The sequence below is a fragment of the Amblyomma americanum genome, chromosome 1, assembly GCF_052857255.1.
Source record: "Amblyomma americanum isolate KBUSLIRL-KWMA chromosome 1, ASM5285725v1, whole genome shotgun sequence".
NCBI classification, from domain to species: domain Eukaryota; kingdom Metazoa; phylum Arthropoda; class Arachnida; order Ixodida; family Ixodidae; genus Amblyomma; species Amblyomma americanum.
The window spans coordinates 250,358,751-250,485,136 of record NC_135497.1 but is presented as its reverse complement, the minus strand read 5'-3'; the positions used below and the strand labels follow the sequence as shown (position 1 = coordinate 250,485,136).

The 126,386-nt window shown below is 47.0% G+C and overlaps 3 protein-coding genes across 3 annotated transcripts; 2 read left to right on the top strand and 1 right to left on the bottom strand.

Annotated features, from left to right (window-relative positions):
* The first annotated feature begins 4,880 nt into the window (after positions 1–4,880).
* LOC144114914 (chitotriosidase-1-like) lies at positions 4,881–38,642 on the top strand. Its single transcript, XM_077648937.1, has 8 exons — positions 4,881–5,133; positions 5,452–5,722; positions 5,800–5,917; positions 5,984–6,108; positions 9,172–9,301; positions 10,938–11,108; positions 25,560–25,679; positions 32,244–38,642. Exons 1-8 carry the CDS (start codon positions 5,106–5,108, stop codon positions 32,391–32,393), a joined length of 1,113 nt encoding a protein of 370 aa, XP_077505063.1. The 5' UTR covers positions 4,881–5,105; the 3' UTR covers positions 32,394–38,642.
* Positions 37,867–118,314, bottom strand: LOC144114913 (uncharacterized). Its single transcript, XM_077648936.1, has 41 exons — positions 117,501–118,314; positions 97,255–97,310; positions 96,660–96,794; positions 94,918–94,962; positions 94,213–94,275; positions 93,752–93,832; positions 93,362–93,439; positions 93,161–93,223; positions 92,711–92,788; positions 92,161–92,271; positions 91,958–92,011; positions 91,340–91,402; positions 90,972–91,070; positions 90,774–90,827; positions 89,899–89,995; positions 89,691–89,813; positions 72,394–72,570; positions 71,455–71,664; positions 69,052–69,149; positions 67,029–67,238; positions 66,372–66,540; positions 65,636–65,740; positions 63,335–63,537; positions 62,669–62,822; positions 62,155–62,268; positions 60,658–60,828; positions 60,115–60,204; positions 59,462–59,623; positions 58,544–58,729; positions 57,744–57,877; positions 57,123–57,249; positions 55,692–55,871; positions 54,033–54,083; positions 52,717–52,905; positions 51,701–51,831; positions 48,610–48,754; positions 47,839–48,069; positions 46,649–46,861; positions 45,990–46,195; positions 39,589–39,675; positions 37,867–38,799 (listed from the first exon to the last, which is right to left on the bottom strand). The coding sequence occupies exons 2-41, from the start codon at positions 97,306–97,308 to the stop codon at positions 38,536–38,538; spliced, it is 5,205 nt and encodes a 1,734-aa protein (XP_077505062.1). The 5' UTR covers positions 97,309–97,310; positions 117,501–118,314; the 3' UTR covers positions 37,867–38,535.
* On the top strand, positions 73,501–85,889 carry LOC144116430 (uncharacterized). Its single transcript, XM_077651173.1, has 9 exons — positions 73,501–73,840; positions 75,622–75,821; positions 75,898–75,924; positions 76,874–76,936; positions 77,039–77,110; positions 77,307–77,381; positions 77,896–77,958; positions 78,468–78,675; positions 85,859–85,889. The coding sequence occupies exons 1-9, from the start codon at positions 73,599–73,601 to the stop codon at positions 85,887–85,889; spliced, it is 981 nt and encodes a 326-aa protein (XP_077507299.1). The 5' UTR covers positions 73,501–73,598.
* Positions 118,315–126,386: the final 8,072 nt, after the last annotated feature.

Here is a 126,386-nt window from a genome sequence, read left to right as displayed (position 1 = left end):
AACACTCTTGGCATCAAGGAGGGAAAAAATGGTGGTGTTTTAACGTTCCCGCCGCGATGGCTCAGTGGTTAGAGCGTTCGACTTCTGATCTGGAGTTCCCGGGTTCGTACCCGACCGCGGCGGCTGCGTTTTTATGGAGGAAAAACGGTAAGGCGCCCGTGTGCTGTGCCATGTCGGTGCACGTCAAAGATCCCCAGGTGGTCGAAATTATTCCGGAGCCCTCCACTACGGCACCTCTTCCTTTCTTCTTTCGATCACTCCCTCCTTTATCCCTTCCCTTACGTCGCGTGGTTCAGGTGTCCAATGATATATGAGACAGATACTGCGCCATTTCCTTTCCCCAAAAAACGAATTATTTTCACGTAGTTAAATCGAGTAGGACGTGCGAAAGCACAATGAAGGCAACACCGCCTCAAAGGCAACCGCATTAGGTTGAGGCTTCACACATACCTCGGGTTTTTCAACTTTGCTAGTGCATGAAGCAATGCTTTCGCACCAAAAAACTTCCACCATGCCAGGCACTGAGAGCGGCCCTCTGGTGTCGACACTACAGGAGCAACAGGAGTGCCACCGCTGCAGAACCGGGCGCGACTTGTCCTTGCTGCTGGGCCAGTAGCTGTTGGAACTGTATCCTGATAGCACAAGCATTTCTTCGGGTAAACTGTTTGTGTAATGTCCTTAACTTTCTAATCTTTCCGAAAAACTACAAAGTGTTAAAGTAATAATGCCTGAATGTTAAGCACATCCAATAATTAAGAAAACATGCATGTGCAACCTGCACTAAAATGTGTGTCGCCCTGCCGAATTAAGCACGCAGATCTCACCATAGAGAATTCATGCAGCTTTAAGAGTAGCCAGCATCAACAAGAACAACAAAGCACTAGAATACACACAGTTTATGAGGAACTTAAATCCATGGTGTCATGTAATATATTCTTGCAGCTACTTCATTAAAGAGATCTTGACATGGTTTACGAACAAATCGTACGTGCTTCTACGTTGCAGCTATATACTAGCCACGTCGTTATGCATACTTTAAAAAGTATACTTTTTTACTTATACTCAAGGCCGATAACTTCTAATTACAACTTCTAGCCCGCGTAGAGCCGTATAGTAGGACTCTACGCGGGCTAAAAGTTGTAATTAGAAGTTATCGGCCTTGAGCCCCTCCCCCTGGCAGGAACGGCCAGCCTGAGTAACGTCATATAACCGACAACGCTATCATCTGCTGCAAAAATGCCGCGCGTACGGTCGGTGCGACCGCTGTATCGTGACGTCACCAGGGCAAACACGGAGCAACGTCGTCTGCTCTTTTTGCTGCAATGTGCGCAGCGAGGTCTCTTAATTGTCCCCTGTACTTCCGCGGACGATTGAAGTAGCAGTAGTCCCCCATATATGAGGCCGATGGGACGGCGATCGGTGCTGGTCGGTATGCAAATGCCATCGCTGACGCACTGATCTGTCAAGCTAGACCGACGACGATGCCAGCACGACCAACGACCCCGTATCGCAGTAGTGTAAAGAGTGAACTTAGTGGGAATTAACTGGCAGTGAGAGGTGGGGCCGGACTATACAGTATTGTGCGTTTTTATCGCTGGCACATTCAAAAATTTCCCCGCCTCAACCGCTGGCTCATTTGCGGTGAAACTGCACACAGAGCTTGCGTATTATGGTAACTTTTGTATCGTAGCAAGTTTGACAATGGTACTTACTTAGTTCAGGCGCACATGATGCGAAAACGTAAGCGTCTACGAGAAATCGGCGAGCCAAAACCCGCAGACGACGCTTTTTCGCTGAAAACCGAGAGTAGCGCCATCTGTTTTCGGCAGCAAAAAGCGTCCCGACTAGGCCGCCGAGGCGAGCGTTGCAAGGAGCGCGGGCTCGCCTCTTTAAATCAGTTGTTTTGATATTTTTCCGCTCAATTAGCCGAAAACGTTGTAAGCGCTTCAGTTGAAGCAGACGCAAATGCCGAACGGCATATTCAAAGGGCCCGCGCTCCTTGCAACGCTCGCCTCGGCGGCCTAGTCGGGACGCTTTCCGCTGCCGAAAACAGATGGCGCCACTGCCGGTTCTCAGCGAAAAAGCGTCGTCTGCGGGTTTTGGCTCGCCGATCTCTCGTAGACGCTTACGTTTTCGCATCATGCGCGCCTGAACTAAGTAAGTACCATTGTCAAACTTGCTACGATACAAAAGTTACCATAATACGCAAGCTCTGTGTGCAGTTTCACCGCAAACGAGCCAGCGGTAGAGGCGGGGAAATTTTTGAAAGTGTCAGCGATAAAAACGCACAATACTGTATAGTTGATATGACATTCTATATAAACTTAAGAATTTTAAAACTTATTGTATCTGATGCTAGCCACGGCGACATACGCGATCGATGTGCGTGCACCAGCGATGTGCTTTAATTCATTCGGTGCCTGCGCATAGAACCTATTATATATATCAGTGCCGCTCGTCGCCGTCGACTGGCGCTTTGTGCGCCCGACCAAGCGAAATTGCTCCACGCCCGGTGAATATAGACGGCCCGAAAAACTGCGCTTGTGTACTTTATCCTTATCTAAAAAAGCGAAACGAGCGGCTGCATTTCATATCGTCACACTTTCTTACTAATCAGGTGGGAACTTGCGCCAGATGCTTGAATTTCGGCCGACGACCGCCGGCCCCTTTCGTGACGATAGCGAGTACGTAGGATTCGTGTGTGTGATTTCCGCGATTGCGGAGAGCGAATTCGCGTGTTTTAGCGCCTGAAAATAGCTGTCAAGCGTAGTTTTGGCCATATGTAGTGCCTTCAAAGCGACGACTGCACAGCATATGTGTTGAAGGCAGCCGCCGCAGCAGCCGTCGGCGTTGACTGCGCAGGACAACAAATCTAGTTGTTTTCATTAATTCAAGTAATGTCCGAACGTATTTTTAGCTAAAACGCTTTAAAATCACATACCGATGACAAGCAGATACAATTAGCGGAAAGTGCCGGTCCTACGCGAAGCGTTTCCCATGCAAGCAGCTAGGCGATCGCATCAGCGGCGCGCTTATTGCAGGGTTATCATAGTGTGTAAATTAATTGACTACAATCTGTGGGCAGTACTACGTAATATTTAAGATAAGGAGAGCCCACCTTGCGTTTTATGTGAAGCAAACGAGCAGTATATACTGTTTGCGCACAGCTATATATGCAGCACTAAAATTAAGTTCTACAAGCAAAATCCCCTATCGGAATACGTTATACAGTATTGTGCGTTTTTATCGTGAAGACTTTCAAAAGTTCCCCCGCCTCAACCACTGGCTCATTTGCGATGAAACTGCACACAGAGCTTGCGTATTATGGTAACTTTTGTATCGTAGGAAGTTTGACAACGGTACTTACTTAGTTGAGCCGTGCATGATGCGAAAACATAATCGTCTACGTAGAGATCGGCAACCAAAACCCGCAGACGACGCTTTTTCGCTGAAGGGCGGCAGTGGCGCCATCTGTTTGCGGTAGCGCAAAGCGTCACGACAAGGCCGTCGAGGAGAGCGTTGCAAGGAGCGCGGGCCGTTTGAATAAGCCGTTCCTGTGGTTTCGTCTGCTTCTACTGAAGCGCTTACAACATTTTCGACTAATTAAGCGGAGGAAAAACGCTAAGGCGCCCGTGTGCTGTGCGATGTCAGCGCACGTTAAAGATCCCCAGGTGGTCGAAATTATTCCGGAGCCCTCCACTTCGGAACCTATTATCCTTTCTTCTTTCACTCCCTCCTTTATCCCTTCCCTTACGGCGCGGTTCAGGTGTCCAACGATATATGAGACAGATATTGCGCCATTTCCTTTCCCCAAAAAACCAATTATTATTATTATTATAATTAAGCGGAAAAATATCAGAACAAATGATTTAAAGAGGTTTTACCTTTTAAAGAATATTGTTTGCAATGCTCGCCTCGGCGGCCTTGTCGTGACGGTTTCCACTGACCAAAACAGATGGCGCCACAGCCGCCCTTCAGCGAAAAAGCGTCGTCTGCAGGTTTTGGCTCGCCGATCTCTCGTAGACGCTTACGTTTTCGCATCATGTGCGCCTGAACTAAGTAAGTACCACTGTCAAACTTCCTACGATACAAAAGTTACCATAATACGCAAGCTCTGTCTGCAGTTTCACCGCAAACGAGCCAGCGGTTGAGGCGGGGAAATTTTTGAGTGTCAGCGATAAAAACGATGTGCGTTCTTAAATCTCTGAAGCCGGCTAATCTTCACCAGTTCGCTGTAAATCAATTTTATGCGACTGAAACTTAGGAAAATGATTTTAAAAAAAATGAAAACCCGCAGAGTGTCGCCTTTTTTTTTTTAATTTGAAGCCAATGCTCCCTTTAGTTCAGTAGCCCTCGCCTCTTTAACATGTCAAGATAGAAATATAATGAGAATGTCAATCGCAACAGCCTTTTTAATAAAGTGATAGCGTTTGAAAGTAGGTCTATTTTCTTGAATGCGTATCTCGTACGCGGTCAGGAGCTGTTTGCCAACGCGTATTTAACGTGCCCGGGTAAGATTGTTGTTTTCAATACTACGAAACTGCCTTGTGTATGTAATTGAAGAGATCAAGGCAAAAACTACGTTTTTATTCCTTTAATACATTTTTGCGCGCACGGGAATCGCCGTTTGCCGATTGACGCTTTTCAAGCAGGGAGTAGCAGACGACGCGCGCACTGCTGATGATGGTGATGCTAGGGCCGCAGGTCACATGACAGAGTTGTAGCTTCATGCCATAGTTTTTCTAGCTTCATGTGGTAGTTTCTTATCAAAAACCTCACCATAACCAGAATTCTGAACGTAATGTGTTATAACTGCTTCACATCTGTGTAGGCGTACTTTTGTTACTTGTATTCTTTTATGGGCGTGGCTGATGTCGACCGCGCTGCTGCTGCTGCTGGAGTGGAGAGCTCCAGTGGCTTCAGCTCCGCCTTTGCTAACTATATGAGACCATACGTATTACGGTACAATCGAACTGCATGCTGTTGCGCATCTGGTGTTATTGACTTGTGTTGAAGAAATGTGAAAGTGCACTGCGAGTGGGAGCTGTGAAGTCGTTGAAGTACACTACTCAGTGAGGACCCGCAGTTCTTGCAACCAGCAAGCGATGACGCCCACGTCTAACCAAAACCAAAGTATGTTTTTGGCGCGCCTGTGTTTACTTTTTGTTAGCGGTAGTTGCGCGGTTTTTCGAAACGACATTGTTGTGAATGCAGACGAGCCAAGTATTTACAGTGCCATAGTTTTTAGGTTGGGGAATGACAACTGCCTGCTGCGACTCTGATATCCTTGATTTGTGCCTAGTAGAAACTCCGTGTTGGAGAAGCTCCCTGTTGGAGAAGCTCCCTGTTGGAGAAACGCCGTGTTGGTGAAACTCCGTGTTGGAGAAACTCCGTTTTGGAGAAACTCCGATATATGCTTGATTGATACCGTCGCCTTCGTGCCTGTTGCAGGTGTTCTGATCGTGTCTTACTACAGCTGGGATAAGTCCAGTCTTAAGCCGGATGATATTGACACCAGCTTGTGCACGCATCTTATTTTGGGCTTCGCCGATGTCGAGGACCGCATCCTCAGCAAAGGGTCCACGGACGGGGAGCCGTCCTACCGTGCCGTTGCGGGCCTCAAAGCGAAGAATCCTCATTTGAAAGTCATGTTGTCAGTTGGCGGCGGGGCCCATTCGCAGTCTTTTCACGACATGGTGGCCGACCCCTCAAATACGGACAGGTGTGTAATTGTCATGTGAGTTTTTCAATGACTTAAGTGCGCCGATGCAAAACAAGTCGCGATTTTTTGTTTAACAGATTCGTCGCCTCTGTTGTCGAAACCCTGAGGGGAAACAATTTAGATGGCATTGACGTTGACTGGGAGTTTCCCATGGATATTCGTAATGGCAAGGCCCATTTCACCAGACTTTTGCAGGTATTCATGTCGGAATGGGTGCTTAGTTTAGACTAAACATAATGGTAATGGTTGACTTTTTTTTAGAAATTGCGAACTGCATTCGACGATGAGGCAAAGGCTTCGGGACGACAGTCACTCATTCTGTCTGCAGCAGTTGCTGCCCAGTCTGTGCTTGTGAAAGCCTCCTATGATGTTCCAGAGATTGAGAGGTAAGAATATTTTTTCTTGCACCACTTCAGTTGCCTTCGTGAGGCGAAGTGCACCGTGATCCAAATCTCGTTTTTCTTTCTGCTGACGCCCAGTGTTTGAGAAAAATGGTGGGCAGTGCATTGGAAAAGTTCTTTGTTGCATGTATACACCCAGTTGTGTGTACACCCAGCTACATAAGTTAAAGTATCAGAGTTATGTAAAAAACCAAGGTCTTGTAGCCAATGCATTTGTCTTGGAATTTAAAGGTGTGCACGTGTGTGTGAGCACCACAGCACACCACTGCTGTGTCTGTGTCTCAAGGAAATTTGTTCCAGCTCTTGCTTCTTTAACCTCAGCAGCCCACCATATATCGACTTTGCTCTCCTCAGTGCAGGACAGTGTTTAAGTAAGTGTACATTATGTTTTGCGTCATGCCACACAATTATAACAGAAAGGTGTTCTGTCTAGTTTTGAAGAATGGAGGTAATGTAGAGTGTAATAAACTAAAAGAGAATGCCTTGAAAGATTAACATATTTAGTAAGCAAGTGATGTGATTGATGTGTAAAGCTGTTGCAGGTCTGCTGGTGTGATTCACATATTTTTCAGTTAAAAATTAACAATGAACAATGAAAACCCGGAGTTGTCTCTCTTCATGGCTGCAGCAGCTGCATTTCAAAGGAGGCAAAACGCGAAAGGCGTCCATGTGATGTGCGATGTCAGTGCACATGAAGAACCTAAGATGGTCGAAATTATTCTGGGTTGATTGAAAACATCTTTATTAACTGAATCTTCTTGGAGCATGTGGGTAGGCCACCTAGCCCAGCAGTCCACTGTTTATGGCTGCCAATTGGGGGCCCTCCCAGTGCGCCTCTTCCTCTCTTCCTTCTTTCACACCCTCCATCCCTTTCCTCAGGTGCTTGAGGTGTTCACCGCGAGTGAGCCAGTTTCTGCACCATTCCTTTCCTCTTAACCAATTTACCTATTATGTTATAGTTGCATGTTGGTACTCCTGTAATTTTATGACTAGTTGCGTGCTTAGGTGTGCGCAAATCATGCAGTTGTGGTCATTGCATGAATTGTTAGTAACTGCATTAAGTAAAATATAGTAGGCTACATTAGAGTTCATATCCTTGCATGCTGTATATATATTCAAATAAAGGTAAACATTCTTTCCACAAATATTCTTTATAACTAGGAAAGGAGGGGCAACCTACAGCTGTAATCAAACTTTTTTGAAAGCAAAAGTGGGGTAAACCAAGCTAGCTTTGGCTGAATTACATTTAACCGTCGCATCACGGCCGCATCTGGTGTCCAGAATGCCATCTCGTTTGCAGGCATGCCTGTTTTCTTGTTTAGATTAGTGGTGCTCCTGCATGCTTATTTCAAACTTGGTGCTCGAGTGCAGTTTAGTTGAAGCTCATATGATATATACATCACTCTTTAACTGTAGGTTGACTTATATCAAAGAACCACCTATAGTCATTGCTACAGCATTGTTGCATTCTGTACCCTGCCTCTTCTCTTTTACTGTTAGTGCTTATGTTGACCTCGTTAAAGTAAACATAAATGCCAGGTTAGGCATGTGCCATCAGAAAAAAAAAAACTACAGTAAGTGCATAGACTGACTCTGTAGCAGGTGCCCCACACCTGTGCAGGTTCTTTGTGTGCAGGCAAGACATCTCATTCATTTTTGGCTAAAGCCATGCACATGAACAGTGCCGGGTGCTTTCCTTTTTGCCATTTAGAAGGATTTCTTTAAATTCTACCGTGCGTTCATTTCCAGTATTGCATTTCTGAGAATGCTGTGAAGGTTGGGCCTCTAAAAGTGAACCATGGTGCAAGCGGTCTTGGTGGCTGAGACATCCAACAACTCAGCTGCTCAACCTTAGTCTGATGTCAAACAGAAACTGATTTAATTTTCATGAAAACATCGACTAACCTTATGAATGCAGTGTTGGCCTGCTTTCATTATGCATTACACAATAAATGTTTATATATATATATATATATATATAGAAAGAGAGAGACCCCTTCATTTTTGGGCCAAACACTGTTCTTGATTCTTGCACCGTGAACATGTGTTTTAAAAATTTGTTTATACCCAATTTCTTCTCAAAAATGCCCTTTCTAGAGTACACAAAAGGGCAAGGGAATGAGGGGCTCATTAAGATATACATATATATGAAAGGGGCTTCAAGAACATATGTTTTCCCAAACAAAGTTCAAGACACTGCACGAAAATTAGAGGATATCTTGTGCTTATTCCAGAGGAGCATTCTCAGTATTCTTTTTTGTGCACACAAAGACGACACAATAAGGACGAGGAAGATAGGATGGAGCATTTATTCAACTGGTGATCGTGAACCTCTTTTAATGCTTATTTATGGCTAGGCTTAATTTGAGGATATGTTGGAAAAGAAACATTTAGAATTGAGAGGCCAAAACAAGGGTACTGACCAGGGATTTATTCAGCATCATGTATCAAGAATTATCCACGCTAACAATATCCTGCTTCAGGGCTTTTGCCCATTTAAAATGGCCTCTCTTATGCTTAAAGACTGTTTTCACAGTGCACAAGGCAGGCAGGAAGGTCTTGTATGCACGCGAAGTTCCGCGTAGGAGATTGATAGTTTACACGAGGAAATAATTGAAATAGATGAGAACAAATTAATTTGTTGAACAGCTTTTTCTGTGCAATTTCTCATTTCCATGTTGTTTGTTAAATATTGAGCAAAAATAGGGCATTTTATGTCCTGCACAAAAGCGAGTGCTTATAGTAAATTGTCTTTTGCTGTTAAAAACGACCTGAAAAAAACCCAAACTATGGAAATTTTTGCCAAATAACTAGTTTTGTACCTGAATTTGATCCAAAATGGCGCCCAGATTTTGCTGCCCCTACTCCCAATTCTGAAAAAAAGAAAAAATGCAAGCCTTATATTTGTATACGAGAAGTGAGTTCCTGCCTAGGTATTGTTGCTTTTGTTAGCACTATAAAGCATTATATTATAATTAATGACCTTTATTAGAGTGAAGTGTTCATATGGGAGACTGGCTTTTATATATTATTGTGATTTGATTTCAGATATGTGGACTTCATTAACCTGATGACTTATGATTTGCACCTCTTCAAGTGGTATTATCCTTTCTCCGGGCATAACAGTCCACTGTATGGAAGAAGAAGAGAGATCGGTTACTTTGCAACCCTGAATATGGTTAATAGCTTTCTTGCATATGTTTAATTCTGCATATTTATTTTGTCCACTTGAGAGGCTGCTGTTGCATGTTGCTGTAAATGGCACTATTCAATGTATGTGAGGTATCCAGTAAGTTTAGTCTCGTAGGTTATAACATATTTACTATGGTAGCAGTAAAAATGCCAATGGCAATGTTGTTCCCCTGCCAGTGTCACTTCCATGATTGGTGCACCAGTCTCTGCATGTTGTCATGGGAGAATGAGCAGTGACTGATGGATGCCAGCAGTGCATTACATTGGTGACCTGTGTATTGAATGAAAATGAAAAAAGCACACCCTCAGTATGTTCCTTCATCTTGGGAAATGGGCAGGGGACCTATAGCATGAAGCAGAGGCTATTGGGTGGGTAGGCGCTGGACAGCTGCTCTTATTCTACAACAGCACACACAAAGTACCGCACCAGTCATAGAAGTGAATCATTGCTGGTGAGAACTACATCAAAAATTGTGATGCGCTCTTAAAAAATAAGACATTTCAAACATTAATTTTAATATAACATATTTAAGTTTCATCACTTAAGGGGAAATCCGGGTTTTGAAATGGAAAAAAATGGCTAAAATTTCGTTTTTTCGAAAATGGCATATTCAGGTTCAATATACTCTAAAGTACATGCCTACAATGTTTCAAGGTCTAATTCAACCTCCAGCTACTAAAAAATCAATATATTTGATGTCTCCAAGGCACCAAAATGACAATTTTGGAGTGAAATGCGGCAAAACTTCGCAATCATCGCTTCCCACAACTGCCTTCCTGATGGCCACCATCTTGGTATTGTTCAAAAGCTAGTGCTCTTCCCTACATCCTGGTACTACTCACTGTTGTGAAGTCCTTTTGGAACATCCGCATTCTGCTGCTTTCACAGCCCTTTTGCAATGGCCTGCGAATAGCTGAAATGCACTCTTCAAATTCGATTTTCTCCACTTTGTGTTTTTTGCCAATATGACCAGCCTTTCAGAAGTTTTAGTTATGTTTTTATGGTGCAATTTCATTTAATCTTATACCATTGAATTCAGAAATAACTAAGCTATGGTGCTATGATATTTTTATTTTTCTCTGTATCGCTTATTCTCTGCCTGGCGGTTTTCTGTTTATCAACCATTTCGATGTTAGTAATCTGGTCACGGTTTACATTATTGACCGCATATGTTGCAACAGTCCATTTTGGGCCAATCAGACCCCCATTTTTTTAATACATAGATCCTATGGGAAGTTTTGCAACTGGTAAGTTAAAGGAGCTCTTGTTCCTGTCGTGATTGCTTGCATTCAAGAAATGTTCCTTTTTTAGGAGCGGGAGTGTACGTTAAAACCCTGGTTGTATGGGAATGCTGCCAGCACTTTTTCCCACAGTGGTTGACACCTATGCTTTGTACCTGACTCTTTGTTTATTTTAAGATATGTATTGGTTTGTAATAGCATCTGGGAGACCACTTCTGCCTAACAAAACTAATGTGCTTCTTCATATGCTGATAAGACCAGTGTCTTATGTCTGTCGCATTTTTTTTAAATTGTGGTCTGAAAATAATGAATGCATGGTTCTTGTTATTCTTTCTTGTCAAGAGAGCCTCTTTTTTTTCTTTGCTTTTTTTGTTGCATAGGCATCTTCGGCTAAATTTTGGTCCTCCAGAGGGATGCCAAAGGCAAAGATAATAGTTGGTATACCGACATATGGCTTAGTGTGGAAGCTTTGCCATCGAATTTGGCATGGTGTTTCATGCCTCACTTTGGGAAAAGGTACAGTGGGAGGTGGATACATCAGCTATCCTGAGGTAGGCCTTTCTTGTTTGTTTTTGAGATGGCATTCTTTTGTAGTTAAGTAAAATGATGCCTAATTAAACAATGCTCAGTTTGAAGGAAGCATTTTTTTTTCTTTTTCTAACAGGTTTTGTTCCTGGGGATGGTTTCCTAAGTCTAGTATAAATGCAGGTTAGACATTTTTCTTTGGGAAACGTATATTATTTTTCTGTATAATCTGCTGAGGGCTACACAGAAGGCCCATCAAGATTAAAATTTTTTCATCCTGTCAGAAAAGTAGGCATTGTCAGAGACTGTGAAGTGCACATTGGAGGGGGTGATGGCCCCTTCTTTGGACTTGAATTTCTTTTTGGGCCAGATTTTCGAGTTTGTCAACAAGAAGAAATGATACGAGGCCAAATTTTGAGAATAGTAGTAGTTGGGAATCAATTTTAAGCCTAATTCTCGTAGCGTGGTCAGTGCATTGGTTAATATGTGGGTTGACACATTGTCATGTTGAAAGTGCAATTCCTCCTTCTGTGCCATTCTGAGCTGTCATTTATTTTTTTCTGTTCTTGAGCTTTTCTCTCAGACAGTCCTTTATTATTATATAGTTATGGTTCTTCTTTTTTGGGTGAACCTGTTTTTACTCAGTTTTTGCACCCCAAACATGGTCCTAAAAAATCGGGGATTTTTCCCCGATTTCTGGAACAACTGTGCCCGTGGAACTGCTTTGCCCCAGTTGGCGCGCAAAGCGAGAGGCAGCTGACAGACAGTGTCTAGACTATAGGTCTCGTGGCGTCATCTTGTGTGAAAATCTCCACAAAATGCTACTGCACTCTGAAACAAAACGTCTCAGACAAAGACGTTGACATTATGGAAATTGGGAGCCCTACTGGATTCATTCTAGAAGCGGCTGCTGAGTCAATCGTTTGATGACTACTGACCCTCTTGATTTCCGTGACCAATGTGTAGACTCGCTTCATGAGGAGTTTAACCAGTACTTGCTTGAATCAAGCCTCCCTAATACAGGTGCTGAGGTCATAGACTATTGGCACGATGCAACTGTGCGTTGCCTCGGGCTAGCAAATGCCGCATTGACATTGTTGTGCTTAGCTAATGGCAGCTGTGATTTTGAAAGAACGTTCTCTCAGCTGAGATAAATCCGAAGACTGGACAGGTCCCATATGGAAACCAAAATGCTGCGCATACAGATCATTATTTATGTTAACAAGGATGTGTAAAAAGTCAGTGACCAGCTCGTGTCAATAAATGTTTCATGTCCCAAAACTGATCCAAGCTCTTTACTGCCTGTAATGATTAACTACCGAAAAAATATTTTCTTGAGAGCTCCAATTTTTCCCCATTTACCAACCTAAAGCATAACCCTAATCGTTACCCTCCGATTAAAAAAAGTCAAATAAATTAGTTTACAAAATTAACCCCAAAAAAAAACCCGAATTTCGGAATGTTTCCATGAAAAACTCAATTTTTTCCCTATTACCAAGTTGAAAAATAGTACCAGATTATTACCCCCGAATTTTAAAAAATATAAAACCTGAAAACGAAGAACCCTATGTATAATATGCTCCTGTTATTTTGCTTCTCTGCAAGTAGTTGATTATGTGACCCCATGGCTATCTCAAAAAAGCAGCCATCATCTTCCCAGTGGACAATGGTTTTTGCTTTCTCTGGAGTGCGTTCACCTCTGCTTTTACTGCAGCCTCAGCTGAAGCATGTAGTGAATACATGCTTCAACCACAGTTGACCTGCCGCAATGGCTCAGTGGCTTTGCCGTTCGGCTACTGATCCCAAGGTGCCAGGATTTGTCAGATAAGCAGTTGAGGGATCATGGGATTACACATTTTTTTGAAAGTGCAGACAAAAGATAGGAACTCTCAATGCTAGAAAATTTCGAAGTTGCAGGTGAAGCTAGAAGGTATTCCAAGATGCAAAATCTGTTTATGTGATTCTGTCGGAGTACAGTCACTGTAGCAAAATTTTAGTCAGTTTTGCAGCAGATGGTACATGCTGCTAGACTTGCTGTTTTGAGCCAGATTATTTGTTTAGTTCACTAGCTAACATAAAAAAGCACCCAGTTGCGATATGAAGGGTGTTAAATTCATCTGAAACAAAAATAAAATCCAGGGGTGCACTTAAGTCTGCTTAGGTGCAGTAATGCGAAACCATTTCTCTTACTGCGCATCCTTCCTCTCTCTTGCGCGCGTGCCATCTGCTGAACCAGTGCCGTACATTGCGAGGGGGATTTCAGTGGGCGACGCATGATGGCTCTACGACTTCACTTTTATTCAATTCGTGCCGACAAGCTCTACCCACAACTTCTGTCCACAGCGCCTGTCCACAGCTTCCGGTGATGCCACTCACGAGCCAAGAAATGCTTTTGTGTTAAAATTGCTGCTAGCTATAGCAATTTCCTTGATAAAGCTGCAAGTTTGCTATAAACTGAAGGGCACACCTTCCGTGGGCACGGCAGATCCATTACTCCTGGCTCACTCGTGCAAAAACACGAAGGCTTCAGAAACAAGAACAGTGCTCTTTTAATGCTCTGAAGGGAAAAAATAAGCTTGAACAAACACTTACTGGCAGGAGAGGTTCAAATGAGGGTGACAATCAACCACAGTGCCAAAAAAACTGGGACAGAGATATTCTAAAAAACGTAGCCGGCCAGTGCTGCGGCACTGCCCCCTTTCCCACTCATCCTGCTGCCTTTTATTGCCATTGTCCCTTGCTGGTGCACTGCTCTTTGTAGTTGTCCCCCTGTCACATAGACAGCACTGACCAACCTCAACATCATGCCCAGTTATACCCGTTTGCCAACAGAGGGGGCTTATGGCAGTGTGCAGCTCTACAATACATAGCATATGAAAAGGTTAATTCAGACTCCACATAACTTGAACAAATTTTCGGTTCCATTAGAGCTCAAATTATCGAGAGTCTACAGTGTTTTCCATGAAAAAAAAAGCAAGAAATTATATTTGCAGCCCAAAAAGTTTTGCAAACGTCCATCACCGTAGCATGTAGACGCCCCAACACAATACACAACCTGCAGCAGCTCGTATGGAGTGGGTATTGGTCAATAACAGCAGCCAGAAGACAAGGGTTGTCAGACTGGCAAGCTTCCCATAAAGAAATTAAGTATTTTAAATTATCCGCCACATCAGGTGGACTGAAATTTCCAGTAGTAGTAATTTCACATCTGTCAGTTTGGTGTAGTGAGCAGTTTGTTCAAAAATCAGGAATCATAGCCTTTTCTTTAAGTAGTAAGTGCTGTTGATGCAGTTGAGGGCAGTGTGAAGGAGCTGATGCTGTTCTTATGGTTCTTCTACACTTAACATGCATGAAACTGAAAAGATTGAAAACTAAACATTTTGACAGATTTGCCTGTCTGGTTGGGTTTGAAGACTTATAATAAACTGCACATCTCCAACCAAAAATTTTAACTTTAACCCAACGTTTCGAAGCCGACTCGGCTCCTTCATCAGGGTGACTGAGGGCAGTAGCTAGCGTCTCTTAAGTATAGAGGGGAGGGGGGGGTCAAAGGAACAACAGCTGTGATGTGAAAGGCGCGGGGGAGGGGACCCCCCTCCCCTCCATACTTAAAAGATGCTAGCTACTGCCCTCAGTCACCCCTGATGAAGGAGCCGAGTCGGCTTCGAAACGTTGGGTTAGAGTTAACATTTTTGGTTGGAGATGTGCAGTTTATTATATGAAACTGCAAACGAATTTGACCTGATAGACATTCATTACTGGTGTAATGGTTTTCAGTTATTGCCAAGGCATTATCTTTATTCTTATGACTGATTAGCTCAATTGAATATTCTGCTAGCTCACTTTTTGTGATGCACTGCTTGCATATGCATCTGAAATGCTACAAAGGTTCCAAGCTTAAAGGGATATTGAACAAAAATCTGGAAATATTGAGTTATCATTTGTAAGATACGGTTACCCAAGTATACAGTCATCATTCTGGTTATTAATACAAAAGCATTACTAGGCTATGTCGGCGAAAACGTGTCCGCAAAATGTGGAAGCTAAATGTAAAGTGTGATATGATGCCACATTAAAGGGGCTGCGAAACACCGCTTGAACGGATGCTGGTTACACTTTAGATAGATTCTTTATGTCACACAGATGCTGACTAAAAAAGAATTACGAGAATCGATGCATAGGAATGGGAGTTGTTCAATGAAGAAATTTCAAAATACAAGCAAACAAAATGCTGCCCTCAACTCAATTTTCGCGCAGCTTCCCATTCCCATTTCACTCTCTCAATGATGACACTTAGTGCGACCAATTAAAACAGCCTATCTGAGCACATGGCAGAAGTTTGCACTTCATGGTTGCTTGTTCTCTGTAATTCATTCTTGCCAAGGCTGGCAGCACTGTTTGCATGGTTACAACAACCATGTGAACGCCCAGCTGATCCAGCGATGCTTCATCGTCACGTCGACGGCGCAGAAGGGAACACTGATCAGTGACGTTCCATTACTAATTGATCCGAACTCGAGCGCGAGATACTTCCGATGGCGTGACAGCCTGCGCAAGATATCAGACACATTTAGCATAGCGCGTACCGCTACTGCTTACCGCTAACCATGGCCCGTCGCTCCTAGCGTGCTGGTTGGTTACGGCGAGCAAGGAGCACGCGCTGTTGATGGGAACGTGGCGCCGTCTGGCGCTGCCGCCGTTCGGTGATCCTGCACAAGCTGGCGATGCGCACTGCCTGCTAAATGTGAAAGGAACGCGTGCTTCCTTGGGACCGAAACGAACGCTTATAGAGTGCAATGGCTCGATCGGATCGATTCTGCAAAGTCGCTCTCGGATCGGATACATAGAGAGTAGCCATTAATGTTGAGTGCTAGGTCGTAGGATGTTTACAGAGAGGCGCAAAGTCCTTCGATACAAAAAGTAGCCAAAGCCTCTGGTGGTGTATATTTGTTTTACTTGCTTTACAGTGCTTTTATCTAGGGAAAAAAGTTGGTTTTGTTATTGTAATATTAAACACAAAAACTTGACTAGACGTATCTCTAGTTATTAACACAATTTGCAGTATATTTACTCTTTGTCTAATCATCAAGCTCCCACTAAGTGATGTCATATCCGCTGCTAAAAATCGCCACTGTATGGTGACACCGTCAGTGCCAGGAATTTGTTTTTGCGAGCTAATTAAAATGTTAAAAACCGCAGTATACGCCGTACGATCGATGCTATTAGCATCACTATAACTCATTCTATGCAACCAACAGGCAAAACAATACACTGAAAATGTGTTTTGGGGCCCCTTTAAGATGAGACTGGAAGTCATGAATGAGTATGTGATGACATGAGGTATATAAAAGCCATGTCATTGTCATGACAATCGAGTCACTGCAATTTAGTCATGAGACATGAAATTGTGTGTGTGTGTGTGTGTGTGTGTGTGTGTGTGTGTGTGTGTGTGTGTGTGTGTGTGTGTGTGTGTGTGTGCTGACTAAAGACAAGAATTGGAAAGTCATGACCATGACAGGTTTCAAACGGCTGAGTCATGACAATAAAAGTGCTGTGTCATGGACCTCGAAGTGCTGAGTCGTGACACTCAAAAGTGCTTAGGCATGACACTTAAATGTGCTGAGTCATGGCATTGGAAAGTGCTTACTCATGACAATAAGAAATGCTTAGTCATGATATTCAAAAGGGATGAGTCATAACAAAAGGGCTTAATCACACTAATCAGAAGTGCTCAGTCATACTAGTCAAAAGTTGCTGTGTCATCGGTCTCATCTGCTCTCCCAAAATGGGTCACAAAAAACCCCTGTTCTAGAAAGTTCCATGGCATCACATCCACTGACGTCGCTGCATGTCTATAGACCTCCTGCATGTTTGCAAACAAACGAGGTGGCGCTGCAGTCGCTAGCGGGCGCATGGGCAGGCAAAAGGCCAGGGAGTGGCGTCACGGAGACGTGTTGGGTGCGGGTTTTCAAAGCTTGTAGGCGCGTTTCCAGTTTCTGCGAATCACAGCAGTGGCTGATGCTTCCAACTTAGTAATTTCTCGAAGTACACAAGCTCACGTTGGCCACGTGCTGTGGCATATTCAGAGAAATAGTTTGCCACTGTGTATTGTATATATGGTTAGTAGTAAACATGTAGAAAGCATTTCTGCCATTGATTTATGCGCTAGGCATTGAATAAATAAGTTTTGACACTCTGCACTAGCCAGAATGGTTTTACTTCGGGACAGTAGTGAGGGGAAGTGCTGGCGTTGTTTCGGCGAAGCAGATGTGCGCTCACCGTCTGTGGACATACGTGTCGGGCTGTGCGAAAAGTGGAGACATCGTTGTGTCCCTGATCTCCTCTGTCTTGCTTCAGCGCTGTTTTTAGCTGCATGATCACGCACCAACCAGGCCGACTTCTCCCCTTGTTAAAGTGGTCGATTTGGTGAAAATTTTTGATTTCTGGAATTATTTTCTTTCCTAGCTCTGGAGTCTTGTTTCGTGACGAAAAATTATGGTAAAATATTCAGTACAAATTTATAAAATACGCCTTTTAGATGTGTGGTCGTCGAAAATTGTGATGTAATTTCTTTGATTTCAGTGCCGCATTTCTTTGACCAAAGCGAAAGCGAAGAGGCCATAAACGAGGGAATAAGCTTTAAGGTTCATTTTCTAACCTCTCAAATTTTCTGCGACTGTCATCACTCACACCTTCGTAATTCCGTAACGCATGAAAATTGAGACATTGAGGAGCGTAATAAATCTCTTGATTTTTTTTTTCGTACATGTGCAGTACTATGTTATTTTTGTAAGGAACGTTTTCATGTAACTATGCATGCATAAGTACTGATCATCTAAAAAAATATCTAATCGTGTCATCATAAAGAACAGGGCTTTGTGTACATGGTGGCATAAAAAAATTTGCGCACCTCCTATTCAATTATTTAAGACCTTCGGGTGACTTGACGAGGGTGTTAATTTTAATTTCCCCGAACTGCACCAGTTATAGCTAAAAATAAAAGGCATTACTGAAACTAGCATAGCAATTTCATATTTGCACCAAGTTTAGTTACACATCTCATGCATAAATAACGAAAACACTTTTCATTGCCGTGTTCCCTCAATCTCGCCACGTGTCTGTTAGTAGCACGTCTGCGGCTGCTTCCTTCCAAACAAGCTTCACGATCATGTACTACCTCATGAAACATGACACGTGCATGATGCAATGAAAAAGTATGTGGCATTTAACACACTTAAGGTACGCTACTCTAAGCACGGCAACGCGACTGCGCATGATTGACACAACTTACCAGACTTCCTTCTACTCGAATCAAATAATTCCGTCTGCCATATTAGTAAACAGTTTCAAATAAATATTAAATGCCATAAAACGCGCCATTAAAGCATGATGTGCTATTAACAAAAGAATGCATTCCTTGGGGGCGCGTGAACCTGCCGGCGCCCCGTGCACACCAGCTCAAGGTGATAAATACGTGTGCAACTACATATGTGCGTTTTTTTCCTTGCACAATTATGAGCCTACTATCCTGATGTTCAGGTGAACGAACGCAGCAACTTGCATGCTATTAAGTGCACTGAGTGGCAGTGCTGATCGACTCCCGGACTTCGCGCTTTACTACCGTGGCCCATTGCCTGTTAGCCAGTTTCCTAATGCGGTATTTATGTGCGAGAAACCTATCGAGGCTTATTTAAATTTCCTTTTATGCTACTACGCGGATCCAACAGTGACACAGCTGGTCAATACATGCTGCTTCTGCAGTGCACAGGCATGATGCAGCCGCCAGTAGCTGCGACAGCTGTGGTAGGCACGGGCAGGCGGAACCTGTTTTGCCTACCATGCGAAAGTCGCTGCTGACATCAGCGCCACTGCATCTTCGTGACGTCGCGGGTGGAAGGAGGTCTATAGACCAGGTTCTTTTACCCTCGCACATGCAGGCTGTGGGCGCGCTCCTATACTCCACCAGTTCTTCGCAACACTACCAAAGCTGTGGTGAGTGCACAGGCAACGTTCTGACACCACGGATCGTAGTGCCAGTATAAAATGCGCATATTAAGTGCGCATACACCAAGCACTATTTCATATCGAGACTTAATGTACACTGGCATTACGTACGCTATTTCCAGAGCTTTGTGTGCGTGCTCTAAAACGTCGTTTGCAAAATGGCTGCGCCCTTCTAAGCAGAACCTCTCGCCTCGGACTGAATTCGTCGTTGTTGCTGCCGTTTTCAGTACGTTCACTGGCCATAAATTGGACACCTGGCTTTCGCTTCGTCTAATGTCATCTATAATAAAATGTATAAACGATAGATTGCTTTATTTTTTATTTAGAGTGACAATTCTGTTGCTGTTAGTCCTAAAGGGAAGTGTCGATTTGTTGACAAAAATGCTTTCCGTTCTAACCGCCAGATGACTCCACTAGGCTGACCTTATCATTCTGTCTCAGTTTGCATGCACTGAAGTACAAGTACAAATGTGACCAATGGTGTAACATCATGCAGAATGCATGCGTTTAGCGTAAGTAAGTGTGCATAGGGAGATATTACGTAGACAGCATCAATTTATACTGTTTTCTAATCATATCTGTGTACTCCGCGAGCAGACGATACGCAGCCGGCTAGGCATAGAACACGTTTAATGCGCTCTCCCGATTGGCTGAGGAGGTCTCTGCTTTTGATAGTGCTGCAAGTTAGTTATGGGATGGAGTATACTCTCAGTACCAGTTGCCATCTGTCGGTGTGCACGGTGTGGACTGCGGGTCACACCGGCGCCGCACGTTGAATGCGTGTTTATACGTTCTTCGCTTCCGTCGTTGATGTGCTCCACCACCTAACATATGTAGGTGTGTGCTGTGCATCACTGGTCACATTTTCTCTCTACCAGACAGTACTGTGGTTATCGGAGACGCATTGTTACTCGATAAGGTGACATCCGAGGGTACTCGACCAGGTAGGGTGTGGACTGGAAACTGGTATTTATAAGCAGATTTCTGTGCTAGCATGTCGTTTGTTGCCCTCCTTTACGTTGGCTACCATCTATGGTAAATTTATGCATCAGAATGTAGATTTTTAATGTGAAAGCATTATATGGTTATGTCGCATCGGCAAAAAGTGTCCGCAGATCTTTCCGCACGATTATGTCGTTCTGTGCAGATATATGTGGAAAAGTTTGATTGTGTTAGTGCATGAGTAGATCTTGAAATGGGAAAAGTTTGGTTGATGAATTGTATTAGTTAATTTGAATTAATGTAGAAAAATGCTGTGTTTGAAGCAGGGTTTGTGTGACTGATTCGATGAAAAACAATGTAAATGCGTGAGAAAGCTTACTTAGTATAAAAATAAACTAAACAAAAGAATAAAAATAACTTAACATAAAACACGACTATATATCAATTCATAAAAATGAAAAATAGAGGCAGAAAGAGAGGAAAGGAAAGGTTTTTCACATTTCCGCTCTTAAGCAGACTTAAGTGCAATCCTGTAATTTTTTTATTTGACTCGATGGCGCAGTGACGTGCAAGCGGCAACTGGATCGGCCAGCTGCAGACTGAAGTTTGTCGGGGCGAATAGCATATTTTAAATCACCAGTACGTCTTCGACATCCGTGCGCTGAGCTTGCTATTGTTCCCATTAAATACATCTCGTGTAAGCACAGGAATGTAAGCACGACCGCTACCAGTTTTAGTAGCCATTTCAGCACGTATGTCTGAAGGATCGGTGGGGTAAAGGGCTGATCGTAGTATTTTTGCTCTTGGTTGCCTGAATCACAGCAAGATATACAAGATTTTATTACATTCTGTGACACTTGGCCAAACGGCTACGTGACGCTGCCACACGTGCCAATAGCTTCCGAATAAATTAAATGCGACTTCGGGTCACAGAATTCATGGAAGCTGGCTTCTCTGCTAATATTTATTCAGTCATTCATAAATCAAGCGAAAATAATTTTTGTACACTAGATAGCATAAACCATAACAAAATTTGTTTTCTGTTAGCCCTGGGACTCATTTGAGCTCAGAGCGATTATTTGTTGATATAATTGGCACACCACCACGCAGGCGACAACAAAGCCCTATTTGTAGGGGTTACTTTTATGGCCGGCAGGAACGATTAAGAGTGCATTGGAATTGTATGCTAGCCAACTGCATGCTAGCCATGCACCTAATGCTTGATATTGACGAAAACAGTTTTCTTTGCAATGAGGCATCAAGATAGCAGCGGTATATATGAGCATGAGCGCGTGCAAAGGGCAGGCACAGTTAACGTGAATGTCAAACTAAATATCATAATTAGCACGTCAATTTTATCCCTTTGATAACGCAAAGACTTCCCGCAACACAACCACGCTGTGGAAGTATATGATTATGGATTTTTATGGCGCAAGGGCATCTGTAGCCAAAGAGTGCCATGGCACAAGGTGTTTTCGACTACTCAAGGTGGGGTTGAAGACCCATTTCCCAAGCATTTCACCCTAAGGAAGCCAAGCACTAGGCTGGGAAAAGCTTGTACCCATTTTATCACCGGTGGGTACGCAGCGGCACTGGAGATCGAACCCCGCACCTCCCGCATGCGAGGCGGGTGCTCAACCACTTGGCCATCGCTGTGGAAGTATACTTGGCAACGCTTTTTTTGGCACCAGAAGGATAGGAAATCGCGGCTATATGCAGATGTGGCCGCAGAGTTGCCGTAGCCACGCAGTCCCCAAATAAACGCCCGCACCGCTGTGCACCGGTCAGTGGAAAATTGTCGTGCCGGAGAATGGTTCAGGATTCTGGTCTATACATAGAAGCAACACAATGCTTTCACATTTCTCCAGTGCAGGTTGCTGCAGTGATCTGTTTTTTTTTTTTTTTGAGCGGATGGCTGTATTTTTGACGTCTTTTTAGCAGTCGCCGGTCCGAACTCAGTGCTTATCTGCCTACGAGCTGGCAGGCATGACGTCAAGCTTACCCTGATCAGCAGCGCCATATGCAAGCTGGCTTGGCGGTGCACAGTTCAGGAGTCTCCGCCCGCTCGTTCTTTTTGCGGGCATGAGATGGTGCTACGGGTACCATCTTTGTGAAATGTTGCTTTTTTTGTTCGTTGCCGCTGCAGACGATGGAGATTTCTGATCAATGCTGACAGAATCTGGCAAGTGTTCACCCAAAGTATACAACCACGAGATGCAGGCAGAGAATCTTGAAGCATGGGCACTAGGAAGTCGAATGAATTTGACTTTACAACGAAGCAATAGCACGTCAAACGCGTTCACTTTCATGTGGTCTGTGCCGGCGATAGGTTGCGTTGGGTAAGGTTGATGTCATGTTCCGTATTGTGGGAGCTTTCACAGCCTGCCGCTAGGTGCAATGATTTGAGAAATATTCATTAAAATAATTACTTTCTGCTCATTTTTGTTTCAAAGCACTGCTGTTTTGGTCACTCTTAGTCGCACAGCTTTCATCCGGGCTAAAAATCTTGGTGAAGAATTGTTATTCACTATCCCTTTAATGTTGTCTTGTACAGGCGCCGACAAAAGTGGTATACTTCACGCAGCGGGAGCCGGAGCAACGGCAGACTGCATCGCAACGCCATCTACAGGCGGCATCTGGGATCGAGACAGCCAGTGGGTGCCCTTTATTATCTGCAGACATATCTCTTGACTCGTTTCAATGTTTCGTGCTTCAGCTCGCCAAAATGCCGAGCGGCGCCGCTGCAGTAGCAATGTGGTGGCCCTCTTTTCGTTTTGTGTCTTCTTTTTTCCCACGCGCGTTCGAGATATGGATCGAGAGCCGGCGCGCGCACCGGCATGATGCGATAAAATGCCCTTGCTGACTCGGTCGACTGCCTTAAGATTTCTTCCACTGAGATGACAAACGATCCGTTGCGACATCTCTTGTTTAGTTAGCTCGGCAATCCGCTATCTGCCGTTCACTGGTACCATAGGTGCCATTTTAATCGAGTACGAAAGTGGACACAGCAGAGAGACCACTGCGGCGTTCTAAAGGTAAATTTGTCCGGTCGTAAGGTCGCGGCGAGATAGTAATCGTAACAGTCATTGTCTGTCGCAAATATCAATCTAAATATGAGCTGCTTCCACAGCAAGTCAGCCACGCACGCGGGGGCATTTTATCGCATCATGCCGTTGCGCGCGCCAGCTCTCGAGCCATATCTCGAACACGCGTGGGAAAAAAGAAGACACAAAATGAAAAGAGGGCCACCAGATTGCTACTGCAGCGGCGCTGCTCGGCATTTTGGCGAGCTGAAGCACGAAACATTGAAATGAGTCAAGTGACGTGCCTGCAGATAATAAAGGGCACCCATTGGCTGTCTCGATCCCAGATGCTGCCTGTAGATGGCATTGCAATGCAGTTTGCCGTTGCTCCGGCTCCCGCTGCGTGGAGTATACCACTTTTGTCGGCGCCTGTACCTTGCACACCAGCTGTCATGCGCCCAGCAGATCATGCTTTTATTAGAACTAGTGATACAAGCAAGTGCATTTCTGTGCCTTTTTCGTGGGTGTGAATTTTTTGTTCATGCAGTCGATCCCGGATATATTGAACCTTGCTATATATAATTATTGCTTATATCGAACTGTCAGAATATCCCTTTTGAAAATCCCATGCAAAACTATACACTGTTGTTCGCGTTTATCGAGCTTCCATTCAGCGGAACATCCGATATATCAAACTGCATGCCGCGCCCCTCTAAATGGTGCTTCTCGTAATGGCGCTCCTGCAGTCGATTTTCGCACACTCAGCTGGGTCGGCTGCATGGCCTTCGGGCTCCTGCTGGCGGTGCTAGCACTGTGAAACTGTATGACGAGGTGAATGGAGGGATATGCTTTAGAGTGGCTTTCGATCTGGCATGTTTATTTTCAATGTGACACTGTCATAATGTGGGGAAGCCAAGAGTTCAGCACACCGGCTGTCATGCGCCTAGCAGCTCGGAGGCTTGCAGTGGCTCTCGCGTGTCCTGCTTTGCTGCATAGGGTGACACAGAAATCATCTGTGCCCTAATTTTAATTGAAATATTATATCGTATATAGTGGTGGCTTCTCCCAGAGCAGCTTTTGCTGCTGTTTCGATGCAAAGTGTGCTAGGTCTAGCCACACCCAGCAGGCAGTGTGCTGTGTGGTGCCAGTATGCCAGCGGACAGCACATCGCTTCAGGAAGCATGCCGCTAGCATCGGTGCACTGTATTTGCGCCTCTGGATTAAAGATAAGCTTGTCTGCTACCATGTTTATATATCAAATTGCCGATATTTTGCGGTCCCCTTCGAGTTCTATATATCCAGGATCGACTGTACCAAATTGCAGCATGCCATCATGCTATGATATCATCAGTGAGGTTGCAGTATTCGCAAATAAAAATATATATTTAAAAATATGTTGCAAACTCTTACTGTGCTCTTGGTCATTAATGGATGGTAAATGAACTTACTCAGTTGGCAGGGCAAAATGCTGCGAACACCTCAACAGAGTTGCATTACCTTACATGGCACATAGTGCACATAGACAAAACATAGTCAAGCTCTCATTCATTTAATTCATTGGAAGCTTTCCTGTTACTTCTTGATTTTATCAGCACAGCAGTCCCATTATGTTAGCAACAGGTTGATTGTCCAGTGGTTCGCGTGAAATATCCATGGCGATCCACGAGTTGTTCCAGAAATACAAAGAAATTCTCAGATTAACTAGGAAAATTTATTAAAGTAAGCAATTATATCCCTCTTACTTCTTTTTTAAAAACGAAGCATCAGTGAAAAGGAATCACTATCTGGTTATGCATGCTCTGCTTGTTTATGCTTGTCTCTGGACTGCTGCTGCGACTCTTTTTGCCTGCTTTTCTGATGGATGTGCTGTGACATGACTTGAGTAAAACAAGTTTTTGGGCTAGTTGGTAACATTCTTGATTCATAACGACAGCAAACGATGCTCCATAACAGTGATTCATAACAGTGCTCCTTCGCTGCCGTTATGAATCAGGAATGTGACATGGCTTGGCCTGGGCAGGTACATAGTAATGTCGTTGCCAGAAGCATGGGTTGTGGGAAAAGGGTGAAGTGTGATTCGAGTTATTGGAAATGCCTGTCAATCATTCACTTTAAATTTTTAGCTCGTGATCAGCTCAAGACTTACGAAACATTCTTTCAGGTCAGCATCGCTTGCAGAGCACTTAAATGAGTTGAAATGTTCGACAGAGAAGTGTTTCAGATCTCTTATATGACCCCTATAAATGAATGAAAATTTTCTAAGTGGCATAACCTTGTTAGTCATAGGCATGCATAGGTCTCTCCATAAGGGGGGACAAAGTTCACGGTAGCACCCGTTACTTTCTTCTGGATAGCAAAGAAAAATATTGTACAAAATTTGCGCCCCATTCCTCACGTCTATTGGAGGAGCCATTGCCCCCTCTCCCTCTGCGCACACCAATGATATTAGCAGTGTGCAGGAATGTTATGTGTTTATGTACCTGTGCATTTTTTTTCTCTGCATAATAGGTCTGTAAGGTAATATCCAATGGAGGGAAGAGGATATTTGATAAACAGTCAAAAGTCCCATATGTGATCGACAAGAAGAATTGGATAAGCTATGACGATGTCAGCAGTGTGGAATTGAAGGTATGAAGTTACAAGAGTAAGCATTCTTTTTACATCATGCTGACTAGTTCAGCATTAGCTTTGATCTGCATTTGCCATGCAGGATTTTCTTCCACGTATTTGACATCATTTATTGAGGGAAGTGCATCTAACATAAATACACTTTCTCTTCAAAGTGAGTTAAGTTATGATGGTTGATGACTGTGAATTTTTATGGCACAAAGGCATCTGGGGCCAAAAAGCGCCATGGCACAAGATGTTTTCGTCTTCTCAGGGTGGGGTAAAAGACCTATTTCCCAAGCATTTCACCCTAAAAAAGCCGACCACCAGGCCAGGCGAAAGCCATTGAATCACCGGTGGATGCACGGTGGCACTGGGGATTGAACCCCGCACCTCCCACATTTGAGGCGGATGCTCAAACCACTACACCATCGTTGCAGTCAAAGTGAATCAAGAAGACTCACTTTTAAATGATCTTCAAGAGATGGAGCACTATACACCAAATGAAATGGTCATGCAGGAAAACAATAAATGCAACAGGAACATTGATTCCACTATTCATAACCACAAGTATTGGAGTGACGGCATGACTGGTGTCCTCGATGGTCGGCATGGTCACAAGTCATGGCATGACAACACAAACTTGTCTGATCCCACTGGGGAAGTGCATTGTGGAAATTTTTTTTTGTATTCACAACCTCATTTTTTTCCCTTCTGGAGCAACCATTGCATGGATTTCTTGTGAATTCCATTTTGCTTGGTCTTTGAGCACTCCAAGGGTACCTGCTCGCTAGCCGCATAGCAGGGGCTGCTAGGTCACAAGATTGCTGTCTTATTATCTCAGTGCTTTTCCTTCATTCTCCCACTTTTCAACTTTCTTCATCCGATCTCTCACAGAGCAGTTCAGATTTACACCAAGAGTGAAACAGTTACTGCTGCTTTCCTTCCCTCATAACCTTCCTGCGCTCCTCCTATCTTGCTTATTCCATAGCACAGCTGTTACTGACTCTACATTCAGGTACTATTTTGATCAGAATATTGTGTGGCAAAACTGTGTTCTGTGCCACCTAACGGCGCACGCCCACTCTTTCGTCCTTTGCAGCCATCTCTGTAGCCTCTCTCCTACCTTATGTGCACTGTAAGTAGTTCAGAGCCGGTGCCAGGTGCCGCTTTGATTACCGGCCAGCATCTGCCGTAGTCGCTGTGTTGGGTGAAGAAAATCGCGTGCTGCCCTTCGCCACGTGGCAGGTCTGCATTGAGGGGTGCATACAGCCATATATTTTTCTTTTTTACTACAGCATCAGTGCAACCTTCTTCTAGTGAATGAAGCTCTGTGTGTGTGCGGAAGCACCTTCGGGAGAAAGAGCCTTTACGGTGGGTGCACATCTGAGCACCCACCCTACCTAAGGGGCTGCTGATCCATCCCCTTCCTACCCCCACCTCATACCCACCCGCCAAAAGCATCACCCAACCCTCACCCCTCTCTGCCACCCATCTTCAGCTTCCTGCAAAATTCCAGCATCTTGGGTGTTGGGTGGACTGGTGGGTGTATGGCGGATGTGGGAGGTTGGGCAGCCCCTTAGCAAGGGCGTACATTGGGAAGGTGACCGTTGGGTACCCCTTCTATAGGGATTAGCTGGAGTGAGGAGTTGAGTCCAGGGTGGAACTGGTTGGTTGAATAGCCCTCTAGCTAGGGAGGTGTGGTGGGGAGGTGGCTGGTGGGTGGTGGGTGGTGCTTCTGGAGGCTAGAGGCTTCACGCAACAAGGCTTCAAGCAGGCAACGCCGACATTTTCATTAAGTGCCACTGGTACTGCTATCGCAGTAAAAAAAGATAATTGCATCCCTTTTCCTTCCCCCTCTCCATCCCCAGAGTCACCGTGTTGTGAAAAGCGGCTCACGATCTGCTTCCCATTACAACAGTATAGTTCCAGTATATTCTGGGCACTACAACAGCCGCTATGGCAGATGGCAGCCGGATATTGAAGTGGCATCTGGCTGTGGTTCCGATCTGCATATACTGCGCAGCGCGTGAGGTAGGAGTCAGGATGCAGAGATGTGGACTAGGGACGAAAAAAACGGGCCTGTGGCATTAGGTGATGCAGAACGCAGTTTTGCCATGCTTTCCCGTGACAGTACACTGCACACCTTTTCTTTTTCTGAAAGCAGTGTGTAGCAGGTGACGCACAGTGCTGAGAATCTGTTAGACATTTGCTGTGGGCATGAGTCTGCACTTGACTGAGGTAGATGCAAAGGCGTGTGATAAAATGCCGAACCAGTTGAAAATTTGGCCCCCTCAAGCCAAAAGTCCACAAGCAGGTGCACCCTGCATTTGTGTGCCTCTTCATCCACTGTAGGAAGTGCACAGCAGAAAAACTGTGCAGTGCCCCGGTGTTACCATGTTTAATCTCTGCACTGCAAAGTTGCAGGCTTTCATCTGCTCGTTGGGTTTACTTGCACCGAGAAGCATTTTGTATCTTTCATTTCTTTTCTTTCTACTGCAAGAGTGCTATGCAAGAGTACTGCTTCATGATAATGTCATAGTTCATGGTCACTGCTAAAGTGTGTGTTAACTAAAAAGCTCATGCAAATTGGTTGATATTCATGTTTTCCGTTTATCTGCAGAAAACCGACCAGATGTTTCATATTCATCATATTCGAAATTTCAGCTTAACAGATTTCATCTTAGCAGAAGTTCACTGTATATATTTACTGTTCGAAATTAATGGAGAAAACTACTATTCATTGCTTTGTGCTCAAGTGACCTTGCTTCATATGTATGAGCTATTATTCTGCAGGGTGTATTGTGCGAGTTGAACCAATGTTTTTGGCATTTGGGCGCATTGCATGGCTTGCAGTACAGTGAACCGATGCGTGAGGTCTGAGTGGGCCGCATCTCATCGAAAACGCGTCGTATTTTGCGACACTACACAGCTAGCGCTTTGTCTTCAGGCTTAGTAAGGGAGCGTGGAGAGGGTGGTCCCGCTCTCATTGAAGCTCAAGCGGCCCCTCTTCGTCCGTTTAGTGATTCATCTTGTTGTGTTTTGCCAGCAATACGCTGCGCCATGCGCCTTTGTTAGCAACCTCTGACATCACTCTGCCAGTGAGGTAATATCTGGCCACCTTACCGTGCTGCGATCAAGAGAGCAGAAGCTTAGAAGGCTGGTAAGCTCCTTTGTCATGTAAGCATTTAAGGGGAGCTAAAGAGTCTGTCGAATTCGATAAGCTGCGGGTACCTGAATGTGGGCCCCTTATAATCAATCAACATTTTTTTTTTAATTCGTATCTCGGAGCGACATTATCAGCGATTAAAAATTCACTGTTTCTCCTCCTCCTGTCGCTCGCTAGGAGCGCCAGCGATAGTCGATGGTGGAGAGCAGCGAGCGGAAAGCAGTTGCGTGACGTCAACACTAGGGCCCCTCACTTTCACACTTCCGCTAGCAGTGCTCACCTCTGCACCTGCCGTTAGACAGCCCGGGATCGGTTGCGATGGGCTACAATTTTCTTGGTTTTCTCATCAAGCTTGCTAAGCTCACTGCAATATCATGCCGGTGCTCCGCACAGCCTTCCGTTGTACAGCCACCAGCGGCCGCAGCAACGCTGTCTTCCTTTGCTGCCCGCTAGAGAACATGCTTGCAGCTCAGTCTCGCTGCTTTGAAAGAGGACAAACACTCGCTAATCGTGCGCAGCTAGGATCACTTTCATGAGAGTGATGCATGCCATCAGACCTTTTAGCTAAAGTGTTCACTGGTGTTATTACCGAAATTCGCTATTCGGGAGTCGGACACACTTCGCCTCGAGAAGTCTAAATTTGTCGGGATGTTGCTACATGGGGAAAGGAAATGTCATTCACAATGGGGCTTCTCCAGCAACATACTGCACATGTGCCTTGCCTCCTTGCCACCGTTCTTGTAAGTTGAAGCCGCCACACCTGTTCATCCATGACAGGCGTTTTCTCAGGCAACGAAACGACGAACTTTGGGACAATATTTTAGGTGCAGTGTTAACACCTTCTAGGCTCACGCAGACACATACTTAGTTCGCCAACCTGAACCAAAAGAGAAGACGCGGTCTGGTTCACCTGCATCCTTGAGTCGGAAATAAGCTGATGAAATGCCGCCCTGAAAACATAGTACGTTGAAAGTGTGATCAGACAGAGTGAAGACTTGCTTGAGCTTCACGATGCCGACGCTGCTCTGGACTATTTTCCCGAAGTATATCCATCCCGGCAGTGCACAGAAATTTGCACCACACAGGGAAGCTGTTTATGCTGTGGAGAGCGTTAAGTGTGTTTTAAATCTGAGTGTAGTAATTTCGCCAAACTTTGCGCGGAGTACATTCTGCAGTAGATGTCACTGAAGTTCATCGTGTGACGCTACACGAATGACACTAAAGTTGAGTGTCGCTTGTTGAAAGCAGCACTAAATTTGCTCGTGTGCAAGGGTTACAATAACATTAGGCTCCACCCAGAAGACTAGCCGTAACCTCTTCTGTTGAGTGCTTTCGTGAAAAGAAGTTCACGAAAAAGATTAAAACACGAAGTCTAAGTTAATGGGCATTTTTACATCTTGCCCTCATGAATGTACGATCACTGTGGCCAGTATGTAGCCCATAAATCATGCTGAGCTGCAGAATGCTGTAGCCACTGATTCACAGAGGCGGGTCGTGTGTTCTGTGTAAGATGCCCTTAAACATTACAAAACCGTTACAAATCCGTTACAAAAACCCGTAAGGGATAAAAAAAAAAGTAATTGAAAAGACGAGCAGAATACGACCACAGTCTCTTTCTGGCTGGTAGGTGAAACATGTTCTGGCCTAAAAATTTTTATCACTGTTTCTTAGCCATCATCTCACTACTTTTTCATGCAGGCTTTTTCTAGCTGCTAATCTTGTACAAAAGCTACCGAAAGCACGGGCACGTGCTTACTTCCTGCTGATGTGCAACAGTATTTCGCATCCTTCCTGTTAATAATAACATTATTATTCTTTATTATAATTGATCCTGTGTGGTTGGCTGGGCAGTGACTACTAATCTAACTTTTATTTAAATTTTTTCTCTACTTCATGCAGACTGTCTTGTGACGTTTCCATCTGACAATGAAGTATGTTTTTGGAAAAATCATTTTTTGTCTTCGCTGCTCAAGGAATACATATTTGCTTTCTTCTTTGCAACAGCTGACAGGTGCTTAAAAAGAGACGTACAAGTTGCTTTATTATTCATGGATTTAGACTTGACTTTGGCCTTGAGAGCAAAAACTTGCAAAAACATCTTTCACTTGACGTGGTTTTTTGCTTGTGCAAATAGCTTCTCTCTGCAATCATCATCATCATCATCGTTTATTATATCCTTGAAGGCCCTAGAAAGGGCATTACATAAGGGGGAGAGTAGCACATGAAATAACATGAAAATATATGCCAAAATGGAAGCAGTAATCAATGAAAAGCACTCAATTAGAAAGTTAGAGTTAATTGAAGAAGGCACTGTCATGAAAAGGAAGTGGTAGCATCATTTTGTTGCGTAAGGTGACATATTAGGCATTCTTGAAATCAAAGGCGATCCTGTTCGATGACAACATGTTCGGGAAGCTGATTCCACTCTTGTATCACGTCTGGTAAAAAAGATTTTTTGAAGGCAGTAGTTGATCCATGTAAATGCTGGATGCTCATGGAGGTGAACATATGGGGTGGTGTGCAAGCAAATGGTATAGAAGTGACTCCTGCAGATAACATAACAGCATCTTGACATGGTTTTCATATTTACTCTAGTAGCTTGAAGCTCGTACATTCTTGCACTGTTATAACAGAATGCTCATGAAAAAGCCAGTAGTTTATGAATGACATTCTCACACAATGTTTATTGTGATTTATTGGCTTCATAACTGTAGAAACATGGGAGAGAAATTGCAGATTAGTCTCGAAACACACAACTCTGGCTTACGCTGGGTGAGGGTACTGGAAGAACTTTCGGAGACATATGCATCGGCTTATGGTTCAGGCATGTTAACAAATGAGATATCTTGTGCATTTTTGTTGTAAGAATTGTGGTTAGTTCATGCATTTCTTTCGAAGATAATGCAACAGAAAAGCTTAACAACCTACATATCTCTGCAAAATAGCTGCAGAAACATTATCACATGCTTTGCGTTCTCTGCCGTGTACATCTTTTGTCAAAAATATACAAGTATATGTGACTGGCCCATGCAGTGGGGCTTCATTAGAACCCCTGTAACTCTTCAGCTCTAGATTGGTGAGGACAGTGGGTCCCCTCACTGAGAAATTTGAAGTGCTGGTTTTGTACAAAGCTTTACCTTCAGACATTGGAAGTCATTGCTTGTTTGTGTGTATACTGGTGGGCATATTTTTTAAAACATCAATGTTGTCTTTCATATATGATCAGAGTATTACGAAGTGAGCCAGTTGCACATGTGATTTCAATCAAGGAAAAATGTATTCAGTCCCACTCATTTATATTGTATAATGTCAGTTTGTTCTTATTGTTTTGAATTGAGTTTAATTGGCTTGGGTTATATGGGATCAGATTATTTTTCTCATTTTGTTTGTCAAACTGTACCACTTTCTTTATACAGGCCAGGTGGATCCTCTCAGAGGGCTTTGGAGGAATCATGACGTTCAGTCTCAACTGTGACGACCACACAGGAGCTACATCTCCAGAAGGTGTTCGATTTCCACTTCACAAGAAGATCAAAGAGGTTGTGGAACAAGGGTTTAATGCTTAAGGACTAGTATTCTGTGATGTAAAATTCTTTGAAGATGTGCACGTGTTATGTTCACAACTTTCATGGAATCAACTTTAAAGCTGCTTACTTTGCTGCTGTCAGGTTCTGAAGATATTTTCTCTGTTCAGCAATATGAACACTGCTAGATCTGAACTTTTGCTTTCTCACCTGCTGCAATTTAGACCACAATGCTCTTGCAATGTTATAGCAGGTTCTTGCTATATATTTTGTTGTCTGCAGCTGTTTCAATGAAAAATTTATTTCAAAGAAAAGCTAGTGCTTCTATTTGTTTTTCAGATTGCTCTGTGCAAGGCATATAATGCAAATGTAATATAAAACTTATGCTACACATATTTCTATGACCAGTTCTGATAGTCAATCCTGGATATTTCAGATGACCGTGTTTACATCGAACAGCCAGAACATCCTCTTGAAAATCCTCTTGAATAATAGTAACAGGATTAGACCTCTTATGATAGACAGTGGCCATTTTCAAAGCTTTGTTCGCTGCAACTTCGATGCGAAGCAAGCTAAGCCTAGCGATACCTAACGAGCGGTTCTCTGCCAGTACGGCTGCGGACAGCATGTCGCAAGCGTGGATGCACTGTATTCTTACTTCTAGGTTGCACATAAGCTTATCTGGTGCCATGTTTTATATTTCGAGCTATTTCGTGATCCCCTTCGAGCTCAATATGTCGAAAATTGACTGTATTCATATTCAAAGTCCTCTTCAAAAAACCACGTCTTTCCTTCATGTCACTTTCTCTGTGTGGTGATGGCCTACTAGTTGATCTTGTAATAATGTGTGGGTGTGCACTCTTTGTTGTCATTTACCTCTCACTGTTTTGTTAGTTGGGGTTGGACTTTTCGGTTTAAGCTGGTAAAAAAACAGTAAAAGTACGCTTAATTCAATTTTCGAAATTCAGTTTTGACCGAAAAAGGTCAGTATTCTGACAGGCACGTCGGAGCTGCCGGGCCACTGAGTTGGAGTTACTCAGAGGAGAAAATGAACAAAGTATGCAAGGCAGGGGTGTTGTTGATGCTGGTACCATTGGATTAATGCACTTGTGTGTTTTGAGTCATTGCTGCGTTACCTTACAATCTTCTGCAGACCAATAGTCTCCAACTCTTTGCTGTCTGCCAGCGAAGCACTGTTTGTTCACTGTCATCACTAACTCGGAGCAGTTACATGGTTGAGTAGGTTTCTCCACTACATAAGGACACTGTCGCGAAGCAATGCTCGAGTGTGAAAAAGTGTGATTTTTTCACTACCGTGGCAGTTCGGCAGTCATTCCATCACATAGACCACATGATGCCCTGCGTTCTCGCTCAACCTAATGCAACAGCTTAATGCTAACATGACAGCACAGTTCTTGGAAGTAAGCTTTCGTTTTTATTTGGCTCGTCATTTTGCTTCCGTTACTGTTTTTCACTGGCGATGGTGCTTCTTTCCACGAGCACAGCTCTAAATAAAACCATTTGTGCATTATCACTGATAAATAGACTACTCGTGCTTGCAAAAAGAGCAAACTCTTAAGCGACTTTTAATCACAGAAATACCACATTGTATCACCGAAAAAAAAAAGCGAGTAGTAATTTACGTGGAGAAAATAATATCCTCTGAAAAAAAAAACCGGTGACTGCATTCTGGAATCAACACCAAAAAAAGACCACTGAATTTGCAAAAAATAAAAGCCAGCAGCTCCAACCCCTTTTTATAAGCTTCGTCATATCTCAGACTACATGACAAAGATGCATATGGTCATTTCGTAGCGTTTGCTCATTGGCATGGTCTGACATGCCAGCCTTCAGTTTAGTGTACCAACATTAACCTGCACTGCCCCACTGCAATGGCTCAGTGGTTAGTGTGTGCGGCTACTGAGCCGGAGAACCTGGATTCAGTCCTGTCCGTGGCGGCTGCATTTTGATGAATGCGAAACGAAAGGTGTCCGTGTGCTGCACGATGTCACTGCACGCTAAGAACCCCGGGGGGGTCTAAATTACTAATCCAGAGCCCTCCACTACAGCGTCCCTCATAGACCATGTGTCACTTCAGGACGTTAAACCCCACAGTTTACAATTAGCCTGCACTGCAGCTGTGGTGACTCCACACTCGCCTCCCTAACTTCATGACATCCTACATTTCTTGGTTCTTGTTCCACAGCTAATACATTACCGTTGAAACTTATGGTGCTGGTTGACCTGCCTTATACCATTTTGTCACCAACCATCTGTCTGTCGACAAACAAAAAAGGGAAGCATATAGGTTGCGTCAATGAATGGCTAGTAGAGGAGACGAGATTCTGGAGGCTTGAAGATATATTACTGGTGGACAAGTGCTTGGTCACATTTTATTTGGCATAAACAGAAGTTTTTGTGACTTGAGTACTGTTGTGACCAAAAATAAGATCCTTGCAAGTTCATGCTGAACTCAAGTGCCTTGATGCCACCATCATCGTTCATCGTTGAAGACGCCCATTATTCAGTCAGGAGGAACCAGTTTCCTAAAATAGGACTTCAGTGAAAGCCGCCGCAGTGGCTCAGTGGTTATGGTGCCCAGCTGCTGACTAAAAGACGCGGGTTCGATCCCGGCCGTGTCAGTCTCATTTCAGTGTAGGCAAATGCTAGAGACCTGTGTCCTATGCGATGTCAGTGCATGTTAAAGAACCCCAGATGGTCAGAATTGTCTGGAGCCCTCTACTATGGCATCCCTCATAGCCCGAGTCTCTTTCGGACGTTAAACCCTATAAACCAAACTAAACCAAACCAAACCAAGACTTCAGCGCCTCGCAGCACTAATATACAACCCCTTGGTTCATAAAGCTAGGAATTCTGTCTTCCACAGCATCATGGCAGCCCGAGACTGCTCTTGTACACCAAAATGTCATATGTGTCCCCACCCTGAATAACCGCACTGAAATTGAGGCACCTAATGCCTAACCACAGTAATGTAGCACGTGATGTCAACACTGGTACAGTGCACATGTGCGTTATTTGTAACTTGCTGGCAGGTTTATTTCTTGCATTCAGTGCATCGCACTATTAACTAGCGATATCTGTGCAAGCTCCCACTAGCACTGCTGGATGAGGCTGCAGGATGACAGTGACAGTAACTGTGTTATCTGAATTGCGCAGTTGTTCTCCATGCCAGTTAGGACCAATCAAATAGTAATGTTGTAGTCTGTGTCACACTGTAGCACTGCCTAGCCCCACTCATTGCTTGGCAACTGTCAAAACAACCTAGATAGCTACTTAACACAGATAGCGCCAAATTCTGAAAAAATACGATGAGCATACCAGCAGGCCGCATAAGGTGCACATGCACACTGCGGTAGTCTGGAAATGTATCGGGTGGCATGCCAGTGTGGTTCTGCATGCAATTGCATGGCTCTCTTTTACTAGAATTAGTACATGTAAACAAACTGTTACTAGAAAAGCAAGCTGTACAGCACAACCTGTTCTACAAGGTGCATTGCCTTGTCTAGGGCCAACTTGGATTCCTGCTCATGATTTTTGCTTGCGTGTTTTCTTCTTTAAAATGATGTGTTAGACATTAGTATACGTGGATCACCGCATGAAATTCGTCTGAAACCACTAAATAATGTCTAATCAAATTTCTTCTTGACACTGTTTCACTTTTGGTTTCATCAACCGAAGAATGGCTGTGATGTGTAGTTGACCTTTTGGTCATGTGCGGCACGAAAAAGATGACAGTGTAACCGTTGATACATCATTTGTTGTCACTGCAGCTCTTGAAGCAGGCTGGTTTAAAATTAAAACTTTTTATCAGCGTTTGTATTGCAGGTTTTCTTCGTGCTTCACGTGACCTAAAGGTCAACTACATGTCAGCATGAGAGAAGAAATTCAGTTATGAATTATTTAGCAGTCGCAGGCGAATCCCATGCGGTGATCCATGTATTCTAATGTCTAACGCATCATTTGAAAGAAAAAAACACGCACCTAAAATTAGGTGCCTATAGTCTTTTTTTTCAAATTAGGTGTCTATATATCCTACAAAATAGCCAAAAAATTGAGTTTTTGATAACTGTATCCACTTGTATTGTATCCGCTTGGATTCCTCATTTTTTTTTTATGCTGTCCTAAAGTTTCATTGCTGAAATTGACCAGGAAGTACTCTAAAAAAATTTTGTGAACCACGGCGGCTGTGCGTTGCAGTGAGACGCTCAAACAGTGGTCGTTTTTCTCAGTTACGGTTTCCTGCCTAGATACTCACCTTGCGGAGCAGATTTGTTGCAACTTTTATCTATTTTGACCTCGTTTCTTTTTTTACGCTCTTAGGACTGTAGTGCAGATCAAGACAGTGTGTTTTTCAAATTTATGAATTTTAAAATTTTATTCTCACTCTAGATATGTCAACAGGACACTGCATCGCAAATATTTAAAACCATAATTTGCGCTTTGCAAAAAAAATTCTAAGAATGTCTTGACCTGTAGCACGCCAGTCGGAACGCAGTTAATGTTGAACCAGCCTGCTGTCACATTTTATTAACTTTGCGTCCTTGTCACGATATTCAGAGGAAAATATATGTATATTACAAAACAATTTTCTGGAGATATGGCAATTAGATTTTGTGAGAGTCGTCATAAAATTGTTTGTAATATGCTAAAAAAATTTCATGCAGATTTGCGAAGTGCCAAGTATGCATTTTAATGCAGCACAAAAATGGTCTGACATATGCACTGATTGGTAAATATTTCTGGTTATAAGGGTCTGGGAATTTTAAGCTGGTGCTTGGTGGTTACACTTTGGCTCATCATTGAGAAACTGTACAAGGTGTGAATCAGATTCTTAAAGGTGCACTAAAGAGGAATCTGAGCTCATCTTTTTACCACGGGAACTCAATGTACACATTCCGAGCATTCTTGGAAACTTAATTTATTGCCCTGTGCAGCCAATTTCTCTAATTTTAAGCGGATTAAACGTCCCAGCTTTTGCCTTGTTTTGAACTCAACACGGTAGGTTGGAGGAGTCAACCAACGTGTAGAGTGCCTTTCAGCCAGTCCCGTGGCGGCTTCGCTTTCGTTTTTATTTTGTTTTTTAGCTTTCTTTGGATAAGTAGTTTCAGTCGCTGACAACATAGCCGCATATTAGAGTCACGGAAAGAAAAATACACGTGGACTCTTTGATTTACGTATCGTTGGTGGCAGAGCGGCAAGCCGCCATGGGACTTGCTGAAAGGCACTCCACGCGTCTCGTGCTACAATCAGCGTCGAGTTAGAAAAATAGGCGGCTTAATCCGCCTTAAATTAGGAAAATCGGCCGCGCGGGACAATAATTCGAAGTTTCTAAGAATGCTTGGCATGTGTAGATTGTGTTTCGGCTGTAAAAAAATGAGTTCAGATTCCTCCTTAGCGCACCTTTAATACATTCTACGTTTTCCAAATGAAATGTATAGAACCACACACAGGATTTGGTCCATTAGTAAGAAATGCAGAGCATGACAGGCATTAATTGCACAGGCACTTTGAAATGTTTTATTAACAAATATGCAGAGTATAGCACAAGAATCAACAACAAAAAAGTCATTTTAAAGAAAGAGTGGTGAATGATGTCTTGAATTGATCTACTGTTAACAGCAAATTGGCAGTGTTGGCATTGTCATAGATGCACACAAAGAAGGAAGAAAAAATGTCAGCAACGTTCTATTGCCATTGCTTGATTGCTGGCATATTTTCAGCATTGAGACTGATGGCCTGCTTTCTGCTGTTCACATACAGGCTTATATTTATATACACATTGGCTTTCTTGCACTTTTTGTCACTTTTTTTCGTAACCAGTGGTGCAGCAAAGTTACGGTGTGACTAGCTTCAACTTCATCTGGTGAACAGGCTTTTGCTACAACACTTAGTTCGCATTAACATGTCTTGCTGTTGGCTTAATGCATGCACACTCAGTGGCAGTTTTTATGTGTACTATAAATGCAAAACAAAGGAACACAAGCAACATGAGGCCTCTAGTCAAAAGTCCAGGTGAAACACTAACACATTCAACAAAACAAGTGTGCTGTGTTTTCTTAAAGCAGTTGCCCTCAGTCTGAGGTCACTTCACCTCTTGGCTAGAAAAAAAAAAAAACGCTGGTGAACAAGGCAGTGAACGTAGGAAGAAAGTTTACTATCTTGCTCAAGGGACGAAAACCTGCCGCCTGCAAACTTTGCAACGAGAGACTCGTGTTCTCAAGTCGCCTGCCTTGAGCGTCTGTGGGTCTGGTGGTCTGAACATATCTTGGCGTTCAATTGTTGCCAGCCAGTAGCTGTAGGCTGTGGTGTAGTAGTTGCAGCGACCATGGCCGTGACACTCGATGAATGGGTTAGGTCGGAAATCTTCGAGACAGGAGCCTGGTGAAACCAATGGCTGGCCACTGCCTTCTGCTCCTGAGTCGGTGTTCTGGAAGGTTATTGAGACAGGTTGTTACAGGGCGAAATTATTATTTTGTTGATGATGCTTCGACGCATCTTTAAGTGTTCTTTGTGCTTATGACCAAAAGGTTCTTGTGGTTAATGTTTTTTGTGAGAAATGCCTCGTGTGTTCAGATTTCCGGTAAAATCCTAATAACCTAGCAGCTGATTTACGTTGTAGACAAACTGCACTGAGCATTGCAAGCATGTTGAGATTATGCCATTAGAAATGCAGTGGTGCACACTAGCAGGTAGTCTTTGTTGCATTCATTATGCTCAAATTGGGTACTGTTTAACACGTGCTTATGTTGTTTCCTTTACAACTCGAGGAAAAATTTGATTTGGTCAGTTGTTTACTGAGTGTTTTCTATGTCCACTGACACTTTAGTTAAATTTTGTTTAGTTTGTGGTGTACAGTAAATAAATAAATAAGTGATTAATTGTTTAATAGACATGAGGGATATTGCTAGAACACCAAAGCACCACCAGCTGTAAGCCAAGTGCTTTTATGCACATTAAATAATTGATAATCTTCCTGAGCTTGATTATAATTTGCCCTTATGCAGGGCATCCTGCTCAGTTGATAAGCTGATGAACTGAAGAAAAAAAATATATGAAGGTATTTGTTTGCAAATTAATAGCTACTAACATTCAGACATTTCTTTGTTCTGTTTTGCTTTTGTAGCAGTATATTTTTTTTGAACATGCATTTTATTTGGAGTTGAGCCATATGTAATCTTAACAGCAAGGAAATGCAGAAATTTGCATGCCTTCTTACCATAAAGAAGCTGTAGCCTGACCAGATGCCATCCCAGCCTTCAGGGCACTCTGGTACTTCCAGAGTCTGGCTATGCATGGCTATAACCTGCACATGAAACAATCGCAAAGCATAGGTAAGTATGTTGATTTTTATGTTGAGTTCGTGTTACATTATGCTAAATGTATGAGCGTTTGGGACCAATGCACAGAAAGCCATTTGCTGCCTTCATGATTTTTCACAGAACAGTCATATTGTTCTGCACTTAGGTATTGTTTATGTTGCAAATTTTTGTGATACAAAGCCACCTGGGCAAAGAAACTGTTGCATGCTGTGGAGCATTTTATCAAAACCACGTTTTATACTAGGGTCGTAGTTCTACAGCTAATGCTATTTAAACTGTTTTGGGTACCTATACAAGGACTATAGTAAACGATGCAGGATGTTGGCTGCTATGAGCACATGCTGCAATCAGGCCAATCATTTAAAATGTTGCAAACTTTTTTCTTTTTCAATCAATGCCTTACAACTTAGACATTCATAACATTTTGAAAACTCGTCTCTCACTTCATTGAAGGTGATATAAGTGTCGTATTTTTGGTGCTTAAGTTTTATATTGTATATTTGCATGGTACATTCAGTGGTTGCATTTGTCTTGTGGTGCATTCAGCTTAGCTGCCCCTGTAAAGATTTTTTTTCTCCAATTTTTTTTTATACTGGGGTTTATTTCAGTTGTCTTGACAGAAACTGTACTGGTGCATTGCTGTCTGAGATTGTAGAACTCCTTGGTGCATGCCAGCTGAACATACTGTTAGTTCACTTTTTTTTACTGTGGAGCTGACATTGTATATACTAACATAACTTCGCCCAAATTGTTGTAAATCCATGCTTGCCTTACGCATATTGTTTGTACAACACAGGGCAAAGCAATATTGTCTGATGTTTATTTTCATTCTGTAACACTTGCATATGAAGCTGCACTATACTCCGTTTCATACATCAGGTGCAACGTTGTCAAAGCTAGCGCTCTTGTTTGCGCTGCCTGCATCCATGAAAAAAGAAAGCAGTGCGCTCCTTGTGGTGAGCAAAACATAGTAAATTCTTTGCTTGCAGTCGTACTGCATGACACATTTGTGATCAGCTTGATTAAATGCATTTTTAGTGCTTACGACACGCTGTCACTTTCTCGTGCCTAAGACCACTCGACCACAGAACAAGCGTGGTGTAACACGCCTCCCTTTATTTTCCCGTGCGGACTACTTCCGTAACTTTCGCAGTGTTGCACCTGATGTATGAAATGAAGTATAGTTAGGTAGTAAAGCAGATATCCATCAAGAGTTCATGTGAGATGTCCTTCAAATGCATCTGGTGCATGTAGTGGAAGTAATACTTAATTTGTTAGCTATATACACTGTCCAGTCATGGAAAAAAATTCTACAAGGTGTGCAATTGCAGACATACATTTATGTATGCTTTGTCTCTGCTGGTATTCGTTGCAGCGGGTGTAGCATGCATGTCCCCTTGTGCTTCCTGGCTTTTCAACAAAGTGGCTTTCCTGACCGCACAAAAATAAATTGTTTTCCACAATTCTGCATTTTGTAAACTTTTGTCCAGTGTATTGTACAATATGCATATAGCTACAGCATTGACTACTTGCAAGAGGAGGAGTAGAGGACTGTCTCAATGTACTACAGACTGATGGATTTTGATGAGATCTTAAAGGGTCCCTGAAAAGGGTGTTTGAGGTTGGCTATAAAATGCTCGCATTATGTAGAGTACAGGCCAGTGAGCGTTCATGCCGCGTACAAGACCTCAAAAGCGAGCCGGTAATTTACAATACAATTTTAAAAACTACCGCTCCCGTGCCTAGCGACGACCTGCGGTGCTGGGCTTTCGCCCGAATTCACGCTCGTTACGTCAGCATCCACACTCGTTACATCAGCAGCGGACTGCTAGCATTGGTTCGCATGTGTCGGCAGCCGGCGGAGGAGCCGAGTGCGAGGGACCGGCGGAGGAGCGCCGACATTTCAGTGTGCAAAAAGTGACTAGAGGAGGGGGAAAGGCACGAAGACAGGGAAATTCAAATTTTGACTGCAGATAACTCGGCTTCTATGAAGTGCATCTAAAAAATTCTTGCTGGAGGCTATTTGTGAAGCGGTGTCCTTTAGCATCCTAGGCACATCGCATCTTTGTTGAGACCCCCTTTCACAGCACCTTTAAGTTAATTCAGCAAATAAGGCTTTTTACATCTGCTGCCTCAGCCCTGTTACCATAACCTCTTATTTTTAGCTCTAAAGAAAGAACCTTAGTTTAAACAACCCATGACATGTGCTGCTGACTTGGGTGCAGACACCAAATTTTGGTTGTATGTCTGTTCATTATTGTGAGGTGCAAGACATTAGCAAACGCAAGTTGCCACGTGAGATTTTCCAATGCCTGGTAAATAATTTGTAATTAAATTTCCTCTGTCATGTTGTTTCAGATTTAGTTTCAACAGCTGAACAGTGGCTATGACTAATGCCCCTTCAACAATTCCGGCAAAAATCACGGATTTCAGCATTTTTAGCGAAATTTCAGCATTTTATGCTGTAGTTAGACATCATTATGAATGACAGTACCGCAGAAAAATCACCATTTTACCTTATATGCACGAATATAACATGAGAGGGAAGTTTTAGAATTTGGGAGACTTTAAAAATGCATTATTAAGATTGCATTGCATTCTCGAACTGTTCAGGCCAACCATAGCCGAGGGCCCTTAAAAAACGCTGATGGCACGCTGAAATGTGGAAGCAGGACGTTATCTAAGCGGCAGCGCTTCAGATGCGCGTGCCACAATTGAGCGAAACCAAGCCTCGGATACTTTAAAGCACACAGCCTCCCACGCAATAGCAGCCACCTTGCCGCCGCTACTCTTGTGTTTCACGCTAACCAGCCCTGCGCCTGTTTGTCCTTTGCTTTCCCTACTCCAGTAAACTCTTTGAGAGCCTTCTCTATCTGAACGGCCCGTACGTGCTGTCTCATTTCCATGTCCATAGCCACCTTCTCGCTTGCACAGCGTACACTTTACCCCCAAGGTATTAAAAAGCTAGCTGCTTTTTGACTACTGGATTGGCCAAACTGTGTGTTTTGATCACTAACAGACCTGCACAGATTTTCGAGGCAATTTCGTTCACATTGTATATGTTTCATGCTTGATGAACAAAAAAAAAAAAGAAAAATGCTTTGAAACATTTTTTTCTAGTGGTGGTAAAAGCAACATTTGTGATGTATAAATGAAATCAGAAGTAAACAAAACATCTAACTGCACTTGCATGTGGCCTGAAGGAAGCATAAAGGGGTAGTGTATTGGCGCAGAACCACAGCACTCAAACAAAAATGTACACAATATGATCGCCAAATTCTGCAGGGTCACGGGACTGAGACCTTAAATCTCGGAACCGTGCTCTGTTTAATTATGCCACTGGTACTGCCAGGTTGGATTTAAATCTGAACACTCATGTTATTCGTTAAGTGTGTAGCGTGAAGCTGAAATGTAACCGGTTGGTGAATATAAGTACACTTTGCAGGAACCTGTTGCATTGAAAGGTGAATAGGGCTTTATTGTAACCAAGTGAAAAATTGTGTTCTATGCAGAGGGGGTGTTCATGTTTAATTCCAGCCTCATTGGGCATGCTAGTTGCTGGCAGTCACATTGGACACAATTGTTCGTACTTTATGTTGCAGTTGTAAACCTGCTTCTAGAACAATAAAAAAATATTTGTGGTGTGTTGTTTTTGTACCCTTGCTGTCAGCCTGTTTTACCATTCAATATGGTAAAGCTCTCTTAATGCTACCGGGATGTGTTACAGTTAGGTTTTGCCGGCTACTATGTTCTAAGCCATTCCCGCTGTAGCTCCCGTTCAAACTGTTACGTCGCAATTGTAGCAGTGTTCCTACGCGGTACGTCGCAAATGTCACCTCGTACTATAATGCTTTACCCCGTGCAGACATTTTGACAGCCTACGTTCAGCGCGTGCGGCACGGCGACGGCACGCTGGCCGAAGCCTGACTCACACGATCGGCGCTTGATCGCCACAGCGTTCGGCGGCTCAGCACACTGCCTCACACCAAACCCCGTACGCTTACAGATGGCGTGTTTTTTTTTGTTTTTTTTTCGGCTGTTGGTGCAGTTCTATCTCCGCTGCGACACGAAGCACGAAGGACCGAAGGCGCAAAAATGAAACTATGCCTTGAGATACGGCATCCGGCAGCGCTGTACAAGATGCTGTTACGCAAGGCTGGCTCTGAGGCTTTTCTTTGTTATCCACTTTTTTTCTTGCAGTTTGTAAATTTCAGTATACAAAGATTGCCTAAGGTTAAAGCAGCCGCTGCGAAGACAGCTCAAAGGTACAGCGCTCTTTCCTTTCTGCTGCATTCCTACCACCGCCAGCTCTCAGGAAGATGTGAGAGCCATCGTAGCGCATTTAGGATGTTTTGCACATGTATAGCGGTCGCGAGAGCCACAAAGTCTTGCAAATACCGGGGAAGCATGCTGCGCTTGTAGGAGATAAAACAATTTTTCCGTGCGCTGTTTTCGGCTGTTACGTTTCTTGGTTGGTATGTTTTTGTTTTTTTTCCGCGGTCTCATGAAAAACAGCTAGGCTATCCTATTTTTATTCTTAATAAAAATCGACTCCGTGGCTCCTTCTGGCTATGTCGACGTTTGTTCGGCAGAAAAACGTACATTCATTGCTGAGAAATTTGGATTTAAAAACTTTCCCACCTCTGGGTTCGAGCTCGTGGCAAAGACGAATAGATTCCGCGGTCACCATTTTGAAGTGAATGGTGATGTGGCTCAGCAACTGGGATCCGCGAACAAACTGGGATCTTCGATAACGCACCGCAGTTTGCTTGCGAACTCAGCCAGTGGTGTCAACATTGTATTTGATATTTTTACCTTTCTAGCTTGTAGACCTTTGCAATGAGGGTTGTTGTGTGCACCTAATGCTAGCGCGGTGCTAGCGGCAGCGGAACCGGTTTGCAACAGCCCAGAGAGGAGGTTCTTCGGCATTTCCCTCGCCCGATGGAAAAGTCTACAAAAGCTATGTTTTTAGCGAAAATATAGGGTATTAGTCATTAGAACGTGGGATCCTATCGGTACAGGCTAACTTCAGTTTATCCTTAGTGTCCCTTGAATCTCTCGAGCCAACTGGATGTCGTAAAAAATTCGTGCAGCTGTGCTGCCCCTCTGAGGCAGCGAGGGGAGCACACGCTCCGTAGCCGATACTCGAGCCCAGCCGTGCTCCGAGATATGTGGTTTCGTGGCGCGCTCGAGGGACGGCGGTGGCGGTGCTAGCGGTGCATACGCCACGCAGTTTATGTAATGAGTTCCATGGTTCCACCATTCCACATGCAGCTTCTGCGCGAGAGAAGGGTAATAGCGTTGTGGAAGCTACAGGTGGAGGGTAATTCACAGCATCTCTTCTTCGCCTTGCAGCATCGCCGAAGGTGGGTCTCGGCGCGGCGGCCCTGTGCTAAACAGCGCACTCATATCCGGGAGGCCATGCAGTGGGCTCGCACTGCTCCAGTGCTGCGGGCTGTGGCGTGGAGTATTCTTGGCGGCAACAATGTACTATCGCAATCAAAATATTACAGGACGCGTGTTCTCAAAAAAAGTTTACTGTAGCTGTGCCTCGCGACCCAGTCATGTGGTATTGATAGCAGCAGACAGAGCAGGCACGTCCCCTCATGCCTTTACACACTTTAGGCGACTGGATTACGTGACCATGCAGCAATAAATTTTTCTCCGCACACTTGCTTCCTGTAAACTTTTGATCGCGATAGTAAGTGTGGGGCATGCGTCACAGCAACGAGAACGTCGCAAGCAAAGGATGCTGCTGCTGCTGAGTTCCGCGATTTACGCAACATATAGCGTAACCATTGTGTAGTTTTTTTTACTAACAGGTAGTCGGAAAGACTCAGATTTTGTTTTGGGATTGAATGCGGAAAAATATAGTGGTGTGGTTCATGATGAGCCCAATACAATTGCATCGCGAATTAATTTTTTTAATGGTGTAAAAATTTATACTTTTTTTCTGCAATGTACTTTCGGTTTCGGCAGCCAATCTACGGTTACGATTAAGGTTGAGGTCACGTGAGGCATACGAAATCTCCATAATGCTGTCGGTGCACTCGCTGTCATTCTGGATCCTGAGGCAGCCTAGCGTAAGAGTTGGAGAAAATTAAAACGACGTAGCAGCGATTATATTGTAGTTTATGCCTCATATGTGGTACATATATATAAAAAAACTTTTGGCGTCATAGCCACGTTCGGCTGCTGAAATAGAAACTATGGGCGAGAATAAAATATTTACCAGACGTAGGCCACATCCTCGCATTGTTATATTATAAATGAAAGTGACCTGGTTTTACTAGCATACCTGCGTGGAGGACTCGCAGACGCTGCATCGACTTATGTATTTCTGGATATCTCTCCCAACAATCGGTGTCATGGCCATTGGCATTGGTTCTGGAGTGCTGAGCCAGTAACTGTAGTCGTTCCTTGATGCGAAGTTGCAGACGTTGTTCAGGCTGCAGAACAGGAACGGCATTGTGCTGAATCTCCGCAAGCAGCTCCCGGCGCTTCCTGGAAGTTGCAATTTTTCCAGGGATTAGAAGTTTTTAACGGAGATAACGTAGTTGTGCTTGTTTTAGAGAGAGAAAGGAAAAAAACTTCACGGCCCCAAAGACTGCTTTTAAACAGGCTAGGCAATTCTAACTAGCAACAAGGCGACATCATAAGTCAAAATTGGAGTTCTCAACGCATCTGCTAAGAGCACCGTGAAGATTAATTGGCCAATTCAGTTCATTTATTGTTGATGTCTATGTTACGCATTTTTGCAACGTATAAAAGAGTGACTGACGTCACCTGCCCCAAATAGCTGTTTCTTGTAATTGGGACATCCAGAAGTCTATGTGCCTTGTATGACCATGCGCGTGCCATACATGATACCACTGTTTGAGTGCTTCGTGTCCATACCGTCCATGACCTCCTCTCACTGTGTTCAACGTTACGTCAACATGGATTCGAGCAGCTCACCCAAGTCCTGGCCGTGGGCCTTCTCGTCGCCAAGTATGTAAAGGAGAGAATAGCCAGACCAGAGGGTATGGGTGCCTCTGGGGCATTCTGGGATTCGCGATGTCTGGCTGTGCCGAGTGAAGAAGTAGCCTCGGGACTTGGCGGGACCGCCTGGTGGACCGCGATTCCCTGGACGGCCAGGGGTTCCAGGCTGGCCAGGGTATCCTGGCAACCCTGTTAGGAAGCAAACGCCAATGTTCTTTAGTGTTTCATTATACGTTCTATGACATTTTGTGTTGTGAGAGCGTCAACCTATAGCATGTCAGCGACGAAGCGAAGTTCATAGTATTGTACCTTTCAAAAAGATCGAAAGTAGGAATATCGAACGCAGCAAACGTCAAATGTTCGCCAAGTATGCGTTTTCCAAATGCCATGAGTGGGTAGGTGTGCCGTAAAAGCTTAGACGTAATGGCGCTTTTCGAAGCCAATGGTCTGAAATTGGGTTTCAAACAACTTTCAGAGAGATGTAGTAAGGGTTGTCCATGCGCATTGGTAAACTAATTTTTTTGGCAGGGACAGGCCCTTGTAAAGAGAAATGTACGAACTGAGTAGTGAATATAGTTGATTTGGTGTATGAGATTCATGCGCTTGTACTACTATGCACAGTAGAGGGCATAGGAAGCAAACACACACACATGTTCATATATATAGGCGCATATAAGTGTTACAAATGTGTTTCCTTATGTCATGTTCTCTGTATAGTCGTACATATACAAGGATTTTACAGAAAGCATGGCTGCATAGCAATACAACTTATTCATGAGCTTGCAGAAGAACGCGCATATTTTATGGGGCGAGGAACTTGCTGGCCTCAAGCGTTTCCAATAAATAAAACCCAATTAAATCACTCCACGGGGTGGTCCAGCGTCGCAGTGCCACTTTTTGGGTGTTCCACCTCTTGCGTGTGCAGATTGTCGCATAGTTCTCTCGTCTATTCGTCAAATTCCTTACGGGGAAAAGGCGAGCATTGACATGAGCTTCTGTAAGTAAGTGCGTCCATGTTGCTTCATCACCCACCGCGTGCTGCTTTCACCTAGTCTGTCTTCCGCCGTCCAATACTACAAAAGCCTCTTCAGTCCCGTGTTACTGCAAGTATTGCATAGATAGTAAGCAGCTCTGCAGCTGAGCCAGCTGGTGCTGGAAAGACGTGCCTTGGAATCCGTCATCGCCCGAGAGGCCTCTGGGGCCGGCATAGCCTGGAGGTCCCGGGAACCCTGGAAGGCCGTAGTCTCCGGGCTCGCCATTGATGCCCGGGAAGCCCTGGTCGCCGGGCAGGCCAGGCGAGCCGTCAGTACCCGGGTAACCGGGATCACCTTGGAAACCTTGAAGCTGCAGCCTCAGGCTGCTTGGCGACTCGCTACTGCCCCGCTCTCCTTTGGAACCTGCAAGTGGGGATGTTTCGTCACTGCCTCGCATTCACAGAGACCGTGCAGAAGGCACCCAGCACATGGCACTTCGGTGCGCAAAGAAGTCACTTTCTTATTGAAACAAAATTTCGTAGGGTGTAGATTTTACCACTAAGCACACAGCTGTGGGTCCTTTATACATCAAGAGGACACTTGTAGCAAGTACATTGAACCAAATAATTTTTCGCTCATAGCATGGTACCTTTCGGCTGCCGTGTACCCATCTGAACACATTAAAGGCGCTCAGCGTGTCGCTTGTTGCACCTAATTGAGGTAACAAGAAAAACATATCTAATGTACACTCTTTCCGCCATGACTGAGACCTTAGCGAGTAACGTTTTACTACTTAAGGGCGCATGATTTTTATCTGGTATCTCAGAAATGACAACTATCTTCCGGAAAGCAATAATCCGAAGTTCAATGGAAGTTAAACGTGGGGAAATTTAAAACAAAGCGCACGGAGATAAGCACATAAGGCGCGGCTTTACTCAATGATGAAGTGCAATGAGAACTTGCCTTTTGTGCCGTTAATACCGGGTCTTCCTGGAGGTCCGGGCAAGCCGTCTTCACCTCTCTCGCCTTTCGTACCCGGAAAACCAGGTAGTCCCGAATCCCCTGGCGCTCCTTTCTCTCCCCTGTTGCCTCTTTGGCCGTCTTGACCCTTGAGCAGAACGATGCATGAATGTCAGCATGCTGCGCTTCTTCTGTCCAGCAATTTATTAGCCGAAAATCTTATGTTGCAAGTCATCAAACGCCTCATGCACGCTTATGGATGGGCACAGAAAACCGTTTGGACTAGAGCTACTCTGCGTGCGAAACATTTAATACGGGAAAACCGTTTAGTAGTGAACAAAGGACATCACCGAGCATAGCATTTAAGTCATGTGGCCGACCTTCGCCACGGCTGAACTAGAGCAGCAGCGGCAGCGCGCACTTTATAAAAAGCGTGCACCGCCGCTTCTCCAGTCCGGCCGTGCCTTCGCAAGCCAACCGCTCTTGAAGCCACTCCCTTTCCTCTTCCTCTCTTAGGGCATGTCAAAGTCAGCCCCATGTGACAACCGAGATCCGGCCCTGGCCAATCAAAATCCCCTCGCCGGCCGTCACTTGGGGCCGACTTTCTCCCTTTTATTTTTTTCTATCGCGTGATGCAATCCCTCCTCAGTTTTTTTTTTCTTGTTTGTTCCCTTCTGCCGTTTTTCTTCAACTGCTCTTTGTAACGATATTACATGCGTAATTTTGTAAACCGACGGAAAAGCGTAATTTTTTAACGTTCTTAAAAACGTATGGAAAGGATGAAGACCAGTGGGAGCTAATGCTGGAGGTTACATATTCCACATGATATCAAAGTGGCAATGGTCCCCTAAATGTAATTACAATGACATGCTTAGGAAATTAAATAATGTTTCGTATGTACAGTAAATCAACTGCTCACAGAGGCAGTGCGTGCTATAGGCTTGTCTGTAGTGCACAATGAGTTTTGTTGAAGAGAAAGCGACATCTCAATGAAGGTTCTATGTTCCAAATGCGGTGACTGAGTCTTAAGCACTGCATGCCATTGGAACACAAGAAACATGGACACGAACACCGTGCCTTGATACAAGCAAGCGCTGTTTTGCTATCTTTGGACCGCAGCGCAGCCTGACGCCCTCTGTACATCACTGTAGTAGTGTACAACTCAAGAACGAAGCAGCAGAGAAGGCCCCTAAAAGGAGCCTTTCCAGCCACTGGCGTCCACCGATTATCCCCTTTTACCGATGCTCCTCCTCTACCCCTTTACCAATCCCATTGGACCTGCTGGCGTGGAATCACGGGGTGGTAGATGAAAAGGGAATAACCATGGCTTAAATGGATTAACCGCGACGTCATGAAAATCAGTTAACGCCATTGGCTGGAGGACCTCCTTTGATGGGCATCTGCCGCTTTGCTCTTGAGTTGCATCTGACTATAGTTGAAGTGCTGAAGCAATGTAGAGGTCGAGGAAAGGGAAGCAGAACAACATGGTACTGTAATTTGCCCTGAAACACCTTTCGAATGCCGCAAGTAAACAGCCTCGCGCCGTATAAAAGATGATTTCCAATTATCTTCGCAGCTTTATTAAAAAATGACGATGATGCTCAAATGAATACTGCACTTATTACCGGGTGTGTATGTTGGGCTTGGTGGACGCGGGATTAGAAGGTAGCGGTCACGGTTACCCGACTAATTAGCCGAATTTTTGAGGTATTTGTAAATTATTTACCTTATCCTCCATGCTGCAACAACTGCTGCCTTGAAGACTGTGTTGATAAGAGACTCAGTTGACAGAACTTGCTGAGTCGCAGTAAGTCTCAAAACATTCAAATTTGCTGCTTTTTTTCCCCCGCTTTTCGAAACTTGGCGCTCAAGGAACGCCGAAAGTCCCGCCTAGAGTAATGCGTCAGAAACAGACACATCGTCGTGTTTTAAATAAAGCTGTAGACATTAGCTGATTTCACTCCCTTTTCCCTCCCTTTTCTTGAGATAGAAATTTTCTGTTGAAGAATCACAGTGGTCTCTTTCTTGGGAAATAAAGTTCAAAAGCACATTGTGCGTACGGGATCGCTCAGATGATGTGCAATGCATAGCTGGACCCATATTATGCATATATGCTCAGCGATAGATAACGCGTGCAAAGGCACACCGCTCCGCCTTCTCCGACACACTGCAGCATCAGATGTGAACGGCCACCTCCCAGTACGCCTGGAGTGACCACGATCCTCGGAGCCCATTACCTACAATACCGCGATTAGCGCATTTATACACTGCAAAAGCCGATGTTAGACGTCGGATACGCCTCTGCGTGTGTGACCTCAGTGTACGTCGCCCCGGGTAGTGTTGCTCCTATTCAAAAGGAGATTGTTCTACCGATACTAACCTCCAGTTATTGTGTTTCTGAAAGATTTCCAGACCAGTTCGTGCGTGACCGAAACAGCCGCTGAGGCGCGGCACGCAGGAGCTGTGTTTCACTTGCACCCTCTGTCGCGGTTTTTGACAATGAAAACAGTCCGTCTTACTGTCGAAAGTGTCTCAACGCCACTCAGGTTTACTGCGTCAATGGCGTGAACGACAGGGTGGAAAGGTGTCCTTCTCAACGCCTGATGTCTGCATTGCTCTTCAAACTGCCCATGAACAGACAGGAAAGTGCGTCTTCTCAGAACGCGCCATTTCAAGGCAGGCTTCACTTCTGCAGTTGAAAGTCGCACCGAAAGGCTAATGAAACGTTAGCATAACCCAGTTTAGTAAATTCATTTGTTATTGTTGGTTCTTGTCATCCACCGGTGGTAAGAATGAACAGGTGCATGGCCCAGAGATTTTTTGCCTTGTTTTGCTTTCTTATTGAACTTTAATTCGAACTAGTTGGAAAGCTAATTTTGCCTGACTATATCTGCATGCAAGTCTTCAGTTGCGGAGAAAGACATTACGTGCACACTTTTCAATGGAACTGGCGTTCGTTGCTTTCTAGAGTCCAGAAGAAATGCAGAAAAAATTTAAGCCAGTTGGCGCTCGCATCAGCCTCGGCTCCCTAACTCCACAGCAAGCGGGAATAGACTGCGCTTATACGGGGGAAAATAGATGCACATCAGCCTACCCTGGATCCTGGGATTCCCGGCGGTCCAGGAATGGTAGGCCCGGCCAGGCCAGGATCTCCTCGGATTCCCTTTGCTCCTGGGATGCCGGCGTAGCCTGGTACTCCCGGAACGCCATCTTGGCCGGGTGAACCTATTTCCAGAGGATGGAGAGAAGTAATTTGTTCTTTCCACTTTACGACACTTCGCGGGCCGCTTGGTTTTTTACGATGAAACCGTGTTAGTTTTTTCTCTGAATTTTCGTATCCACCAGTGTCGCCTTATCTCATTTGCGTTGGCTGCAGACACACGCACTTGACCCGGCCAGAATGGTGCACATATACATCTCCATAGAAAGCAGTGGCAACAGTAGCACGGTTCGCGCTGTTTTTTGATATGGACCGATGGAACAGCCAAGGTTGGCAAACATCCGCCCCGTATCCATGAGGCGCTGGTTTTCGAACTCCGGTGTACTAACTTCTGTCTAGCATTATCTCTAGCGGCTGCAGGGAGCCGCAACTTTTATTCGCATCTCGACAGGCAACACGCAAATTTGTTTAATGAATCAATGAATAATTGAAGTGAATGAAGGAGTTATATGGTATAACTACACTCAGGTGCTCACTGTCTGTGCCAACTTATTTAAATGTGCTATTTTACTGGCGTCACTTCTTAGTATTCAAGATGGTGGCTCCCCATGGTAGTTGTTCGGCCGGCATATTTATTTTGCACGACCCTACACTTGCAAGGCGGTATGGCTGATACTGTAGGCGACTGGGGCACGGACTGTGGGGAGTATAGGGGCTTTCATCTTCCTGCCAACACAACGAAGTTACAAGAACAGCGCTGCAGGCCAGCTCCCCTCCCTTCAGATAACATTTAGCTCTATCGGAGCGATATACTGCTGTGTCCTTTTCTTTTCTTTTTGTCATGCTACCGATATGCGTGTACTTTCTAGCGACATTTGCTTTAGATGTTGTCCCTCATGGAGTTGGCAGCTGCCTGATGCAGGTGAAGAGTTAAGAAGCGTAAGCGTCACCTGGTGCTCCGATCAGTCCGGAGTCTCCCTGCTCGCCCTTGAAGCCGATGGGGGGCACACCGGGGTAGCCAGGCGGTCCATCAGGGCCAGGGGTTCCCGGCTCTCCTGCTTCTCCCTTGAGCCCGGGGATGCCTGGGAAACCCGGCGGTCCTGGAGCGCCTTCTTCGCCCTTCGGTCCCGGGTAGATGTCTGCGAGCGAAAGACCGCCACGAAGCCGAGGATTCGGCACTGTAGTCATTTTTGCAGAGCAAATTTCATCAGCATCAAATATTTGCTCGGAGGCCTGCTACATGCATCTCGTCTTTTTCACTGGAACAGGTTCTCGCTTCCATGCGCTGCACTATCTCGAGCACCGTGAAAACACGTTCAGTGATTTTATGTGCGGTAACCCCAGCTTGCAAACTCAGTGGCCGTCTTTTTTGCCAAACGCTACGACATACTACGTTAGTTCACAGGCAGGTACACATCTACTTTCTCTGTCTTGTTTTTTATGTGAAGGAGAAAACTAAATGTTTTGAAAGTTAATAAAAATAATTAAGCATGTCGTTTTCTGCGTCTTTCACGCTTTGATGTCTGCCTAGTGAGGAGACAATGCAAGGCAAAGAAAATACGGTTGGCAGACTTAGGACGAAACGGCACCATTCCTGAAAATATTTTTTTCGTTATTCAGCGATATATTGGTCCAAATGGCAGAAATTGATTAAAACATATCCCCCCCTCTGATTAACGGTGCACTAGATCACTTAGCTCACCAAAGCGAGGCCGAAACTTCCCCGTGCATTTGTAGAAACTCTCCCCCTCCAACGAGGGAAGCAGTACTGTAAGATTCCGTCTTTATGTTAATGACTACGCCTTCGCTTACTGAGCCGAACTCACAAAGGATGGTGCTCAGAGGAATGCAGGATCAAAGCGGGATGTATTGGTCTGTTGCTTCTAAAAATAGTGTGTCGTAGCGAATGACATCGTCTCAGGTGAGCATAATCTTTCAGCGATATTTTACTCCTTTGTTTAAGTGGTGTAATAATTTTCACGTATCAAGAGACTCTTTAGTGCGCCCCGAGAGCGAGAGAGATGTATCGACGGTGCTATCGTCGACGCTTGCTAATTCATGCTGCGCTGCGTTGACCTTCATTTAGACGGTAACTGACAGGCTCCACAAAAACAAAACTAATGTTCGAGATGAGATTTAAATACATATACACGCACAGAGTAACGACCTGTACATACATACACAGTTACATTTACTTTTACATATACATATGCACAAAGACAGGCCGTAACGCTATGACAGTGAGCGCCATTGCGTGATACGGTACCGAAAGCGGGTGCCCCTTCAGGTCCAGGTGGTCCAGGGTTTCCAGGGTAACCTGAAACAGGTTTAAAAAGAATAAAATACAAAACACAGGTAAATATGTACTCCAAACACATGCACTGCCGAATAACAGGAAATTCTACACAAACAGACGCCGGCAACGCTCGCCTGAGCAACCATATTTGTGAATGGATGCGAAGTGCATGGACTCTCATGCATTGCATTCCCAAATGATACGTTGTTTTTTTTTGTGGTGTTCCTGCATCGTGCGTTCAATTTTGGCGGGGCCCTTTACATAAATATAGCGGTGTAGCGGAAGTACATGGCTTACAGCACACACGCTGCATCCAATGGACAAAAGGGCATCATTTGCTCATGCTTAAGCATTCCAGCAGCATGACAAGGGGGCATGTGGTAGTTGGTAGCTCACCGAAGAAATTTGACGCGCAACTACAGAGGCATTACTACCTTGAGCTTGCCGCATGATAGCCTTGGCTGCTTATGTGCCATTAAACCCAACACAACACACAGAGGCATTACTACAAAGACAACTACAAAGAAGAACAGCGCAACGTAAACTTTTGGGCACGGTGCCCCACCCCCTCCACCCGCTTTTAATGAGAAATTCTCTATGGGAAAACCCATGAAAAACCAGTTTTTCGAGGAAGAAAATCCAAGATGTGCTTTGTACAAATAGGACTCCTCCTCACCGCCCTGAACCGCACCCTCTAAGAGCCAGTCATAAATCTGTCCCCACTGTACTGAGGCGATTGTTTAATGCCCGCCCATTATCTTTTGAGAAAGTGTACATCGGGTAGCCCGGTCGATGCATCAACGACCGGCTGCACGAGCATAAGAATTACGACAAGAACGGCGGGACATTGCTCTTCAGAATAGCGCAAGAAACGAATGGTATCGCGGAATATATATAAGGAGACTGCAGGCATCGATTAAAGATCTTTTCAGTCTTCAATGGCAAATTTGGCAGAATAAACAGTTTTCAAGTTAAAACTACTGCCCTCATTCACTGAGGCGGTTTTTAGTCTCACTATTTCCCGACTTTTTTTTTCTGTGGATTTCTTTTTCACGGTCTTCAGATAAGCATATCAGTTGGGTTCTAGGGTTATCGTTGTCAGATCTGAGTGACAGTACCGTTGGGCTACAGTACCCGGTTGGCTACCCTGCACTGGGGTAAAGGGAAAAGGGGACGAAGGTAAAAAGTTTGGCGTACGTTTAACAGTTTTTCTCCGATTTTCTTCATGCTTTGAGTTATTCGTCTCTGTGCCTTGAAAAATTGTCAGCGGCATATTTTGCCACGAATGTACTGGAATGAATACGCATCAGGATATGTATATGAATCGAAATTACAAATAACGTAAAACAAAAGATTTATACAAGGCGATCATTTTCGAAGACTGATCAGAGCGCTCCCTGTTTCTGTTTATCTATTTCAAAGAGTCATCTAGACGGTGCAGCATGGTTAGTCTTTGATCTCCAACTGAATTTGGGCTGCAGGTGTGGTGCGCTTTCCCGAAGGGATAGAGAAAACTGAGCTACAATATATGCGGAGTCTGGCGTGGATTATATATGCGTGTGAGAGAGATGTGTGAATGGATGATATTTGCTTCTGTTCAGATGTATAGTGGCTTGATGAGAAACCCACCTTTGGGTCCGGGCCGTCCCACGGTTCCTGGCGTACCGTCGTAACCAGGATCTCCGATTTGGCCCTTTAGGCCCCTCACACCAGGGAAGCCATCGTCGCCGGGAGGGCCGCGCGATCCGGGCAGTCCCGGCACGCCCGGCTCTCCTTTGTCTCCCTTGCTGATCTCGAATGTTGAAAGACCTGCACGGCACGCCTTCTTTCAAGCCCGCAGTGACAAGATTTCAGCGAACTGTTGTCTGTATCGAGCATAGGGGGTTCAACCCTACAACGCTGAATACCCCCCCCAATCCTGCCTTTTCTCTTTTTTCTGTTTTTTTTTTGTGCACATAACTTGCGTCGACGCTTTCTGAACGCTTTCTGTCGTTTGTGCTTCCCATCACAGCTGCTCAGTCTACCACTACTACCACGGTGTACGTGGTAGTCCAGTTTCGACCAAGCACGTAACCGCCTTGACTTCATCGAAACACAAATTGTCGACTTTTTAGTTTACTTTCACCCTGCTTCTCTTGACTTATTTAATTAATAACTGATGGGTTTTTGCGTGCCAAACTGAGGAAGAGGTTGCGTTTTAAGGCGCATCCTAGGGAAGGGCTCCGGATTAATTGCAGTCATCTGGGGCTTTTCAATGTCCACAAAAGTCTCAGCACATGGGTGTTTACGCATTTCGCCTTCATAGAAAAGCTGCCATTGTGGCCGAGGTTCACTCCGCGACGCCATGCACACTAAAGGAGCTGTATAGCCATTGAACCGCTAAGGCGCGTCTTCACAACTTTACTGTGATGCTCATAGCTGAGTGTCTTTTCTTAAGCAAATCATGCAAGAAAGATTAAAAAAAAGAAATCACGCTGGCTGACCAGCTGTTGCTGCAACATTAAACTTAATGGGTCATTTAAATTAACTATGGTTAATGGAACATGTAGGGATCTTCCACTCATAGCACAGAGTTTTTGCTACCCAACTTCCACAGCGAAGCTCTGCCATGGCGTTTTTTCATAGTTGCTATCGTACCGGCTCGTTATCTCGGTGATCAGGTGAGCTTTTTTCTTAACTCGATGAGCGGTCAGTAATCGCACCAACCTACTGGATTTTAATTGTCAGATAATTGGCGCTGTCAGATAGTTTCTGTCCCCACTAACGGAGATTCCTGCGAATGGCTATGCGACATTCACTAATCAGTGATCTTAGGCTTTCAGTGGAAGGTAGCTTCTTCTGCATCCATACAGAACGCCCAACCTTAGCAGGAGCAAAGGGAGAAATATTTGTGATAGCACAGGTACTCCTTATATGAAGCAACCTGCAGCAAGTTGCGTTGGTTATATCCTTCCCGGTCCTTGTCAGGTTAAACACCGTGTGTGCACAGCCTTTGTTTTTTCTGTATGCTGCACAGCCAAGAAGTGAACCCAAAGAGTTTTTCTGCAAGCTGGCAAGTACCGCGGTATCCGGGATCTCCTGTCGGTCCCTTGAGTCCGGGCTTGCCGTCCAGACCCGGAGATCCTGGGAGTCCTGGTGGGCCGGCCGGGCCAGCGGGGCCAGGGCGTCCGTCAAAGCCCGGGTCACCCTACGCAGTGGGAAGAGCTTTGGCAACAGCATTTGGGAGCGACTATAAACTATATATGTACGGAAGGCAAATAAAGTTTTGTGCCACCGTGCAGTGTGGTGCAACTGGTCCCAATGTGCAAAAGTGGACATCAGACACTCATATCCCAAAAGTGAACAGCAGATCCATTACCAGGGACCAAAGGTTTAGATTGAGAATTAATCTCGCAGCTTCCTGTGATGGTGTGGATGCTTGGAAGGCTGTGATACCACAGAATGATGATCACACATGAACCCAGCATATCGTGCAGTGCTGCAACATAAAGGACTGTCTGCACTGTCGTCGACGTACGATACTACTGATTTATCCACGCGCTGTAGCTCAAGTCGCAATTGTGGCCAATAAATGTTATTCGCGTACAAACTTTAGAAAATTGAATTTTGCTTCTGTCTGGCGAGTAGTGGACAGAATAAGGGAAATGCAATGTCACAGCGCTTCTTCGACAGTGTGCTTGCCTTCAAGCCGGGGAATCCTGGAAGTCCTGGAAATCCGTCGGGGCCAGGCAGGCCAGGAAGACCGGGAAGACCGTTTGCTCCATCAAGGCCTGCTACGCCCGGAAAACCCGGGTCACCTTCCAGTCCGAGAGGGCCTGTGTAGGACAGCACGGTGCGTGTAGGTCGCTTAGCGGCAGTTCCAATGCCGCAGAAATATGAGAAGCAAGGCAGCCTTTTGCATCAAGGAAACAACGGCCTTCAAGAGGAGATCAGCAAACGGTGATGTAGTGTTAAGCTTACTGTAACAAAGCGGCAGTGTCAATAATTGTGTGAAAGTCTGAAAAAGTGCAAGGAGGGATTTGACTGTCATGGAGATACGCGGTCAAGTATCTGCGCTCTTATTTCAAGCCACGTTGTTTCGAACGTCAGGCATATCTTCAAAGTACATTGAGGTGGCACTTAAACAGAACAGTGAGTGTGATGATCACAGCTCTCTTTTACAATTAAGGGACAAGTCATCTAGTAATCGAAGACTCTAATGATGAAAAGTCGCATAAGTCCCGACCAACGTAGCTGGTTCCAAATGCATAGGGTAGCATCTGCATTCTCGACAAAGGCAATGCAAAAAGGTTAAACTCCACCTCCCTAACTGATTCCCCTTCCCAGATATTTTTGGGACACCTCACCCCCTCACTCATTTTAACTGGGTAGTTGGCTTTAAAACAGCTTCCTATGCTCTTCCAATCCTCCAATTTCGTAGCAAAGCCCCACGATCACAACACTGTACAGACTGCTGGATGTGCGATTTGGGTAAGACATACCTGGGGCTCCCGGGTTGCCCGGTTCGCCCTTGATGCCCGGAAGTCCAGGGAATCCATCGTAGCCCCTGGGTCCTGGTTCTCCCGGTGGCCCGTCTGGTGCACCTAGAGCTCGACCGGGCTCTCCCCGCTCTCCCTTCCTTCCAGGAAGACCAGGGAATCCGGCAGAGCCCTTCGGTCCAGGCGCACCTTGTGAAAATTGAGCCGGCATCGAAATGACGGAGACGCAAGTATATTCGGCCTCGATGTTTAAATAGCAGTAGGCTATGCAACTACAGGCTTTCCTGGCTTAGTGAAATACTTATGCTTTCTTTCACGAATAATGCTGCAGGGAAATGCTTATTCTCCGGGAAAATCAGTATTTCGTTATTTGCGCTCAACAAGCAAAGTTGAGTGCTAATATGGCCACAATTTATACTGGTGCACTTTATCGAAAATGCGCAGGTCATTTTGAGGTTGGCCGGAGCATGTTGATGACACTTCTTTTGGTATTCTGCGGTGGTGTTGGCCATCTCTTGGCTCTAGATAGTATAGTGAGAAAAAGCTTTTCTCGTCTTCACAACTTTGGAGCTGTAATAATGCCTTAGGAACCTGCTAGCAAAGCCTGGTACCTGTTGGTACCAAACGTGAAGTAGCCTGCTGATTTCTCACACTGGGTGTGCGTTGAAGTGCAAGAAGAAGGTGCCAGTAAAACCTTTACCGTTTTAAGTCTGATGCAATCGAAGCTCTGTGCCAGACAGTGTTAAAAATTTAGGGGGAATGTGAAGGGAATCAGGGAATGTAAAAGAGTCCTGCTGCGGCGTCTTAAGTAAGGGCTTGATTAATGTTTGACCTCTGAGCATATCTGACGGTACCTTATTTTATGGGAAGATCACTCTGTCCTCACGCTCAGTGCACACGGGCGTATATACCAGTGATTACCTTCGATCCCTGGAAAGCCATCCTCGCCTCGAATGCCTCGCTGAGCTCTATCTCCCTTCTGGCCAGGAAGACCCGGGAAGCCGAGATCTCCACGTTCACCCGCAAGGCCTGGTCTTCCAGGAAGCCCCGGAAATCCTGGCTGTCCACTGTCGCCCCGCTCTCCTGCGTTAAGGCGTGTTTAACACATTCGCAGGGGTGCTGTAAAAATAATGTCGCCGTACAAGTACAGAAAATCTCAGTACAAATCAAGAATTCTGCCTAGGAAACGCGTTTTTTCGGCTACTAGCTTGGGCAGCATATGACCCGAAGCAATGATAATGACATGTCATGGTGCTCTGGTCTATTGCTGCAAGGATCCGCGCGAGAAAGCACTGTACTTGAACGATACCGTCTATAGGTCAGCGTCTTCGAGCACCAGCCAAGCCACTGCAACAGTCAGTGAAAAGAGTACTCTTGAGTTGCGACTAGTTTTGCAAGGCATTCGCGTGCACGCAGCCCGGAGGCTTTCGTATGAAGACGATGCAAAGGTCAGGTTATTATTATTATTTTGCTTATTATTATTAACTTTTATAAATTTTCCCAGTGCTCGCGCAGGGAAACTAATTCGTTACAATACGCAGGCCACACAGGTAGAGCTGGAGTCATTTACATACCTTTAGTCCCTTTAAGTCCAGGGTATCCTGGCTCTCCCGCCAGTCCATCCCAGCCAGGGGGCCCAAAGTCTCCTGCCTCGCCTTTTCTGCCTGCAAGAAGAGTCATTGACAGTGCAGATAACTTCTACTATACGCTACTAAAGGCATATTTTTTTCTTTTCCGATGTCGTGTTTTAAACTACACTCTCACACATTCGCATGTGATCATGAAAAATCATCGAATACAAACGATTAAATCATAGCAACAACATGAATAATAGTGCAGCCCAAAGCTCTCGTCGATCACTGATGGCTGAACGTATTATACGCAGTCAGACTGCCAAGCTTGCCCAGCGGTGTAACAAAGAAATGACAGATTATGCTAGTCCCTTTTTATCTTGTCAACGGGGCTTGTTTTTCTGCATGATGCCGGTCTGTGCGGCACGGTGCCGTAACCGTTCATATTTCTGTTTGAGCTTAACCGGCGATCCTCGTGGCATCAGCAGTCCTCCTAGGTAGAGGATGACTGCTGTAGTAGGAGATGAAGGAGGCGCGCGCACGTACCTGGCGTCCCCGGGTAACCCTCGAGACCGGGCGTTCCAGGTTGTCCCCTGCCGCCGGGCTGGCCGTCCCGGCCGCGGGGTCCGGGTGCTCCTGCTGCACCTGGCTCGCCCTTGGCTCCGGGTAGACCCGGGAAACCGTCAATGCCCGGCAGTCCGGGAATGCCCCTTTCTCCTGCGCATGCCGCCAAGTTGGAAACTCTCATCACCCATACACGCACGCACGAAGCAGTGAAGTCGTGCCGCATGTTGAGCTCTTTGCTTTGCTCAGAGGTGATGAAAGGGTCTTGAGATCAGACTTTTGAACGTATTCTTCTGTCCTTCTGCTACTAGTAGGGGTTTATTCAGAACAAAATCAAAACGCCGCTTGATGAAAGGTATTGGTTTCGCTTGGGTGGGAGTGGAGCAGCATGCCTCCGGTTAAGCATATATGTAAATACAGTACGAACAGGCAAAGAACAGTTGTGCAGTGAGCGTAAAATTATGCAACACTTAAAAAAGAAAAAGAACATGCTCGCTGTTGCGCTACATTAAGTTACTCGATGATAAGAACGGGAAGCCATAATACACACGAAAACGTGCGGAGCAGCACAAACGTGGGAATGCATTGTGGTACATACTGTTTTACACACCTACACCTAAAGCCTAAAGACACTGAATTTGGGAAGGCTTATGCGCCGAATGAGCCAGTAATAAAACCAGACGAGTGTCACATTCTCTTCTCTGCATACGTGATACTGTTATAATATGCTGTAAATATTTATTATGTCGTGACCTTCTGTAGACTGCTCTGATCTTTAAGCACCTGGTGTCGTTTCTGTAAGTGCAATGAGATGCTTCTATAAACCAGTATGCATAAAAAATTGCTGGCGGTTTATCATTGCTAAGCAATAAATATTGCGCGAAAGCACAATTTTTCGCAGGTGGACACCACCGCCGCGTACCTGAAAGCTCGATTGAGGTTTCCGCTAACCCAGGGAGCCAGTTATGCGCATCTTTAACTTTTTCATCGTCAATGCCATGTTTCTACAGCAATGTTGTCAACTCCAATACGTATTGCTTTAGTGCCGTGTTTCTGCCACAACGTTGTTCTCGTCAACGCATGCAGCGCACACCTCTCTGTCACTACTGCCACATAGCTCAAAGCGCGGATATTAGTTTCATAGCGGCCTGCAAAGCTGGTCTGTTCGTGCCGCCGTGGGTTTGACTCCCAGGCCTGGATACTTTTTTGATTTCTTTTTATTTATTATTTTCACTTGGCACAAATCCACGAACAACGCAAGCATACAAACACCATAAACATACAAATATCCCAAGATCTTGGTCTGGGTTGACCCATTGGAATAGTGCTTTCGCACTAATAGGGAGAGGATTCGTGACTTTAAATCCTAACAATGGCAGAGCTTCCATATGGCACGAGTTAACAGAGGTAGTTGCAGGAAGCCTTTGAGGGGCAGGCTAAGCCACAGCTGGCAGCGTCTTGCGCAGTGTCGTGCCTCACCCTTCTGGCCGTCGTAGCCAGGCAGCCCAGGATTCCCCTGCGTTCCGATGCCGGCGTCACCGGGGTCTCCCTTCACTCCCTTCGGTCCGTCATATCCATTGTAGCCCGGTTCACCTGCGTGCACCCAGTGTGAAAAGAAAGTTTAGCCGGCGTGACAAAAGTCCCATTAGATGGTACTGCGGTTTACAAAATTCATGGAAATACATGTGCTCAATCAAGCAAATTCTTGCGTCTCATCGTGTTTTCCTTTTTCTTTATGCTTACGGGTAGGAATATAATTTTTTGTGTTGGCAGCTGTTGGCAACGTTTAATTGTCCCCGCAGCCTTATTTGCTGCCTTTGTCAACTATAATCAACCCTAAATTAGTACTGTAAAAGGCTACCATGCCATACTTTGATAACCAGATAAATGTTTTTTTGGCTAACAACTTTTTCAAAATGACAGTTCAGCTGGAACCTTGCTGTTCATGTGGAGTCTGTGTTGAGGCCTGCCGGCATGCTGCTTCGGTACTCGCCTTTTTGTCCCTTGGTCCCAGCGAATCCCGGCTGCCCGGCGGGACCGGGAGCACCAGGGTATCCTGGCAGGCCTTGCTCACCCTTGGGTCCTAGGATGCCCGGAAGGCCTGGCGGTCCCGTGCCTTTGCCAGTGCCAGGGCGTCCTCGCCCGCCCTGCGCGTGTGGCGAGCTCAGTTCCAAGTACAATGCCGCCGCTGCTCCAACTTGCCAGTGCTCCACGAAAGGGAGGGCTGGCCAAGCATTCACGCGTATCATAGCTGCGTTTTTGCGCCTTATAGAGCCGCAGTCCTCCGAAAACAAATTTACCGATTAAGGAGGAAGACAAAGCGGCTAGACTTTATTCGGTATTTATGTGATGGAGGATAAGATTCTTGTTCTTAAAAAAGCGAGAGATCCGTGCAGTCACGAAGAGGAGGGGGCGGTGTTCCACAAAAACATGGGCTGGTAGTGAAACGGAGACGGGACGTGCAGACTGTTTAAGAGGTGCAGGGTAGGGAGATGTGTAACTCCCAGCAAAGCGGGAATGTGTGGCACGCCGAAGTGACACGTGTGGCGCATGCTCTCACAGAAGTGAGACACATGAGATGAACGAAATGAGAAACAAGCAGACGTGAAGCTCTGTGCTTGAAACTGATCTCAGCTGAGCGCTGAACTAGCATGCGCACCTTGGGTCCGGGACGCCCATCATAGCCGCGCTCTCCGCTCGGTCCGGGCGTACCCCTCCGGCCGGGAAGTCCTTGGTCTCCGCCAAGACCCGGGTAGCCTTTAAGACCTCCCGGGCCCTGGAGAGAGTAGCCCGGTGTGCCGTGATCACCCTTGTCTCCCTGACGCCCAGGCAGGCCGTCGTAGCCGGCCGTCCCTTTATCTCCTGCAAACAGTCAAACTCTACCGTCAGCTATCGCGCTGGCTGTGATCTATGTGCAGGGCCTTGCATACAGCTGCTTTTATAATGTATGCTTGTTGGCAACATTGCGTGGTGCCGAACACTACACCACGCGGAAATTGTAAGGCTGCAGGTGCCCTCACCTTATCAGTATTCGACCTAATCTGTGAAAGTATTTTCTTATGTGAACAACCGAGCTCTGGATTCTTCAGCGTGTTGAAGGGATACTGAAGCATTTTATAGCTGCATTTTCTGATGGAAACGAGAGTTGAACTGCTAAAACTAATAAATACGGCAAGCTTTTTTGAAATAGAAAGTGTGAAACATGTTTTCTTTCTTGCAGTTCAAATGTGACGTCACAACAACCCCGCTGCTCCCGCCCGATTTAAATCGCTACATGTGTGTGGCCGACAGGGTACAGTTATCTGTGTACATGTTTTATCCGACTCCACTTTCTCATGGAGAACCTTAGTAATGAAAGGTTCGATACAGCGGAACCAAATGCTAAAGTAATGCAATGCTCAAGACTGTCATAATAGCATCGTTGGCCGAGACGCGCCTTCAAATACGTTTCTGAGGGATGAGAAGCTCCGATGACTGCGGATTCGTGAGGCGTAGCTATCACGTCCAACCCTCATGCCTCTGAAACGTGATTACACTTTTTCAGTGCAACCGAAGTTGAGTTTCTAGTGCAGCCGTATTGAGAATCATCGACATGACGCATATAACATCATAATAAAGCCCCTTTTTTATTGTTGCTAGTTAGGCAAGAGCACACAAAATTCCTTCACGTCGTCGTTGCATTATAAATGGCGCATAGCACACTGCTAAGTTGAAAGAATAAATAACACCACAAGAATGTGAGGATTGTTATTCATATCCAGACTTATTATCTACTATTAGCGTGGGAAATCGCAATGAATGCTTAGCTTAGTACAATGATGAATATCATGAAGCGTTGAGCTCTGTGCGTTAGCGTTCGCTTAGTTCTGTGCAGTGCTTAGTTCAACCTAGTGCAACGCGGTGAACGACACCTGGCACATTATAGCGTTCGCATTTGCGCACAGGATGCGCTTCAACTATTGATTGGCATGAAGCTGCAGTTTGTTCACGTTACGTCCCGGATGATACGGTAAAGCCTAGGAATCTCGTTGCACAACACGCAGCGAGGTACGATCTAATGACACATCGATAAAGTCGTAATAACTGTATTTCTGTCTCAACACCGCACGTGAAACCGCGACTTTAAGGCACAACGTGACGTTATTTCTGCTGTTGCCATTGTACGTTGAGTACGAGAGAGAAAAGCTGTTTCTGGCCCTCACTGGCTTACCAACCCATCCGCTACATTTTGTCACTCGCAGGCGCCTGACGCCATAGGCTCGCAGCCCTAAGCCCCCCACCCCCACCCCTTCCGCCTTCTTTTTGTGTGTGTGTATGAATACGAAGCTTCTTCATTGGCAGAGCGGTATTCGTCGCTCATGCACTGAATTTTACGCTCATCAGAACCAGGCTTCACGTTGCACAGCTGTGTGATGTAGCGCTTCGAATCACAGCAGCCAGCTGGCTGGCTGACTGGCTGCAAGGATGTCATGACGTAACACTTTTCGCCTCGTGTTTGACAAGGCAGCATGCCGTGCGCTTTTAAAATGTCAAAGATAAAACCATCAGCTGAAAAATGCGCAAAGTGATGATTATGTCTCGGTGTAATCACATACGGAGAATTCGTTTTTAGCCTTTTCTTCTAATTCCTCCACAGCGCTTTGAGCAGCGTACGTGCATCATCACTCGGGCAATTTAATGAAGCACAGAAATAGGCAAACGAAAGTGATCAGTCGAGTAGTACATCTTTCAAACATATTTTGGTAACTGAGAACTGAGAACTGAAAGCTTTCTCTCTGCGGCATGCATGTTTTCTTGTGAGAAACTGTACATCCACAGGACTTGTGCTTGAAAGACACTTGTTGGCTGCTCGACAGCTAACAGTCTGCTCGGTGAGCAAACCATTAGCATGATGAGTGTAACCGAGTAAGTAGAAGTGTGCAAGACGATATACAGTGGTGAATTAGGCAAGACCGCTTGCCTTTTGGTCCCTCTCTGCCGGGCAGGCCTGGGGCACCGGGTGCACCTCGTTCTCCGATCAAGTGCGTCTGGTTTTCCGCAACGTTCACCGGAAGTCCAGGGTCACCTGAAAGCAATACACCATCTCCATTATTGCTCCGTTTTTAGCATGGGACAAAGAAAAATAAAACAGCATATACGGTTATGGTGACAGGGCACATTCATCTTGCCGTGCAACATACTGTTGCACGGCTTTAAGTGCAGTATCGCGAATAGGCAGGTTGACGAACTGCAATAGCATACGATTGAGTTATGATGTATTGGATGAACATCCCTCGCCTAAATTGCCTAAATTTGAGAAAGCCATGATTGAACAAAGGAATCTTATTTTTTTTATTCTTACTGACGGGTACCTGTCCTCATACTACCCGCGAAATTTCGTGCGGTTACGGTGAGCTGCCTTCTGTCGGCAGCCGTGAACGCCGGTCAAAATGGCGAGCTCCAGCGGTGATGACTGCGTCGTTGCCTGTTCCTGAGTTGATTAACGGCGATTGAGATACACGCGGGCATTGTCAAACTACGCTTCAAATTACACAACAGTGAAGAGGCGGGTGGCTCACAAGGTGCACGCATGTAGGCCCACTTGCACCCGACACCCACGCGGGTGAAAGAGAGTGACTGCTGTAGGGGGGGGGGGAACATGGCTCATTGAGTGCAAACCTCGTCGACTGAGCAGCTGTACAGGGCGTGACACTAACCCATGTCGCCGGGTGGTCCAGTTGCGCCCGGCTCTCCGGGCTCGCCTTCCTCTCCATAGTCGCCCTTCTCGCCTATGTAGTAGTCTCCGGCTTCACCTTTTCGGCCAGCGAGGCCCGGGAAGCCTTCCGCGCCATCAGCACCCGGGTAGCCTGGATCTCCGACTTCCCCCTGCGGACGGCGCCAAGTGTCGGCTCATGCAGGGATGTTTACCTCACGGAAGCACACTTGCTCGTCGGCCACAGCTTAATTGCTGTGTGTGTCTGGTGCCAAAGCCAAGTTAAAAGCACGTTTACGCCTCTCTCCTAGCTGGTGGAAAAGTACGCCTTACCGACTAGCCAAACACCATGCATCGCTCATGCACGCATAATGCAAAGTGAGAGTACGAAACATTAAAATGGGCAACCCAAGAGCTTTGCCCAACAGTGCGCCACAGCGAGAGGGATTATCATAGAAGGCATGCAAAGGCATCGCACAATTTGCAAAAAAATAACGTTTTCCCTTTTACATGCATGCAAGAGACTGCAGAGGGAGGTATTGTGTTCCGACGCTTGGCTGTTTGCGCGCGACTGCAAGTGGCGCAGGCTTTTAGACGCAGCAAGGGCGGACAGCTGCCGTGTGGTGCGTGCAAGACTTGCGGTCATCAGCGCAGCACCTACCATGTCTCCCTTGACGCCTATGATGCCGGGTAGGCCGTCTGGTCCGCGGTTGCCCTCTCGGCCAGACAGGCCCCTTGGTCCGTAGTCTCCGCGTTCACCCCTCTCGCCCTTAATGGAGCCCGGCGGTAGCGGACCCGGTGGGAAGATGTAGTCGCCCGGGAAACCTTTCTCGCCCTTCTGGCCGTCGATACCCTGCTCGCCGTCTCGACCCTGAGACAAAAAACCAATGACGACTTTAGCCGCTTTGCCAGCAAGCCGCCTCTGGAGAGGCCTCAGCGCCTCGACGAGCATTGTTCTTCGCTGTCCCTCTGCAAACACCCACTCACCGTGCCCATGAAGCACGCAAGAGTGCAGCGACAGCTTCTCTCGCAGCGCTTTTGTATGTATTCACAGACGTGCAACAAATGGCAGACTTGAGAAACCCCTCCTGCAAGTGTGACTTATGACCAATAATAAAAGCGGGAGCAGACCGATGCGTCGAGTGTTGAAACGAAACTATTAAAACGTGGCATCTTCGTGATTCGTCGCTGGATACCACCAACTTGACAGGCGTGAGGCGCAGTGCAGGTCGAACAAACAAGAACACAAAAGGAGCAGTGAGCTGCATCAGGCCATCTAGCTGGCGCCATGTGCGAATGCGTTTTATTCTTTCACTTTTGTTGGCCATTCTCGCACTCAAGCGACCTGCCACTGCCTGCTGCCTCCAACGTGATTTATCTTTAGCGCCAGAGTGAGAAATTCACAGCGCGTTTCTGTGCCCCGACCTCCGAGCGGATTCCAATAACAATGTCTTAAAATTTTTTTAGACGGCTTTTCTGTGAAATCACGAATGTTCAAGTGTTTATTTCTAAGAGAAGCTGAAACATTCAAAACATGTTGAGTATTGCATCAGCTTAAATTGGTTCGATTAACTTGGCTAGTGTAAACCTTCCTTAAGGCACTAAAAAAAAGCGTCTCCACGTGCAAGGCATATGCAGGGTGTTCAAAGTTAAGCTTTCAGAAATATTTTTAAAGCAAAAGAAAGCAGTTTTTTTCACGTAAGTTATCGGGCCAAGCGGACGTAAAGTTGTCATCGACCTCCTCATTAGTTCAAACAAATTAATAAAATTTTGACTTACTGACTTTAGCAGGCATGTTTATATTGGAAGCATAGAGGCAGTCGTATTTCTAGACTATTCCGTGGGGTAGAATTCTAGCACGCCCTCCAAGTTTCCTACTCGATCCTGGCAATTTCGCACGCTAAATGGCGGCGCGAAACTCCTCCCGGTATGACGCAGCTATTGCATATGGCGTTACGTATCCCAACAGAGTAGGGCAGCAGGTGAAGTTGATAGCTGTTCCCCTTTCACTTTCAGCTAGCGTAACCCAAGAAACGCCAGATGCAACAGCTGCGTCCCATTAGGGAGGAAGAGTTCCGCTCCAATTGTCACAGCCTTGCAAGCGTGATTATACGTGGACTGAGATGTATTTTAGAGGCGAATATATCTAAACAAGGGCATACTATGCAAATCCTTCCAAATAGAGTAGTCTAGGAATACGACCTCCTCTAAGTTTTCAATAAAGCATACAAGCTAAGTGCTGCGAGTAAAAAGTTTATTAACAGATTTTTCTAAATTAGCAAATGGACAAGGTTAATTATCATGTCACATTCTGCCCGCTTGGCTTCATAACTTAAGTGCAAAAAACGGGTCTCTTGGGCTGCTTATCGTTTGTTTTAAACAATCCCAAGTCTAATTTTGGACGCCCTGTATTAAAGAAACACCAAGGGTAAACGAATCCAGTTGTAAAGCCTGTCTACTGCATTTTTTTTTTAAATTGGAGTATGCACCAATTCAGGTATGCACCAACTAGCCCAAAAAGAGGTGTTAACGCTATCTACTGCAGCGGAAACGATTCAGCAGTCAGAGACTGCTACAGGAATGCACAGGAATTGGCAAAATGCGACAATTAACCTTATGTGCTGCGGTATCAAAACATCACCGCCAGTCTATTCTGAACACTGAGTTCCGCTGTTTCCTCTTACCGGCAGTCCTGGAATGCCGCGAGCGCCAGGATAGCCTCTGTCTCCCTTCACTCCCTGCGGACCCACATTGCCGGGGAATCCCATCGAGCCGTCAGGGCCTACGGAAAAGAGACAAGGCAGTAGGAGACTTTCATAATTGCATTACAACCAGCCTGTAGTCGCAAAGGAATAAGTGGCACCTTGTATATCCGTTGCTTATATATGAAACAGAGCGAGAGAGAGAGAGAAGATGTTATATGTGCCGTGTTTCATCACATTTAATGTGGCCATAGAAGCTTGCGCTCCTTCAGGTGATCTAGAGGCAGCCGTATAGATGAAGCTGCCGACGAGTGGATGCTGAGCGAGCAGCGGGCCTTCCTAACGGGTCGAATGAAATAGATACACAGGTGCACCTACGTCCACACTGGACTGGGCCTTTAACTTGACTCGAGCGGCGCACCAATGCAGTAGCAGTTTTTACGCCTTGAAACTGGCAGATTTACTACAGCTTGACGCCCGTTCTTTAGTGTGAGCGGCACTCAACCACAACTTACGCTTATCGTGGCATACCGGGTCTGTAGTGTTGCAGAATTAAGGTCAGATAAAAGGCTTGTTAGATTCCCAGGTTATGGTGGCAGCCTAACCACTGCGACTGAGTGTGGAGTGTTTGGTTAGAAAACGTGTGTGCGTTTATTTTTCCTTGTGACAGAAAACAAGCAGGAACGAAAGTGACGCTATGTCACACGCCTCCATTCGTCGCTGTTGCTGAGATAGAATCCTGTCCACAGCCACGTATGAAGAAAACACTGAGCTGCAAGGGGTGGCTTCCGCACTCGCAATGACCGTGCTACTCAGTTGCGACCAGAGAATAACAAGTCTCGGCCTCTGCTTCTAAGTGGTACAAGATGTCAAGACTGTGGAGCCTATTCTCTTCGCTAAATAGTATAGACCTACGCTGGTCTATTTCTATCAGAGAGATGAATTTCTGCGGTAATTGCTGCGTTGCGCTCGTAGTTCACGGTTTAGTAACCCCTTTTCACTCAATGCGAGGAAGTGCATGAATTGGAGCTTCAACCGCGATCAAGTTCAGCTTTCTTGGAGATCACTTTTAATTGTAAGGCAGCTGTGGAATATTGTGAGATACTGTTATGAACATATTGATGGGAATGGTCTAACTTTCCAATGTGTACCAAAATCTTGCTTCTAAAGTTTGTCCCGCGCTCTCATCGTGTAGTTAAAGAAAACCAATGGGGTGCTTTTTTGACAGTAACTGTGAGGCAATTGTGGATTACTGGTAAGATGCTGTTATGAACATACTGGTGGTAATGGTCTAACCTACCAATGAGTAGCAAAATCTTGCCTTTAAAGTTATCCTGCACTTGCAACAAGTAGTTAAGGCTGGCACAGAAACCCAGCGGGGTGCATTTTGGACAGTGAATAGCAGAAAACTACAAACTTCCCGAGGAGGGATCTGTGGATATAATGATTGTTAGGCTGCAGTCCTATGCTATGCGAAAAACTTGCCTTCATAAACAGCTTTGGGTTCAAAAATGCGCTTGTCAAGAATATCTGGCTATGATACGGTTACTATGAATGATCGTCAGCGGAAAGCAGAAGCACCTCAGTACAGCGAAGTTATTTTCGGCGTCTGATTATGTGCAAGCACACAGCTCTCACGCAATAAACCACTAACCACGCACTGAACAAAGGAATCAATAGTGAGGCAGGGCGAACCTGTTCTTACAAGATGGCAAGAGAACGAAGTGAGAACAAAGAAACGAAAGTGAAACGCGACAGTCTACGACCAGAGCAAAGATGGAAAATAGGCTAAAGACATCAAAAAAAAAAAATTATAGGGGACACTTAAGCTCCGCCTCAAGGCTATGACGCGATAGTGTAATGGGTTAATTCCTATATATGCAGAAGGTCATTCTCTACTTTACATTTATAGATCCCTGGGAGCCTTCGTACCACTTCTGGCGCAGTGGTTATAAGCGATGCGTCACTGCCCTGCGATGGCAAATACTCCCAGCAGTGGGCCTTACTGTATGGCTTAGGTTGCTCTTCCCGAGCGACCGATCATTCATTTAACTGCAACCTGCCACGGTGGGCAGTTTTCTCACTATTCAATGGGCAGGTTGCGATGACACCGCAAGGTCACGTGACCCAGGTGGCCCACCGCACCCTAGGTTGAGCACCCTACGATGATGCTCTCTGAGCATGTGCCAGAGATATGCTCGTGATTTTTTGCTCGAAACGCTGGCAACGCCGACGCCGGATTTTCTGCATAACGGGGTCTTTAATGCGTTAAAAAGTTTAACGAGCTTTTTAGAGCGAAGCAAGCTAAATCTCCGCTTTGGGAAATGTTGCGCGTACAGCACCATGTTGGTTTGCATACCATTTGGCGTCGTACTCCAAATATACCTTGTCGGCCGTCGTCGCCTGGCTCTCCGCGCGCGCCAGGTATCCCTGGCGGGCAGTAGCCACAATCGTCACCCCTGGGTCCTGTGCGACCGTCCTCGCCTGGTCTGCCAGGCTGGCCCGGAAGACCTGGGTCACCCTGGGGGCCGCGCAGGCCCGGGGGACCGTCGGGCCCTTGTCTTGCCACGCCGAGTCCGGGAGTGCCTTTGTCACCTGAAAGAAGCATGTGTTACCCGCCATGACCTCCTCGCTTGGTAGAAGGCCGCTAGTTTGCTTTTTCACGAGCTAAGCGCGGCGAAAAAGCAAAAAATTGCGTCGGTTAGTTCGTTCTCTTCCTTATTCGCGCCGTTATTTGGGGTAAAATATTCGCAATTAACGCGCAAGTCCTCATCTCTGCTGTCTGTGGCTGGTGCTGTCTTAAAGGGCAAGGCGTTTACTACGGATGTAAGCCGGTTTAGCCCTTTCCCCTGTACGCTCTGGTTAACGTCATGCAACTTGGGGCCATATTTTGCTACGGCTATTCTTCCGCTTCATTCGTTTGCTCCAGCTGCATTGGCAATTACCACCTTTGACAGCATGGCTGATAGCTATGAAACGATGTTAGCTGGCCGGGGTTCCAAAGGCAGTGTTGAACACTTGCCGAGCAGCAAAAGACTGAACCTGGAAATGAGTCGTTTTCGGTGGACCCGGACGTAATAAACTTCAGAGGAATTTTATTCACTGTTCAAAACGAGGCAAGAAAGCACGCCTTGTTAGCAGGAAGAAACAGTTTGCGACAGCGCTGATAGAAGCTTCCACTGCTTGCTTCCTGAACACTTCCTAATTTAATCGACAGCCTCCTTGTCCAGGAACTTGCCTTATCCATCGTTTCGTTTTCTTCGTTTGTACAAAACGCGCAGTTCAGGAGAAATAACCACTGATGGGGGTAGTATTAGTTCTTGCCTGGAGGTCCGGGATCTCCTCGTACGCCGGGAATGCCGGGCCGTCCATCTCTTCCGGGACGCCCGTCTTCTCCCGGCGGTCCATGCACCGTTAGACCCGGTTGGCCTTGCTCTCCCGGCGGGCCTTGGGGACCTTGGGCGCCCGTGGCTCCCCGCAAGCCTGGCAGTCCCGGATGACCTGTGTGGAAGCCAGACATACAGACATGGGGTCTCTTTCGTGTAGCTCCGCGTACACTTACGGCTTCCAATATTCGACACAACACACAAACGCAGTCTTCATAGATCTGTACGCGCGACCTCACGTGGAGGCACTTTCTTTCTGTGAAGCAACGCATAACATCATTCGTAACTGTCCTCGCGCAAACAGCTTATGAAGGCAAGCGAAAGAGAAAGTCGTGGGCTTTTCTTTTGCAGTGTTTTTTTTTTAATCCAAACGTGTCTGACAGTATCGCGTTACGAAATCGGGATGACCAAGATATGGTTTGGTTTATGGGGGTTTAACGTCCCAAAGCGACTCAGGCTATGAGGGACGCCGTAGTGAAGGTCTCCGGAAATTTCGACCACCTGGGGTTCTTTAACGTGCACTGACATCGCACAGTACACGGGCCTCTAGAAGTTCGCCTCCATCGAAATTCGACCGCCGCGGCCAGGATCGAACCCGCGTCTTTCGGGCCAGCAGCCGAGCGCCGTAACCACTCAGCCACCGCGGCGGCTGGATGGCGAAGATATGATGGACGCTTTTTTTCACCCCATGCCACTTTGCTTAAACATGATTGAACTTGCGTAAATCAACCTGCAACGCCCATCGACGGGTCAGTTCTTACTCCTTGTGAAGAATGCAGTAAAGTCTTCACACGAACCGAAAAAGTTGTCAGAGTTACCAGAAAAATACTCGTGCAGAAACAAACGTTAAAGAGCGGCACGCTTCCTCAGGGGAACGTTAGACCTCCTGCATGTTTGCAAACAAACGAGGTGGTGCTGCAGTCAGTGCTGTGGCATGTTGCAAGTTGCGCGTCCGCGCCGTAAGTGTCGCCACGGTCGGAACGATTGCAGCGATCCTGGTATCTGGCAGCAAACGCGGCTGGAGTCAAGCCTAAAAAAAGTAAAATTTCTCGACCATAGTAGACAACACAAACATGCTTATGAATGAAAATATAACCAGTCGTAAGCATTAAAAATAGTATATCAAAGAAATAAATTGCGAAAATGACACAACGCGTCTGCGCCGCCAGTGCCGCCGCGGGCAACGCTGCAGCGCAGTGGCAGCAGACGACAGCGACCGGCGCAAGCATAGCGAAACTACGCGAGCGACTGCCGACGCGACGTGCGCACTGGACCAGCGTGATTACCGTCCTCAGCGTCATGTCGCATATGTATTGTTGCGCGAAGTGGTGCAGCACATCCGGCAAGAGTGGAGAACATCTCTTCAGATTACCTTCTGACCACAGGTATTTATGAATTCACTGACTATCGTATCCCTCTTTGCATAGCCGTTGGCGACCGTTGTGCCTTTGTTTTGACCGCCCTTGGTCGTTACCATTTGAAATTGCCGACGGAATAGAACTAGTTTTACCTGGCGCTGTTTACTGCAGTGGCTTTGGTTTTGCGAGATGAGTTTGATAAGTACGTTTAAGGACATTAAAGCAAAATTAAGGGAAGGTGCTGCAGTTTGAGATGGCCCAACAGCCGTTGCCTCTCGTAAGCGTGGGACCGTTAGTTACCTTGCTTGCTTGTTCGCATGTGTGTGTGTGTGTGTCTGACTCACTGACTTTTCTCGCTGCCTTTAAAAGCTTATTCCCCGCAGATTCCGGTGCCCTCAGAGTGTATTTTAAATATGAATATTCTAACTTCTGTGCCTATAGCGTCGTCAGCGGAGTAATTGTAATGCTCAGTTTGGCTGTTTCTTTACGGAGTTCAGCGCGCTTGAATATTATTTCTTGCGTGTTCGTGCATGGTTTCTGCAGCAGTGATGCACGTCACATAAATTATCGAGCTGTTCAGACTAACACCACTAGTGTTGGACACCGCGCTGAAAGTCCATTGCACGCCGTGAGCCGCATATAGAAAGTCCGCCGGTCTTGTTTTTCTTACTTTTACCGGAGCTGTTCCTCGCGATATCCGCGCTCAACCACCCATGTACTCCGTGGAAGCGTTTCTCGAAACTATTGCCTACCGTAGTGCTGCCGCTCCAGCATTGTAAATTTCGCTCCACACTCCACCCCGGCTGTCCTCTACGCTGCTCGCTCGCGGGGCGCACGACTGACCTTGGAGGGCTCTGAACTCTCCGCATTATTCCCATCTCCTCACATATGTCTCTTATCTCGCGCCTTGTCCTTGACAGCTTTTGGGAAGCTCGCAAATAGTTTCGCCTAGTACGCCGGAAACGCTCGTTTCCGGCGGGTGGGTGAGGGGAAGGCGAAGGTCGCTTTCTTCTTGTCTGTGTCTTTTTTGGGACATTTCCCTTGCTTAAGCACTTTTTTCCCCTTCTTCTGGACCCATGCTATTTGCCTGCACCTTCAGTTTCTTGAAAGAGCAGTGTTTCCTGTTGATGTTCTGCTCACATCCCTTTCACACTTCCCATTTGATCACAGTGAAAGCAAAAGATGAAAAACTGTGCCTACTGGTTCATTTACCTGCTGTTCTTAATCCAGACTTCAAATTTGTGGGCAAGCAGCTGTCTGCCATAGCATAGCTACATTGGCACTTGTGTTTAATGGAGGAATTAGAAAAGAACGAATCATGGGTGGTGGTTAGTATGCAGTTACCTAGAGAAAAGTGTGAGTGGAATAATTGCTATGATCAGATAGAGCTTAAGTCTGCAGTGAAGCTCTGTCCCCATTTCTATCTGCTGCACAAAATTATGCCGCACCCAAAAAGCAGTTGGAACAAAGAACTAGTTATTGTTACCTAAACCAAAAGCAGATCACAAAAGAAAACATAAGCTCAAGAATTTTAAAGGTTCTGGCTTGTCGATCATAGCCAGACATTAAAAAGGTGATTTCATTCATCGTTTCGATTGGCCAGCATAGCAATAGACTAGCAGGCTGTGGCACATTGTTACAAACTGCTGTCTTATTTTGCTTGCATCCTGCCACAGTTGTTTTCACGCATATATGTTATATAATGTTCGTACCCCTTTGCTGTGTTAGGAGATGCTAATAAGCATTCCTGAAGTGAGGTATGCAAACCTTTAAAATGTATGAAATCATGTTATTTGGCTGTTTTTCAGATTCTCCATTTGGCTGAAATATGCCAATAGGCTTGAACTCCTGGAGACACCAAGGGAAAAGGTCTACAAAACATACAGGCTCTGCTCAAAGCACTTCACGAGGGATTGCTTCACTAGTGATGCCTGCACAAGGCTCACGCATGAAGCAGTCCCTTCCGTGAAGGTGCATGAGCCTCGTCTGAGAGCCTTGGTGCACCCGGGTAAGCAAAATTCCTCTCCCAGTAAATTCTTCCCAAGCTTGATCCCTCAGTGTATCCTGTGGCTTTTTTGTTGCAGATTTCTATGAAGGAGGTGCGGCACAAGGTGAGGGCACTATTTTCAGAAAAACCCATCCTGTAAATGTAAGACCAAAGGGAACAATTGCATTCATAGAGGCTAACTGCAAACATCACTTCCCGGGCACAAAACTTTCCTGCTTCAATGTCATGTGGCCATTGTTTCAGTTGCATCAGACTGCAGTTGTGTACCATGTTGTAGCTTAAATTTCTCTTAACCATATTAACAATCAGATGCTGGATAGTGCACTCCAGCAGCAGTGAGGAAAATAATTTTTACAACTCTATGTTTAGTATTCTTGTCATTATTACTTACTGTTCGCTGCGGTGAATAGAGGGCAGACTGCGCGAATTCACTCCAAAATAGCACACAGGGTCAAGAAAGAACACACACACGCACAAACTGCCAGCAGCTTATTGTGACACACGAGGCGGTAATTATACATGAAGTGGCCGCATATTGTGCAAGCATGGAGGGTAAACATTTTACCGGTTTCTAAGGTAAAAATGGTTCTTTGAGGAGCAACCCGCCAGGATATTTAGCGATGCACATGTCACTTAGGCTATCTGATTTCTTCCTGAATGATTTCGGGAATAAGTTTGCAAGCATTAATAGTGGTGACATTGCACGCTTCATAGATAGGTTTGCAGTTTGATTTGTATTTCCTACAATGCACATCAAGTGAATTTATGGCCTCGTGGTTCACAGTAAAGTGTTCGTTTGTGTGTTTTCATTCTTCTTCCTGTGTGCTGCTGTGCTATTTTGTATGTCGCGGTATATTGATCGCACAAATTTTTCCTTTTTAATCGTAACTGCCTACAAACTCACAAAAACGATTTAAGCCCAATTTAAGATCACACTAACTCCCAGCAAGAGAAACCGTTCCAAATAGAACATCAAGGCCATACTGTGCACTGAGCAGAAGGTGCTGCTATGCAGAGCTTGATTGGCTATCTTTTTTTCCTTGTTCGCATAGGCATTGAATCCGCTTCACCACTACAGTCCACTGCTGCACCAGTGGAAGTCATGCTTGGTCACGGTAAGTCTTCCTGCAATCTTGCATAGGAAAACATTCCTAATGTCTCACTACACCAGTTGGTTTGTTTTCCTTGGGAGTAACTAAGTGGTACCTATATTTCAGACTACTTGCCGTTGCCATCAACACTTGGGCTAGGCACAATTGCTGGTGCAGATTCTGCTGTCCATGACACAGGTAGGTGCACTAAGTCAGGATCTGTTTTACATTACAGCTTGAAATGAAGAACTTTTCATTTGGTTCAGGCTAACCCTGTAATGCAGTATTACTTATGCTGAGGGCTCTGTCATAGCACAAAAAAATAAACATATGTAATTACTTTGCTGGCTGATTTCTTTAGATTGGGAGTGTCTAAGCGGTCGTTTAATTGCAGACGACCCACACTCTTCACGTGCCCCGCAGCTCACTGATGTGCAGACTACGCCCCCTCCCCCAGCTGACGAAGAAGGTAGGTGCAATGCACTAATAGTGCAGTGATAATCTATGAAAATTCAACAATAGACTGCAGCACTATTGCTGCAGATTTGCACGTAATAAATTAACCCTCTGAAATAGCAGCAGTGTGCAATTATGTCGTGGTGTGCAATAATTAGGTGCACGTCGGCACATCTTACTGTACCACTACTTCGGATGCCAGACATTTGTTTCAGAAGAGAAGAAACAAGTGTTAACTTTATGCTCACCAACTAGTATTTCATATATTTTTCTGTGTGCATATGTATGAATGCATTGTTTACGTGGTGGACCCCTGTGTTATCTGTACAGAATTATATTTACAGGTAATTTTTCATTCAGCTCAATGAAAACATTGGATAGCCTTCTCAGGTACTTGTTCTTAAAATTGCTTCACTAGCCTGTTGCTTACCATTCACATACACGCTGCGTAGCCAGGCTAAAAATGTGCACCTGAGAATTAAAATACTTGGTTGAAGCCTCCCACAGTGTGTTTATTTATTTGACAGGTGCTGCCCAAAGCACACCCATCAGAGTGATTGCATCAGCATCATGGGACTCACCTGATTATGGTAAGTACTCAAGAAAACATTAGAATTTATTGCAAACTACAACCTTCCACTTCAATGAAAAAGTATGCATCGGTAACCTTGATATATTCATGATGGGTATCGGCAGGCCCGTAACAGCGTGTAGGTATCGCTTTACTGCACATAAATATTTCTGGTTTTTTCCATTTGCTTAACTCAAGCTTGTCATGAAAAATTGCTCTGAATATTAAGCAGGCAAAACACATGGATAACAATGAGATCCATTAACTATTACCCTGTCTGTATTACGAGCAACTAGTTTCCATTTAAGCGAGGCGTAAAGTTGGTCGCCAGAAAAAACTGTCCCTATCAGCGAGGATCATATTAACGGGGCACGACTGTATTCATCATTTCACACAAAAACATTGCCCTGCAAGTTTGGCAACCTGTAGCCCTGTGACTGCACCCTAATCTTGATTTTGTGAGGGATGTAGATGTAGGTCTCGCTCTGAGGCAAACATAAATATGCTTTTTTTATATATTTTTTGCAGCTGAAGCTGGTCCTAGTGGCCTCAGCGGTGCCAAAGAGAGTGTCAGACAGCCAGTGATGACACCAGCATCAGGAACGCCCAAGAGTCGGCGGAGGAAGGGCGCAGTTGTGTACACCCCTCGCACCAAAAAGCGCTTCGAGAAGTTGCATTCTCGAAGCGACAGGTACCGAAAGCCACTGAGTCGGATTAGGAAAAGGCACGACACAAGGCGAGTAACGCAGCAGGAGGCTCTCAACAAGCTTGAACCGCATTTGCCACAAGACCTTTTTGAATTGGTTAAAGCTCAAATCAGGCTCTGCTCATTTCCGAAATCCAAAAAGCACTGGTCAAAACAAATTAAACAATTCGCTCTCAATTTGTTCTTTCACTCTCCAAAAGCTTATCGCTTCCTCAGAGAAAAGCTCCATTTGCCACATGTGAGGACGCTAAGGCGCTGGCTGGCAGACATCCCAATGACACCTGGTATCATTCCAGGTGCCATGGATGCAATAGAATCAATTACAAAAGATTGGCCACTACAAGACAAAGCATGCTGTCTTTTATTCGATGAAATATCCTTGAAAAAAAATTTGATGTATGATCAATCAAAAGATATTGTAATTGGCTTCACAGATGATGGGAATACTAGGACTTCTCGTGTGGCAAACATAGCCCTTGTTATGGCGGTGTCTGGCATATCAAGAAGTTGGATGCAGCCAGTAGCCTTTGCAGCGTCCCACAATGCAACTTCAGTTCTTGCAATGCGCAAGCTGCTATTAGATTTAATTCAGCAGCTTCAAACCAAAGGTCTTCTGGTGAAAGCGGTCATTTGTGATCAAGGGTCGAACAATGTGAGTCTGTCAAGAATGCTCATCCATTCTATCCATGAACCATATTTTGTTGTCAACAACCGCAAAATATACTTCATGTTTGACACCCCACACCTAATCAAATGCACAAGAAATAATTTGCGACGACATAAGCTCACCATTGGCTCTGAGGTTGTTGACTGGACACACATCGAAACCCTTTACAAAAAAACTCGTCACATTGATCGGGCCTCCAAAACACCAGTTGAGCATCTCAAAAGCAGATTGGCAAAAAAACTAAAAGAGCAACACATCTACAGGATGCCCTTTGCTGACATGAGAGTGAAGTACGCCACACAAGTGTTCAGCGAATCCGTATCTGTGGCACTCCTCACTCTCATTGCCATTCAAGAGCTTCCTGTTGATGCAAAATTTACAGCAGAGTTCACGGAAAGGATGGATAAGCTTTTTGACTGCCTGAACAGTTCGGCCCTGAAAAAGCAGGACGACAAGTTGCGGTACGCAATGACAGAAGGCTCGGAACATCATGTCTTCCTTGAGTCGTGCATAGATTGGATCGCCCAATGGCATTTTGGTGGTCCTCTGGACAAGCAACCACACACCATCAAAGGTTGGCAGATTACAATCAAAGCCTTACTTCTGCTGTGGACAGATCTAAAGGCAGATTTCGATTACACTCATCTTTTCACTCGTCGGTTGCAGCAGGATCCGTTGGAAAATTTTTTTGCAATAGTTCGTCAAAAACATGGCTGCAATGAGACACCTAATGTGTACCAATTCGTGGCTGCTGTAAAACATATTTGGATTGGCCAACTTTTCAAACTTTCGCAAGGAAACTGCGAAGTGACAACACATGCGTTCCTCACCAACTTGGAGAGTGTTTCTGCAGTATTGTCACCAAGCAGCACTCCAAGCACAAGCCACAGCAGGCAGCAAGGCTCAGGTTCATCTGACTTGCAGGCGTCTTCACAAGATGCCCCTGACATAGTATACGAAAATGTTGTGTACCATGTTGCTGGCACTCTTGTGAAGAGCTTTCTTGACCAGAGAACCACAGAATGCACATGTGAGGGAACACTCCTTGCAGCAGACGGTGGCTCTCTCCATGGACGACACCAATTCTTTGCACTACTCAAGGAGAATGGTGTTCCCGAGCACCTTTTCCAGTCAATTGCCGCAACTTCTGAGGCATGTCTAAATTATATAAAGAAATTGGATTCGGCCTTCAGAAAAGAAATCTCTTGCTGTGCTCATTTGTCCAATGTGTCCAGGAATCTTGTTGAGAGGATGCCTAACCAGCAAGCTGTTTTCTGTTCATTAGGCTGCAAAATTAAATTCCTTAAATTATTCTGCCGCACAAGGCTGCATTGGCACCTTTCCTTTTTAAACAGGAGCATGACGTCAAAAACAAAACAGAGTGCTCCCGCCAGAAAGAGGCGCAAATTAGCCGGCTAAATTCATGAGGCACTGTGTTAGGATATTATTGTATTTGGATTTTTAATGCTGCCTACTTACTACACATGTGCTCTCTCTTTAACTTTTTGTTGTACTATTTATTTTTTATGTATATAAGTATTTATGTACCTGTTTATCCGTAATTCTGCTCCGATTGCACATATACTGTACTGACTGCTTTTGCTCCTGCTGCGTTACTTCTTTTACAAAGTACAAGTTTGCCTTCTAGAAGCCTTGTGTGCCTTGTTAGTATGAGCATTGCTATGACCATTGGTTCTCAAATTAATATTGCTGAATGCTAACAACTTACAAGAGGTGCTAGGGAAACCGTTTTGTTTTGGCTTCTCTTTCTTCCTGCGTGACAAGTATACAGGCTCAGTGCCCTTCAAGGAATGCCAGAATTCAGTTAATGATTGGCTGTATGCTAACCATAGTTCTTATGATCAGTAACAGTGCCATTTGTGCAAAAAGTAAATTTGTGAAGCACACCATAATGTTGAAGCATACATCGATTCAGGTGCTCGCAAAAACCAAAAAGTGCTCTGCGGAACCCAGGAGTTCTTGTGGTATATAACTTGGCAACCTCTGGTCATGGCTTGCCCTCTGTTATGCTGCTGGGAAAATTGGTGATAGCTACAGTTCATTTCATACATAAGGTACAACACAGTGAAATGTACGAAAGTAATCAGCAAGAAAAAATGAAGGGAGGTATGTTATTCCGTGCTTGTTTTGTGGCCGAGTGGTCTGAGGACTGACAAAGCAACAGCGTGTCGTCAGCAATAACAGTGCATTTAATCAAGCTCATGACAAATGCGTCATGTAGTAAGCCTGTAGGCAAAGCATTCACCATGTTTCGCTCACCACAAGGAACGCACTACTTTTTGGTCATGGATGCAGGCAGCGCAAACAAGAGCGCTAGCTTTGACAGCATTGCACCTGATGTATGAAACAGAGAGCAGAACCCACAGGCAGCAAACGCGGACTGGCTCAGGTGCTCGGCTCTGTAACATTTAAGAGGGGTGTACGCATAAGATGAAAAATGTTTGACATGTTTGCTGGTGTCCAATACAAGCGTGCTCGAAATATGCTGCGGTGCTATTTGTAGTTGCTTTTTTTTTTCCTTCTGGAAGTTGTAGCGTTTGGGGGTTTCACCTTTTGGAGCAACACATGGGTCATGAGGGGCACAATAGCAGCGGCCGGCGCATTACGCTGAACTGTGTGGCGTCCATAAGCGTTTGCAGATACTGTACAGTACACGGACCACTTGCAATTTACCATTCAGTAATATAATAACTGGACATTGTGGTAGATGCAGTATAACGCCACATAGAGAAACATTACTGGCCTGTTACGAACCCTGTGCGTTTTCATTTCTCAGATGAGTTATTTATACGCACGCATATTTTGTTACACCCCAATGTGTCATCGCAAGCTGAATTAATGACCTCCAATTACTGTTCGTCACCAGCCACGGCCACAACTGTTCAGAGAATTTTCATAAAGTCGCTTCTCCACACAATTCTCGGCCTGCCCTGGTTGCATCTTCCTCCCCTTGGTATCTACAAAACAAAGAAACCAAAATAGGGCATGGCAGACGAGCTGTGTCCTAAAGCATGCAAGCCTGTAACTCATCTGCCAAGAGCTAAACGTGCCCAAGGTTACCTAAGTTCTTTTCATGGCATCTGTTTACTAAGTTATAGCACTGCAGCATATTATGTTGTCCTTAGTCTGATGCAACGAGTGAAAGGCTGAAACTTTTCGCTGCCCTTCTCTGTATGTGTGTATGCATAGCCACAGACAGATACATTTCAATACATCTCGGATGTTGTACTTCACTGCTGTTCATCTGAACCTGCACAAAAGCATATGCTACATGAATGTAGCACATGCTTATATGTACCGGACCTACCTTGATAGTACCTTACCTCTTTGTACCCTGTATATATTCTCTGTGCACTCGCTCATGTGTTCTAGGTTTCCATAATGGAATTTATTAATTTTGATTTTTAGAACGATTGTCACTGATATTGCAATGCCCAAGATGCCTAAAATCACTTTTGTACATCGATTGTCACTACTGATGTTTCCTTTAATAAACTGTTCTTTGGAGAAAACTATTTACGTTTTTGGTACTCGAGCGAGCGCCCTAAGCAGCTGCTAATCAGCCGCGCTGGCCGCGCCGCTCGCCACCATGCACCGTGCTGCCTCAACAGACACATCGAAATGCAAAAGCGGGTAAGCAGATGTCGTAAGTACTTAGGAAATCAAGCGGGAATGCAGCGCGGGAGCAGCAAGTCACCAGTATTTACGAAGCTTGCATCGAGCTAGCGGCAGCCAGCACCACGAACGCGCGAGCAACCGCCCGCAACCAGCCGGGTAAACAAACGCCGACATATTGGATTTTTCTGGATTGGCTTGGCTGAGCTTGTTTCAAAAAGTTTTGAGCAATTTATGTTTTTACCGCCAACTCCCAGGCACCGCCACCGTCGCATTTCAAAATCGTCCCCATTGGCTCTACGGGAATGTCACACCCTTGCTGCAGTCGCTAGCGGGCTCGCGGTAGGCAAAAGGCAAGGGAGTGGCGTCGCCGAGAGGTGGCGAGCGCGGGTTTTCAAGACTTGTAGGCGCATTTTCAGTTTCTGCGAATCACAGCAATGGTTGGCGCATTTTCAGTTTCTGCGAATCACAGCAATGGTTGATGCTTTCAACTTAGTAATTTCTTGAAGTACACGAGCTCGAGTTGGCCACGTGTGGCTTATGCAGAGAAATAGTTCGCCACTGTGTATTGTATACAGTATTGTGCGTTTTTATCGCTGACACTTTCAAAATTCCCCCCCCCCCCCCTCAACCGCTGGCTCGTTTGCGGTGAAACTGCACACAGAGCTTGCGTATTATGATAACTTTTGTATCGTAGCAAGTTTGACAATGGTACTTACTTAGTTCAGGCGCACATGATGCGAAAACGTAAGCGTCTACGAGAGATCGGCGAGCCAAAATATATATTATTTGAGCCAAAACCCGCAGACGACGCTTTTTCGCTGAGAACCGGCAGTGGCGCCATCTGTTTTCGGCAGCGAAAAGTGTCACGACGGAGCGTCCTGCGAGAAAAAGAGCCGTTCTTCCGGCCTAATGTGTGTATATCGTTTTAATAGGGCAAATGATGAGATACGCCTGGAATTGGTTTGTTTTTCAGTGCTATAATTTGAAAATACTTAAGATGAAGCAAATGCCGAACGGCATATTCAAAGGGCCCGCGCTCCTTGTAACGCTCACCTCGGCGGCCTAGTCGTGACGCTTTCCGCTGCCGAAAACAGATGGCGCCACTGCCAGTTCTCAGCGAAAAAGCGTCGTCTGCGGTTTTTGGCTCGCCGATCTCTCGTAGACGCTTACGTTTTCGCATCATGTGCGCCTGAACTAAGTAAGTACTATTGTCAAACTTGCTACGATACAAAAGTTACCATAATACGCAAGCTCTGTGTGCAGTTTCACCGCAAACGAGCCAGCGGTTGAGGCGGGGAAATTTTTGAAAGTGTCAGCGATAAAAACGCACAATACTGTATATGGTTTGTAGTAAACAGAAAGCGTTTCTGCCGTTGATTTCCACGCTAGGCATTGAATAAAATGGGAAGTTTTGACACTGTGCTAGCGCTCTAGACAGAATGATTTTACTTCGGGACAGTAGTGAGAGGAAGTGCTGGCGTTGTTTCGGCGGAGCAGACGTGCGCTCACCGCCTGCTGACATGCGTACGTGTCGCGCTGTGCGAAAAGTGGGGACAGCGTCGTGTCCCCATTCTCCCCTGTCTCGCTCAAGCGCTGTTTTTAGCCGCAGGATCACGCACCAGCCAGGCCGACTTCTGTCTCCCCTTGTTAAACTGGTCGATTTGGTGAAAATTTCTGGAATTATTTTCTTTCTTAGCCCTGGGGTCTTCTGTTTCGTGACGAAAAATTATAGCAAAATATTCAGCAGATGTTTATAATTCACAACGAAAACGGCGCGAAATACGAGGACAAAAGAGAAACAAACACGACAGGACCAGCGTGTTTCTCTTTTGTCCCTGTATTTCGCGCCATTTTCTTTGTGAATCATGAACCAACTAGCCCAAACTAGAGTTCTCCTAGAAATTTATAAATTACGCTTTTTAGATGTGTGGTCGTCGAAAATTGTGAGGTAATTTCTTTGAGGCTTTGTTTGAGTTCAGTACCACATTTCTTTAACCAAAGCTCAAGAGAAGAGGCCAAAAACGGGGAAATAAACGTTAAGGTTTGTTTTCTGGCCTTTCACCTTTTCCGCGACTGGGATCGACTCACACCTTCGTAATTTCGTAACGCATGAAAATAGAATGATTCTATTTGTCGCAAACGATTCCTGCGGCATTGAGGAGTGTAATAAATCCTTGTTTTTTTTCCTACACATGCAGTACTATGGTTGTTATTTCTGTATAAGAAACGTTTTCATGCAACTATGCATGCATAAGTACTGATCATCTAAAAAAACTAATAGCGTCATCATACAGAACAGGGCTTTGTGAACATGCTGGCATAAAAAAAATTGCGCACTTTCTACTCAATTATTTAAGACCTTGGGGTGACTTGACGAGGGTGTTAATTATAATTACCAAAGAACTATACCAGGTATAGCTATAAAAATGAAACGCATTACTGAAACTAGCGTAGCCATTTCATATTTGCACCAAATTTATAGTATCGCATGCATAAATAACGAAAATACTTTTCATTGCCACGTCCCCTCTCAATCTCGCCACTTGTCTGTTAGTAGCACGCCTGCGGCTGCTTCTTTCCAAACAAGCTTCGCGATCATGAAACATGCATGATGCAATGAAAAAGCATGCGGATTTTCGCAGCTATTCTAAGCACGCCAACGTGACTGCGCAAGATTGACAGAACTTACCACACTTCTTTCTACTCGAATCAAATAATTACGCCGGTCATATTAAGAAACAGTTTAAAGTAAATATCAAATGCCATAAAACGCGCCATTGAAACATGCTGTGCTATTAAAAAAAGACCGCATTCCTTGGGGCTGAGTGAACCTGCCGGCGCCCCGTGCACACCGGCTCAAGTTGATATATGTGTGCAGCTACATATGTGCTTTTTTTCCTTGCACAGTTATAAACGTACTATGCTGATGTTCAGGTGAATGAACGCAGTAACTTGCATGCTATTAAGTACATTGAGTGGCAGTACCGATTGACTCCCAGACTTTGCGCTTTACTACCGCGGCCCATTCCCTGTTAACCAGTTCCCTAATTTGGTATTTATCTGCGAGAAACCTATTGAGGCTCATTTAAATTTTCTTTTATGCTACTACGCGGATCCAACAGTGACGCAGCAGGTAAATGCATGCTGCTTCTGCAGTGCGCATGCATGATGCAGCCGCCGGTAGCTGCAGGAGGCACGGGCAGGCGGAACCTGTTTTGCCTACCATGCGAAAGTCGCTGCTGACATCAGCGCCACCGCATCTTCGTGAAGCCGCGGGGTGAAGGAGGTCTATCGGGGGCGAATCTGGGAGAACGCTCTCAGGTTTTCATTGTGTTGTTATGTGGTGACCAACGACATCGTGGATTTACTTCATGCAATTTTTTTTTTTTCAACGAACACTGAATTCCGCGTTGGAAACAGCTTCGTATAAATTCACGGAAAGGACACAAATACTGTAGCATGGTTGCAGCAACATGCTTATGTTCCTTTGGGCTAATTCTTGGCTCAAACTTATATATATACAGGGCTGGACGACGTGGACAAAGTGACTAGAACAGGCAGCCACTGATCTCCACTAGGGGGCTGGATGCCGCATCGGGCGCTCGAAAGAGTAGTAGCTCTATGCTCGAAAGTGAAGCCACCGGAAGTTGGGCGGCATGTCCCGGAAGTCAGACTTTGGCACTGCACGAAATCGGACCTCAGCACCGTTTTTCAGTTTTAGTTTTCCGCTCAGCATTTTGTCTTTTCGACGTTCTTGTCTTTCTTCGTGACAATGCCCACCTGTTGCGCCGTCAACTGCATGAGGAGAGCAGCAAAGTCCTCGGGAAAGACGTTTCAAAAATACGGGTCCATTGCATCGCTATGCAATGCAGACACATCGCTATACACTAGCAGACGACAGAACGTCGCTGCACGCAGTACGTACGGAGCCTCGTCTGCTCAACTGTGGCGTCCTGTTGCGCTAGCGTCGCCAACTCTGCTCTTCGTTTATGATCCGCCTTAGGGGTCTGACGTGATATCGTTAATGGGTGCCTTCAGCGGCCTGGGGTCCTCTTTTGCGCATCACCTCGCAGATATAGACACTGTTTTTTCTTTCACCATCACATAATGCTTAACGCTCCCTTCTGGTGATATGAGGGCTCGGAAAAAAACTGAGAATTAAAAAAAGTTTTTCTGTTTTTTTTTTCTCTAGGGGTGGAGAACAAAAAAAAAACAGGCGATGGTCTTCAAGACTCTCAAATGAGGTACTGAAAAATTATTCCTGTGAACTTGAAACTGCGATGAACGGCTCCGTAAAAAAAGTAAATAAAATCTGAAAAAGTGCGCTTCGTATAGTATTACTATCAGTTGCAAAACAAATTTACGGTTGAGTCATTACATCATGCCATCGCCTCCTTTAGAAAGATGCCTGCCGTGTGCGCCAAAAACCTGCTGCCCTTACCGTTCCCTTTTTCCTCATTTCCACTTGAGGTGGTGGCTAGCGATCGTGGTGGCTGCCGCTTACAACACATGCGCGCATTACCGCGCGGTCATGGCGCGCCCGTACGCGCGCCGTAGCCGTAGCAGACGTCTCTGCGGCAGACGGCGCTTTCCGCGCGTTTTCAACTGTTTAATAAGCAAACGGAAACATAAGCACGCAGAACTTAAAGTAAAAGGTCGCAAATATATGCAAGTGGCCAGAACACGACTTCGGTCAAATACAATTGAACAGACGGGTCGCCGCGCTTGTCGAGCAGCGCCACCGATACCGCCACTGGCTGCTACCGCCGCGACACCACAACACCCTGACCGGCGCAGATAGGGAAGTAGATAGCGCCATCTCTTAACAACCGCCCGCAACTCAAGGCACGGCGACTACAATGGGTGAGCGAGCGACGCCACAGGCATCTTTCTAGACGAGGCAATGATCATGCTTACCTGTCTATTGGCAAGGAATTGACCTAAACTTGTGTTGGTTGTTTTGTTCTACATGAGAACGTGGCTACATATGGTGAAAATTATAGAAATGTATTTTTAATTAGCTTCTATTTCCTCATTGCTACATATCTTTGCCTAGATATTTTGCTTCCTGAAGAGAAAAATTAAATGTAATTTTTTTAAAGATTTTCCTAGTGTTTGCCACATCCCCTTCTCATTCTCAACCGCTGAGAGACGCCCGCTTAGCAGCGCTAAGCTGCAGCTCGAAGGCTTCAAGCCAGTACCGGATTTTAGCAATAAATCTGTCCTGCAGGTGTGTATTGTTTGTGTCAGTGCCTCATCGGGAGCCTTCTGGCACTCTGGCGCGATCTGCTCAGCAGACATTTATAAAAAGCACACTGGTTGGCTTCTCTGTCAGCTTCCTCCTTTTCCTTGTGGAAGTCAGCTTACGACAACATATTCCGGATTTTTCAACTTCACTAGGTCAGTTACTGTAGAGACTGTAACCAGACGGTATCCTTGAAACACCACCGTGTCGAGATTGATCAGATGACCTACTGGTATAGTCACTTTTCGCACCGTTCAGTGTAGCTCCGCATGCGCTTTCCTTACTTCATCATGGCTGTGAGCGCAGACTAAAGAATACACCATCGTTAATACACGCCTGCAAGTGGCAGTCTTTAGGAAGCCAAAGCACCAATTAGTATTGCATATACGTGAGCAAGAATCGGCGAAAAAGTGTTTTCGATGTCAAACTTTAGGTGAACTCGGATTTAAATTATCTGCTTATTCTTGTTTTGAGTATCTTACCAATATTCTCAATATTTCTGAAAATAAATTTTTTCCCGTTTTTTTTTCCGGCATTCAAATTTTCCAGAAGATTTAGATTTATACTCCCTCTCGCTCAAGTACTCTTTCGTCCATAGGTTCTGCCCGCATGCCCGTATATGCGGAATCAGTCACATTCTGTACTTTACATTCATGGATCGCTGGGAGTCCTCATACTACTACTGCCGCAGTGGTGCAGCGGTTAAGCGATGCGCCACTGCCCCGGCAGGGGGCTATTTCAAACACAGCCACCGGTGGGACTTGTGAGATCCAGGTCACCGCCTGCCGCGGTGGGCAAGCTGTGATGACGTCACAAGGTCGCATGATATAAGTAAGTTTTAAGGAGCTTGACGAGAGACTACAGACATACACGGAGATAATAGAAAGCTACAGATTACAGCGAAGAACTGCCCCTCCACCGGACAAAGAGCTCGGAAACAGAGAGGCAACAACTTGGCGCAGATTACAGGCCGGAAACTACATAAATCCGGTATGGGCATCACACGTCCTGAAAGACGAAGACATAGACGATAAATGTAAGGAATGCGGGGAGAGGGGGACCCTCGACCACATAATCTGGCAATGCACACACTCCCCAGGGGTCAATGAAGGAATAAATAGTAGAGAAGCCTGGGAGACCCTTCTGCAAAGCGCGGACCCCGCCATGCAGAGGAAAGCCATCCATCTGGCGGTAGAGGCCGCGAAGAGCCAGCAACTCTTTGCCCGCATCTAGTCGCGGAGGCCCCTGCCCCTGCCCCTAGGCCTGCGCGCCAGGGGTAGGGAGTAGGGGGTCTCCATTTCTGATGGAAATAAAAGTTTTTGGAATGGAATGGAATGGATATAAGTGGCAGGTGGGCCACCTGCTTTTCTCGACACGCCAGCGCCGCCGACACCGGGACTACTGCTGAACGTGACCCTTCACGCTGTCACTTTAACACTACCGGGGGTTGAGAAGACGATGTGACATTAATAAAACCAGCAGCGAAGCCCTCACCGTCTTCTCCTGGCTCGCCCTTGATGGCGATACCACGAGGTCCTGTCGCTCCTTGTTCCCCTGGGACGCCTGGCCCTCCTTGCGTCCCTCGGTAGCCCATGGGACCGACGGCGCCCTTTTCGCCTGCGCCAAGTCGGCAGTCCGTTGTGCAGGCGTGAGACGCAGCTTTAATAAGACCACGCAGAGTTGCCTCGAACGAGGCGCTTACCGTCGCGACCAGGAAATCCTGTATCACCGGGCACGCCCTGAGGACCTCTGGGACCAGGTATCGCCTCTCCAGTTTCAATGGTTGGTCCTGGCGGGCCCTGAATAAAAATATTTCGCGTCGTAGCAGTGCACCCTGCAGTCCTGAACGTATTGCGTAGCTTGTCTATTGAATTTTGGATTCTTGTTTCATAGTTTGAGACTTGTTCTGATATTTGAACGCGATTACGTTTTTAGACTGGGACCGTGGCTCGGTCTGCTTCGATGCACTCATAAAAACAAGAGCAATCCTGCTCGTTTGCGGAGAATGACAACAGCTCAGTGCGAATCGCTCCATGGTCGAGGCGTTGATAGCACACGCGCCGCACTTGGGTTTTTCGACATTTACAACAGGACAAATTTTGCAGCAGCGTGCTGTGCTTACAGTATGGTGCACGACTGACACAAATTTTCTGCGTTAGAAACATTGCACAACAACGACGCGCCGACTCGTCGGTGCTTTTAACATGAAACATCAGACCGACCAAATATGAACGATAGTTCATTTTCCAAGCCCTAGATGGCACGATAATTGGCTGCAAAGAAGGGTCTACTTTTGCGATAGCGTTTGAGATAGCGACGAGCGCGCCCTATATGTCGGAACAGAAAAGGAAGAGACGCTCTTGCAGATGTATATGAGCTGCAGTGATGCCACAGTCAAGCAATTACTGACGTCATCGGGCATACTACACTCGCCCGACGAGCTGTAATCTTCAGCGATGTGTACGAAGCCTGGTGGTATTCAAGTAAGCAATGGCTAATGCATCCCAGTCCTGGCGTCTTGGAGGCCGGGCTGTTACACATGAAAACTCGAGAGGCACGGCGATGTTTCACACTCACCGGTGGTCCCTGCTGGCCCTGGCTTCCCAATCTTCCTGGTTCTCCGGATTCTCCCTGTTAAAGACAGCGAAGCACCGCTCAGGAACACTTGGCGCCTTCTGCGCATTCTAATTGCGTTTGAAGGTTAACGTGAACCCTTGCAGTCACACTTGAACGGAAATAAGAAATTTGCGTATCAAAGAGAGTCGTTTCACTAACCGTGTCACCGGGGAAACCGTCTTGGCCCGTAAATCCTGGTTCTCCTTTCTGGCCTTTCTCTCCAGCTGGACCCTCAACTCCAACCTTTCCCCTCTTGCCCTGCGTGCGGAAGAAGACGGAAGCGGAGCATCAGACTCCGAATCGCGCTGACGAGAAGCGCTGGCGGGGAAGAGGTGAATTATAATAGTTATAATTTTTTTTTCTTGAACGCAGAACGACACCTCAAGTTATACCGCACAATGAAGCTCGAAGAAGATGTTACGTCGACAAAATTACACCTGGAACGCCGGGTTTAGGTGATGTCTCTGTGTACGGGAGCTGGAAAGGAGTAGAAAGGAATGGCGATAAAGACAGACTTTCGCACTCACCCGTGGGCCCTCTTCTCCTTGGTCTCCTTTCTGTCCTTTGAGGCCGTCGGTACCAGGCAAGCCCTGCAACAAGGGCGCGCGTGCGTTACACATATGCCATAAAGTTGGCCTTGGAGGCGCTGCCACAGTGTCAACGCTGGCTGCAAAATGTACCGTGCAACTATCAGCGCAGCCTCATGGAATAATTTCTGTGGCACTGTTGTCATGTTACCCTGTGAAACCCACGTCCGCCCATTATGTTTACTCGCAACATACAAATCCAATGCCATTGTAAATTGTTGTTTTGCGCTTGTTTTTTTTTGCAATCTACCTATTTACTGGCTCTAAACAATGACCGCAAAAAAAAAGAAATACGTAGTACTCTTTACCGGAGTGCAAGACACGCACGTGTGTCTGTTAAGAGCTGTGAAAATGATCAACCCACTATTATAGATTACAACCGCGGTGGCAAATTCACAAACATGGTAACTTAGTTCAATGTTTTTTAGGAGAATATTGTAAAGTGAATAGATTTGCAATAATCGCGTAATTATTCATTCGTCTCAACTTTTGAAAAAAACTCAACTTAAAACAACTTAAAACGAACAAAAAGGGCGCCCGCGCGAGCGCTCAACTCACGATTTCTCCGTCGACTCCACGCGATCCCCGTTCACCTACGCTGCCAACGTCGCCCTGTTGGGGGGAAACCAATAACACTGTTAGCTTTCAAGAGCACCTTCCGCGGAAATAGTAAGGGGCACATGAACACAAGAAGCCTTTAGAACACGAACAGAGCCCTTTAGCACACGAAAGACTTGACTAAGAACATTCGCGGCACTCACCTTTTCACCCATTGGTCCTCTTTCGCCAGGCACATGTTCGAAGGGTGGCTTCCCTTCGAGGTAGTAAGAGTCACCATGCGGACCTATATCTCCCAGAGGGCCCGGTTCTCCCTACAGGAAGCGCCAGAGTTTTAAAAATCAGTAACGTGGTTGTTGTGAATCTAGCGAGTTCGTTTATAAAAAAAAATTAAAGGGAGGAACAGTAGCATGCGCACCTAATGCCCGAGTTCGCGACCCCAAAGTGCCATACAGTACTGGTAGACGCTGTCTTGAAGCCACGTTCCGGGATACTTTGCGCGCCATTGCAACAAATAATAATAGAAAAATAACATGCTAGAAAACGCTGCTTATCTGCTCGTGCTTTATTCAACCGTTTTTAGCACGGAGTTTATTTCACCAGCGCTCTGTAACGAAGTAGCAGGAGCTGTCAGGCGAAGATACTCATCGCTTTAGTTTTGCAATAGCAAAAAACAAGTCCTCTTAGCGTGACCCGCTCTTGAAATCCTCTCCCAGTTCCGCGAAGTAACGTTCTCCCTGTCGGCAGACTCACCTTGGATCCTTTGTCACCTTGTACTCCGTCACCCTGAACACCTTTAGGACCAGGGCCTCCAGGCGGACCCGGCCTTCCCTGGAGAGGCAACGAGACAGACAAGAAAAGCTCGCCGTCTTTCTGATCCGCTACACCGTATAAACGGCAGTTTCGACTAAATTTTGCCACTGTGAAAGTGAGTAGCGGCGTAGAGTGTGGGTGAATTCAAGAGAACGAAGATGTTTCCGCAGCATCTAAGCAGATTGCAGATTTTTGTCATGAATCTCTCTACAGAGAGAAGGCCGCGTATTTTGCAACGTGGATGGCGTCCTTATAACACGAACACCTTGTTGAACGCTAAGGGCGGGTCATCTTTCATCGTTGCTGTTCTACAACAGTGGTCTGCGCAGTTCACGCTGCATTGTATTTAACGTGCAGCTGCAAAATACAAACGAGTGCAAAATAACTCACCTGTGGTCCAGTGTCTCCCCTAACGCCTTTTACTCCGTGAAAGCCGGGGAACCCAGGTGCGCCCTGAGACAGATAGAAGAGTATAGGCGGGAGCAGCTGAGTAGCCTATCGACACCAGGTACATCGCTTTATTTCTTTTTTTTTTGAAAAATTATTACTGACGAAATATTTTAGCTGGCTTCTGCGTCAGCTTAATCTTACCGGGGAACCCGGCCGCCCGTCCTCTCCTGGCTCTCCGCGGACTCCCAGCGAGTTTATTCCACCGTCTCCGGGCAGACCCTAGAAAGGGAGTGTTATACAGTCTTTCGGACGCCACAGGGTGCACACGCGTGAGTTGGATTACTGTGACAACCACCTCATTTCCTCACCAGTAGACCATGTCCTGCGACGGTTGACGTGCCATAACGAAACTTCAGCATTTTATGTTGCCTATTTTAAACCGGAATTTCGGGTCTAACTACCATTCACGAAGAACATAGATGACAGTGGAAAAGAAAGTGTGCGCCACTCTTTGTGATGCTACAGCACTGACGCTTCCAGACGCCGGCAAACGGAGGAGGCCCGCGCAGCGTGTGCTGGGCATGAGCGCACCTTAGGTCCGTAGTCTCCGCGTGGGCCACGGGGTCCTACTCGACCGCGCACACCGGGAGGACCTTCCGGACCGAGTGCACCCTGCGGCAAGAAGAGCGAGAACGACATCACGCACCTGTTCTTCTCCGTGCCGCCGAACGCAGAACCAACAAGAGGAGCACGCCGACTAGAAGAGACGCTGGGGCAAACTGCTTAAGTTCGTTTGGTCTGTTCGGTTGGGTCATACCAAAAGAACTTCGACAAACTTCATCAATAAAAACAAAGTTTTGTGAAGGCTGGTATATCGGCCGAAAGGTCAGTAAAAAGCATTTTTCTTAACGCAACAGAAGATACAACTTGTTTCGTGCTTTCATACGTTCAAGCTCGTTGTTCAAGTCCTTTTTCTATTCTTTCATTATGTCGCGGAGCTTTTCAAGGCTCTTTCAAGGCTCATGCGTTCAATAATAAAAAAAAAACAGTACCTTGCTTCCATTGCAGCCTGGTATTCCCGGCTCTCCTGGCCAGCCATCGAGACCTGGTTTTCCCTGTTTCAGTAAGAAAGGCAAAGCAATCTCGCTGTCACTCTTATGAGGGTCGTAAAGGTTACCAAGGATAATACTTGGAAATAATTTTTTTTTTCCTTGTCGGAGCAAAGGTGGCAACCAGAATTAGCCTAGTATAGTTCAGTAGGCGCATAGCTGTGCTAGCATCGTATTGACACTGAACCAATCTACTTGGCCTTAACGTGCTGTACCAGGTTATGTTCTGTAAAGGTACAACGTAATTTTTTTGCTTTCCGGTGCCGGTCTTTGTCCTTCTCTTAGCAACTGTTGATTCGTGCCGGCGTAACGTTTGCCTTATGGATAATAGAAGCTTCATAGATGAGAAAGTGCTGAGTATGATTTTAACGTTCGCCAAATCTTTGCGTGATTAAAATGTCAACTAATCATTACGTAAGCACTTTGTACATATGGCCAATGCCATGCGTCAGGACGTGGCATTTTCTTTGCGCGAGAAAATCATCCATCCGAACTCTGCGCAGCGGGCAAATAACCTAACTGTCTCGCTTTGTGTGACCTGTTCGTGGAATGTACATCCTGTAACGCCAGCTGAAATTAACCCTACACGTCGCCAGTGAAAAGTATAATAGAAAATGTAAACACAATCGCTTTTCGCGCACTACTCACCGGTGCTCCTGGCCGGCCGGGAAATCCAGTTGCTCCTTCATCACCCTACAGGCAACGAAAAAAAAAGTTGGCGGACCGCCAGCAGCACTCCAAGGCGAAAAAATTATGGATAAGCTATGCCGCCCATGCTGAGTTTGTCGGATCGGAAAATAGCACACAACGCGCATGTGCTTATACGAAGAGATCCTGAAGCTGCGTCGTAACATTAACGCTACGGTGAAAGCTCAAACGATGTCCGCACGGGCCTTATTTTATAACAGTTGCAGTCCTTCACCTGCTAGTGGTCGCAAGGCAAGAGTCCTTGATCCGTTGTCTAAGTCTTCTGTAGGTGCTTCCCTTCGTTTTTCGCGTCAGTATTCATCTTTACACGCACCAAGATCCTTCCAGAAACAAATGATCGTATGGAGCCGGTTCCCCCCCCCCCCCCCCCCCCCCGCTTCTTTTCTACAAGTCGCATGTTCGCGCCTGCTTCCGAGTGATGTCATACATAACATAAAGACGACAAAACCAAAGCACATTTTGTAAACAATGCAAGAATGATGCGGAATAAGGCACCGCAAAAGTTTTGTTCGGTTGTTTTTGTTTTTTCCTTTCTCAGCTTTTACAGATGCGTTAACGGTGCACAGTAAGTTGACGTGTTCTCTCACACAGAGCCCCCTAACTTACTGCGTGTGTTAAACGCACGACGACGCCAAGTGATACAAGTGAGGAAAGGTGCCTTCACTGCAAGCAGGGTGCTTATGAGATGAAGCCGAAGGCATGGGCGGTAGGTAGCAAGCCAGCTAGTGCTTTTGGGTGACATGACGCTGCTTCGTTCTCACCCCAGCTGTACCCCTGCCGCTCCGCCTTTCCTTTCGCCATTCATCACGTGCTAGCAAAAATGGAGGTAGAGGCGGAGGTGGGGTGTAAGGGCGTACGCATCACGCTTTCGACGCACAGCTGTGCTGGAAACGCAAGCGCTTGTTCTTCGCACCAACGTTGTTTAGAAAGTGGTTGCTGAGATGCACGCATGTGCAAACAAACTAGTCGACGTGCGTGCAAGGGAAAAACTGCAGACTGTGTTGCGATGCTTAGCGGGTCAAGTCCGTATGGCACACAGCACTGCTAAAAGAGTGTAGTATGGCTCGGGCGCTATCCGGCATTAGCGAGCTATCCCCGTTTCCTTCATGCAACCGCCTTCTCATCCTCTCCATAAGGTTAGCATGGCTAATAGTATCCATGACATGGTACTGCCACCTCTGGCGCGCAGCACCTAATCACGGCATTCACGACTTTCTCTACCGAATGTTTTGGTAGGTAATATAAACTTTCCGTATTTTTTTTTAGTTTCTCTTTCAGGCCTCTAATTTTGCGGCTCCCGATGACGTAGACGAATATCAAAATACAAAATACCAGTGGAGAGAAGCGCGCTCTTTCTTATTATCAAAGTTATGGCATTCAAAAACAAAAAGGGGAGAGGGAAAGGAGGAAGGACTCGGATACTGGTAAACGGAGGCTGTTCTCGCCAGCTGACTTTTTTTTTACGACTTTCATGGCACTGTGCGTCATTTGCCCAATCACCACTGATGGCGCCCATAGCGTACATTCGCCGTGGCGCTGACAGTCAAGGCCGGCCGGCCTCGGTGACTCCGGAGTGTTGTTCGGGGCGCAAAGAAGGCAGTGAGAAGCCCGGCCTCCACGCCCAGGCCTTAGAAGGCGGGCGGCAGGCACGCATGTAAGCGCGTAAGTCGTTACATACGCACCCGAATTCCTTTGGGTCCAGTGGCGCCGGTGTCCCCCGTCAAGCCGCGTTCGCCCCTGCGACCGGGTGGTCCCAAGGGGCCCAGCGGTCCTGGAGAGCCCTCGGTGCCTGGCGAGCCCGGAAGGCCCGGGTGGCCCTGCGCAACGCGCAAAGGCGCTTGCACCACACGGCTGCCATAACGCGCTGCCGTGGTTACGTTTGGAGTGTGCTGTACACCTCATACTACCCAGAACCAAACACTGCCAGCTAAAATGAAGAAAATTATGGGCGCTTCAACCTGTTCAAAATGTTGTTTTTCGAGGATTATCCCACGGGCTTAAAATTAAAAAGAAAGTTCCAACCAAAGCTTCTGAAAGTAAAAAAAAATGTATAAAAATTTCACAAGCCTGTCTTACTCTTCAACTCATTTAAATAATGAAGATTGTGCTTGTGCTACTGAATTGATTTAAGGAATCGAGCTTTTTCTACGCACGTGCACACACGTTATGTGCAACTATACGGGTGCTACAATCATCATCACAGGTTTATTAAGTATCTATTGAACGTTTCAAGAGGTTCTTGGCAGTGCTATGACGTGAAAATGCGTTTGCACTCACCCCAGCTCCTTTTTCACCTTTGCACAAACATGGCGAATGGAGCATCCTTTGCATGCCTGCAAAATGAGGAGAGAAAAAAAAATTATGAAGCGAATGTTTGAGTGACAAAGAAGTTTTTTTTCTTTTTCGTAAAATCGAACGGGGCGAAACGTGAAAAAATTTTTTCAAGCTTGCGGATACAGTTGCACGAACTGCATTATTTTATTTATTTTCAACTCAGAAATAAGTGAAAAGTTCAAGATTTTCACAATACACCCAACACTGACGAAGTGCTTGCGTGGACAGTGGAATAGGACCAAAGGTATATCAAAATTTCATCGTGCACTTCTGGCGCTAACAAATAAATAGCGGCGGAATATATCTTGTAAATATCACGAGACAAACATTTTTTTCGAGCCGCATGTTGTCTGACTTGTCCCTTCAAAGTTTATATCAGGTGCCGGTTCGATACCTCTCTATTGGCGCACCACCACAAACACGTCGATAAAACACGAATATATGGCGCTTTATTTATTTGCAATCCCTGAAGTGCGCAGTACCTTGTCGCCACTCATCGTGCTTGCATGTGTCTACGCATTGGAATAGTCGTATTATCCATCAAACGCAACCGTACAGATTCCTGATAACACCAATACTACAGCACATCATCCACTTTTCTGAGTTCCGCCTTTCCCAACACCCTCCTTTCCAGTGCGTGATTATCCGATATTATCTTACTCGGACGCGCTTAATTCGTAGGCACGTTCCCGAAGCGTCTTCGTCAGAAAATGCGAATAGTTTTTGTTTTTTTTTCCTTTGACTTACACCCGAAATTAAGTACCTATTAATTTCTCCTCACATGTCACACTGATTGCGCTTATTCGTGTGTTTTTTTCCCCTTTTTCACCGTGCTTCCAGTTTTGTTCCTTCTTGCGACGTCTGCCGACTCTCTTCCTCTCTTGCTGCGTGTCTAGCCTATTTCATCAGCCGGCAGCATCACTTTGGAAAGCGGCCGCAGCGTTGCGAGCAGCCTTGCGGCTTGGTTGCGCAAGCTCGGCCGCCGAGCTCGGGGCGCAGACAAGGGATCCCTTCGGCGGGCCTCGCGGAAGTGCCCCGCGCTCCGAGCTGGGCGCCGCGGCCGACGGTTCGCCTGTGGCGCCCCATCTTCGCCGCCGCGCATCGAGAGGAGCGGCGGCAGCCAAAGGAGAGGGGGGCGGCCGCGGCCCCCAAGAAGGACTTCTTTCAAGGACAGTTATCTCGAATCGGAAAGGATGCCGAGAAGGGATGGTGGGGACGAGAGGGGAGATCATCTTTCTCGCGCGCCGCCCTGTGTGTAGCCGCCTTCCGGCCTCCTCCTCGCACCCCAATTAAGGCGCGCGTCCTTTTCATTGCACGCAACTTGGCCCTCTCCCCGGCCGTTTGTTTCTCTTCTCTTGCGGCGCTCCCCCTCGAGACCTCGCTCGAGTAATGAAACCGCGCTGCGCCGTCTCTCGTTCCTCGGCTCGTTCCTGCCCCTTGTTCTCGGCGTAACCCCCCCCCCCCCCCCCCCCCCCGGCCCCCCTCTGCCAGCCTCCTCGCCGCCGCCCCGCGTCTGCGCATCGTCGCCCGGAGACATCTTCAGTACAACGAATTTCTCGGGCCTTTTCCGCTCTCGCATTAACGGGGCGCATCAGCCGACCGGCGAGACGAGCAGGAGGCTGGAAACAGACGCCCCCCCCCCCCCCCCCCCATCTCCTCGGGTGTTCCTTCACGCGGCCAACGAGCGAAAAAGAGAACTGGCAGCGCGATGAGGAACTAGACGTAACCATTATAGGAACGTGCGCAGCCACAGAGAGGAAAGTATGAGCCAGCAGAGCTCGCATTGCAAAATTGCGACCCGCACTTGGGCAGCACGTGCGCCGAAAAGAAAAAAAGAAATACTAAGGTACTCCCATGAGCGGATACGCTTGTCGATATGGTATGGTATTGATTACAATTAGCTTCTCTCTTTTTGTTTGTGTGCCCCCTGCCATTCATCCCATTTCAATACCGGATTCAGGCTTCTTTTGTAGCCCACGAAAGGAATATGCCTGTAAGTTAGCAGACTGGCGACGATATCGCGGTTAACAACTACTTCAGTTATTCTAATGAACAGAAGTAAAGGATGAGTGAAACACGTAAAACCGTGCAAGCAGCGTGTTTTATTGATATGGAGGCCTTTTTTTTCCTTGTCGAGTGCGACCGAAAGGCACGAGAATGAGCGCGAGTCGAGCTCCGCACACTCGGCCGCGGTTCGGACACAAGCGACGTTCGCGCCAGTACGCGGGCGCAGGTGAATCACACCTGGCTCGCGCGAACTTCGCTCAGGCAGCGATGCGGAAGTGCCGTGCGTGGCATGGCGCTCCGAAGGCGCCCCCCCCCCCCCCCCCTCCACTTTCTGGCAGCCGCGGGAGGCGCGTCGTCATCGCGACCGGGGCGAGGACGTGCTCGGCGCTGGAAGGCAGCCAGACGGGCGGCCGCGCCTCGGGCCAGAAGCCGCTGTCACGAGCGACACCCCCGCGCGGCTGGCTCTGCGCGCGCGTGTGGATGGTTTGAGCCGGGGCCTCGTTGGTACAACGAGAGGCGACGCCGCTTCCTATGGGCCGGCGCACGTTGTCCTCGATTGTCGAGCGTCGTGAGGCGACGCGGCAAACACGCGCTTGTTTCGGGAGGTCACCAACACAGGCGCGTCGCAAGGTCTCGGACGCAGCTGCTGCGGCGGCGTCTGATATACTGCCCTTTGTGGCTCCCCTTCCCGTCGGCCGAGTTGTTGGCCACCACTTGCCGCCTTCCCTCGGGTGGGCCCTAGCGAGCGAGACGAAAGCCTGCAGACCATGTAATCGTGGTTTCCGCGGGCGTTGCTTGCGCGCAAAATCTGTTTTGCTACTTTGGCGCGCTATGAACGTCGCGACACAACGGCGAAAGGAAGGTGTGTGCAGACGAGCGTCCTAAAAATGGGAGCGGCTGCGCGCAGCGTTTTAACTGGTGCGCTCGTCTTTATGATAGATAAATGACGACGGCTTCGGAGAATAAACGCTGCAGGAAGTGGCTGCTTCAGGTGGCCCATTTTTAGGCGAAATTTCAAATCCAATTCGCGGCTATGATTCTCCTTTTTGTTTTCTTTCTTGCTCAGGTTTTCATTGAAATATGCGGAAAAATAAAAAAAAAATCCTCTTTTCCAGATGGCTGCTAAAGCAAATACATAGAACTATCATTTGCGCCTGACTAGATCGTTGCTGGACCACAAAGAGTACAGCTACCGGCAAGTTGACGGCAAGCTACTGCCTTCAGGCCGAGGTTAATAATTTGCCGATACATATTCTGCGATGATTACTTTTTTATACAATCGCGATGTTCTGCTGTGGGAACAAAATGCCAACACGAGCTGCGTGGAGGCCGTCACGCCCATTGCCTAGATAAGTAGGCAGGGTGCAAGCTTTTCCGAAGCTCCTAAAGCGCCAACTCCAAGGGCCCTTCCTGGGCGTACGCGCTCAGCGTCGGCGCTCTTGGCGTACGCCGGAACGGCCGTCGAAAAGGGGCATGCATCTCCATGTTCCTGGTGCTGGCTCGCTTCCCCTCTGAAAGAGCTTCAAGCCATGAAGAAAAGTCACCAAGAGCCCCCCGATCCTCCCATTGTTATAAACCCGACCCATCTTCCGACGCGTACGCGAGCGCCTCTCCGCTGACGCCGATATCTAGCACGGACAGATATCGGCGCCTCGCCGAGGCTCGCTGGCGTCTTCTGCAGTGCGCATGCGCAGACCGATTTTGGCGTACGCCAAGAGCGCCGACGCTGAGCGCGTACGCCCAGGAAGGGCCCTTGGAGTTGCCGCTTAACGGTTTCCCTACTAAAGCGGCAGCGGCATGATTTAGGTCCTGATTCACCCGGCACAGCCAGTGACTGGCACTGTCAAGTTCTGAACTGGGCAAGCTTAGTAAGCGCAGCAAACAGCGAACTCGCACTGAGGGCCCTTTGGTGCATCGCATGCACTCCGTGGGGAAAAGCGTGCGAATCATGGCAAAGAACGCAACTATGATAGCGTTGCCGGCGACTATCCTTGCGTCACTGCGCTGATATACCATCCTTCATCGTTCGTGGCAGCGTTGCTTCAGCCTTACGACGGCTTCGTTGTCGTCTGGCTCAAGACTCCCGGCCTTCACTTTAAAAACCCAGTCCCCCCCCCCCCCCCCCTCCCATCTATCCTCCGGAACCAGACTGCCAGTTGCAGATCCTACTGCCGCAGACGATTGAGCTAGTTGGCTCAGCATTTTGTCGAGTGGGAGTTGAAAGTCAGCGTTTGTCTCGTCCTCGCTTTCGTCCCTGTGTGCTACACTGTTACCACTCGACAAAAGCTGCAGATCCCGCTTGGTTTCCGGTACAGCCCGGACCTAATATCACCTTTTTTTGCGGACTTGGCAGAACGCAAGTTGGTTAGAACGTTTATTATTCCAAAAGTGTATCCTGATGACACGCTTTACGAGACGCCAGGATATGTGGCAAACACCTATATTAGTTATGAGAGGGGAGCATATTCCTGCACGACATCACTGCAGTTTAACTCGGCTTCGTCCTTTTTTCTGCGGCACGCTTCACCCCATTGGTCAGCTAGAGACAACTTTCCAAGTTATCAAATAGCTTTCTTCGAGGACTGCCCGTAGGTGAAAGAGGAGACTGGCAATGCTGGTGGGGATTGGGGTCGCTGTTGGCGCGCGCCTGCGGGAGTTTCAAACGAGCGACACGCGCGTGTCAGCACCGCTGCATCTCGTCCGCAAGGCACAACCAAAAGTGCGAACTGTGCCCGCAAATATGCCACGGCGACCCGTTTCATTAAGGCGGCCGCCGCCTCGGCGCCCGCGTTTCGTGGGTGGGCGTCGTCTCGCAAACGAGCTGGCCCACGTGCAACGCTGGCGACCAGCACTGCTGCCGCCGCGAGCGCCAGCGGCCGTGGGAACGCCCCTGCCGCGATGCCTCCGTCTTCGGCCCTTGCGCTGCGTCATCCGGCCGCGCGATGCGCCCCCTCTCCTTCGCTCATTGCGACATGCAAGTGCAGAAAGCGACATTCTGTGGCACCGACGAAGAGTGGCCTCGACAGCTAACGCCGCTGCTGAGCGGGGCAAGAAAGCACGCGCAGGCCAGCGCTGAGGCCATGGCCTAACTGCGCACGCGTCTTCGCTTGCAGTCCGACCCGAGATAAAACGGAGTGTGACATACGGAACGCGCGTTGGGAAGCTCACGCGACGTATCCGCTTGCTGGCTCTGCGCCGCGCGAAATGCAGTGCGCAGCTTCGCTCTACACAAAGCCCTCGCGGGGCGCTTTCTAGAACCAGCGGAATTGCACTGCGAAAGGCCGCTGTGTCCTCAGGCTTCTGTTTTCCTTCCATTGTTCCATGAGCAAATGTTTTCCGTCGTTAGAAGTCTGAATTCGAAAGCATCCGATTTGGAGCGCTCATCACGTTTTTAATCAGTGTTGTGGACATCTATTTATGCGCAGCCATCAAAAGCTTGCTGAGTTCCATACCCAAATGTCAGTGATTTTTATAAGCCTGAATGACTAGCAATTTGTGTGTGGAACTGTGGAGCGAACAAGCCATTGCAGAGACGGTGCGTAAATAACTGAGGATATATGCAGAAGCGAGATACCGAAATTGCAGGAGCTATTATTCTGGAATCCGAAACATCCTGTTCTAGAAGAATATAATGTAGCGTCATATTAGACGAGACCCTGTTTCGCCGCACTCTGTGGCGAGCGTCACTGCGGGCACGCCGTGAGTGCTTGCCGGGCAGCCCTGGTTTGTGGACACATGCGAAGACAGCTATGCATGTGCCGTGCAACGCGAAGTCGTGAGCCACGCGAAACGCTTCTATTGTGCACATGAAGCCAGAAAACCAAGTCAGGCAGTCTTTTGCAGATGTCGACGGCAAGATATGACACCCCTTGGAACTCTTGGACTGATAGACGTTTGAATCTTCGTTAATGCGCAGGGGCTGCAAAGATTACAACTCCTGAGCAACAACATGTGTCAAGCTGTGGAGCGTATCTCTGTTCTTTTCCAGCGGTGTTCTTTGAAATTATTGCGTAAAACAGTGAGACACACTGCGCATATTACAAGGCGTGCAAGAAAACAATAAAACGGGCGGGAATTCAGGCGAGGGCCAAAACAGCACACGTTCTTTATGAAACAGGTGGCTGCATAGTATCAGGCAAGACACACAAGAGGTGTTCAAGTCAAACCGGGCCTTTTCGTAATTCACTGAACTAAAACGCCCTTAGACGCGAGAAATGCGTTTTATTTCTCGATGTATTCCCCAGCTACAATGATGCACTGTCCCCAGCGTTTCAGCATGCAGCGCTGCAATGCCAGCAGCGTAGAAAGCCCCGTCAGAGAGGCGCCGCCATGATTGGACAGTCGCACCGCATGCTTCCCTTCGTCACAGCTGGAATGGCGCCCCCCATGAAACTCTTTTATTCACACACACAGAAAAAGTAAATCACTCAGAGCGAGGTCTGGATTGTCAGGGTGGTGCGGCAGTATCTTCAGCCCAGTTCCTGCAGTGTGCATGCCGTGTGATGTGCAGTGTGCGGGCATGCATTCTTCTGCAAGAACAGGACTCCCTTGGTGACTCGCTGTTCGAAGTGCGTGTTCAACGTGTTTTCCGCAATATTAACGCGATAACTTTAGAGCGCATGTTCGGTAGTCGCCAGTGTGGTGTAAAAACAAATTCCCATGGCGCTGAAAATAAAAGAAAATGGTCGAGCCAGAACTCGAACCTTTGCCTCTTGGGTTGAGAGCCGGGCTCGCTACCCCTCGAACACGGAGGAACTTTGGCCGATGGCAATAAAAAGTGGCCTTGTGTGAGCGCCTCGCACCGCACAGTACGCTACACAGCGGGAAACAACATGGAGTTAATATAGACGATCAATTAGTATCACCGATTCTTGTCGCCAATTAACAAAGCCTTTGCGTACGAGCAACCGAATTCTGCTTGACGTGTCGTAGTGGCGCCGGCATGCGGCGGCCGCCGAAACTACGAGCGCAGCTAAGAGATGACGTACAAGATTCCAGCACATCAAACCGTCTGGGAAGCGTACGTCGTGTCCGCGCGATACAAAGGGAGCAGCCGCAAGGCATCATCATCATCAAAGCAGCAGCAGCAGCTAAAGTGACTCTACCGCACGCTATCGCATTCAGTTCACTTTGGGGTTACCAAAGCGTTCTCAAAATTGTGTTCAGCACGTGACTTCAGTTACACACAGACCTTGGTTGGTTTGTGGGTTATGGGGTTTAACGTCCCAAAGCGACTCAGGCTATGAGGGACGCCGTAGTGAGGGGCCACGGAAATTTCGACCGCCTGGGGTTCTTTAACGTGCACTGACATCGCACAGTACACGGGCCTCTAGCATTTCGCCGCCACCGAAATTCGACGGTTGCGGCCGAAGATCGAACCCGCGTCTTTGGCGTCAGCAGTCGAGCGCCATAACCACTGAGCCACCGCGGTGGCAGACTTTGGGCCCCCACGCGTCGAGACCGTGCGGATGCTTGTCCCATCTGTCAATGATGAACAAAAGGTGGCAGGATCCCTTTTGAAATTACGGGTTGGAAACTTCGATCTCGAATGGGTACTCGGGTCGCACCAGAATCCATGCTCGAAGGCATTTTCTGCCTCTAGCCGCCATTGTAATGCGATTTGGAACTATACTGTAACCTTGGTATGCGAGCAGGAGCCATCTTGCTTTTTATGGAAGAAAAATCTCTAGTTCAGCCTTCGTTTTACCATCGCAATGCCACGGCACCGACCGCCATGCGACTAAGAGGCGAACTGGGCCACGATTCCCTGAAGAGCTGTTCTGGACAAGCCATGTTCATCGGCTGCTGCTGGCCGATGCTGGTCGAGAAGCCCACGCCCGAAGGTTGCTGCGACGCCGCTCCTGACTTTGTGGCCTTGACTGTGGCGCACATGGCGGCGACCCAGGGGGGGCGTACACGACGTCGTTGCGGTGCTAATCGGCGCTGCCCGATCGCCCCCATTATCAATAGCGCGTAACCTCTGGAAGGTCATTTGCGCCACGTGGGACGAGGACAGGCGTGAAAGCTTTATCGTGGTCGGCGTCAGGAGATCGGACAACAAGGACTTCCCTTTTCCTCGCCACAAGAACAGCGTGCACTGGCGGCGGAAGCAGTACAGAGCGGTTCCCAGTGCATGGCCGCCGCGGGGCTTGGCCCCTGCCGCGCCCCTTCCGAACGAACAACGGCCTGGTTCTCAGCCAGGCCGCTGGAGGAGGTCCGCCGAGAAGCCGCGCAGGAGGCGCCTGCACTGCGGTCCGCTGGTGCGCGAGGGTGCCTAACGAGCCTGCAACCCGAAACCGGCGCGCAGACGACGCCGGAACCCTTTGATAACCGCGAATGTCAGTCAGCTGCGCTGTCATTGAGTGCTTTTTTTTTTTCGTAGATCCGTCTTTGGCTGTGCATGCGTGAGCCTGCTCTTTGTTTTTCTTGCTGCTTGGCACCGGAGACTTCCGTATTGCGATACCCGCTTGACAAAGATGCCCAGGCGACAAGGCGAAAAACGAGCGAGAGAAAATAAATGGCAGCCTGCTGGAGCGGCTGGATACTACGCACGCCCGCTGCTCGGACGGTTCGTCGCTTGCGTAATCTGGCACGCTGTCATGGTGCGCCTGGGTGGCCTTGCGCGCCATTGGTCCCCCAACAGGATAAGGGTTGTTGACGCCGAGACCGAGCACTCTGAGCACGCACTGCCCCGAGCCCTGGTTTGATTTGCTGCGCAGGCGCCTGGTCTGCTCCGTTACTGTGTGTCTTCCTGCGGCGGATGCAGATTTGCACGTTCTTGTTTACCGAACACGGGCCCTTCGAGCCCCGCGATGCCGGCCGACCATCGATAACGACGGTTACCGCTAACCGCTGGCTCCGAAAGAGGCGCCTTTGATTCCTACAGCACTCTCAACACGCTCACTGCGCGTTCCAAGGTCTGTGCCCCATCACTCGCGTGCAAGGTTAGGCGCCCTGTTTACAGCCGCTCCCAGACGTCCTCCTCCCCCGGGCTTCCATGCTCAGGCAATCTCGTCCACTCATCGCGTGGCTGGAAGCCATCGAGCGCGGCTTTGCATGACATCAGCGTCTCGCGGTGGTGCCACAATGCGCCCGTGCTTCCTTACGCACGGGCGGGGCCGTAACCCAACACCCGGCAGCCATTCTGAAGAAGGCAAGCCTATCGAGCCGGCGAAGCTAAACAGTTTCCCGAAATACGCGCTTCCTCCTCCGCATCGGGCAAAAATTTTTGCCTCGGTCAAACTGTTTATTGTACGCGCAGACTGGGCGTGTATTTTCAACGGCAGCGCGTGCGGAGAGGAGCCCGCCCTGCGTCGAGCGAGCCTGTTTGTTCAGCAGCGTCTGGAGGCTCGCCCCCGCGGGCTGCGATGGATCGGGCCCGCGTTGCCCGCGTGCTTTTCTGGTCCCGTTTCCGCTCGCCCGACCCGGGGGCCTTTCGGGAAGCGCTACGCGCGCCGGCAACGCCGCGCCGGGAACTCCTCTTGGGCAACATGGAGTCAGCGTTGTCGTGATGCTGCGTCCACGGTGGGGCACGCGCCATCGCATCTCGGTCTACCGGGTCCAAAAGCCTTCCTACGACGACAGTCCCCATTCTGACGGCGTCCACTTTTCTATACAGGAAGTGACAAAATACATGAACGCACGCTATTGTCATTTGGCTGCAAGCAAGAAGACAATGATAGCAGACGCGTTAGACTTAAGCCTCTATGACGGCCACAACTTTCGCACGGAAGCCAGAGCTACTGTACTCAATCCTGTAGCCGTCCTCTGAGCTGTAAAATAGTCTTAAGGACCACACCAGTGTCGCTTTTAAAACGGACAAAGATCTCGTCGCACGTGAAGTTTCATCTCCCTCGCACAAAATATAGCAAATAAAGCAATAAAAAAAACATCAGAAGCATTCGCGGTAGGCCCCATCTAACATAAGCCGAGTGTTTAAAAAGCAGATATTCTCGCGTTGTAAACGAACAGCCTGAAAATTAAAATGAGAGCCCAAGCTGCCCCTACTAACGTCTTCCGGCTGCCGCAGCCTCGGCCGCCTCAATGGTACGGCGCAGTGAGTTCAGTGCGTGAATTTTCAGAATTAAGATACCTTTTTGGGAATCGTGCTGTTGATTCCTACGACTTTATAAGCGAAATGTTTCTTGTATTTCTAGCCATTCGGCTGTTAAGTAATAAATACCAAATAAAGATTTACCCAATTAGACAGTGAAAAGGTAATTTCTAGGTACATTAGAAAACAGCGAAAAATACTGTTCGAGTCTAATTGCAGTAAAGTGAATCAGTATTTTTAAACCTCACAGCCGATATCTCATCTTTCGGCACAACCCCACGAACCCCTGTCTCGTAACCTGCGATAGCGTCCTGAAGAGGGCAACTAGTGCGCTCAAAATTCGGACAGATAGAGAGGGAGAAGGAAAACCGTATTCGAGCGGGCTATATTCGCTGCTTTACGCAGCCTCCCAAACATGAGCGAGGCTTACCCACCGGCTTCGAAGGCCCACAAGCCGGGCCTATCCGCAATGTTACCTTGCACTTGCAGAGGGAGCCCAGCTTCTCCTGTCTTCGTATCGTTGGCCCACTTGCATCGACTTATTCCCTGTCGGTTTCCCAAACGTTTTTTTTTTTTCTACAAACATGCGGAGTGGGCCGCGCAGTAGAAACGTCTGGACCCGAGACCGCTCTCCGCGCTGCTTTGGCGAGTATTTCCGTACCCCAGATCCTACAGATGGTGCCGTCACTCGCAGATCTTTTCGCTGATCCCGCAGCGCTCGATATTTGTTTGTGCAAGGCCTGTGCGGCTCCCAGACTATAGCTAGAGCTGCCCAAGGTTCCAGACAACAGCGGCGAACAAGAGCGCCAGTGCTTTCGTAGTAAGGGCCGTTCCGTGCGTTCGCCCATGGAGCGCCGCGAGAGGGGGGAGTTGGCAGGACAGCTGCGCCCCCCGGAGCCCGAAAAAGAGAACGACAAGTGGCCTCTGGCGACAGCCGCCCCGCCCGCTGCTTTCACCAGCGTCATTCCAGGGGTAGCTTCAAGACTGTTACATTTGCAAGTCGACCGGAAGGCCAGCGAATGTGCCAAGCAAAGCTGCCCACGTGACACGAACCAAATAATAATAATAATAATAATAATAATAATAATAATAATAATAATAATAATAATAATAATAATAATAATAATAATAATAATAATAATAATAATAATAATAATAGTTGGTTTCGGGGGAAGGAAATGGCGCAGTACCTGTCTCATATATCAGCGGACACCTAAACCGTGCCGTAGGGGAAGGCATAGAGGAGGGAGTGAAAGAAGAAAGGAAGAAAGAGGTGCCGTAGTCGAGGGCTCCGGAATAATTTCTCGACCACCTAAGGATCTTTAACGTGCACTGACATCGCACAGCAGACGGGCGCCTTGGCGTTTTCCCTCCATAAAAACGCAGCCGCCGCGATCGGTTCGAGCCCGGGTACTCCGGATATATATATATATATATATATATATATATATATATATATATATATATATATATATATATATACCAAAAGACTGTGATTTTGTTCGTGGTAGCAGAGAGTCAGAAAGTTCTTTTTATTCTTATACTTTCTTATACTGTGATGCAGCTCTGTAAAAAAAAATAGTGAATTTTTTTACACAAATGAAAATTATTAATACTATTACAGTAAAAACAAAACACGGCAATATATATATATATATATATATATATATATATATATATATATATATATATATATATATATATATATATATATATATATATATATATATATATATATATATATATATATATATATATATATATATAGAAAAAAAACGTTTGGGAAACCGGCGCCACGTGGTTATTTCTGTACTGCTTTGTAATCAATTGTATTTCAGCAATTTCACTATTAATTTTGACCAACGTCACAAAAAAAAAGATTCTCCAATGCTTTCCTTGGTTTGCGTGACTTGGCTTCGTTGATTTGCATGTCATAACGAGCCCCTCATTTCATTCCCCTTGTCAGCTCAATAGCTTAAAGAGGGCCTCTGTTACGGCATTCTTGGTGCCATAGATAGCATAAAGTTCTCTCACAGCTTCCGCCCTCACCGTTCGATCACGTTCTAGGTGCCACTCGCGGTATTAAAGGACGTGCTACGTCCGCCGCTATGGACGAGTGTGGCGCTGGTGAACACTCTCAACGTTAGCTAAACGCAAAACAAAATACCCCCGAAAGCCGATTGCACAGCCGCCGCTGTAGCTCAGTTGGTAGTGTACCGGACGCGAAATTTATAGGTCGTGGGCTCGGACCTTACCGGCGGCGTGTGGTTGTTTCTTCTTCTGATTTATAACCAATTATCGTTCAGTGACAAAATAATTACACTACAAACTGTCCATTGACGAACATCACAAAAAAAGGAAACATTCCCCTGCGCTTTCCTTGGTTTCGGTGCCTGTTGGCTGCTTTCAAAAAATACGCCAATCATGTTAACTAGTAAAGTGATTGACCAATTATAATAGCTGCCTTCTTAACTATTACTACAGGCGCCTAATTGCAATCAGAGATTTGTAGCCGGCCATTAATAATAGCCATAACAGTTTTTATGCTGCGGCTCAGCAAATTTGGCCCATTTCTCGCGCCGTTCGAAAACCGCGCGCCGGCGGAGAGCGCAAAGCAACGTTCGTTAAATTGCGATACTACGTGGCGACGTACCACGTGACAATCGCTGCCCCGCCCGCCCTGCGGTGCTCCCCGCTCCCCGCCACTTGGCTGGTCCTGCGCGGGCGGGGCTGCGATTGTCACGTGGTACGTGGCGCTGATTTCAAAAGAAACTAGGTTTTTTAGGTAAACCGAGTGCACCGTTCCTTTCTGCTCCAGGCGAGGCGAGGTAGAGAAGGTCGCGTGGCATGTGCGCCTGGGAGTGACGCGTTGAATGGAAGTCGCTGAGCACGCTCCGCAGGCGCGCGGTTTTCGAATTGCGCGAGAAATGACAAAATGAAAATGAGCTGAGGTCACAGAAGGGTCAACAATCGAAAGTCTTGGTTGCTTTTGCGATCAACTAATGACTGCTCAGTCGCATAGGCGTATTTTTTTTAACCTGCACTGCCTGAAACAATTGCATAACAAAGTACATCATGACACTGTCTCCTTTCTCTCAGCTGCCTTATCCCGTGCTCACGTATCCGGTTTTGGGCATGACACACGAGCACCGTATCAGGCTTATGTCGTAGGACTGAAGGCTGGGCGAATTAGTACTCGTTAAGCACATTGGAAAAGGGCGAAATGGACCGCTTTGCAAGAGAAGGGAAGAACATGACATGGCGCTAATGTGTTCTTATCTGCTGTTGCAATGTGGCCCATTTCGCGCTGTTCCATGTGGTTGGCTTATTTCCTGCTTAGCAGGCGAATGTGTCTGGAAGTGGCATCACTTCGTTTACTCATGTAGCAATAACGCCTTTATTTCTCAGACATAATTTGATTATAACATTGCGTATCCTTTGTTTCCACGTATTGTTCAACGCGTTCTTGCGTTACCGGATGCCCGACTCCAACATTTTTTTCACAGATCTCTCTGAACAGAGCTATGTACCTGGAAGCGCCTCACGAAATCAGCATTTTCAATGAAACGTTGCCCAGCACAGATACTAAACCACAACTGTGACCCAGGGCCAAGAGCAGAATCTGCCATTCGCAAGGTGAAAAAGCCTATATATATGTTTTTTTTTCCTTCCCTCACATATCTTTTGAGGTGAACGGGATAAGCTATGCGGCTCGTGCCGAGAAACGAGCTGCGGAGAACTGTCCCCTCTGCTGCTGGACGACTCTCAAGGAAAAAAGGCGAGAAATTCTACTCCAGCTTTGAAACAGGAGCACCCCCAGGGCGGGACGTGACAGCCAACAAGGCCATCGCTATCAAGTCTCTCTCGTCCGGGGCCTTCCTCGCTAATATCGTGTTTCTTTCTTCGCGTGTTAGAATCGGTTTGTGAGCGCGAGCCAACAAGATGATGTGCTGAAAGCCATGCTCGCGAATAACTTTTTATTACGAGCGCAGAAGGAAAGATAACGAACTCAGATAGTGTCCTGAACAACCATATTTGACAGTGTTGCAAGCGTTTTTCCCTCTAGACAAGAAAAGAAGCCCATGTGAGCTTATCTGCTTACCGCGTTCTGTGCAACTTGGGAAGCTCCATTAAAAATAGCACAGTTTTATTTTCAATGACCACGAGCAAAGTTTTATTTACGTCTTGAAGCGCCAAGCCAAACATTTGCTAGCTTAATGTCAAGAAACAGTTCGGCCTGATCAACAAACTATTAACGAACGGATACAGGCCATTAGATGAAATAAGCCTGTTGAAGACAAAAACGTAACACTTATTGACGCGTTTGCTGAAGACTAATTAATAGCTTCCCTCGATCCGCTTAGAAAGAAAGAAGAAGGAAAGAGAGAAACCAACATAACGTTTCCTAGAGCCCGCGAAGTTGAATTTGAGAGATTTTGTGCTGCGTATTGTTTGCCGCTAACGCACTTTCAGCATCAGTAAAGATAAACAAGAAAAAATATGCTCTCACAACAAGAGAATGACACCTAAAACTACTGCATTTGTTCATAGTTTACACTTTAGAGCTTTCCCTGCACACACCGAATGAGGAAATTGCGAAATGGTATTGAGTCACTGATATCACGCTTAAAATCGCACATAATTATGTCCTTAAGTCACCTCCAAAAAAAAAAAACGTGGCCTTACTAGTAAAATAAATCGTTCAGCATCAATGCCTGCGTTCAAGCTGCGCGGTAGACCGCATTTAATGACACGCATTGCAATAACCGCGCCGTTCGAATAGTCTTTTCTAGGACAGAACATTGAAATGAAAGCATCAAAAATACTTGTTCATTATCTATTCGGTGTACATGTATCAGTGGCATTTTTTTTAAACTATCGCCTCACAATACGAGGCGCGCCCTTTATATCACAAAAGCAGAAATCCAAACAGAACTGAGGTGAACCTATAACGAAGAAGAGTGTGCCCCATTCTGCAGTGCTCCTACGTTGCGTGGGAAAGATAAAGGGAAGCATAGCGGACAGCACACGAGAAACGACCCGAGCTTCCGTTTTCCACTGCTTTATTAGTCTTGCGTCTTTCAGCTGCGCAGCCATGGGCGGCCGGCTTTTGCAAAATCGTGACCCGTCGTAAGACACGAGCTTTTGGACCGCTCCTTGCGTACTGCCTTGAGTACGAGCGCCAAGGTGCAGCTTCTCCGCCTGCCAGAGACGAGGCGTCAGCAGGACGCGGCGTCCGGCTGGGGCCACCGTCGGTGGCGACCCCTACGCCGGCGTCCGAAGCCAGGCTGCTCGAATTCCCGTGAATGAGCAGCTAACTGGGCGTATCGCCTGAGCCTACGCCAGCACAATCTGCGTTGCACAAGTTTCCCGAGCCTCAGCGCAGTCGTTATCTCCAACGAGTTCCAGACGAAGCCCGGCGGCCAGCATCCCAGCGTGGCGAGTGTGACCTTTCCGGCGCGAAGACGCCCGCGAGCTGCGCCAATCCCTCACGTCGTCACTTTCATACGCAGTGGCCCCGCCTATCTGTCTTTCCTTTGACCTGATCGTACGCCGTATCTCCTTGCCGTTACGTACAGCGGTTGACTTTCTCAAGGCGGCGTCAGCTTGCTTTTCTTTCCTCCATACAGAATCCTCCTCCCATTGGTCCGGCATGATGCAATAAGGCCTAGCGACAAGACGACGATAAACATTCATTTTTATTTTTCCTTCACTCTTTCGCCCGCCTCGCTTTCCTGTCTCACAGGACGCACCGCCAGAAGAAAGAGGACGCGTGGCTCTGACTGTCCCGTCATCAGTCTTTCAGCAAAGCGCTGTGTTAGCTCCTTTGAGTGGTTTCGGTTACAGACTCGGAGCAGCACATTTCGTGGCACGCCTGCGTGTGGCCTGGTTTTGAAGTGATAAAACAATTATGGTGTTCTGTTTCAAACGCAGCGTTGCTGAGGGAGAAAAGCCTTTCCCCTGCTCCCTGCGGGACTACATCACACCAGATATCGAGATCACGTACCTTTACAAAGAAAACGTGGGTACCGCCGCGTACATCGCTCTGTCTTCTTCTAGAATAAGCCTGCTCTTCTGTGGCGCTCTTAACATCACTTGAATCCGTTCACTCCCACGTTAGCGTTCTTTCTCATCCTGCAAAACGTTTTTACCCTCACGACGAGTGTGCTGGGCGGAAAAAGCAGCTTTCCGGTGTAAGCAGGTTCTCGACTTAGGTCGCCTTCCTAATTCTTGGAACTCGCCTGTATTTGCAATTTTCCACGTATAACTTGATATATTAAGTGACGCATAATTAATAACATATCCTGGGATGAAATCGCGAGCAAATGAGCAATACGTGTTTTGTGTAACCAAATTTGTGCATCACTGTCGAAACTGAAGCTGACGTTATCGAATCGGCGGCCGAATTATGGAGGCTTTTCGGGAAGGAAGAAAGTAATGATAATAATGGTAAACGAACGGGCGACATTAAAAGAATGAACCGATCTTAACATGCGAAGAGTAGCTTTACTGCAAACGAGAGCGCTGACTGGAGCGTCCTAGCTTGGGAGCGTGCAAAATACGCAGTATTGGTATTGACGGGCACGGCATCGCGCGAAGCTATATACTTGTGCCTTAGCGAGTGAGAACATCCTGCATGATTTCTATGTGCAAGGAACGTCCCTTAAGTGTTCTTATCGTTTTGTGAATCACCGAGGAATGCGACAGGCATGCGTAGCATTGTGACGCCGCAGCAGAAAGTAATTTACACAGCTGACTGTTCAAGGTTACCACGGCCTCATTAACTGTCGCTGAAAGGAGTCGCATTTTAAGACTATGCTGTTACATCTTAAAAAAAACACACACATTAATTGTGAGTCAAGGTTCAGGCAATACCGAATGAATGGCACATAATGCGTCGGTGGCTGTGCGCCTACCCACAACATCAGTAAATGTAAGCTGCAGCGCACAGCCTCTCACGTGGCCAGCCCTTGGGCAGACAGCCGGCGCTCGAGCAGCGGTCTGGTACGGTGTGAACAATATACAATGCTTGGCAACTTTTACTATAAACTTTCACACTGAACACTCCCGTCATCACATAAGTACAACACACTGCACTGAACACGATGTGGTTCCATTTTCGTTTCCTGCAGGGCGTGCACAATGAAGGATCTTAATGAGAACGCCTCTTTGCATGGGTGCAGCAGCTGCTTCTACTAGGCTTTCTTCCAACCTGGCTCTTTCTCAACCGCTTGTCCCTTTTTCACGCAACAGCACGAACGCCATTCGTCATGGGCACTTTAGCTTCATACCAGAACATGTGTCAAACCCTTGCGCCTATTAGCAAAGAAAAGGGTTAACCAAGCGTGTTAGAGATAAATGGCCACATGAAAGAAAACTCACGCCAATTTACATTGTTATCTCCATAGTGACACGGGCACGATAGCTAAAAAGCATCAAAGTGAATTATTTAACTTGTTGCTATCAACTGAAACCGAGTTGAAATTACAGAACAGTATTTAACTTTTGTGATTGTCCGAAAACAGCTATTGTATTTTACTGGAACGCACGAAAGTAAAGAGACCCACAGTTTTAAAGTCTGTGCTGCTGAGAGATAGCACATGACATTTGTGCTCTACGGATCTCGTCTTATCCGTAACAGCAGTTCTTTCGCTGTGAACACTTTCGAGAAAGCAGATTTGCTGGCAAACCAACAAGCCCAGTGAGCGCTTGTTTGAGTCTTACGACTCACGCAGACCGTTACTAAGGTGCCCATAGCTCCTGCTCGGCATCGTCATCCTCTCCTCTACTTTTTTCCCTTTCCTCCCCCGTCCCCCATGCTGAGTACCAGCTCCTTTCCATAAAGTAATATACGTCTATCTCTTCCAGTGTGCAGCAAATTAATTTTTCCTAACGAATAGAAATGACCTATTTTGGGGACACAAAGATACAACCTAAACCACAAAAGCCATGAAGTCAAATTATGTGAGCGGTCTTTTTTTTTTTCATTTTCGTATTCTTATAATTCATGTCTGAATGGTGCAGTGCGAATGAACACGAATCCAACGCAACATTTAAACTGCCCGCTCGCAGTTTTTTTTTTATAATTGAGGACTGCGCGCAGTGAAGAGAAGCACCATTAAGCAGTCTCGAGGGCGTGGTCGGGTCTTTCCGCACCTCACAGTTCGTTCCACCGGCACTTTGAAGACAGCATTCGAGTGGTGCCACCAAGTGGCCACCGGTGCCATATGCAAGAGCACGAGCGCGAACAGCCACACACCGCTTGCAAGAAAACGACAAGCAAAGAGCGCCTTTGGCACGTTCCCAATATAAAGTGAGAGTAGGAGAGTGGATTGCGTAGGCTTGTCCCCAAGGAAATCTAGGCGTTGTGCAAACCATATATATTCCCCCTTCCGGGTTGGTTGCCGACAAGTCGTAATGCACTTTGTCTTCGAAACAGTTGTGGGCACTATTGGATGTTTTTTTTTTTCTTCGCTCCTACCCTCGGGTAGCAGCGAGTCTTCGTTTTCGTTCTGCGGCTCTCAAGGTCTTAAGTGGGAAGCGAGACAGCGCGCGCAGTTTCTACTCTGTGGCTGGTGCAGTAGTAGTCTACCACAGCGTTGGTGACACTTCCTACGCACACTAGTTAAGCGATCCAAAGCTTTTAAACACGGGCATAAAGGGTAAGCAATATTTTTACTTTCTGTTCATCCCAACACTCCGAAGAGATTATCCAATAAATAGAGTAACTGAGAAGCGATATATTTTTTTTTGTTTCCGTGTCAAACACGTGTTTCACAGTGCACAGAAACTCACAACTTAATACGGCGTTACACCCTTCACATGATCCATTCTTCTACGCTGTACGTGCGCTTTTTCACATGTCGCAAGGCGCTTCCAGGGCAGTGCCCATTGTGTGCCGACTGCTGAGATGGCTTCGCTACTTTTTATCTCCTTATGAGGGCATTACATCAGTCCCACACGCATTGCTAGTTATGTGGGCAATCTCACATGTAACCAGAATAGCAGTAATAACAAGCTCTTGGCGGCTTTAGGCAAGCCATTATGTTTTGATTACACGGTAAATAATGGCTCCAGTGCATTACTTGTAACACGTGAATCCCATGAAAAAAAAAAACTGAATTGCAGCCACTTGATCGTCGTACCCTTAATCCGCCAGGGAAGCAAGGCAAGACGGACAGTATATTGGGTTCTTGACTGTTTCCTGGGCATTTTAAAGACAATCTTCTGTGAAATTTAAAATGTTTGCCATATTTCCGTCATTTGACTGTGCGTAGGACGCTTTCACAGTACAGAAGTTCTAAAAAGTATAAAGGAAAGTGCGCACTATGAATTTCTCTACTAGCATTCTACCACAACCTCGAAGAAGAACATTATATAGAAAAAAAACTGAAAGAGAAAACAGCAACAGAATAATTCAATGAGTCATTCACAGAAAAGACAAAAAGACAAAACCTTCAACGCCAAGTGGACCATTTCTTGGCTACCTAGCAAGGTACTGACATACGCATATTTTATCGCATTATTTCAGGGGGATAGAATGCCTACGTTTAAATTAAACTACAGTACATACCGCAACCTTTTCAAGACGCGCACGGAACAGCCGTTAATCCAATTTTCACCCCTTCGTTTTTATTTTTTTGTTCTGCCGTCCCCAGTCGCAGCCTCAGACCGGAAGTTTAGGATCCCCCTGCCTCTTCCAATATGGCGGCCGCGTGGCGACGTCGCACCCGGCGCGTTTTCCCGCTGATCGCGTGCGCCCGCCTGGGCGCCTCTCCCCCTCCCCCGCGCAGCTGCGCGTCGCGGCACAAGCGGAACCCAGAAGAGCGCTGCGCCACAGGGCAGCCTCTCGTGCGCGTCGCGGGAAAAACAACACTCGGGGCATGCAACGAAATGACTTTTCACACGACTCGACGCGTGCGAGTGGTGCATCGCAGGCGTAAACGAGACGAGAGAGCGCCCAGCGGACAGGTTGAAAGCACTGAAACGATCAGTCGCCGTCGAGCGGACCGCGCGGCGAGAAAGCTGCGACAGGTTCCGTAGCGTGGCTGCAGGAGAGGCCGTAAGAAAAATGCGGCGCTGGCACCGCTTTTTTCTTGGCGTCAAGCGGAAGCAGGAGTGGACTCACCGCAGCGTCGGCGCCGGTCGGCAGGTGGAGCAGAGCGAGCAGGAGCAGGCCGAGCGCGGTCAGCAGCAGCGGCGGCGCGCCTTTGTCCCGGCCGGGGGACATCGGCATGGTCTCGCGCGCTCGCTGGTCTTGTCCCCTCCCCCGTGCGCTGGCCCTGCGCTTTTTTACTGGCGACAGCAGGGTGTTCTGCGCGTCGTGTCTGTGTCTTAGCAGCGGCGCACTCCTGGCGAGCAGCGGCCGCGCTGGCAGCCCCGCAGAGAGACAAGCTACTCTCGCTGCTGCCTGCCCAGTCGGCGACGGGCCACCATGCTCCGCCGGCGAGAGAGTGCTTGTTCCGCTCCCCGCAGCACGTGGGTTGCGCCGGGGTATCCGCCCTTTCGGGCCTCGCCGCGGTGCGCTCCGTCCGCTGCCGCGCACTACTTTTCCGGGGGCGGGCGCCCAAAGGCAGGTCCAACAGCTGGCCCCCATGAGCGTAACGTCCGTCCGGCGGCGTCTTCGGTTTCGCGACGCTTTTGCTTGTATCTTACTTTCTCGGGCGAATCCCCCACCGCAACCCCCGGGCCCCTTCCAGCCCTCGTTTTGCTTCTTAACTTGGTCCACTTTTGCTTCGCTTTGCTTCTTCCAGGAGGCCCCCCCTCACCCGTCTTGTGTAGCGGCGGCCAGTGTAGACTTTCAAAGGCAGCCCACGGCCGGGAGTGCCGCTAGCCCTTAGCGGGCCCCGGAGTAGTTTCATTGAGAAACGGTTCCTTATCCGCATCCAGACTGGCCTTGAATTACGGTGTGTGGGAAGCAACGGGCCGCTTGTCGTAGTCGCGGCATTCAAGGCTCCGGACAGATAAAAGAAGGGCGTCATCACTTTTTTTCTCTTCGCTCCGGCTATCCTGTGACACGGCATCGTCGCGCGATCTCGGGGTGCGGCGGATCCGGCTAGTTTAGAAACGAGCCGGGAAGCAGAAGAAAAAAGAAAGATCTCGAAAACCGTTACCCAGCAGTAATTTGTCCTTGGCGTCTAAGCTTGAAGACGCTAACGCTTGCGAAAGAAAGCTGGCGAGCCCTGCTTTTTTACTCTTTCTCGACGGATAACGGACCAGAATGAGTTCAAGGACAGCGAAGGTAGACGCACCGGCGAGCATCTTGCGTCTGATCCGAGCAAAGGTACCGAATGCGCCAATGCAGGAATTAACGCTTAGAGAGCGTAGCTGCAGAAGCGGTCACCGAACAGCGCGTCGCCAGCGCTCATCTTGAAGTAACTCCGTACAGTGTTGCTGCGTCAGCACCTCATAAGAACCTTGTAAAAAGTGCAATTTCGAGCAGACACGTAAACTAACTAGAGAACTGAGTTCTGCACCAAAAAGGGCTTGGCAGAAGCGCGTAGTAACTAGACGTAAGACGTTGCAAGTACCATACGCTTGCAAAACCTCCCACGCCCGAAAGATGCAATCCAGATGCACTCGCAGCTGGCGCGGCGCTCGACAAACGCCCTTTGCTTCCTGTCTGCATTATTTATTACAAATGGTTCTTTTGAGTAAGCTCATGTTCTAACGTGCCTCAGTTTTCAGTTCATTTATCCTCCTCGTAAACTCGTGTTTAAAGTGATACTCAAATAGCTCTGCTCGTGACTCTTGGCAAGAGAAGCAAAACGCAAGGCAAAAGTGCTTCGTTAAGTGAAGCATTTATGGTTATCACTTCAAAAAACTTATTACCATTAACGACCAGGAAATCGCAGCTTTGTGCTCATAATATCAGTAAACCTAAAGTTAGAAGTGGCCTGCAAAGTAAAACTAAAAGCTCCTTGACGACAGATTGCAGTTAAGGCAGAAAAAGTTGCACAAAGCAAAGGTATTCCAGAGGCCTTAAATCAAACACATTATTTCCTCGCACTATTTTCGAATAAGCATCGCATGCGAAATGAGGAGGCCGTGGTCTCCGTGATCGAGCTGTTGCCACGTTGTCCTTTTCTCGAATTTCTTTCATTACCGTCACTTTGCTGCCATGTCGGGTACTCACTTTTCATCAGTTCTTTATTTTAAACAACGGGCATTTTGTTCTTCGTATTGAATGTCCTAGGCGTGAATTTTAAGCCTACCGCGCAATACGACATAACGTCAGTTCCTTCAAGATCGGTGCAGCATCTCATTGACCGTGCACTGGGCATCTCAGGGTACCGCGGCTTTATTTACCACCGTCCCTCCAATTCTGTCACCGTTCAAGTAGCGTCACTTGCCGATGGTGAAAAGATCTGTGGCATTGACAAATTATATATCAGCGAGTCACAGTATATACCTGTGCAGGCCTATCTAGCATCAGGACCCGGCTTGCAGAGATGTGTCATTTATGACCTCGAACCTAATGCGCCTCCGAAAGAAGTGATGACGGATTTCTACTCTGACACCCACTCAGTGCTTAATGCCCGTCGACTAGTAAACCGAGGCACATTTCTTCTACTGCTTGCGGGGCCGTTAGAACTTCCTACCCGATTCTTCTACAATGGACGAATCGTTCACCCGAAGCCTTTCCGTCCTGCACCAGTCTACTGCTATCGGTGCCTGCGACAAGGTCACATCAAAACGTGGTGCCCTGCATCCCAAGACACTCTGCCCAAACAACCAGCAGACGGTCTTCCCTCATTCAGGTGCCCATTCTGTAAGACAAATGACTACGACATAACTTATTCTGAATGCCCTCGAAAGAAACGTCGTCTGCTAGCTGCGCCAACTCAGGCTGGAGTCAAGATCTCCAACCGTTTTGCTGCTCTGTCGACAGGCACAGATGAGGCAGATACTGAAAAACCGCCAGCATCTTTGCCTACACCTTCCGGTATCCGCCCTTCCTATGCCTCTGTTGTAAAGACAGGTTTCCATACCCAGCGGAAAAAAGATGAATTTACTCCAATAACCTCCTCTATGCCTGATGAGAGCTCTGCAATCGATGACGCGATCGCCAACGTTCGCCAACAACTTGATCAGCTCTGCCGACGTCGCTCTCTGTTACTACAACGTCCGCATATACCGCCAGTTCAGCCTGTTTGCCAAGTGCCTCCTTTGTCCAATGTACACAGTCGTTCAGACTCAAAATATGACCAATCAGAGCAATCTGTAACAACATCTTCAGTGTTGTCCCTCATTATCCTATTGCAGCAACTCCCTCAGATGATTGCATCTGTTTTGCAAGCGAATGGCTACTAACGCTACTTCCCACGTCGTGCAATGGAACTGTCAGGGTCTTACTAATAAGCTCCCTGAATTGAAGCTGCGCATTCAAGGCAAACTCTCTGCTTGGGCTTTCCTTCTTCAGGAGCATAATGCCATCCTTCCTCTCTCTGGTTACTGTGCATATCACAATCCATCAATACCCGACCGCCGTAGTGGTCTTGCTCCTGGTAAAGCAGCTATATATGTTCATTGTTCGACACCACATTCTCCCGTCGACCTGTCTCGTTGGTGCAATACCCGACAAGAAGTAATTGCCATTCTCACTAAGCCGCAACGTACTCCAGTACTATTGGTTTCTTTTTACGGCCGACCCCAAACTTCTACACTCAACCTTGGATGGCTTACACATCTGCGCACCTCTTACCCAGGTGTACCCATACTAGTTGGAGGATATTTTAATGGGCCACATACAGCCTGGGGTTAAACCTATAACTCTAAACGTGGAGATCAGATTTACGACACGTTTTTTGACCAGTCGTTTACACTTCTGAACAACACCTCTAATTATACCCGCCCGCGTGCTCCTCCATCAACTCCGCATCTTACATGGTGGCTGGGTCCTGACAATCCTCACTGGTCTTGTGACGCAGACACCTGGGGCAGTGATCACTCCCCCATCCTAATTGACTTTGCTTCAAGTACATTGAGTAAAATTTTCCGGAAGGTCCATGTAACTTCTTGGGAGAGGCTTCGCACGGATGGTCGCCTCGCCTCAATAACTCCTGCCTCAGCACTTTCTACATTTATGCTTCTCTTAACTCAGAACACAGTTTCTTCCACTGTCAACGAAGACCAACCAAATCCTGACTTTCACCTCCTTAATCTTTGGGCAAGGCGCAAACAGCCGGGCGTGTACATCACTCAGCATCCATCAGACCAGAATGCACGAACGGAACTTCATAGAGTCACCGCTAAAGCCCGTCGGTATTCTAAACGCTTTCTGCACAAGCGCTGGACAGAGTGGTGTTCTCAACTCAGTACTCCTGTCGGCAATCGTCACTTGTGGCGTGTATTTCATTCTATGGAACGCAAGCCATCCGTCAAAGACTATGCCGAGAGTATTCGTCTTGCCCTTCGTCTTTCTCCAGATGAATTTGCTTCGCAAGCTGCACTTCAGTTTTTTTCTGAATTATGACTGATCACCTGCACCTGTTCCGGTCAGTTACAAACATAAGCCAGAGGATAAGATAACATGCCCGTTCACCATGGCTGAGCTTATAGCTGCAATTGAAGACATTCGCCCTAACACTGCACCTGGTCATGACGGTGTACCTTATGCCCTATTCCGGAATCTGGACGGTGAAGCGTTGACTTCACTTCTCAGAATTTTTAATGAAATCTGGATACCCAGTGAGATGCCACCAGATTGGAAACATTCAGCGGTAGTTCCAATACCAAAGCCTGGAAAATCACCCACAACTCTTGGGGCCCTACGACCGATTTCTCTTACCCCAACTATTTGCAAGTTGTATGAAAAACTGCTTGCCACTCGACTCTCCTGGTGGCTCGACCATCATCAGAAATATTCGTCTTCCCAAACTGGTTTCTGACCAGGATACGGAGCTGAAGATGGTCTTGACCACTTTGCCAACGACGTGATACGTCGTTCACCTTACAGCCGTCTCGTTCGCACAGTCCTGGCAACAGATATCACGAAGGTCTACGACAACATTCTTCACGAAGCCATTCTCAACACTATATCATCACTTGGCATGCCCTTGCAGATACGTCGAGCAATACATGCTTTCCTCTCACAAACGACGTTTGCTATCCGTGTTAATGGTAAACCTACAGGCCGCTTCATTTCTAATCGCGGAGTACCGCAGGGCTCAGTTTTAGCCCCAGCTCTATTTAACATCGCTCGCATTCATTCCTCTGATACACAGTCTTTCCAACCTTCCTAATGTTCAAGTTCTTGCATATGCAGACGATATCACTCTCTGGTCCACAAATCGCTCAGCTCAGGTGCAGCAAGACTCTCTGCAAAATGCCCTCAATATTCTACACAACTTTCTTGCCAAAACTGGCCTCTCCCTCAACCTCTCCAAATCCTGTTACGTTCATGGGGGCAATAAAGCTGGCTGCCGTATTTTCAAATCCACTCCGTTCGTGCTCACTATTGAGAACGCACCTCTTCCTGAAGTGGAACATACCAATGTATTGGGCCTGCAATGTTCATTCTTCAGGCAAAGGCACGGCTTGGTTATCAGCAATGCGCAAGAGTGCTATAAACACACTTGGCCTCATGCGCAGAATAGCCAATCGCTCTGGAGGTGCCCGCTCCGATACAGCTCGTCGACTTGATCGTGCTGTCTTTCAACCTCGGCTCCTATACCAGACTCAGTTTCAACAACTTACGAAACGACAGTGGTCTACACTCGAAGCACTCAACCACGAAGCCATGCGAGTCATTACTGGCCTACCACGAGCAACTCCTATTTGTCTGCTGCAGGAGTATGCGCAGCTCAACACACTGGAAGATTTAATTACTCAGCGACAAAACAACAGAGCACGGAAAGTTTCTCTTCGTCCAATGTTCGAGCCTCAACCACCTCCATGGGACTACTGCCACATTACATCAAACAAGCCAGCTTGTCATAAGAAGTCGGAGTTCTCCTTTCCGCCATTACCATCAACTTTTTCTACCCAACATGATGACTGCATCCTTTACACAGATGTCGCCATAACCTCAACGGGGAGATCAACTGCTTTTATAAGCCCGACACACCCTCAACTCGACAGCCGCCAGACCTACTGTACTGAAAAATCATCACCTCTTCCCTTGGAGCTTCAAGCGATTTTAAATGCCATAGCAGCTTTACATGACGACCCTCCTTATAACCAGGTACACCTATTCACTCATTCCCAAGAAGCTCTCAAGCACCTAAAGAAAGTGCGTGGTACCCTTCGGGTTTCCCAGGACATACATGCTGCTTGCAAATCTTACCCGGTCCCTACTATACTCATACACTGGCTTCAAGCACGCACAGATGTCGATAGCATCGCATCTGACATGTCATCTCGTTTAGCGGACCTACCCTCAAACACCTCCTGCCTCTTTTCCACCAGATCCACTTCTGACACATTTAACATCTTCAGCCTCCCTCAGGCGGCGTACACGTGCTCTTATTTCCCCGTGTACCCACACCCTTCCTCCCAACGTATCACGGATGTAGGAGGTCTCTCTGAGGCGGCTGCGTGTCGGAGGGGCCATTACGACTGCAGTTCGCCACCAGTGGCAAAGTGAGAAGATTCCTGCGCCAGAAAAATGCCCTCAATGCGACACACCCGCTTCTGACACCACTGTTCACCACCTATTGTGGACTTGCCCAGGAACTTCGCTGGTGCGCGCTCGCGTTCTGCAAGAGGCAGGCCTGTCCTCAAACAATGACTCCGATTTCAACTTGTGGATAACAAAAAACATTAATGCCCGAGGATTATGTGACTTTTTACACCTTACTGGACTCCATGCCTTTTTGTAACCTATTAACGTAATAACGTTCATTAATGGCATCACGTTTTATGCCGTGCGACAAATTTAGCGTCCTAAATAAATAAATAACTACCGGAAGGTGGCTGCCACGGGAAGCTCCCGGAGGGTGTAACACGCCACCTGCCACTATGCGTTCGCGTAGGTGTCCACGTAGTCGGCGTAACACGCCACCTGACAGGTCACAGGTTACCCTGTGACCCTGTCATTGGTGGCAGGTAGTAGCAGAGCGAAACGCCACATGCCACGGCTAATGCGGAGGAATGAACTACCGGAAGGTGGCTGCCTCGGGAGGATCCCGAAGGGTGGCTAGCAGCGTAACACGTCACCTGCCACTACGCGTTGGCGTAGTAGTCGACGTAGTCGGCGTAAAGCGCCACCTGACAAGTCGCAGTTTACCCTGTGACCCTGTTATTGGTGGCAGGTAGTAGCAGAGCGAAACGACACATGCCACGGCGAAAGCGGAAGTATGAACTACCGGAACGTGGCTGTCACAGGAAGCTCCCGAAATATGGCTAGCCGCGTAACACGCCACCTGCCACTACGTGTTGGCGTAGTAGTCGACGTAGTCGGCGTAACACCCCACCTGACAGATCGCAGTTTACCCTGTGACCCTGTTATTGGTGGCAGGTAGTAGCAGAGCGAAACGCCACATGCCACGGCGAAAGCGGAGGAATGAAGTACCGGAAGGTGGCTGTCATGGGAAGATCCCGAAGGGTGGCTAGCAGCGTAACACGCCACCTGCCACTACGCGTTGGCGTAGTAGTCGACGTAGTCGGCGTAACACGCCACCTGACGAATCACAGGTTACCCTGTGACCCTGTTATTGGTGGCAGGTAGTAGCAGAGCGAAACGCCGCATGCCACGGCCAAAGCGGAGGAATGAAGTACCGGAAGGTGGCTGCCACGGGAAGATCCCGAAGGGTAGCTAGCAGCGTAACACGCCACCTGCCACTACGCGTTGGCGTAGTGGTCGGCGTATTCGGCGTAACACGCCACCTGACAAATCACAGGTTACCCTGTGACCCTGTCATTGGTGGCAGGTAGTAGCAGAGCAAAACGCCACATGCCACGGCGAAAGCGGAGGAATGAAGTACCGGAAGGTGGCTGTCATGGGAAGATCCCGAAGGGTGGCTAGCAGCGTAACACGCCACCTGCCACTACGTGTTGGCGTAGTAGTCGACGTAGTCGGCGTAACACGCCACCTGACGAATCACAGGTTACCCTGTGACCCTGTTATTGGTGGCAGGTAGTAGCAGAGCGAAACGCCGCATGCCACGGCCAAAGCGGAGGAATGAAGTACCGGAAGGTGGCTGCCACGGGAAGATCCCGAAGGGTAGCTAGCAGCGTAACACGCCACCTGCCACTACGCGTTGGCGTAGTGGTCGGCGTATTCGGCGTAACACGCCACCTGACAAATCACAGGTTACCCTGTGACCCTGTCATTGGTGGCAGGTAGTAGCAGAGCAAAACGCCACATGCCACGGCGAAAGCGGAGGAATGAAGTACCGGAAGGTGGCTGTCATGGGAAGATCCCGAAGGGTGGCTAGCAGCGTAACACGCCACCTGCCACTACGCGTTGGCGTAGTAGTCGACGTAGTCGGCGTAACACGCCACCTGACGAATCACAGGTTACCCTGTGACTCTGTCATTGGGTGCAGGTAGTAGCAGAGCGAAATGCCACATGCCACGGCGAAAGCGGAGAAATGAACTACCGGAAGGTGGCTGCCACTTGAAGATCCCGAAAGGTGGCTAGCAGCATAGCACGCCACCTGCCACTACGCTTTGGCGTAGTAGTCGACGTAGTCGGCGTAACACGCCACCGGACAGGTTGCAGGCTACCCTGTGACACTCATTATTAGCAGGCAGTAGCAGAGCGAAACGCCACATGCCACGGCGAAAGCGGAGGAATGAACCACCGGAAGGTGGCTGCCAAGGGAGCCTCCCGGAGGGTGGCTAGCAGCGTAACACGCCACCTGCCACTACGCGTTGGCGTAGTAGTCGACGTAGTCGGCGTAACACGCCACCTGACAGGTCGCAGTTTACTCTGTGACCCTGTTATTGGTGGCAGGTAGTAGCAAAGCGAAACGCCGCATGCCACGGTGAAAGCGGAGGAATAAACTACCGGAAGGTGGCTGCCATAGGAAGCTCCCGGAGGGTGGCTAGCAGCGTAACACACCACCTG

Excerpts from the sequence above, each read along its gene's own strand:
- LOC144114914 (XM_077648937.1), top strand. The coding sequence starts at position 5,106 with ATGACGCCCACGTCTAACCAAAACCAAA. Across the intron at positions 6,109-9,171 it reads GATGTTCCAGAGATTGAGAG|ATATGTGGACTTCATTAACC; the intron begins GTAAGAATATTT and ends ATTTGATTTCAG. Across the intron at positions 9,302-10,937 it reads ACTTTGCAACCCTGAATATG|GCATCTTCGGCTAAATTTTG; the intron begins GTTAATAGCTTT and ends TTTGTTGCATAG.
- LOC144116430 (XM_077651173.1), top strand. The coding sequence starts at position 73,599 with ATGACACAACGCGTCTGCGCCGCCAGTGCCGCCGCGGGCAACGCTGCA. Across the intron at positions 75,822-75,897 it reads GAGAGCCTTGGTGCACCCGG|ATTTCTATGAAGGAGGTGCG; the intron begins GTAAGCAAAATT and ends TTTTTGTTGCAG. Across the intron at positions 75,925-76,873 it reads TGAAGGAGGTGCGGCACAAG|GCATTGAATCCGCTTCACCA; the intron begins GTGAGGGCACTA and ends TTGTTCGCATAG.
- LOC144114913 (XM_077648936.1), bottom strand. The coding sequence starts at position 97,308 with ATGCAAAGGATGCTCCATTCGCCATGTTTGTGCAAAGGTGAAAAAGGA. Across the intron at positions 62,823-63,334 it reads ATGGGCGTCCCGGACCCAAG|GGCGGGCGAGGACGCCCTGG; the intron begins GTGCGCATGCTA and ends CCACACGCGCAG. Across the intron at positions 55,872-57,122 it reads AGGAGATCCCGGATACCGCG|GTCTTTCAACATTCGAGATC; the intron begins GTACTTGCCAGC and ends CGTGCCGTGCAG.